The 127,869-nt window shown below is 37.9% G+C and overlaps 11 protein-coding genes, 1 long non-coding RNA gene and 1 other non-coding gene across 28 annotated transcripts; 8 read left to right on the top strand and 5 right to left on the bottom strand.

Annotated features, from left to right (window-relative positions):
* Positions 1-8,713: 8,713 nt before the first annotated feature.
* On the top strand, positions 8,714-12,363 carry LOC131335482 (uncharacterized). The gene is made up of 5 exons (XM_058370855.1): positions 8,714-9,551; positions 10,513-10,951; positions 11,087-11,321; positions 11,689-11,748; positions 11,887-12,363. Exons 1-5 carry the CDS (start codon positions 8,834-8,836, stop codon positions 12,130-12,132), a joined length of 1,698 nt encoding a protein of 565 aa, XP_058226838.1. The 5' UTR covers positions 8,714-8,833; the 3' UTR covers positions 12,133-12,363.
* LOC131299307 (small nucleolar RNA snoR100) lies at positions 9,813-9,919 on the top strand. Its single transcript, XR_009190692.1, has one exon. It is a non-coding gene; the product is annotated as a small nucleolar RNA snoR100 (small nucleolar RNA).
* A 3,120-nt stretch (positions 12,364-15,483) lies between the features above and the next one.
* LOC131335477 (uncharacterized) lies at positions 15,484-19,524 on the top strand. 2 transcript variants are annotated; one of them, XM_058370850.1, is made up of 6 exons: positions 15,602-16,016; positions 16,140-16,610; positions 17,230-17,686; positions 18,108-18,345; positions 18,813-18,872; positions 19,016-19,524. In XM_058370850.1, the coding sequence occupies exons 1-6, from the start codon at positions 15,866-15,868 to the stop codon at positions 19,259-19,261; spliced, it is 1,623 nt and encodes a 540-aa protein (XP_058226833.1). In that variant the 5' UTR covers positions 15,602-15,865; the 3' UTR covers positions 19,262-19,524. The 2 variants fall into 2 exon arrangements, with proteins under 2 accessions (XP_058226832.1, XP_058226833.1); XM_058370849.1 differs by having other exon boundaries at positions 15,484-16,610.
* A 916-nt stretch (positions 19,525-20,440) lies between these two features.
* LOC131335476 (F-box/kelch-repeat protein At1g15670-like) lies at positions 20,441-21,995 on the bottom strand. Its single transcript, XM_058370848.1, has one exon. It carries the CDS (start codon positions 21,671-21,673, stop codon positions 20,600-20,602), a length of 1,074 nt encoding a protein of 357 aa, XP_058226831.1. The 5' UTR covers positions 21,674-21,995; the 3' UTR covers positions 20,441-20,599.
* A 3,677-nt stretch (positions 21,996-25,672) lies between these two features.
* Positions 25,673-27,157, bottom strand: LOC131335475 (F-box/kelch-repeat protein At1g15670-like). Its single transcript, XM_058370847.1, has one exon. The coding sequence runs from the start codon at positions 26,983-26,985 to the stop codon at positions 25,918-25,920; it is 1,068 nt and encodes a 355-aa protein (XP_058226830.1). The 5' UTR covers positions 26,986-27,157; the 3' UTR covers positions 25,673-25,917.
* A 4,878-nt stretch (positions 27,158-32,035) lies between these two features.
* On the bottom strand, positions 32,036-40,162 carry LOC131335474 (centromere protein C). 5 transcript variants are annotated; one of them, XM_058370842.1, is made up of 14 exons: positions 39,961-40,161; positions 39,743-39,930; positions 38,756-38,964; positions 38,573-38,661; positions 38,390-38,489; positions 38,131-38,288; positions 37,144-37,982; positions 36,923-37,048; positions 36,743-36,836; positions 35,489-35,571; positions 34,293-34,386; positions 34,086-34,208; positions 33,294-33,430; positions 32,036-32,274 (listed from the first exon to the last, which is right to left on the bottom strand). In XM_058370842.1, exons 2-13 carry the CDS (start codon positions 39,899-39,901, stop codon positions 33,303-33,305), a joined length of 2,202 nt encoding a protein of 733 aa, XP_058226825.1. In that variant the 5' UTR covers positions 39,902-39,930; positions 39,961-40,161; the 3' UTR covers positions 32,036-32,274; positions 33,294-33,302. The 5 variants fall into 5 exon arrangements, with proteins under 5 accessions (XP_058226825.1, XP_058226828.1, XP_058226824.1 ...); XM_058370845.1 differs by having other exon boundaries at positions 35,489-35,550; positions 39,743-40,162; XM_058370841.1 differs by having other exon boundaries at positions 39,743-40,161.
* Positions 40,163-41,571: 1,409 nt separating this feature from the next.
* On the top strand, positions 41,572-50,513 carry LOC131335472 (DNA-repair protein XRCC1). Of its 2 annotated transcripts, none has more exons than XM_058370840.1 (8): positions 41,572-41,752; positions 42,755-43,022; positions 43,127-43,315; positions 44,176-44,287; positions 45,013-45,083; positions 45,321-45,440; positions 49,156-49,242; positions 49,951-50,513. In XM_058370840.1, exons 2-8 carry the CDS (start codon positions 42,780-42,782, stop codon positions 50,296-50,298), a joined length of 1,170 nt encoding a protein of 389 aa, XP_058226823.1. In that variant the 5' UTR covers positions 41,572-41,752; positions 42,755-42,779; the 3' UTR covers positions 50,299-50,513. The 2 variants fall into 2 exon arrangements, with proteins under 2 accessions (XP_058226823.1, XP_058226822.1); XM_058370839.1 differs by having other exon boundaries at positions 45,007-45,083.
* Positions 50,514-52,283: 1,770 nt separating this feature from the next.
* LOC131335471 (N-terminal acetyltransferase A complex auxiliary subunit NAA15) lies at positions 52,284-66,877 on the top strand. Its single transcript, XM_058370838.1, has 26 exons — positions 52,284-52,533; positions 54,025-54,103; positions 55,309-55,391; positions 55,511-55,660; positions 55,984-56,099; positions 58,480-58,585; positions 59,059-59,130; positions 59,218-59,333; positions 60,280-60,412; positions 61,308-61,385; positions 61,472-61,525; positions 61,646-61,716; positions 62,060-62,114; positions 62,189-62,284; positions 62,487-62,615; positions 62,751-62,833; positions 62,932-63,162; positions 63,467-63,599; positions 63,675-63,782; positions 63,923-64,054; positions 65,019-65,075; positions 65,213-65,310; positions 65,400-65,458; positions 65,541-65,652; positions 65,787-65,887; positions 66,091-66,877. Exons 1-26 carry the CDS (start codon positions 52,483-52,485, stop codon positions 66,303-66,305), a joined length of 2,718 nt encoding a protein of 905 aa, XP_058226821.1. The 5' UTR covers positions 52,284-52,482; the 3' UTR covers positions 66,306-66,877.
* Positions 66,878-76,226: 9,349 nt separating this feature from the next.
* Positions 76,227-80,474, top strand: LOC131335470 (auxin-induced protein AUX22-like). Of its 3 annotated transcripts, none has more exons than XM_058370836.1 (4): positions 76,227-76,653; positions 78,075-78,168; positions 80,041-80,148; positions 80,209-80,474. In XM_058370836.1, the coding sequence occupies exons 1-3, from the start codon at positions 76,323-76,325 to the stop codon at positions 80,138-80,140; spliced, it is 525 nt and encodes a 174-aa protein (XP_058226819.1). In that variant the 5' UTR covers positions 76,227-76,322; the 3' UTR covers positions 80,141-80,148; positions 80,209-80,474. The 3 variants fall into 3 exon arrangements, with proteins under 3 accessions (XP_058226819.1, XP_058226820.1, XP_058226818.1); XM_058370837.1 differs by having other exon boundaries at positions 80,189-80,474; XM_058370835.1 differs by having other exon boundaries at positions 80,041-80,474.
* Positions 80,475-93,170: 12,696 nt separating this feature from the next.
* On the top strand, positions 93,171-95,707 carry LOC131335469 (auxin-responsive protein IAA1-like). The gene is made up of 5 exons (XM_058370834.1): positions 93,171-93,491; positions 94,075-94,265; positions 94,589-94,700; positions 94,819-94,880; positions 95,435-95,707. The coding sequence occupies exons 1-5, from the start codon at positions 93,259-93,261 to the stop codon at positions 95,497-95,499; spliced, it is 663 nt and encodes a 220-aa protein (XP_058226817.1). The 5' UTR covers positions 93,171-93,258; the 3' UTR covers positions 95,500-95,707.
* A 5,373-nt stretch (positions 95,708-101,080) lies between these two features.
* LOC131335468 (uncharacterized) lies at positions 101,081-103,634 on the top strand. The gene is made up of 3 exons (XR_009202525.1): positions 101,081-101,318; positions 101,933-102,047; positions 103,385-103,634. It is a non-coding gene; the product is annotated as an uncharacterized LOC131335468 (long non-coding RNA).
* On the bottom strand, positions 102,463-112,461 carry LOC131335467 (uncharacterized). 4 transcript variants are annotated; one of them, XR_009202523.1, is made up of 5 exons: positions 111,999-112,461; positions 108,037-108,164; positions 106,902-107,188; positions 102,922-103,004; positions 102,463-102,664 (listed from the first exon to the last, which is right to left on the bottom strand). XR_009202523.1 is itself a non-coding variant. In XM_058370832.1 (4 exons), exons 1-4 carry the CDS (start codon positions 112,039-112,041, stop codon positions 107,114-107,116), a joined length of 339 nt encoding a protein of 112 aa, XP_058226815.1. In that variant the 5' UTR covers positions 112,042-112,144; the 3' UTR covers positions 106,506-107,113. The 4 variants fall into 4 exon arrangements, 1 of the variants encoding a protein (XP_058226815.1); XR_009202522.1 differs by having other exon boundaries at positions 102,463-103,004; XR_009202524.1 differs by lacking the exons at positions 102,463-102,664; positions 102,922-103,004 and adding an exon at positions 104,375-104,389.
* A 1,240-nt stretch (positions 112,462-113,701) lies between these two features.
* Positions 113,702-123,528, bottom strand: LOC131335465 (cyclin-A2-3-like). 5 transcript variants are annotated; one of them, XM_058370827.1, is made up of 13 exons: positions 123,372-123,528; positions 121,439-121,920; positions 120,830-121,109; positions 119,449-119,579; positions 118,035-118,127; positions 116,685-116,818; positions 115,853-115,928; positions 114,933-115,009; positions 114,810-114,843; positions 114,564-114,713; positions 114,334-114,468; positions 114,202-114,225; positions 113,702-114,156 (listed from the first exon to the last, which is right to left on the bottom strand). In XM_058370827.1, the coding sequence occupies exons 2-13, from the start codon at positions 121,856-121,858 to the stop codon at positions 114,109-114,111; spliced, it is 1,602 nt and encodes a 533-aa protein (XP_058226810.1). In that variant the 5' UTR covers positions 121,859-121,920; positions 123,372-123,528; the 3' UTR covers positions 113,702-114,108. The 5 variants fall into 5 exon arrangements, with proteins under 5 accessions (XP_058226810.1, XP_058226812.1, XP_058226811.1 ...); XM_058370829.1 differs by having other exon boundaries at positions 114,202-114,222; XM_058370828.1 differs by lacking the exon at positions 123,372-123,528 and adding an exon at positions 123,225-123,362.
* Positions 123,529-127,869: the final 4,341 nt, after the last annotated feature.

Here is a 127,869-nt window from a genome sequence, read left to right as displayed (position 1 = left end):
TGCTAGAAAATATAGAGAGAGATGTGGGAGAGATTCGGATTATGTGTGTATATTATGAACACTGGATTCTGCTAAGTAGTGGTCTATTTATAGGCCACTACGCACCCATTGAGAATGGGTATGCACCCGATCTAATCTGACCGTTGGATCGGATCCTACGGCCTAGATCGATCAGTCACACCTAGTCACACCGAACTGGTGTGCTGTTTCACTCACACCCAATCGGATTTGATCCAATCCGTTGGATCGAGCCCATTCGCAGCCGACGGCTAAGATCGCAACTCTACGAACCAACGCACCCGTAGGCTCGAGTTGCACCCGATCGGAACCGCTCCGTGTGACTCACTTGCCACGCGTGTGACACGTGTCATCCACGTCAGCGTCACCTTACTGCCAACTCGCAATAAGAAATGCTAAGTGCAAAGGGCGCCACTAAAGCGCCACAATGCACCACAGCGCGCGCGCATGCGCGTGCGTGTGTGAGTGTGTACCGGCTCTGCCGGTATGGTGCGAAGCACCAAAGGGCTGCACCACACTAGATCATTAGTTACTTATATTAGGAATGTTTCCTAATATATACCACTCCAACATCTCTCAGCTTACCAATGTGGGACAAAGCTCACAAAGAGGAAAAACAAGCATTCTAAGGAAACAAGGAATTTTACAAAACCAAAAACGACGACTCTTTTATTTTGAAAATCTCCAACATATCAAGTTATCAACATTCTTCACAACTATCTTGAAGTGTTACAAAGAAGGGAAACAAAAAAGTGCAGTCGGTAATTTCATTTATACAGACATAAACACAAGAAAGCTTGCCTGAGGAAAAATCAATCAAAACTGTGTGATTAAATCATCGACAACCGGAAAATATCAAACTTTCAGTGTCTTTGTTGATTAATAATTAACAATCTTACAAACGCACGAGGAGAATAGAGTGTTCCCTCATCTCTAGAACGAAGAATGTAGAAAACTCTCTCCTTTCAGCAGTCCTGATGTTCAATTTTATGCATCAATAGACATGCATCATACTCAAAGAATAGAGACATTATGTTTTAAAGTGGGATGTTTATAAAGGCAGTTGGTCAGGTATTCACATTCTATTTTCTTGGTTGTGTTAGTTGCACTTGAGACCTCTTAGAAGTAGCATGATTGGGTTTGTTAGACTTTGTCACACATCAGTCACCCAAATTTGGTTAATGGTCTGTCGTTTCTCTACAAAAAATACAGTTTATAAAGCTAACTACTACTCTGTAGAATATTGATCAAAACCGAGATCGTTCGCGGGGAGTAAAAAGCTAAATTACGGTACTTCCAATCAATTTCTAATTTTTGAAAAGCAAATAGAAGTTGGATTTTGATTTGAGTAAACTAAAACTAAACTATATATAAAGTGATTAAAGGGTTTGATCGATAATTTCCAAAAATATGCTCAAGAGTCGTACTTCGTATATGCTATATCTCAACACGGCATGAATTGTCTCACTGGAACAAACGGCACGACCCGTCTTATGTCATATAGTCTATCTCAGAGCCTATCCCGAAACAATGAAAACGACGATACGATTGTATGACGGTGCTTGATATTATGAATATAGACATAAAAGATAAATCGGAAAAGTGTTAACTTTCATAAAAACTATCAATTATTCAAAGTCATCCAAAGTTTAATTGTAGAATAAAAATCCTAAAAATCTGAACAATCACATTACTCATGGAGATATCCTCGTTACCCTAGCCGAAGCTGTTCAGTCGCTCATACTCCGAGATTGTGCTTCTGTGTTGGCCTCCTCTCCAGAACCCTACACTGATGCCTTGTTTCTTCATGCTCAGTCAGCCGTGTAATATCTGTAAAGTAAAGAAATACTACTCCTTTTTCTCTACTGCCGATGTACCTAATTCCCTTTTAACACTAATTATAATTATTTCGACAACCCCTCTCTCTCTCTCTCTCTCTCTCTTCAGAAAATGAAATAAAATCCTAGCCGCCGCCGCTGGGGAGGCCTCCCCGCTTGGTTTTCTACTGGCTGATTTGGGTTTCCCCCATATCAGTTCGGTTTTGTACCAGTTTGGTTTCCCCAAATTTGGTGTGGAAGGGAATGTGGGCAAATAATCCTGCTCTGGTTGAGGATTGTCCGATGATGGTGGGTTGATTGTGGTCTCAATCTTGCTCCGGTGGCTGTCTTTGGGTTAAGATTGGTTTGATGAAAAGGGATTTCTTGTTTTTCTTGCTTATTCAGTGATTAGGTTCCGTTCCCATAGGTGCTTAATCTCTATTACGGTGAACGGCTCTATTGGTCGAACTTCGTGTGTCGACTCTTTGCAGTATATGCTTATTTCTCGGTGATAGAGTTTAGGTTCGTTCCTGAAATTCATGTTTAGCCGATATCTTTGTATTTTCGGTGGATTCCTCCGTTGGGCACTTTGTTATGAAATGAAATTTGTGGTGACTTATAAAAAGAAATTATAATTATTTCCTCGGGCCTTAATTATAACTTCGTTTCCACATTAACTTCCTTACTTGGGCCCCCACAAGCCAAGCTTTGATTCTCCAACATTTGAATCACCAGCCCATATTACATTTCCATCGAATTGAATTTGCTTTCTAGGCGGGGCCATCGCATGAAATAATTCTCAATTTAGCTCCCTGCACCATTTAATTGCTCGGCAAGCCCTAAAACAAGAAAAACGAGTATTAAATTCTAAGTAACATGCTAAAAGAACGTAACGGGCCTAAGTAAGGCGGGTGGGGTGGGGGTATTTACGCATCTATCGATCAATATATTTTAGAGACTACTCCACGTATTATCAATTGATTTTAGGTTGAAACCCTTTAAGAGAAGTAATGTGGTATTAGAACTAGGTCTTGGGTGATCTCAATGGTATGAGGCAATGCCTCAAATTATTGGGTGAATGTTGTCAAGCACAAATAATTTGCTAGTATCATAATGTTGGAAGTCATAACTTTTTCCCCCCTTTAAATTTGTGGGCACTATTACAATAGTAGATATGGGTCACACTAAGGAGATTCAAAGAGATCACGGTTTTCAGTGAAAGCGTGATAATAAATAGTGCTTAAATTTTTTTATCTCGGTTTAAGTCCAAAGTTGAGATAAAAAGTGGGTTTTAGCACGGAATAAAAAACCGCGCTCTTGCAGCGAGATAAAAGAAAAACAACCTCGCCCTTGTGGCGTGATAAAAGATTTTAGGGCAGAAAAAAATGAAATAAAAGATCTCGCTCTTGTGGCGAGATAAAAGTAGAAAAACCTTACACTTATGGCGTGCTAAAAAATTTTAGGGCGGAAAAGAATGAGATAAAAGATCTCACTCGTGTGGCGAGATAAAAGAGAAAAGAAGGTGAGAGGGAATTTTCAATGTTTTATGGTTCAAAGGGGGCATAAGCTTGAGAAGTTCGAAACTGCAGTGGCTTCAAAGAGGACACATGAGTAGTGTTTTCCTCTTTCACAATCAAATAACTGTCATACCAGATAAAATTAATGAACTTGGAAGAAAAAATGGGCTGGTAACCAGAGGACTAATCAACAAATGTCTTTAAATGCTGGGACATGGTAAGGTACGATTTGGAATATTTTTGGGACGGCACTATTACAATAATAAATATGGGTCACATTAAAGAGATTCACAAAGATCACGGTTTTTAGTGAAAGCTTGATAAAAAGTGATGCTTAAATTTTTTTATCTCAATTTAAGTCCAAAGCTGAGAGAAAAAGTGGATTTTAGCACGGAATAAAAGACTTCGCTTTTACGGCAAGATAAAAGAAAACAACTTCGCCCTTGCAGTGTGATAAAAGATTTTAGGGTAGAAAAAAATGAGATAAAATATCTTGCTCTTGTGGCTAGATAAAAGAGAAAAGACCTCATCCTTATGACGTGATAAAAGTTTTTAGAGCGGAAAAGAATAAGATAAAATATTTCGCTCGTGTAGCGAGATAAAAGAGAAAAGAAGGTGGGAGGAAATTTCCAATGTTTTATGGTTCAAAGGGGAGCCTGAGAAGTTGAAACTGAAGTGGCTTCAAAGAGGACACGTGAATAGCTTTTTCCTCTTTTACAATCAAATAACTATCATACCAGAGAGAATTAATGAACTAGGAAGAAAAAATGGGTCGGTAACTAGAGGACTAATCAACAAATATCTTTAAATGCTGGGACATGGTAAGGTACGATTTGGAATATTTCTGGGATGACACTATTACAATAATAAATATGGGTCACATTAAGAAGATTCACAAAGATCACGATTTTTAGTCAAAGCATGGTAAAAAGTGGTGCATAAATTTTTTTATCTCAGTTTAAGTCCAAAGCTGAGATAAAAAGTAAATTTTAGCACGGAATAAAAGACCTCGCTCTTACGGCGAGATAAAAGAAAAACATCGTCCTTGCGGCGTGATAAAAGATTTTAGGGCAGAAAAAAATAAGATAAAAGATCTTGCTCTTGTGGCGAGATAAAAGAGAAATTAAAATACCTCACCTTTGTGGTGTGATAAAAAATTTTAGAACAGAAAAAAATGAGATAAAAGATCTCGCTCTTGTGGCGAGATAAAAGATAAAAGATCTCACCATTGTAGCGTGATAAAAAACTTTAGCGTAGAAAAAAGTGAGATAAATGATCTCACTCTTGCGGCGAGATAAATGATCTCACGTGGGCTGGCTGGTACTTATTTAGGCGGGCTTTGAAAAGTTATGTGAGGAAAACGATGTCGGTTAAGGATTTTGAATTTTTTTTTTTTTACGAAAAGTGAGAAGATAAGCCCTAATTACACTCACCTCAAATTTTTTTTTACGTTTTATCTTCATCTTCATGCCCGAAGAGAGAGAGAGAGAGAAGGCAAATCTCACGATTGGGTTCTACCAGTGCCCAATTGTTTCTTCGACAACAAGCGAATTGTTCCACTAGTGCTAGATTTTTACGTGGGCGAGTTGTGATCTTTATGATCTATTGTAATAGTGAAATTTAGTTATTTCGGATGTTTGTCAAGTGTTTGACACATTAGGTAAAAAAACCAATTATATTATTATGGCTTAATCTTGTCTGAAAAGGATTAAAATCCAATTGAGAAGCCACCATTGAAATTGAAATTTAATATAAACACAAAATCCATGTGAAATGGTTAGTTTATTAAAAAAAAAATCTAAAATTTGTCCATAATGTTACAATCTGCAGGTTGTAATAATTTTCATAAAAATACAAAGCGCGCACTATAACAAAAAACACTATTGTCTACTAAATTTATTGGTTAAAACTAAAAATTTTGCCTCAAGAAAATCTTTTGGTGACCAACAACTAATTTTGATTGGCAAAAGATCTGTTGTCATATTTTTAAATTTTTTTAAACAATGCTTATATATGTATTTTTATATTTTTTAATATCATGTTAATAGCATTTCAATTAATTCAGCAAATTTTAAGGGAATTTTTTTTTTCTCACTTTAGGAAGCAAATATAAATATTTTTTATTTTCTTAATGTAACAAAAGTTCTTGACTAGCTTAGTGATAAAGGTTTGAGAAATCAATCAAGGGTGCGTAGGTTTGATACTTGGCAATGACAAGAAAAAATGATCTAATAGATACAAGAAAAGTCATGCGCAATGATTTTCTATCTCAGTTTATGGTGTGATCATTTTGAATTTTCAATCACGGTTATAGATCGTGATCTAAAATGACATACAATCACACCCAGAAAAGAGAAACAATCACGGCTTGTAACCGTAATAAAAGAGAAACGATCACGCCTTTTGGCAATGATTGTTTCTCTCTTTCAATCACAGTTTATAATCGTGATAAAAGAGAGTGACTTACAATCACACCCAGATCCATCACGATAGCAGGAGCGGGATGAAAAAACTTACAATCACGACCAATAGTTATGATCTTTATGGTTTATTGTAGTAGTGGGAGCACGTATTGGGAACGGATGCTGGGGCCAAAAGATATTGTTGAACATAACAAAACAGGTCTACTCCACCCTTTAGGGCGTCCAAGAGCTCAAGTTTAATTCTTTCAGCGAATCTTCAATTTTTTTTTGTTTAAAAGCCCTTTAGCGCGGTACGTCATAGGGATGAGGGGAAGAGAAAAGGTAAAGAATTTGTACCATGAAAGATGAAACGACATATGTACAAGGAATTCACAAGGGTTCTATCCAGATGCATGAACAAAATCTAAGTAATTATTCACTTCGCTGAAGAATGGATACCATAGAGGATACGATACAATACAATACAAATACAGATACAGCACTACGAGAAAATCTAAAAGTTGTGCAAATTTGGCTAAAATACATTAGACAAACGTACAAGTAGTTTTGTAATTTTTTCACACAGCAATACACATTATTAAGTACTAGAAAGATAAGGAACCATTATACAAACTTCTTCTTAGAGGCAAAGAATACATCCCAAGGAAAACAAATAAGGGGGTCACAATCAAGACGAATGTAAGCAGAGCATAATATTGTGGTCCAGAGCTGTTCGTGGTGGAGTATTGTGTCCGCAACATTATTGCTTGTGGAATTGAGAGGCGCGCGCACCTGGAAATTAACACAGTACGAGAGGGATGACAGCCAAGATTTACTTATTTCAGGTCAACTATAGTTAATGAAACCTCAGCTTACGAAACCACGTTAAGCTGCTAAATAATTAAGTAATTAGTAGTTAAGGCGTACCTAGGAAGTTGTGTCAGCTGTGGTTATTGAACTAGCTACGCTAATCTGGATGCCTAAATAGAAAATATTTAGCAATGTCAGCCAAAGATTTAAATATGTTTGATTTGTTCTTGGTGAAAGTACCACATCTTCTCACTAAAACTGAGCACCTGTGTGTTAATTAAAATACCTGACGTGACTAAGTATGCAAGTTTCAACAGTTTTAAATTTAATTAAATGGATTTAAAGTATGTTTTATTTGTTCTTGGTGACAGTACAATAGTATTTTAAAACTGACATACCGGCCTGGGGTGATTAATTAAATTATGGAAGTCAAACATGATTCTCCAATCGGAGATCATGATCCATGTGGCGTGTATAACTGGTCGTGAGTTTCAACATAGAGGAGTAGTACAATAAAAGAAAACGAACTGTCCAGATTCACAGTGTTGTGAATTTGGGCCGTTCGTTTTCTTTCATGAACATTTTCATGTTCCCGAATGTCATCTGTCTTAACATTTTTGTTCAGAATAATCATTGGCCCCAAATCATCCGTACGTAAGATACCATAACATTAATTTTTTGACTCCCCAACGTAAACGAAAATATATAAAAGAATTGGAGATCCCTAAAAGTAATTTACTATGAGATTATAATTGAGTGGCAAATAAACAACCATAATTGCTTTTGAGTTGTTTTAATTTGCTGACCCTGAAAGTATGGTGATAAAAAAACAAAAAAAAAATCGGGTTTCGATAGTAATTTTTTAACTTTTTTTTATTTCTCTCTTCATGACAAATCAATAATCCAAAAAAAAATCGACGAGAAACTAACAAATGTGAAGAAAATTTGAATAGAGACAAAAAAAAAAAAAAACTATTTGATTAGGCCAAAATAGGCCTAATATATAAATAGTAGGAGCCCAATAAACCTTTGAATATTAATGTTCCAAGTTATGAAGCTGTATAGCACATGTACTCTATGAAGAGTCTGATAATATAGCATGAACCACAGCTCAATTAAACCTCTTGTGGTTTAAAACGGTAACTTCCTACAACATTAGTTGCAAAAAGATCATCGACTAAACAATTTGAAGAGTTAACATATTGCTATTAGCCTCCCAGACTAAATTTCAAATGTCGTACCATTTTGGACTCGAATAAGAGGTCAAATTACAGTGACAAAGATTAAGCTATTAGGTGGAGAGATCGATCCCAACATTATATTAAGTGATCATCCATGCATTCTAATCCCAAGAAATGTGATATTGTATTTCCTTAACTTCTCCCTCACGTGCATGCAACCGCCATTTGAGGTTTGTCCATTGTAGGAGGACTTGATCTCTATATTGACCATGATATTCTCCCTTGCTCTTAATATTGCTAAACATTAAATTTCTATCCACACCATGCCCGGTTTTTGAATAGAAACAATTTCGAATACTTAATTCTGTTTATAATGATTGATGTAGAAGTTTCCAATTTGTCTTTGATAACGGCATTTAATTATCTTCTTGAAATAATACAGATCATTTGAGTTGTAGCCTCTTTCGGCGTCAATTACCGGGGAGCCTTGTTTATTCAGTCTGTAATTGTGCGGCCACATGGATTGTAAAATTTTAAAATGTGAGGCTCAATTCACCCCACTCTAATACAATAAAAAAAGGGCGCTGCTATTTGCAGCTCTTTATTTTCTCCCATAGCCCGTTAAATATTTTCAATTATACTCGACAGTTAGTTACCGAAATTGAGATATATTTTCAGCATCCAATTATCGAAATATAATATTTTTTTAACAGCTATTTACCGAAAATACATGTTCGGCAGTTCTTTACCGAAAGTTGAACATATTTTCGACATGTAGTTACCGAAATATAATCTTGTTTTCAACAGCAATTTACCGAAATGTTATTTATGATTTTCAACAACCATTTACCGAAATGTAGTGGGCTATAGAAGAAAATAAAAAGTTGCGAATAGCGGCGCCCTAAAAAAATATATATTAGTGAGAGCAAGAACTCTACATCTTACTAGCCATCTAAACAAATGCATATTTTTGTCATTCCTTAGTTAAACTTGATCCAAACTCGATCCGTCCTAGGTATCACTAACCAATTAACTTAAGCCTCCCCTCCATACATATAGGCAACAATTTTTTACCCGCGCGTGGAGGAATGAGGACTGTGTCTTTGATCAGAGGGATCAATTCCCAGGGAATGGAGGGAAGAATTTGTATTGGCAGCAATGCCAAACAGTTGTTTCGGAGTAACCGATTCATCCTTCTGTTGTTGTTAATCACTTTCTGGACTTATGCTGCATTCTATGTCCAGTACTACTCTCGGTCGTCGTCTCGCAAGGGTGACAACGAAGCTTTCCTTGGCCGTGAACGAATGCGCAAGCAAGACTATCGTGTGAACAACGCTGTATCCGAAGAGAACTATCGTAGACAACGCGCAGTTCCGAACGAGAATCCTTCGGTTGTCGTGAGTGGAAAAGTTTTAATTGGTGGATTGAGAAGAAACAGTACTAGTTATGGATTGGTAATGGGTCCGTTTGATTCGACAGAGGACAGGATTCTGGAGAAGAGACCGACGGGAGGCTGCGACAAGAATGGGGAGTTTGCGAGGGTGGTTCGGGGGAGGAAGTTTGTAGTGGTGTTGCACGAGCTCACGATGACCGGAGCACCGATTTCGATGATGGAGTTGGCGACGGAGCTCTTGAGCTGTGAGGCCGCGGTTTCTGTAGTTGTTCTTAACAAGAAGGGCGGCTTGATGGCGGAGCTTGTGAGGAGAAAGATCAACGTGGTCAAAGATAAAAAGATTGTCAGCTTCAAAACTGCTGTGGAGGCTGATGTTGTCATTCCTGGATCAGCCGTCTGTGCTTCTTGGATCGGTGAGAATATTTTTCCATTTTCGTTCATTGTTTTTATATCGTCGAGATTGTCAACCAAAACTAATACTGAGACATTTATGAACATGTTAAGGTCCGCTTGTGTGTAAGCTTGGTCGTGTAGCCGCCTTTTGGGTGAGGTATTGGATTCGACTCTCGTTGGCCTTGGCCTTGTGCACTCTCTAATGAAAAATTGAAGGGTCGAATTTTTCCGAAGTTAAAAGAATTTATTATTTTACTGTGCATACCGATGCTCTGGACTATTTATGAAGGAAGCATGGTAATATATACAGAAATTGAATTGGTCTCTTAGCCTATCCTCTCTGATGTTATTTGGCTTTGATTTGGGGACATGGTTCCGTAGCAAAACAAATATAGGGGGGCCATTGTTTTAGTGATTTTCTAAGAGCAGTCACTTTGTGTATATTGCCAAATGTTAGATCTGTCTCCAATCTTTTCCCACTCATACCCCCTATGATTGGAGACTACATGGATTATGTTGTTGTTGTTGTAAGAATTTATTATTTCAAGGTCATAAACGGTCGAACCTAGCTTGGTCGTTGGTGGGTTATTCCTACGGGATTTGGGCCGAAGAGATCATAATCTCGAGTCGTGTTAACGATGCCTTTAGATCTTGTCCTCCAGTTCTCGTCAACTGGTCACTTGCCTTTGTTGGGTCCGAAAGTTGTTATGACTCTTTTGTTCTTTCGGTCTGGAGTCCCAATGCTCATGCCTAATTAGGCAAGGTTGTGACTTGCGCTCGCCCTACCTCCATCCTCTTTATTTAAAAAAAAAAAAAATTGATATTTAACCCTCCTCTTTAAGAGTTTATTTTTTTCCCATAGTATCTTTACTTCCCTGATTGATGTGTAAATGAAAACCTTGTAAAGTGATGTCCTGTCGTTATAACTCCTCAAATGTAATTACCCCATACATACATGATTGAGCATTGTCGTGGTTTCAGAGCAATACAGGGCCCATTTCCCGGGAAGCCAAAGCGAAAATATTGCGTGGTGGATAATGGAGAACCGAAGGGAGTACTACGAAATGTCGAAACATGTTCTAAACAGAGTGAAAATGCTGATATTTCTGATTGAACCACAATCGAAACAGTGGCTAGCTTGGTGCGAAGAAGACAACATCAACCTCGATTCTCAAGAGATTTCGGTGGCTCCCCTCTCCGTAAATGACGAACTGGCTTCCGTAGCAGGGATTTCTTCCTCTTCTTCTGGCCCTGAAGTCATGCTTGACAAGAGGAAGGAGTTGAGAAAGGCAGTTAGGGAAGAGATGGGATTGAGAGACAGTGATGTGGTTGTGATGTGTTTGGGGAGCATTAATCCTTCAAAAGGCCAGCTTTTGTTTCTTGAATCTGCTCAAATGGTGGTTGACAAAGAACTTCCTAGGTATGATTCTGGCTCACTGTTTGCCTGCTTCTTTTCTAGCTAGAATAACAGTGCGTGCTTCCCATAATCACAACTTAAGTCAATGAGTTACTTCCGACATGTGTTGATGACCCTCGATGCTGTGATCTTCGACAGTGAAGCCAACATAAGAGAAGTGGTATCCGAGGGTGAACGAGAACTGCAGGAACAGACGCTCAAAATTCTAATCGGTTCGCTTTGGTCTAAGAGCAACAAGCGGGAATATGTCGAAGCAATGCTCAGAATTATATATCAGCATCCAAACCTATCCAAGTCGGTGTTGTGGACTCCGACAACTACGCGCGTTGCCGCACTTTACTCTGCTGCAGATGTTTATGTGACCAATTCCCAGGTAATGGGGTTCTTGCTAGTTTTTACATTTACACAATGGTGATGATATACATAGGATGATCATTTTGTAACTTTTGTTGGTCTCAAGTAAATTGTCCTTAACGCATCAGTAGAATAAACCCCAGCCTTTTACATACTTTTATACACATCTATCTGAGTCTCGCTCAAGAATAGATAGTTGAGCTATCTTTCACGCTGATGCTCACCATTATTTTTTTTTTCCTCACCTATGACATCTCTATTTTTTCTCTCACATCTCTCTTCCCCATTTTCATATATGGCTATTTATAGGCCCAAAGAATCCCAATTTCCATACAAATCTCTATATTGTATTGTCTCTGTTTACTAATGGTACATGGACTGAACAGACGAAGTTTGGGGAAACATTTGGGAGAGTGACGATTGAAGCAATGGCATTTGGTTTACCGGTACAATTACAACCCTACTCAGTCTCACCGTTTTATCTCGTCCTCGTGTTTATATTACTATATAAATCACGATATTGAAAGATGAAAGTCGTACCTTTCTTCTTCTTCTTCTTGTAATTTTTTGTGGATGTTGTGCAGGTCTTAGGAACAGATGCTGGAGGCACTGCAAATATTGTTGACCATAACAAAACGGGTCTCCTCCATCTCCTGCGGCACCCGGGCAATCAAGTTCTTGCTCAAAATCTTCAATTTATGCTTGAAAACCCTTTAGTGCGGAAGGAGATGGGGGCGAGGGGAAGAGAAAAGGTAGAGAAGATGTACCTGAAGCGGCACATGCTTGAGAAATTAGCAGGTGCTATATCTAGATGCATGACCACAATCTAAGTATCTAATGTCAATGTACCATGGATACCGATACACATCTACAATGCGGATATGGCAATACAAGAAATTGTTGGAATTGAATTTAGAGTTAGTGATTACATTAAATACATGGGTAACACAAATTCATGTATTAGGTACATAGAAAGAGTCTAAGTGTGTTCGATGTATGTCATGTATCACCCATTTAGTTTTGAAGTGAGACAATCTTTTTGGGACGAAAAAAAGTGCTAATTGAGATCAAAGAATGAGGACGGAGGAAGTATGTCTTCATGTGTGTGTAGAGGTCAATGTATGGTTAATTTGTAGGCGCCTAGGAGTACGTAAGACCCCTGTATAAAGGGTCATTGGACATTTGTATAAGAAAAAAAGACCTAGTAAGAATACTTTAGAAAACGTATAAAAGTATATTGTGAAGATTGCTTATATAAAAGGTCATTAGTCGCATTTAGTTTTCCTTTCGATTTTTTCAAGGGCAGAAATGCTACTCCACCGCTGAGTTCCACCCCTCCACCCACCACTCCCCTACATGCGGTATGTCCCACCTATTTTTAAGAAAGGGGAAAAAAGAAAAAAGAAAAAAAAGAAAGAGAAAATGGCAGTACGAAATCAACTCTTCAACCTTTCAATCAACGGCTTAATCTCTGTCACCTGCCGCTCCCAGCCACCGGTTTCTTCTATGAGAATCTTGTGAGAATTTTGATGTTGAGCTACCAACACATAAATGAGGAGTTTCAACGGCCCAAAACAACACCTCATTCATTTTTAACAAACTACTACTACTTTGTTTAGAGCTTAAAAACCTAAAGGAGAGACAACAGGAGAAATTTCCAATCCGTCATCTCCTTCTCTCTCTCTCTCTCTCTCTCTCTCTCTTAAACTGATCTTCTTCTCTGTTTTAACAGAGAGAAAAAGTAACTATCCAAACTTGTTTGGGTTTACTCCTTCTTGTTTGTGATATTTTATGATACTTGTTCATCCAATTCAATCGAATTCACCCTCTGCCTCCATTTTTAACCCAAATGCTCTTCAATTAAAGGAAAGGAACTGGAAAAAAAAAAAAAACTCAATACTGTAGATTCTCAACCCCATTATCCGAAGGATTGAATCTTCAATTGCAAAAACCCCGTAGAGTTTTCCTTCATGGACTTTAAAAGGAACATGAATATACATATCATTGACTTCGATAATCGCTCTCCATTTAGTCCCGTGGTGCGCGTAAGCTAGCACGGAAACACTCTGTGTTATAAAAAAAAAAAAGATGGATAAATGTACAACCATTCATGGGTTGAGTTTTAGAGCTTCCATTTTCTCTTGTTTGTGCTATTCAATGTGCGCTTAGTATATGGTATGATAATTTGCGTTTTAAAATGGAAGGACACAAACTAGAACATCAATATCGATTTGAAAATTGTGCGTGAGATTTATTACTCCTCCGTTCTTCTCTAAAGTACGTTACACAATTTCTTAAACGCAGAGAATACGTCATAAGGAAAACAAACAAAGAGGCCACAACCAATACGAACGTAAGCAGCATAATGTTATGGTCCGCGGCTTGTGGAATTGAAAGGCACTTGGAAATTAATCAACACAGTATGAGAGGGATAGATGACAATCAAGATTAATTGAGGTCAACTATAGTTAATGAAACCTCAGCTTACGAAATCACTTTTAGCTGAAATTAATTAATTAAGGAATTAGTAGTTAAGACGTAGCTAGGAAGTTAGTGTCAGCTGTGGACATCGATCGCTAGTCTGGATGCCTAATAGAAAATATTAGTAAAGATTTAGATATATTTGATTTGTTCTTGGTGACAGTACAATATTATTTTCCGTACAGTTGCAATGGCATTGTCATGTAATTAAATTGAAAAAATGTACTAATTAAATTATGGAAGTCAAACATGTGATTCTTTGATGTTGGTGCAAATTCGTCGAACCCGATTGAAAGAGTATAAACAAGCAATATGGAGTGAAGGGATTCTTCAAGTAGCGTTGTGATATTGTTGTCCTTAATACGATATTCGCTCCCATCAATCGAGAGAATTTGGTGTGCAAAGGGATATAGCGAAGCCGTCTCCATTTTCAAGATAAAATGAAACCCAGTCTTAAAACTGTTGTCTAACTGCGTCATGCGCTAACGAAGAAATACCCGAATACCTTTGGATTTACAAGCCCGCCAAGAAAAAGTATAGGAGATAATTCTAGAGAGAAACAACAATCATAATTATTTTGATTATCTCTATCCCAATTGGTAGAATCCCTTGCCTTTATGTAGGCACGGATCATGACTGTTAATTAGCCAGAGATCGTATCTCTAATTGATTGATCCCAATAGCCATGTCTATTCATGTGACCTAATAGTCATATCTTTGGTTTGATCACGTCTATTTATTTAGCTTGAATAGACACATCTTTTGTGCTTAAATTCAATATTCACGTCTATTCATTTAACCTGAATAGACATGCTTCTTGGATAAAGAGTGTTCACCAATAATAAAATTTAATATCCATTATATATTTTGGAAATGTTCCAACAGATGATCATCCATGTGGCGTAACGACCTTTCAGAATAATCATTGGGCCCAAATCATCCGTAAGATATATACCATAACATTAGTTTTTGGCTCCCCAACATAAATAAAAAATATATATAAAAGAATTGGAGGCCTGTTCATTATAGGACTTGATCTCTATATTGACCATGATATTCTCCCATGCTCTGATTGCTAAACATTAGATTTCTATTCACACCATGTCCAGTTTTTAAATAGAAAACAATTTCGAATACCCAATTCTCTACAATGTCTAGAAGATAAAAAAAGAAAATCAGGAACCAGCCAGCCAATCATAATGATTGATGTAGAAGTTTCCGGTTTGTCTTCGATAACGTACGTCATTTAATTATCTCTTTTTAATAATATAGATCATTTGAGCTCTAGGCTTTTTTGGGGTCAACTATCAAGGAGCCTTTTTTATTTGGTCTGTAGTCGTGTGGCGTGGATTGTAAATTTTTAAAATATGAGGCTGAATACATCCCGCTCTAATACCATAAAAAAAAAAAATTAGAGAGAGAAGAAGAAGCTCTAGATCTTATGACTAAGGCTCCATTTGTTTTGACGTAAAATATTTTCCTGTAAATTTTTTTACCTATTTTCCAATGTTTGGATGGAAAAAAGATAGTAAATTATATTACCGGGTAAAATATTTTTGGTCATATGGATGAAAATGTTTTCCTCTCATAAAGGGCATAAGTCGTTTTTGGTTTTCAATTTGTTCCATGCGCTTGATCATCCTTTTCATTCACAGCCTCGTCTCTTCCGCAAAGGCCCCAACCATTTCGTCCCAATATATTTCCAATGTCCAACCACTCTAATTTCACAATCAAACCTTAATCACATATAAAACCCCTATTTTGATAGTTTTGAGCGATGCTATATATATTCTTCCAAAAAAATCTTTTCCACTATCAACCAAACACCCCAAAAAACAAACAGATTTTTTCTTTTTGGCAATATTGTTCTTCATGGAAAATATTTTACACCGAAAAACATTTTATGTTTAAACAAACTGAACCTAAATACATAGTTTTTCCATTCCATAGTTCAAAATTAATCCAAAACTCGATCCGTCCTAGGTATCACCTAACCATGCCAACTTAAGCCTCTCCTCCATACATATAGGGAACCATTTTGGACCCAAGGAGGATTGTGTGTTTGATCAGAGCTAGGCATCAATGTTACAAGAAATGGAGGGAACAATTTGCAGTGTGAGCAATGCTAAACATTTGTTTCGGAGTAACCGATTCATCCTTCTGTTGTTGTTAATCACTTTCTCGACTTATGTTGGATTCTATGTCGAGTACCACTCTCGGTCGTCTCACAAGGGTCGCAACGAAGCTTTCCTTGGCCGTGAAGGAGTGCGCAAACAAGATGATCGTGTAGACAAAGCTGTATCCGAAGAGAACAATCATATAACACTGCCCAAACAAGAGGATCGTGTAGACAAAGCTGTATCCGAAGAGAACAATCATACGCAGCGCGTAATTCCTATCGAGAATTTCCCGGTTGTCGTGAGTGGGAAAGATTTAATGCGTGGATTGAGAAGAAATAGGACTAGTTATGGATTGATAATGGGTCCATTTGATTCGACAGAGGACAGGATTCTGGAGAAGAGACCGACGGGAGGCTGCGACAAGAACGGGGAGTTTGCGAGGGTGGTTCGGGGGAGGAAGTTTGTAGTGGTAATGCACGAGCTCACGATGACCGGAGCTCCGATTTCGATGATGGAGTTGGCGACGGAGCTATTGAGCTGTGAGGCCACCGTTTCCGTAGTTGTTCTTAACACGATGGGCGGCTTGATGCCGGAGCTCGAGAGGAGAAAGATCAAAGTGGTCGAAGATAAAGAGATTGCCAGCTTCAAAGCTGCTGTGGAGGCTGATCTTGTCATTCCTGGATCATGCGTCTGTGCTTCTTGGATCGGTGAGAATTTTTTTCCATCTTCGTTCATTCTTTTTCTATATCGTCGAGATTGTCAACCATAACTAATATTCAGACATCTATGAACACGTTAAGGTCCGCTAGTGTGCAAGCTTGGCCGTGTAGCTGCCTTTTGGGCAAGGTCTTGGATTCAACTCTCCTTAGCCCTCTCTAATGAAAATTTGAAGGGTCGAATTTTTGAAGTTAAGAATTTTTATTTCAAGGTCAGCTTGATCGTCGGTGGGTTACTCCCACAGGATTTGGCCCCGGAGAGGTCATAGTTTCAAGACGTGTTAACGATGCCTTTAGATCTTGTCCTCCCGTTCTCATCTACAGGAGTCCCTATGCTCACGCCTAAGGAAAGGTTGTGACTTGCGCTCGCCCTCCCTCCATCCTTTACTTTATTTAAAAAATTGATTTCTTTCTCATATAGCATTTTTTGTTTTTTAATAACCGAATATCCGGATCAACTTACGCGCACCTCGACTAATTCCATATATATTACTTCCCGGATTGATGTGTTGTTTGTAAAGTGGTGTCCTGTCGTTATAACTCTTCAAATGTAATTCTCTGGCGCCCAAAAAATCGCCCCACACTTGATTGAGCATTGTCGTGGTTTCAGAGCAATACAGGGCCCATTTCCCGGGAAGCCAAAGCGAAAATATTGCGTGGTGGATAATGGAGAACCGAAGGGGGTACTACGAAATGTCGAAACATGTTCTAAACAGAGTGAAAATGCTGATATTTCTGCTTGAACCACAATCGAAAGAGTGGCTAGCTTGGGCCGCAGAAGACAACATCAACCTCGATTCTCAAGAGATTTCGGTGGCTCCCCTCTCCGTAAATGACGAACTGGCATTCATAGCAGGGATTTCTTCTTCATCAGAGAGTGATTCATCTTCTTCTGGCCCTGAAGTTTTGCTTGACAAGAGAATGGAGTTGAGAGAGGCAGTTAGGGAAGAGATGGGATTGAAAGCCAGTGATGTGGTGGTGATGTGTTTGGGGAGCATTAATCCTGGAAAAGGCCAGCTTTTGTTTCTTGAATCTGCTAAAATGGTGGTTGAAGAAGAACTTCCCAGGTATGATTCTGGCTCACTGCTTGCCTGCTTCTTCTCTAGCTAGAATAACAGCGTGCACTTCCCACAATCGCCACTTAGAAGTAAATGCGTTACTCCATTTGTCCTATATTGCTTGTCCAACACAAGAAACTCAAATTTTGAAGGGGACACACAATTTTTAATGCACGTTTTCTTAAAAAGTTTAATTAGATTTCTCACACTACTCCTTGTTCTCTATATCTAAAAGATACTTCAAATCTTTTATAAGGGTTAGTTTGTGAAAATTTGCACACTTTTCCTTTTGACATTTCAAAGAAGGCGAATATTTCGGGACATCACAGATAGTATAAGGAGTCGCATATTGACACTTCGTATCCGAGTACATGCAATATAAATCGATCGCAACATGTGATGATGATCCTGATGCTGTGATCTTTGACAGGGAAGCCAACATAAGAGAAGTGATGTCTGAGAGTGAACGAGTACCGCAGGAACAGACACTCAAAATTCTTATCGGATCGCTTTGGTCCAGGAGCAATTATCAGAAGCAGTATGTCGAAGCAATGGTCAGAATTATATATGAGCATCCTAACCTATCCAAGTCGGTGCTGTGGACTCCGACAACTACGCGCGTTGCCGGACTTTACTCTGCCGCAGATGTTTATATAACCAATTCCCAGGTAATAGCCGTTCTTCCTAGTTCTAATGATATTGGTTGACTATTTTGTTGGTCTCAAGTAAATTGTCCTTAGCGAATCAGCAGAATAGACCCCAGCCTTTCACATGCTTTTATACACTTTTATACGCATCTACCCGAGTCTCACTCAAGAATAGATAGTTGAGCCGTCTTTTATCCTGATGCTCACCATTATTTTCTTTTCTCACCTATTACGTCTCTATTTTTTCTCTCACTCGTATATGGCTACTTATAGGCCCAAAGAATCCCAATTTCCATACAACTATTGAACTACACACACATGAGAGCACAATAGATAGCTCATTTCTACTGGAGCATCCGAATGAATCCACAAGCTAAACCAATTTCTAATATAGGACTGAACTTTTTCTGTCTTCGATCTTGTCTTTGGACAAGTAGATAAAATGAACTTTATTGTCTCTGTTTACTAACAGTACGTGGACTGAACAGGCGACGGTTGGGGAAACATTTGGTAGAGTCACGATTGAAGCAATGGCATTTGGTTTACCAGTACGATTACAACCCTACTCAGTCTCGTCGTTTTATCTCATCGTCGTGTTTATATAACAAATCACAATATTGAAAAACGAAAGTCATACCCTTTTTTTTATTATTGTAATTTTTCATGAGCGCATGTGGACCATGTGGTGCAGGTATTAGGAACAGATGCTGGGGGCACTGCAGATATTGTTGACCATAACAAAACGGGTCTCCTCCATCCCCTGGGGCCCGAGGGCAATCAAGTTCTTGCTAAGAATCTTCGATTTTTGCTTGAAAATCCTTTAGCGCGGAAGGAGATGGGCGCGAGGGGAAGGGAAAAGGTAGAGAAGATGTACTTGAAACGGCACATGCTTGAGAAATTAGCAGATGCTATGTCCAGATGCATGACCACAATCTAAGTATCTAATGCCTATGAACCATGGATACCAATACATGCGGATACGACATACGAGAAATTGTTGGAACTAAAGTTAGAATTAGTGATTATGTAATTTTTTTTTTTTGATAAAGTGATTATGTTAATACAAGGGTAACACAGATTCATGTATTAGGTACATATAAAGAGTCTAAGTGTATTCGATGTATGTCCGGGGTACTCTGTACATGTACTTCCTCCGTTCCAAATTAAGTGTCCCTTTTCACTATTTGGGAGGCCTCAAAATATTGTCTACATTTTTTATCTATATTATTTTTTACATGCAATATAAATCTTGTTTGGTAGATCTCAATTAGTTATATTATACATAATTTTAAAAATCTTAAAAAACATTATAACTTGAAATATATACTCAGCAAATTTTGTAAATGACACGACTGCCAAAAAAAGACACTTATTTTGGGACGGACAAAGTATTATGTATGTTCATGTATGTGTAGAGGTTAATGTATGGAGTTAATTAGTAGGAGTCTAGAAGTACATAAAACCACTGTATAAAGGGTTAGACATTTGTAAAAAAAAAAACTAGTACTATAGTATACTTTAGAAAACTTATTAAATTATATTGTGAAGAATGCTCATAGAAAGGGTCATTAGTCAATTTCAGTTTTCTTTTTGATCTGTTGAAGAGTGCTTATGTATGCTTAATGCTTACTCACTGTGAAATTTGATTGTTTCCTTGCACATGTATATAATGACTGTTTTAAGAGGAGGATTAACACAAAATTATGGATTCAGTTCTCACCACATCCACCAGGCCACCTAGAAATTAAGGACTTCTTGTGGAAATAGACAAAGATCGATAAGTCATCGTCGCAGTGTGAGCGTGCGGAAGGGTCCCTCTAAGAGCCGCGGGCTGTTTTATTGGCTTGTCTACAAACCCGACCAAATAAAATGTTTGCCTTGAATGGGGAAGCACCAACGCCATGATCACTTCCCACGGAGGAACTAGCTCAGGGAGAGCGAAGCTCCAACGCCATCACTTCGATGGAGTAACCAGTTCAAAAACACCGAAGACAATAATGGCTTGTTCGTTGATTTTTCGAGATGGACAATGTATATCTAAACTGATCCTATTCATTGATTTTTCGAGACCCTACATTGTCTATCTCGATCCAATCGCATATTATATGGAGCCTTGTTAGAGAAATTTAAGCACAAAATTAATGCAGAACTTGGAAGCTCCTTGCAATATTACATGATATTTCCCTTGAAGTAACGCAAAATTGGGAACCACAATTACATGTACTAATTGCTAAAGCTGAAAATCAAAACACAAAAAAATTCTTTTCTCAGGTTTCTAAATGTCCAACCAACAACCAGATTGAACATAGCCACAATATTCCGCCGGTACTTCAACTTGCGTCCACGCGTTCCTCTTCAAATCCAACACATCAGCTCTGAGGGCCCCACCGAATTCCGACAACCCAATCACCAACATCTTGCCCCTCCACGCCGTCACGTAGGATATGCTACATCGCACCTCGGCTGGCAACTCAGCCACCGCCTGCCACGAGGAATTCAAGCGGATCGCCACATCATTGCCACGACACATGTACAATCTCCCATCCCCGCCGTCCGAGCAAGTAGTTGGACACTTGGCGGCTTCCAAGAAGTCATCTTGGATCTGGTCCCACCTCATAGTGGCCACGTCGAATTCTTCGGCACTTTTACTAAACTGACCTTGCATCTCGGTGTTGTAACCACCGATGACATGAAATTTGCCATCGTGGAACACCCCCTCGCACTCGTCACGTTCCATTGCCATGTCAGGCAGTTGGCCCCATTCGTCCATTGCCACGTCATACATCAACGCAGATCTCAATGCGTTCTTCTCCTTATCATGTCCACCCGCAATATACACCGTCCGATTTGAATCGGACACACAAGCGAAGAACGATCTCGGTCCACCAAGCATATCGGACCCACGCCTCCATGTGAACCGTACAAAATCGAACACAAACGCCGAATTCGAAACCACACACGTCACCGGGTCCCACCCGCCCATCACCACCAAATTCAACCCGACACCCACGATCCGACAAAACACGGGCAGCCCGTTCTCGTATCCGGGCACGGGCGGCAGTTCTCTCCACTCACCCGTCTCCGGCTCGAAAACCGTCAACCGACAAATCATATTAACGAAGCGTTTCATGGTATCAGAATGGGGCTCAGACGGGTTCACCCGAGATTGCACCATGACAACTAGCGGCTGGGTTAACCCGGAAACCTTCCGAAGCCTCCGAAACTCCGGCTGCCGAATCTCCGCGTTCCATCTCCGGCACACCGATGAAGCCGAAGAAAAGTGGGTATACGGGACCCGAACCAGACATTCGAGGCCGACTTCCTCGGGGAGACCCGGAATAAGGTCCATGACCGAATCGAGAGTGTTAAGCAGAGACAGAGAAACAGAGCACACTTTTAATTGAGAACAGAGGGATGAAGAAAGCCAGAAAACAAAAGAGAAGGATGAGGAATAACTACAAAAGGGTCCGAATAGTGTTGCTTTCGCTTTCACTTTTGCTTTTGCTTTTGCTTTTGAAGGATGGGTGTTCGGCTTTCTTGGAAATGTCCGAACGCGGAGTAAAATAATGTTACACGGGTTGTACAAAGTTTGTGCAGAAATCTAGCGTCGCGTCTCTTGAGTCAACGTAGCAGCCAATCGCGTCCCGCGCGCTTTGTTGCATATAGTATTTGTGACGTTAATTAAACTCGACAGAGTTGGGAAAACCTTGTACAAGGAGAGCGAAAGTGGCTTTCGGGGATAGACTGTACCAAAATGGAATCATCACTCATCAGACGTTGGTTGTTTTGTTCTCTCACCTTTTTTATGAGTGGGTATTTCTCTTTTCTGTGGTGGCGGTCCTCTCTTTTTTTTTAGGAATTTTTGGTTGCAAATCGAGTATCACGTGCTAGTCATCGATTGTATGTTTGGACAGCTCGGATGTACTGCCACATCAAAAAAATTCTCTTTTTCTTTTTGCCAGAGCATGGGATTGGGGTGTTAGGCAAAGTTGGGATTGAGGTGTTCGGCTCCATCAGATCAGAACTCTTTTTTTTTTCTTTTTCTTCTGTTTTATGCTTTCCTAGAGGGCAAAAGGGGGTTCTAACTGCTAATAGGTAGGCTAATACTTACGTGAATGTCATTGTTGTCCCCCATTTAGACAGTGTGTAAATTTGATACCCAGGCTATTGAAACTAAGGCTGCGTTCTTTTGGACTAAATTTAAATTTGAAAATTTTGTCCTTATTTGAATTTTTTCCACATTTGTTAATTTTGCGCCAAACTTTTGTAGGTTGTTGATTCGTCTCGACGATATTTTTGCGCTAAAAAATTGTTATCTCAAAATATTTGAGTAAAACTATAAAAGTGCCAAAATTTTACTTTTCCGATTTCTCTCGTCGAAACAAATCAACAGCCCACAAAAGTTTGACATAAAACTAACAAATGTGGAAAAAAATTCAAATAAAGACAAAAATTTTAAATTTAAATTAAATTCAAGAGAACGCAGCCTAATAAAAACCTTGGAATTAAGACAGGTAAGGAGAAATTGTAACTATTCAATTGATGAGCTAGCAATACAATGGAACACAAATATCTAAATAAAGATATGATCAAAATCGTTCGCTCCACAACTTTTTTTTATAAAACACATATGAGACCCGTACACATCGGTCGTCGCCAAATACATTTGTTCTCAACTAGTACTTTCTGCGACCCCACCAAACATCTTTTTCCTCCACTATGCACCCCTCTCTCTCTCTCTCGCTCTCTCTCACTGCACCACCACTCCTCCCTTTCCTAGAAGATATTTTGGTTTTATTAATCCCAAAGTGCGTGGTTTGTTCTTTGTGGTGGGCATGGATGCATATGTACATATTTTGTACATATCCAATTATCCAAGTAAGAAAATGTCTAAAATTCTTCTAGAAGGTTGAGGGAAAAGATAGCAACTCCACATGGGATCGTGCTAAGTGTTCACTGTGGTTCATGCACATCTAGATTAATTATTTGAACTTATCAATTTAATTTAATTTAATTCTTCTAGAAGGTCGAAGCAAAATTAGAGGGAGAGAGAGAGACCATGGGGTCAGACATTGGGTCAGCCTCTTTTGTTTTTACTCTGTTTTTCTTTTTCTACTATCATTAGTTTAATTTATTTGTCTGTTTGTTAATGATGGCTGATATTTTTCGTTCTTCCCCGTATACAGTGCTGATTCTTTTGGTTCTTTTGTTTTATAAACAAGGTGTCCGAGCCAGCAAGCTTGCGCACGACGCAATTGACACCGTAGTCGTGAAATTAACGAGCGTGTGAATCTCCACTCGTTTCCGAGTTTGAAATGACTTGCTTTCGTGGGATTCAACGTTCCGATATCTTTGAGTACATGTTTCGGTTGTTGTCTCATGCTCGCTCGGCTAGCCAGACCTGCAGGGTTTCTACAGAGGGATGGCAGCCTGTTGACCCAAGAACTCATTGTAGGGTCTTTGGAGATGAGAGGGTCCTACTCTTTCTGTGTGTGTATGTGTGTGTATATATATATATATCCATTATTTAAGCGGCCATAATTAATCAGGCCATGCTTTTCCAACTAGCTAGGCCCTCTTCCATTGTAATAAGACATGATGCCATCACAAATTAAGCATGTATATGTACATTGTACAAGTGTATTATATATGGAGTACGAGTGTGGAAATTGGAAGAACGATTTTTATGTCTAAAAAGAGAAAAAGATATGGTAATGGGGTCCTGGTAGATTAAAATTCAAAAATGCTACTTGCACAACCGTTGTGTTGGTTGTGTGCGTAATTCTGACCGTCCAGATGTATTTGGACGGTCTAGATTTTATAAAAACTCTTCCAAGGAAAAGTTCAACTTTTATGGAGAAGAGTTTGAGCGAATCCTGGCCATTTATTATAGCAATGGACGGCTTGAGATTGGTTGTGTGTTGTGTTTTACACAACCGTTGTATGTGTAGCACTTTTGATTAAAATTATCAATACAAGTAACATTACTACAGTGAAACTAACAAGAGAAACGAAAATCCTCACACGGTCCTCACCGACCGTCGGACTCCATAGGTGACTCACAAAACAGCTAGACTGCTATGGTTTCCAACTAGGATTCATAAGATGTTGTTCAGTTGATCTGGTCTCTACGTGATTAAGTCCAATTCACCCTTTTGGTCTAGCAAAAAAAGAAATCATGGTACGTCGGAAATTCACTTATAACGATTTATGAGCCCAACTATGGGTAGACCATTTGGCATACACCAAATTTACAATACTAATAATTGGAATCGTTCAATTTGTTTAGGATATTATATATTTTAAGGGTCGTTGTAGAAACTAGAAAGTCATCTCATCCAGATATCGGTAAATTATTGATTAATTCATTCAATTTTTGTTCTTGCGAATTCAAGTGCAAAAATCGATCAACCCCTTATCGATATCCGAAAGACATGAATTTTATAGAGACTCTTCAAAAACATGTTTTCAAACAAATTGAAAGACCTCGATCATATGTATAAGATCTCGAGGTGGGTCCTCGATCATATGCAACTTATAATATGATACTCCTATATAGCTTTCAATCTCTCTCACCTGACGTGATTAAGTGTGCAATTTTGGTTAATTGTAATTAATTAATGGCTTCCTTATCTCTTTCATCAATTGGCATGTGAGTTTATAGTATATTGGATGAGATAACACGCAAGAATTGGGAATGGTGCTGTGCACTGTGCGCAGCACCGTGCTGCGCACCTCCGAGCTGTCGGATCGTGCATCCAATAGTTCGAATTTTATCTCGGCAATGAATGGCTCTCAATCATTGGTTGCCAATATGAGATCCGAGTCGTCGGATACACGATCCGACATCTCGGAGGTTAGCAGCACGGTGCTGTGCACCTCACTGCACAGCACCAACACGAAAATAGCATAGCCATCGCAAAAACGATTTAAAAAAATTCAAGATTCCACTAAAATAAATAAACAAAAAAATGCGGTTGACTATCAATTAACCGTGGCAATTCTTAATTTTGATCAAATACAAGGAGGAAAAAACAAAGTGGTGCATTGGCGTGCTTCTAATATCTTGAATAGGAATTGGTGTTATTCTTTGGGTTGTATTCCGCCTGAACTGACTTTCCTTGTAGCCTTCGATAGGCGTTTTTAGTTCGTTTATATCATGTGAGCTTTTAACAAGAAAAAATAGAAATCTCCTTTCAAAATTGCACTCTTAACCGTTCGATTGAATTTGAATTTATTTGCAAGCAAGAATTAAATTTCTTGACCAGCCTAAGCACTTTTCGACGAGTAATATTTTCAAAATTCAGTTTACGATTAGGACAAAACTCCAACGGATCCGATAGTTAGATGCTAGTGGTAGGAGTTGAACTCGCAAGCTTAATAAAGTAAGCTCCTTGCAATTATACTCCCGCTGGATCAAACTCTTGGAGTTATACCGGTACAAGAAATTGGGCAATAATATCTAGCTCTCTTCCATTTTTATCCCCAGAAAAAGAAAGAACTACAAACGACTTTCTTTTCTAACCCTGTTTTGTTTTCTTTACCTTCCTATGCATATGCACAAACTAGCACAACACTCTTGTGCTTTTTTGTTTATATCTCCATACAACAGCCAGCCTGAACGTGGCCGGAATGTTCCTCCGGCGACTCTAGCTTTTCCCAGCTGAAATTCTTCAAATCCAACAAATAGGCTCCGTGGGGCTCACCGAATTTCGAGGAACCAATCACAAGCAGCTTCCCCTGCCACATTGCCACGTAAGCCGTATTTGCCACGGCATCGGGTAGCCCAGCTATGACTTGCCACGCGGACCCCTCGCGTGCAGTCACGTTGCGTTTGTGGCACATGTAAAGCCTTCCGTCGCGGCCATCCACGCAAGTCCTCGGACACACCGCAGCATCCAAGAACTCCTCTTGGACCTGGTCCCACTGCCACGTGGCAAGGTCGAACGCTTCGGCATCTCTCTGGAAACGGCCTTGATTCTCCGTGGGATACCCGCCGATGACGTAGAACTTGCCATGGTGGAATACAGCTTTGCACTCGTCTCGCTCTCTTGCCATGTCAGGCAGTTGGACCCACTCGTCTCTTGCCACGTCATACATCATTGCTGATTTCAATGCATTTTTTGCATGATCGTGACCGCCCGCAACGTACACCGTCCGATCAAAATTCGACGCGCATCCGAAAAACAATCTTTGCCCACCTGGCATATCAGCCCCACGCCTCCACGCGGCGGTGACAAAGTTGTAAATAAAAACCGAATTCGAGACCTGCCAAGTCACCGGGTCACACCCACCCACCACAACCATCTCCGACCCGACTCCGACAATATGGCAAAACATCGGCAACCCATCTGGGAAACCCGGAACTGGCGGAAGGTCCGACCTGAAACCCGTTTCTGGGTCATAAACCGTGAGCCGATAGACTAGCCTAGCTTTTAGCTTGGCTACATGCGAAGTTCGGGTCGGACCGACCCGAGCCCGTGCCAAGACCATGATTGATCTGGTAAATCCAGCCGATTTCCGATGCCGTCGAAATCCCGGCAGCTCAATCTCTGCTTTCCAACCCTTACATACCGAGGAAGCCACTGAGAACTGATCGAAAGGTAAGCGAATTAGACATTCAAGAGTGACGTCGTTGGGAAGTCCTGGAACGAGTTCCATGATGGGTTGTTTGGGAGAGAATTTTTTCGATAACTCAGGTGTCTGGGCTAGCTAATTATGGTTACGAGAATCCAAAATTCAAGAGCTCCAAAGAAGAAATGGAACAGAGCAATTTTAGGGAGATGGGTTGTATTTGGACTTATGAATTGGAATTGGATTTAATGTGGAAGTTTATATAAAGGGGAAAGGTCATTGGAGATAAGTTTGTTATTATAGAAGGTGGGTCATGTTCTGGAAGGTTTTCTAGAGAGAGAGAGAGAGAGAGAAAGTATGATTGAGAGAGACAGGGGACTACTATTTGGGTGAGACCACAGGAGTTGGCGGTTGCAAGTATTCCCGTTGTATTTGATTTTGATTACCAAGGTTTTTGTTAGCCCATGAATGGAAATGGCCGGCCCCGAGGGCGGGGTTAGTCGGCGGGTTTGCTCTCTACACAATTGATTACGGTTCGAATCTTGACATCGGAACATAAGAAAGTAATTTTTTTGTGAATTCTCAAGTCTCGGCGCGGATGGTGGTTTGTTTTTGACCGAACTGGAAAAAAAAATCAATTAAAAGAGATTCGTGTAAAATGGTCTTGTGAATTCTCAAGTCTCGGCGCGGATGGTGATTCGTCTTTGACCGAACTAGAAAAAAAAATCAATTAAAAGAGATTAGTGTAAAATGGTCCAGACACCTTGACCGTCTGGAAATATAAGATAGAGACGCTTAGACGGCACAAAATTTTCCTATCCTAGACGACACTTTGTCATGACGTGAAAAATCTAAAAAGTAAAAAATCATTGTCGAAATCTTTTTTTTTTAATAAAGACGAAAAAATTTGTTTATTAGCTTATTTTTGTCTTTATTCCAAAAATTTAAGTTTCGATTGTAATTTTTTACTTTTTAGTTCTTCTCGTCAAGAAGAATCACAAGATTAAGGGCATTAGTGAAGCACATGTTTTGACCCGGAAGCAAAAGTTTAGGACCCAATGTCTGAAAAGAGAGAACCAAATCAACTTTTTTCAACTCAAATTTTATTCCCGCCAGCAAAGTCATTAAGATCATGGTCAGGTCCATTGATTTGAATCAAAACTTACCTATCGATTTCAGACATGGCTAACTGTATCAGATTTGAGTCAAAGGTATATAGAGCCATTATTGTTCTTATTTTATACATACAAGTCGATTTAAGATATCAAGACCAGCTTATACACATTTCGACTAGTCACTGGGGACTTGATATCAGCTTTGTCAAAAGTTACATGTTTTTAGTTTATTATGTTGAAATTACAGCAATTAATTAATAATATTGAAAATTTGGAGAAGATTGCCTAATTTGATTCGATTTTCTTATTATATGTTTACTCGGTCGGCAAGATAGAGATTTTGTTGCATAGGTTTTATTTTATTTTTGTTTTTTGTTTTCGTAGGGACATCTTTATAAGAATCAAAAAGTGTTTGATGCGCACCGTTACTTCTAGATCAGTCAGGTTCCGGTGAAGGATCCCGCAAAATGCGGGACTCCCCTTCCCGATTGAATTTCGATGATCCGAACCGCTCAAAGTAATCAAAACGTGATTTTAAGGGTCTTTGCGAGAAATCAGCAAAAAAAATGACCGGGAAGGGCTTCATCCAAGCAGTTTTCATTGAACGGTTCAAAAAAAACTGCTTGGATGAAGCCCTTCCCGGTCATTTTTTTTGCTGATTTCTCGCGAGGACCCTTAAAAATCACATTCTGCACACATTGAACGGTTCGGATTTTCGGATTTTCAAAATTTGATCGGGAAATGAAAGTCCCGCATTTTAATAAAGTGAGGGATCCCTCACTTGATCCGTGGTGCTTCTAGGTAGTACTTTTAAACTAAGTTTAGAGAAAGGTCTTGATCTTCTGATATTCATTTCGGATCAACAGATTTCAAACTCGTTTATTGTGTGTGCTTCATTTTATTAACTGAGAACAAATTGTGTTGAATGTCAAAAAGAAAAGAACACTGATCGGGCTGGGGGTTCGAACCTAGCCAACCCTCCGTTAATTTTCCCTAGCAGGATGTTCATATGCAAGGATGCAACCATGAGAGTAACTAAACATAACTTGATTCGACAAAACTTGTAGTATCCGTCGCTTTTGGTTGACTTTATAATTGTGGCAGACATCCGAGTCGTGCGAATGAATGGTCAATAAGGGCATTCGAAAGAGTCAAAAGCTTTGAGGAGAATAGGAATAATTGAAACAGACTTTTGCCGTAAGCTGTAAGCTGGTACAACTTCTGCCACAAGTTTTTTGAGAAAACAAAATGGGGAATTATTACAACTTTGACACATCTATATAGAGAGAGAGAGAGCACAGTTTTGTTCATAAATTGTGAACTTCATGGTCAAAGGAAAAGAAGGCATTAAAGGGTCTAGAAAGATAAATTGACTAGAAACAGAATGGTAGTTATAGATCGAAATAGTAAAATATAAAATATATGGGTTTCGTAATCATACTCGGTCACAAAATTCAACCGCGTGGACTGCGCATGTGGGAGAGAGCAAGTGCGAAAGCATATCAGAAACACATCACGAACTACTAAAATTTGCGAGAGCAAAGATTGAGAAAGTAAGAACGCATGACATAAGGAAGGATTACGTGACTAAGATCAAATCATTAACATACAAATGGAAGGAATTTTTGCCTCCTGGAACAGAAGTAAGACTTGCTTCGCTAAAACATGGGCCAGCCGAAAAGTTTTGAGGTGAGGGACACCTTCGAGATATAAAGAAAAAAATCAAATAATATAGGAGTATGTATGTATGTATGTAGATCTTTGGGAAGATTATGCAAAAAAATCTGATTTCGTCTAATGCACGCACAATTCCATTTTCATATATAGTACTAGTTTTAATCAGTAGATAGTTACTTTTTCACTTTGTGTGGAGAAGCTAGTTTTTTATAAGCGTAAAACATGCTCACAATGGGTCCTAAAAATGAAATGGGAGATGTTGCCAAGCATTTTTCTGTAGAGCGGTCGATCCGGTTGCTTATTTCAGCAATCGACGGCTCGAATTTTAACTAACCAATGGACGATATAGATTTGTATGCGCTCAGATTTGATCCAAACTGTCCGTACCAAGATGAACGGCCGGATCAACTGCTCTGCATCCGCTCGGCAAGGAGCTGCTCCCTAAAACTCGCATCATGTGCTCTCTTTTTTTTTTAATGTAAATAACCAAAATCTCATAATTTTGTTTATGTAAACATGTTTTTTTTGTAATTCAAGGTGTTCAGAACAACTTACGCAGACCTTGACTAATGTTGGGAATTACTCCAATACTAATCTCACTGTCTACTAGCTGGGGCAAAGCTCCTTACAAATTCAGCCTATAAGAGTTTATAGCACCGAAGAAATGAACCTGAGAACTAAGGAAGAGTAAACCTCTAAGTTTTATGCATCGACTGCCAAGCCAAATTGTTTATGTGACTATGTAACGCAAGTATATCGAAACTTGACCCCCATGTATGCATAATTGTCTAAATCGTATATATGTACTAAAAGTAAACATGGAAATTTAGCTCGAGTTGTAAAAATCGTGCATGGAAAATTTCAGGGGAAATTTATAAAAATGGTCTCTCTAATTTGCACGAGTTCTCATTTTCGTCCCTCTACTATTAATTGTATCAATTTTAACCCTATAGTTTTCATTCCATCTCAATTTCGTCCTTCTCCCTAACGCCATCCATGAAACAAATGGAATTGAAGGGCAAAATTGTCATTTTCTCTCACAGATGGACCAAATTGAAATTTTATGCAAACCAGAGGGATTATTTTTAAAATTTTACATTTTACTTTCGTTTTTTGCAAATAAAAGAAAAAAGACCATAAATAATATATTTGACAACTGAATTATTTTTTATTGGGTAATCAAACTATATTGAAAAATTTATATTTCATTACACATTACAAAAATATTAGAAAATGTACAAATAAACCCCTTAGCTAATGTCTTTGTATCATGTTCTTATAATCTTCTTATTTTTTTCACCCAATAAAAAAAATGTTTAAAATCCGTGTTTATTTGTTATATGAGTGATCTTATGAGTAAGTTCCAAAATAAATACACTTATACCCATATTTTAATGTATTTGATCTCTTAATATTTAATAGTGTTTCATTGCTTAATTAAACACAATTACAAGATTTCTAAATACTACTGAACAACTTTTTCTTTTTAATCATGTGACAAAATAAATAACGATAGTGAAAATTCAATTGAAAAAAAAATACAAAACCAAGACAATTAACATAAGGGTTGTTTTTCGAATTTTCTCATATTTTTTGTGATGTATATAATAAAAACTTTAAAAAATTTCAACATATTTTTTATTATTCAATATAAAATGAGATGAAAAATATATTATATATGATGTATTTTAAATTTATTTACAAAAACAAAAGTAAAAAACAAAATTATAGATATAGTCCATCTAGTTTGCATGAAATCTCAATTTAGTCCCTCTGTGAGGAGAAATGACAATTTTGTCCTCCAATTCCGTTTGTTTCATTAATGCCGTAAGCGAGAGGGACGAAATTGAGACAGAATGCAAATTATAGGACTAAAAGTAACACAATTGATACTAGAGGGACGAAAATGAAAATTCATGCAAACTAGAGGGACCATTTATAAAAGTTTCCCAAATTTCAAGGGCTGCAAACGGCAGGGTGCGCGGTGCTTTGAGACGTCACTGGTTCGCGTGAGACATCTGGGCCCATGTAGCCCCTTGGGCACGCTTGATGTGGAGATTGTGATCCCAAATCCATAAGTATACAAGGAAACATGTGACCCCATATGTTTCCCAGAATTAGCTAGTCAGCCTAGATGAGCTGCATTAAAGAGGGACTATTTGTCCACTTAATACCTCATGTAATGGATTGTTCATTCACAAACAAAATGATCATCCAAATGCACATTTCTAAACCACCGGATTTGAAAATTTTAATGTAATTATATATAACAAATAACAAATCAAACACTACAAAATAACACGAAAAATAAAGACAAGTGTAACTAAAAAAGCACGGCACAATGATTTACGTTGCTCCTCAAGAACGCCTCCATTCTCGACTCACGTCAGATCTCATTGTGTTCGCAGATGAGGATAAAGAGTTACAATGACGGCAGTTAAGCTAGTCACAATGCGCCTAGCTAGAATTTTACTACATACAACAGAATTTACTTCGACACTCTTATTGTTCCGAAAAACAAGATGGCACTAGGTAAACAAGGCCAGAAGCATTGCCCCCTGCAGCTCACAGCAGAATTCAACTCCTGAAGTCATTAAGACCAATGCAAATCAGGCAGAAGTTTCAAAGTAAGGCAGCTAAACAGTTCATAAATCCAACAGGAAATGATCAATTAAGATGAACAGAAGTTTGAACTAATCAAGTGTCTGGACTCCGGATTGAGCAACACAGCATTCATCCACCGTTGAACATATTTCTTATTTTCTCATGATTTGAACACTATCAAGCAATGCACCTGACAGGTTTATCTAGTGCAACTGGAAAGCCAACGTGCTGTTTACGAGGAATGAAAACGAAAACATGAAAGTGATGCACGAAAGTCTCTATTTTTCAACTTATTGTACGAAACACATTTTGAAGAGCATAATGACCGAATTTTGAACTTTTCCCTCACCAAAACTCCATTCTCTCAAGATTTACCTTTAAAAAACTTTGGGATCACTTTGGATCGCTTAATACACCGTTTTTCAATTGGAAGTACCATGTTCTGACACGTGCATACCAGACGTCTTTGCTTCTTAATAAAATACGAGGTTTATAAAATGCAAATGTACAAACCAGCACAATGAGACCATATTACCTTCAGTATCAAATAAAACCACATCAAATCCCTATTGCATCTGGACCACATGGGTACATGCAGTAACTTCCTACTACAGTATGAAAACAATGTTCAATCTTTTCAAACTATGTTATTTTTTCAAATTCCCCCTATGATATAGCTGGTATCTCCATTGGAGACAGTCCGTTTCAATTAGATTAGGTGGCCATTTATGAAAACTGTTGAAGTTGTGCATAATAAACATCTCATCTAAAACAACACAACTACCTTCAACAACATAAAAATAACCATCATCTCTAAACTCGTGCACCCTCTAAAAAATGGAACAGGTAATTCCACAACACGCACTAAGAGATGGCTGCAAAAGATGCATTTCTTGGTGCCAAGTAGAAGAAAGAAGTTTCAAAGAAAATAACAGATCCAGAGGAGATCCAATTTTCTAGGTAGACCCACAAGACATTGACAATGGTTAAGAAGAAGACCTGGAGATCTCAGTGCAGTGCTGCTAGGTCGACAAGTTCTTTGAATTCATCCGACACAAAGGACTTGACCTTGATTGAGGGTTTTCCACCAGTCTCCTTCGCTGGTGACACATACTTCACTCCAATTACTTTCAGGCCTACACCAAGAAACAAATTAAATCAAACTATCTATGCTCATTGTCCCATTGAGATAATTGAAATCACAAGACAACATGTAATTACGCGGTTTCTGCAACCTAAAGTGGAATAATTCAAGAGAGACGCATTTAAATGACAATTCAAATTATTTGAGTACACTGAAAATGTCCAATTAAACTGTGGTCAGGGACCAAATAAATACCACAGACATATAGCCATTTGGGGGGTCAGAGTCTCAAAGATTATATGCAAATAACATGTGGTCAAGACTGTCAGCTTTAGGTTTTTAGGTTTCACTTAAACTTAGTTGCAGGACTCCTCAAAAGTCAAAACCAACACCATCTCTATTACCGAATAACAGCATTATACATCTTCCTAAAGCTTATGGGACATGCAGATCTTTGGTACCAAACCATTAGGTTTTTCATAATGTATTCCTAGGTGTATTTGTTTCTTTACCAATTGCTACGACGTCTTGTCAACAGGAATTGGCCTCAGCAATGTACCATCCTCCAACATTAGCAGCGAAAATAGAGAAAAATAAAATACCACACACATATGAGAGCGCACACATGAAATCGAAAAGAATCGCATGCCCCATCAACTGAAAATACTGCATAATCACAAGCACAGTGTAGTTGTATAATAATGTACCTAAAGAAGAACTACTCTCATGCATGCGTCCATATAAAAATCTTTCACCCTTCCAATATTCCAAAGGCCTCATCTTGATTCTCTTACTCCGCCTTACCCCAGCTTCCCAAGACGTACCACACCCTACAGAGATTAAAGAATGATATTCAAACTGAATAACTAGATATCCAAATCATGCATGTTTGAGTTAATTGCACAAGTAAAAACCTGCAAGGCTTTTCCTATGAGAAACTGCTTTCCTTTTGCTGCGTGGCGGTCTTTTGGCAGGACTTTGCTCATTCAATGGTACCCTAGAAGATTCCTGATCATTCAGACAAACAAGCAACATCATTGTTTATGCATTTACCAGCAGCAACACTTGGTCCAAAAAATCAACACGCTAAAAACATGCAGTAGCGGAATTCGAGGAAAGCACATTTCAATCCACAGGTTCCACTTGCATCAATTCCAATTCCATAGAGGAAAATAGAATATAAAAACAACACACTCAATGCTATTAAACAAACAACAGCATGATTGAATCCTGTCCTGCTCATGAAACAACCACCATATCCTAGCTAGTAACTCATATGTGGAAAGCATGCATGCTAAGGTCTTCGGTGAAAGTATTCAACATGGAGAATAAAAAGCATTTACTTAGGATCTTCATCACATGGGAAATAAGACTTTCAGAATAATAAGAACAAGGGCACAAAGATAAGAGGCCAAAATGTAAAGAAGAGAAGGAATATGCATGAATACTTGTACTGTCAAAGGAGAAAAGCTTGCTACCCCTTTGTAGCCATATTTCAAGCCCACATATGGATTTTGATACCTTTTTAGACCGCCACCTATCCCAAAAGCTTAAACTATTGGGAAATGAGTCCAAAAATGTAACTATTCAACATTTACTCAATTACATCTACCTTCCAATGGTGTTACAATAAATACTACGGAGTAGATTTGTGCAATCTTTCTGTTCTTTTCTAGAGAAATAGCAAAACACTATCAATGACAACCCTAAAAGTTTTTCTTGGTCATAACCAGTCTGCTGAATTTGACTTACATTAAGCCACTTACACATACAAATAAGCTAAGAAAGGTAAATACCAATCAATGTTCCGCTATAGTTTCTAAACCATGTCCTTGCTGAATTGGTAATGTGTAAACCAATAGATTACGAAAACCATCAGCAAAAACCCTTGCATCTTAGTGTCGATCTGCCATACACCATAGCATGTGTACGTATTAGTTCTTAATGAACCCAGTAAATGTCAGGTCAGCTTACCAACTCTTTTGTCATGTAACTTCATTTCAACTAATTCCAGACACCCCAATTGGATCTTTGGTACAAATACTCTAGTATAAACCACTGGAGAACAAAACTAAACAGAAGAAAGAAAATGACCAGGAAAGGTGGAGACCTTAACATGTTCTGGAAGCGCATCAGAGGTGTCAAAGGATACATCCACCGCATGGGGCTCAACTGCAGAAGGAAGAGACTGATCTGTCAAAAGAAACAAGAAAGTCACACTTGTCACAGAGTCAAAAACATCTTAATCCTATGGGATAGAAAGAGCACCCAGTTTGTGATGTAACATGAAAACCACAAATGGATCGCAGATAACGTCAATTGATGTGTCCCAGGAATGATTAAAACAACACACAATTTTACTGATGGTGATTAAAATTCCTTGGACAGCCGACAAGCAACCTGATAATGGTATGGTTCAAATCTTAAATTTTTCCAAAAAGAATGAATGAAAAATAAGAACATGACAACAAGATGCTTATAAATGCACAGTTATTGTCTTATCATCCAAGAGTACAAGATCCAACGATAACGACAAGAAACAAGAACATGACACTGCAGTCTGCTCCCCTAATCAGATAGAGGGGAACAAAGGAAAGAACTCTCCATTAAACTGCATTACAATATCCAAACTTTAAATTAATGACGAGAGATCCAAGCTCTTAAACCTCAATTTATTCTCCAATGGAAAGCGTTGGATACCTAGATATACATTATTGGGCACATTTCCCAATAGTTCAAGCATTTGAAAGAGTTGGTGACTTAAGATGTTTTAAGAGGTCTTTGGTTCGAGTCTCGTGATTGTGATTGTTCCCCTGCAATGTTTGGTACGGCTTATTTGTGATTGTGCAGTGTTAGTTCAGCTTATTCACCTCCGGCGAGACCGGGTCACGCATGCCGGGGAGTGCTGGATGGCTACAAATTTATTGTTTGGACCAGTTGCTAAGAGAAGCTTTTGTAGTAATGGGTGACACTATACATAGTGTATCTTGTAATCTCACGATTCTCATAGAGTGTTACCTTCCTTTTTACAGCTTCATTTACAGAAAGCATGGCAATATTAACTTCATGTTGCTCTAAACTGATTCTACTTGATATAAATTCATGTTACAGCTTCACCGCAACAGAAATTTCCAACGTTATGAATCTAAGTACAAAAAAGAGGGTTATGGCTGACGCTGTAAACATATTATTCTCAAAGTGCCATGTTGTACTTGCAATGCAAACAAGCCAAGATATGCACAGAGATGCTTGAATGTGCTCACTCATCCCACAGCACCTTACAACTTGCAGCTTTGGGCAATACATAAAAATTAATCGAGTGAATATGAGTCGTAATGCCCAAGCAGAAAACTATAATCATTACCCTGATGAGTCTGATTACTGTCCAAAGTCTCCATAGCGGGCTGCCCAATGTTGCTATCTGGTTGTGCATCTTGTGCCATATCTTCAACCTGAAACTGGTCACAGAACATCATGCTTTAGCATCCATTATCAAGATCACAATCCTCTAGAACGACTGTAATCCCCGTGCATAGGACCTTACATTGGTCTGAATAACAGTCTTCTCCATTTCATGTCGTCCATCTGTCTGAAATTCAGCGTCAGGCCTAGATGAGCCTCCACAGTTGAAATCTGCAGATGACCCTACCTCCTGGAGCATATCTCCAACCTGCATCTTGTCACAAACCATTATAATCAAACAGATTATCATATTGTCCCAGTATTCCAACATCATTCGAAGTCAACATTTAACGAAATCCTTACGTTCTCCTCCATTTCGCTGTGTTTGTTTGCCAGAATATCTGCTTCAGTATTAAGCGCAATTTCCTCCTCCATTTCATTTGGCCCATTTGTTCGGACATCTGTATCAGTGTTAATCCCATTGTCATTGTATTCCACAGCCCTCCCATCAACATTCCTGCTCCCCTTGGTATATTTTTCACCCTCAGATCCAATTGACAAAACATCAATAACCGGAAGTCTGACTGAGTTGTCATTCGTTGATTTTTCACATGGAGTGATTGACTCTCCTGTTATCATCTCTTGTGAACCCACATCATCAACTCTAGTTTCACCTATTTCAGCTATCGGTGACTTCAACTCACCAGAAACGTCAAACTCCTTCCTTTGAGCGTGGTGGTCTGATTGTTCAACAAGTTCAACAGAAGCAGAATCTCTGGCTGGTGACAGATCAAGGGCTGAGAATGGATCGCTCCGCAGATCTGACAGCAACGTGCGCTTTTTAAGTAACAAGATTGAAGCAAAAGGACTTTTTCGAGGGGTAGGTGAAGTCAGCGAAAGAACAGGGCTTTCTACAGCCTGTTTGTGTTTAACAGGTGTTTTACCACTTATGCCTTTCTCCAAATTCTGTATATCTGATAGTGCTTTACGAGGCTTTCGCGAAGTTTTTCCGAAGTCCATAAAATCATCCATTCCAACATCATGAAAGTCAGGAAGGCATACTTTGTCGAGATCAAGAGGTTTGATCTCTAAGCGCTCCTGCAAGAAAGATAGTATCCCACCCTTATCTAAATTCGCACATCTATCCGATAGTAACTCATCGAGAAGTTCATCACCTCTGTTCTCGGTATTATAAACTGACCCTGTGTATTGTGTACTAAACTTTGTCATCATGTGAAAAAAAGGAAGGGAAAAAAAACGAAGACTGTAGAATAGAATTTTGCTGGTAATAATGGGTAAAACATATATGAGAATGGTACGGATGAGCCTTTCTCAGAAGTATAAAATTACCAATTAAATCCTTTTCCTGCAATTTGACATTAGGATCGGCTGTTTCTTGTTCTGAAGTATAATGAAGTGGACTGAGAATTTCCTGTCCTGATGTCACTTGGGAGGATTTATCGTCAATTTCTGGAAGCGTCAATGAAATGCGATGCTTGTAAGTTTTCCTGTAATTGACGAAATTAAGGAATAAAAGATCATTAAACCCCAAAACAAAACAAAAAAACAGGGATTATAAGAGAACTGGTGATAGAAACACAAAAGATACCCCAGAATTCCAGGTCGACGGCGTCGTTCGGGTTTGGATGTATTGCAGTCAAAATCAGCCAAACTTCCACCCCTCATTAGATGTAATTCTAATCTGGCATCTAGAAATCAAGTACAAGGCAGAATAAAAATATAGTCAAATGTTCGCCAAATAGATGCAGAAAGTAAGAGTAAAAGTGCTTACTATCATATTTTTCATGGGCCAAGAAAAACTCGTCCGGGTCTTGAATATGATCAATGTCCAAAGTCGGTTCCAAGTTCACAGAAGGCTGACTGTCAATGGTACATTATGTAGTCAGCAAGATACATATGTCTCTCAAGGACTTTAATTTCATGAGAAAATTAAGCATCACCACAGTAATGATACCTTGAATCTAGCTTCAGAGAAAACCTAGCCCGTCTTCGGCCTAACCCCGGTCTCCGTTCTCGGGCATTTTCATTAACCTTTGCCGCCACGACATCTTCATTTATTTTCTCAGATGCTAAAAAACTAGCAAATTCGGAATTCAGGAGTTCTGAATTGCCATCAACAATGGCCTTTGCCTGCTCTAAATGCTTGCTGGGACTTCTCAACGCCTGAAAGGATACGCAGAAACCATAAAGCCCTTTGGATTGTGGGAGCAGAGTTAAAAGAACTAATTGTGGCTTCTGTCTAAATTGCCCCAAAAATGGGAGACAAAAACAGACCAATAAGAACCCGTGTCTTTTCCTTCATTTCTCATCCTTCTCACCATTTCTTGCCTCTTTTAGTATCCAAACAAATGATAGAACTCCCCTTTCTTTCCTTTCCCAACTTTTCTCACAATCCAAAGGGGCGGCTCTAATAGTGGTTTTCAAATTGAAGGGGCGAGAGTAAAAAACTAATTTGCATAAACATATTGACAGTTCCCAAGTGAGACAACTAATTTTGTCAACAATTAGCACAAGCGCATCGCATTAGCAAGAAATTGGCATCTTTTCATCGACTTAGAGCATCTCCACAACACTTATCCTTTTTTATTGACTCATAACCAGATTATGAGTAAAAGCACCACTCCACTCTTCGACTCAAACTCGTACCAGATCGAGTTTTACTTGAATTTTTCAAGGCTCGCTTTGCTCTTCGCTGTGCCACTAACTATGACTTTACTCAAATTTGTGCTTAGTTCCGAGTTCACCCATCGGAGTGCTTTGTATCAAATGAAGCTTTTACTCATTTTTTTACTACTTGAGTAATAATTTGAGTACAGATGCTCTTACAATTTTGGATTAACAAGAGGTAAAGTTTCACATAAAACAAGTCATCACAAATATTCGAGAACAAATAGAGCTATAATTAATTGCTATTTGCGTACTGAATCAGTGAACTACTCACCATCGATTTCATGAAGCCGTTGATAGATTCGAGGTCGTCGGAGCGGTTTGAACTTGGGGCTTTTGAAGCCCCAATTGTTCGGGGGAACAGCGAGAGAACGGATAGTCCGTCGAGCGGGTCCGCTGGATCGGAGCCCCGAGGCTCGTCGCTGTCTTTCATGGCGTTTTTGTGTGGAAACCCTAGAGAGATAGAGAGAGAGAGAGAGAGAGAGAGAGAGAGAGAGAGTGGTATTTCGAAATGGAGAGACTGAGCGGGAGTGGGTGTCGAAGTGGTAAGGTAGTTTGTTTTATTTACAGATATGTCCTTGCGTTGACGGCGTCCTTCACCGGCCGTTACCGCAGTGGGATTGTTAAAAGAATCGGAGATGAATACCGGTGAGCTGCTATTGAACGTTTGAATTTTGAAATGTGAAGGAAGTTAATTTTAACGATTAGCTCTGATAGCCAGGACACTTCCATATGGCTAGACTAGAAGTTCAAGAATTTGAGTCTCTTCACTTGCGTACAGTGTTTTTCCTTTTGAGAGCTTTTCTTTCTTTGAATTTATCCGTTTATTTTTTGTATTGGTTGAATTGTTGAGCTTGATTGTCTCGTAAACTCTCATAATTGATGTAGAGTAATCAAATAAAGTTGATCATGGTATCAGTATTCAAGTTTAAGGGGGAGTGATGTAATACATGTAAATACTCTTACTCCAACTTAATTGGTAATTAATCTTGGTGTCCGTGTCCGTAAGCTGACTCAAGCATTCTCTAAAAAATAAACTCTATTTTAAACCAATGCGTTGTCTTTATCCTTTGCAATGTTCTTGTTAGATTGTCATCTAACAAGAATTTGCTTGAGTAGTCACAACTCCAACCAAAATCATGGTGTGATCTCTTATCTTAGGCTAAAAAAACCCACTCTTTAGACCAGGGACTAGGACTCCATAGAAGATTAGGGAAGGCAAGGTTTTGAATCTCATACAGTACCACCGATACATCTTAGATTTGTCTAAAACTGATATCCAACTCCTCTATTTTCGTTCTGACTGAAATGCCGGTTGGTACCAGGCTCGAGTATCAGACAATACCAGTCATACTGTTTTTTCATTTTATTATTTTTAGTAGGTAATTCTACAACAAGACTTTTGTACTAAAAAAACATGGTTTTCTTTATTTCTTAATATTCGAGCTTCATAATCATCTAATATTTTTCTGGGTACATACTTTTCATATTGGTTGACTTTCATGAGGCTTTTTAAGTATACATATAAGTATATATATTCATAGCACAAATTTCGAAACATACCCAAATAATTTTTTTGGTGATGTGTACACGATACTATGCATTCTTGTAAATTTATAATCTGATAATTTATTTCGGTATTTCTTATTTTTCGTAACTTTTCGTAATAATTTTTTGAATTAATCTTTCGTCTCAATAAGAGGAGTCTATAAAATACAAAATTATGACTGAAAGCAAATAAAAATACACTGAAAACGATAAAAGTATCAAAAACCTGTCTTATTTGTCGTCCAAAATAACGTCTTATTTGAATTTTTTCATTATCAGTTCGTATTTTTATATTTTTTCCGATTCGCGACAAGACGATTAATCTAAAAAATTATATGACAAAAATAAATAAAAAGTTACGAAAAAAAAAACTACCGAAATAAATTGGGAAATGATATTGGCACTCCAAAAATTGATGCAGACACTCCAAAAACAAAAGAAAATGGCTTTGGAATTACACTGATTTTGGAGTGCCTGCATCAATTTTTGGAGTGCCAATATCATTTCCCAATAAATTTTCAGATTATAAGTTTACAATAACGCATCCTAAAAAAAGTCACCGCTGCCGGTACGGTATTCGGAACGGAAGTTAACATTGAGGAGGTGAGAGAGTACAGAAGGTATCATCATATGCAAAAAAGTTGAAAACTGGGACCGTCTATTAATCAAAATACAGGCGGCAACCTCCGGCGGTTCTGTACAGAACGCGACAGCTAAAGACCTCGACGGAGGCGATGTGAGTTATCTGAATTACCTGCGTGTATATATCAACAAATCGTTTACATGTAAAACCCTATGTATTGGTCTTGCGTAGTGTTGAGCTTTCTTGTGCACGTGGATTCCAGCTCCGATCAAAATTTACTCTATATCATGTCTTTGGACTTCTGGGTTGCGCATATTTGTCGAGAATTTTTACGGGTTTTTCTTTTTAGCCACAGAATGCTTGTCATTGTTCATCTGTGTTCAAAAAGACCTAGGTGTCTGGATATAAACTGTCAATTTGACTCTCTTAGTTATTTGCATGTCTTGATGGGTATGTCTAGAGGGAGGGGGAAACTTCGACCCGTTTGATTGACCGGATTTGAGAGGATTAGACGTGTGATTAGACTACAATTGTCATCGATGTAAAGGAAATCCAGCATGGGATACACATTACCTTGTTGGATGCGGTGTTCCTAATTCCCTCAGTTCTGTGGGATTACAGTTCCTCTCGCTACCAGTACCAGCAATCAAACACAGCGATTGCGTTTAGGAGTTATGTTTAGAATTTGTATGAAATTGATAATCTATTTCGCCAGTGAGGTTTTCTTGTCCATTTTAGCTGTCTTAAAAAAAATGCTTGTTATCAACTGACTCTGCAACATGGAAAGTTTTGTTGTTTTGATCTTGGCATAACCTGCTATTTAGAACTAAGTTATTATGGTAACTTACTATTTGGAGCAGTTTGCTGTTCCATACAATAGGCTAGGTAAGAGCATTACAATTAAAAGGACTAAAGGAGGATGATCTAGGTACTGTCAATGTTATCTCATGTTGAACTAGTAATGGAGATGCTGTTGCTTATTGTATTATTGTTTCGTTCTGGTATGATCTGAACATTTACTGTTTCAGTTTTCTTCTGATAGCATCACAAAGGACAGTATTTTGAAGTACTATTTTTCCTCTTTTATGCAACTTAAAAGAGAGAGCTGCTGATCATTCAACTCATCTGTGTGATTTGTAATTGGGAGAATTGCAGCTATTAAGAAGCATCCAGTAGTGATATGACTGATCCAAGGGCGAGCCTTCATAATGGAGCTAATACAAAAGCGGGACGAAGTCTCCCTTCATGGATAAGTGCGAGAGAGAGTGAGACCAAATCTCATGGAAAGAAGGCAGCTGATGAGGAAAATGATGGCACCAAAACATCTAAACAAGCTAAAGAGTCATCTCCTTCCAAGAAACCTGAAAGCAGCAAAAAATCTTCTCCATCAAGTTCGGGCCCCACAAACTTCTCCAAACTTTTGGTATGGAAGTGATCTTAGTTTAGTATTGCCAATGTAGGATCATGTTTTCTCTTTTAATTTCGGTTTTGCTAGTAGAACTGAGAATATGATACTGATTTTTGCAGGAAGGTGTTGTATTTGTATTGTCAGGATTTGTTAATCCAGAACGCAGCACCTTGCGATCTCAGGCACTGGAGATGGGAGCAGAATATCAACAGGACTGGAACTCGAATTGCACCCTCTTGGTTTGTGCATTTGCAAACACCCCAAAGTTTCGACAGGTTGAGGCAGACTGCGGAACTATTGTTTCTAAGGTGACATCATATCCTCGATACATGAGTTAATGGTTCTAGCAATAGTGCTTCTTTTTTTCTCTGTTTACGTGAAATTATCTGGTCAAAAGCTATCAAATCTGATCCGAACGATCTTGGACTATGCGTGCAAGTTTGTTGGGGTGATATAACGTGTCTAGTTCGTCAGGTCGGTTGGTAGAATCTGCTGTGGCAGACATTCACGTCCATTGTAGTTTAAAATAGCTCTAAATGCAGAGAATTAATGGTACTTATACCATTCGAGGATCTTGGATTTAAGTTTTCTGTATCCTTGACAAGTGGTTTTTTCCATGACAAGGCCTAGGTGCTGGAATTCTCTCATATATTTCTCCTTTGATAGGGGAGTAAGAGGCTGGATTCTTTAACAAGAAGGGGACCTAGAGGATTGAGTTCTTTGTTGGGCTTTCAGTGTTGCTTGGAGTTACTCATATGCATTCTAGAAACCAAGTTGTTTCTTTCTACGCTTTGCATGGCTCTCCTTTGATGATTATCCTTGGATTTCTTACTTTTTCAGAGGAAATTATCCCGTCCTTCATTTTTTCCTCCTTTTTTCCCCTTTTCTTGCGGGTAGTATCCACATGCTGCACAACTTAATATTCTGTGATCTCATGTCACCATAAATCATTGTAAATCACAGTAACTTGTTCACCCTTCCAACTAGGCATGCAAATAAGTGATTGGTATTGGGATGTCAGTTTCTCCGGTTGATGAGTGGGGTCTTATGTTACCTAGAGAAACCATTTTTGTGGTCTATCATGCTTGATTTGTTGCATTGTGTTTGTTTGGTGAATTTTACTCCTTGCAAGTAACGAGCTGATGACCACAACTTTTTTGTGGCCTAGGAGTGGATATCAGAGTGTTACAACCAGAGAAAGCTTGTTGATATTGAAATTTACCTTATGCATGCTGGGAAACCATGGCGGAAGCAAAATATTTCCAACAAATCAAGCCAAGGTCTCTCTCTCTCTCTCTCTCTCTCTCTCTCTCTCTCTCTCTCTCTCTCTCCCCCTCTCTCTCTCTCTCTAATTTTGCTCTGCACAGAACCATTAACGCGATGTACAAATTCTGCTTTCACTTATGCTCTTTTTGATATGGAGCAACATCGAAAAGTCATTTGTTTTTATAAATGATAAAGATGAGGTTATTTATGAGGATTATTGCACTTATAGATCTGTATGGATGGATAAAAATGACTTCGTTTTTCTCAGTTATACAAGGGATTGAATTAGTTTTGAAAAGTGCTATCATGGCAGAGCTAGATAGGATTTGAAGCAGCAATTCCTTCTCAAATATTGTGATCATAAGGATCTTCCTTCCCTGATCTTCACTCAAAGATTGGGAAACGTTTGTTGCTATCAGGACTATGCAATTGGCTTCCTATCTGTAACTCGCCAAGTAGCTTATCGACCTACTAACTTGAATAATAGAGCCGAACAACCTGCCCAAAAGCTTAAGCCCAAGCTCCTACTAGCTTTCCACATGGTTGATTATATTCCACACGTGTCATCTCCCATCAATGGGGGATGGGATATCACACTGTCATGGTGTGTAACTGCCTATACAAGCGCCTATTTTTATCAAGATATTTCGTTTCTGTCATGTGGTGAAAGTCATCTATATTTGAAAACATGCTGGCTTACTAACATTTATAATTTTCTTAACTCAATGGCTAGTTGCAGACCTGGAATCTTCTTTGTCTAGGAAATCTCTGACGCAAATAGATAGAAGATCGCATGCTGCTTCTCCCAAGGTAGTTTTTATATTTAAAATTGTTTGCATAGTCACATACTTTTTTTTCGTGGCATCTAATGATGTGCAAGTTGCAACAATGTTGTCTATTATGATCACATGGAGCAACTTGGCACAACATTTGCCATAGTTGAAAGCTGAAAGTTAGATTTTCAATTTGTTCTGTTTTCGTATTAGTGTCAAAATCTTCCACGATTCAAACACATGGCCGCATATTTTCTTTTTACTTGTGTTGAAGGTAAAGCAGAGTGGATCTTCTAATCCTGCTAAGGAGTGTTTCTGTCCTTCTAAAGTGAAGAAGTGGGCTATTGATGATTTGAATAAAACTGTCTCATGGCTAGAGAGCCAAGAAGAAAAGGTATTTATGTTTTGGTTTAGTTACTATTGTGTGTTCTCTTTTATCATACCATCTGATCATCGTTGATGTGCTTTACCTTCAGTGTCAATGTACCACTTAAGTATGCTTTGTTTACTTTGAAGTTTGTGTCTTTGGCTTCTTTCCAGGTTTATATGGCTTGCTTGATTTACTCTCGCCTCTTGATATGACATTCATCAGTATATTGATTCCTTAGAACAACTGCCTTTTTTTTTTTTTTTCAGTTCTATTTTTGCGGAAATGGGACCCGTTAGTTTAGTATCAGGCATTAGCTTATGGTTTCAATGAGCGTTCAACTTCAAAATGTAGAACTGAAAAAAAATCAGATTTTACAAGTGAATTAGAATTGTGTACCTACAGACAATGTTATTGTTGTTTGAACTACACTAAACCAAACCAAACCGAGCCTTACGTCCCAATCACTTGGGTCGGCTACATGAATCCGTTTCCTCCATTGAGCTCTATCAAGGGCCACTTGTTCACACAAACTCATTATACTCATATATTTGCGCACAACATCTAATGTCAATTTAGGTCTATACCTAGAGCTATCCCATCTGCTCTCTTAACTACTGCATCTTCTGATCTACGGTAGACATGCCCAAACCACCTTAGCCTATTTTCCCTCAACTTCTCCTCTGTAGATGCTACACCTACCATCTCACAAACTGTTTCATTTCTAATCATGTCCTGTCTAGTCTTACCACACATCCACCTCAACATTCTTATTTCCGCTACACTCATCTTGCTCACATGTTGTTTCTTAATAGGCCAATATTCTGTCTCATAAAGCATCGCTGATCTTATGGTAGTTCCATAGAATTTTCCCTTTAATTTTGTGGGTACCCTCTTATCACATAGTACACCAGTAGCGCTTCTCCACTTGAGTCACCCCACTTAGATCCTATGGGTCACATCATTAGCAATCTCTCCATCTCTATTAATAATTGAGCCTAAATACCTAAAATGATCACTTTTTGGTATCTCCTGGTCTTGGATTATCACTCTTTCTTCATGCGCACTATTGGTACCACTAAACTTACACACCATATACTCAGTTTTACTCCTACTTATCCGAAAACCCTTTGACTCTAATGCTTCCCTCCAAATTTCTAGTTTCGTATTAACACCTCTAGCGGTTTCATCTACGAGGACAATGTCATCTGCAAACATCATACACCATGGAATATCCTCTTGAAATTGTCCAGTAATTCATCCATAACTAAGGCAAAGAGGTACGGGCTCAGGGCTGACCCTTGATGCAATCCTACGGTGATTGAAAATTTACTTGTTCCCCTACTGGTGATCTAATGGTAGTGACGGCACCTTCATACGTCTCTAATCACCTCGATATACCATTTGGTCACTTCTTTTCTCTCTAGAACCCACCATATGATGTCTCTAGGCACCCTATCATAAGCCTTTTCTAAGTCTCTGAAAATCATATGGAGATCCTTCTTCTTTGCTCTATGCTTTTCTACCAATCTCCTTAATAGGTGGATAGCTTCCATGGTTGATCTTCCAGGCATGAACCCAGACTGTTTCTCTGACACCGTAGTCACCATCCTCAAGCAATGCTCAATAACTCTTTTCCACTATTTCATCGTATGACTCATCAATTTAATACCTCTATAGTTGTTGTAGCTTTGAATATCCCATTTATTCTTATAGATAGGTACTAAGGTGCTCCTTCTCCATTCGTCGGGCATATTCCTAGTCATAATAATTTTGTTGAACAACTTTGTCAACCAAGTCACTCCCAAGTCACATAGACTTTTCCACACTTCAATAGGGATACCATTTGGGTCCTAGGGCCTTACTCGGTTCATCCTTTTCAAAGCTTTAACCACTTCAAACTTTTGTATTCTCCGATAAAACTCATATTCTATGTTCTCGCCAGGTACATACACTTCCTCCCCATCAAAGCCTCCTTCATGTTTCTCGTTTAACAACTTATCGAAATACGACTTTCATCTATCCCTGATCGCTTCATCTTTCACCAACACCACCGAATCAATACCTTTTATACACTTAACTTGAGAAACGTCTCTAGCTTTTCTTTCTCGTAGCTTAGCAAGTTTATAAATAATCTTTTCTCTATCTTTACTATCAAGTCTAGCGTAGAAATTCTCATAGGCTTTCAACTTAGTATCCTTAACGACTTTCTTAGCTTCCTTGCTAGCTTGCTTATAACTGAAAATTTTCCTCATTCCGGTCATTTTGCCACTTTTTAAAGCACTCCTTCTTTGCTTTTACCATGGTTTGAACCTCGTCATTCCACCACCATGTCTCCTTAGGAATTGGACCTTTTACCTTCGACTCTCCAAGAACTTCTTTCGATATTCTTCTAATACCATTCGCTATCGTATTCCACATATTGTCACTATTGCCTTCCACTCCCTACCGTACTTCTTGAGACATTCTTTCCTTGAATACCTCTAGTTTCTCTCCTCTTAGGTCCCACCATTTAGTCCGTGGGCATCTAGTTTTCTTTCTCCTTTTATTATTCCCCTTGAGACAAATATCTAACATCAAAAGTCTATGTTGTGCCACTAGACACTCTCTGGGACTAACCTTACATGTCAAGCGGTCTGTACCTCTAGCAAGAAAATAGTCGATTTGGCTTCTATTGGCTCCACTCTTAAAGGTAATTAAATGCTCCTCTCGCTTCCTATATAGAGTATTCCCAACTATAAGGCCAAAAGCTACCGCGAAATCTAAAATCTTCCTATCACCTTCGTTAAGGTCACCAAATCCACACACGTTCTCATACCCTTGTTTATGCACTCCCACATGACCATTGAAATCGCCTCCTACAAATAGCTTCTCCCCAAAAGGTATCCCTTGAAACACGTCATCCATTTGCTCCCAGAATTGCTCTTTAGCAAGATCATCCAAGTCTACTTGGGGTGCGTAAGCACTAATAATATTAACTATACTCTCTCCGATCACAAGCTTAACTGAAATAATCCGATCTCCTTTCCTCGTTACTGTAACTACCGAATCTTTCAGGCGTTTATTTACTACGATACCTACCCCATTTCTATGTTATCCTTACCCGTATAGTAAAGCTTATAACCTGTGTCCTCTATCTCCCTAGCTTTCTCCTCTACCCACTTAGTCTCCTGAAGTCAAGCTATACTAATCCTCCTCCTAAGCATGGTGTCAACTAGCTCCTTAGTCTTACCCGTTAACGTCCCTATGTTCCAAGTTGCTAAACGAATCTTATAGGCCTGGGCTAGCTTCTTTGCCCGCGCTCGTCCAAGCAAGCGCGAGAACCCTTGCTCACCTATCACCACACCTGGGCGCCGGTGCGGCCCCCTTGCTCATTTTTCGAAGCACCCGAAGGCAAGCATAACGTGTCGCTTAAAGGGAACGCCCTAGCATGCCTTGTAATCATATTTGGATTCATGTCATAAAGATCTGACATATTTTTTTTACGTGCTAGCTGTTAGCTACCTAACGCACAACCCTTCTCCTTTATCCGGGTTTGGGACCGGCTAGGAAATAAAGATAAGACTCTAAGCACGAACCAGGCGGAGTTTGTTTGAGCTACACTGATGAAATAAAATGGACACAAAACTAACTTTCAGATTGATTGGTTGAAATGCTCTTACCGAGTTACCTCTATATTTTGCCTCTGTAATTTAACAAGATAACTGCTTATTAATTCATTCTTTTGGTTCTTTCCTTACAGCCAGAGGCGAGTGAAATAAAGAGTATAGCTGCTGAAGGAATCCTAACCTGTTTACAAGACGCTATTGATTCGCTCAAGGAAAAGCAGGTATATCATTACCTATGATGCACGGACACGAACACGGATATAGGAATTCTAAAAAAATAGGGACACAGACACGGCAGGGGACACGCCACATGTATATTTATTTATTTATTTATAATTTTTTTCAATTTTTTCCCAAATTTAAAGGGCAAAATGTGGACAAAACGAAAATTCTATAGTTCCAATACCATTTAAACAAAACAAGACATCCATAAGCTCAATACAACGCTATTGAAAAATTACAGTTTAACCCCTGAAATTGTTTAAAAAATTTACAGTTTGACCTCCAAAATTTTAAAAAATTACAGTTTGACCCCAATTTTTTTTTTAAAAATACACTTTGACCCCTGCTGTGTTCCCATCGGTGTCCCCAGCCGTGCCCCCCTAAGAAATTTATATTAAATTATGGGACACACCATGTGGCTTGTCCCATACGTGTTCCCGAGGTGTCCCTGTGTCTAGACACTGCGAAACGTCGACCCTTAGAGGTGTCAGTTCTTCATAGATCATTACTTTCTGTTTCAACAGCATTCATGCTGATTTCGTTCCATAGACTTGCTGAAAGTTCTGTACTTGCATTAGCTATGTGAAAAACTTTCGAAGTATTGTCCTTTGAACTTGCTTGCTAAATGTGCTTGATTGTATTGAAGAGAACGAAATATTTTGCAATTTTTGTTACTCGCTTTCCATTTTTACTAAAATTCTGTGAAGGATGTCCAACAAATGACTGAGCAATGGAATTTCATCCCTCTCGTGGTTGAGGAGCTGGCAAAGTTTGAAAGCACTACAAATGGTTCAGCAGTGCTCTCGAAGGAAGAACTTTGCAGGGAAGCAATGAACTGTAAGAAGATTTACGAGGTTGAATTTCGCAAACTTGATGATGATTCATTAGCGGATAAGAAACGGCCTAGAACTGATGAGACTAAGAAGGGTTACAAAGGTAGAACCCGAGCTTTCACCGGTGACGAAGCAGCTTATGACAGTGATGAAACAATTGAGATGACCGAGGAGGATGTAGAACTTGCTTACAATGCTGTAGCTTCTAAGCTTAAACGCTGAATGAATTCGTAGAAGAGAGACTCCAGTCTCCCCTACTAAGCTTACATTGCTCATACTTTTACTTGTACAGCCGCGTCATCGTAACTGCTTTCTTTGTATTGTCATTTTAAGCTTTTGTGTGTGTATTTTCTGCACCTGCCCCAAAAGGTTGATACCTTTGAACAGAAAGGACGATGTTTTGATTATAATCGTCTTGGGAAAGTCACCGTGAACTACGTCTATGCTATCCTAGTTTTACCATTGCTCGCCATTGTCGTCCCTCCTCACTTTTCCCAACCCAAAATCCACTGCATCAACCTCTCTCCTACACCACGCCACCGTTGCAAATTGCGTTATTGCAACACATGATGACAGCTTAACCTTCTAACCTTATTCCGTCACTCCCAACCTTTCGGCTCTCCCCACTCTCCAGTCTCCATTGCCACCCTTTCCCGCCCAAACCCCGCCCTCCACACCCATCATACATGCTGTTCGTCACCCTAACCCTTCCCACCCCACAAGTCCTAACATGATACACTTTGATCCTTCACCATTTTAACATTACAACCTCTTCATCACCAAGTTTCGTATCATTTCCATACCACTGCATTCACATCTACAGTGTCTCGACCACGCCAAAACACCATCCCCATTATGCCATCATAGCTTTCCTTTTTACCAGCCACCAACATCACCACATTGTTAAGATGTTAGAAAGCGAGGAAAGGAAATATTGGAAATTATGAAGGTGTGGAAAGAAAATAGAAAATCTATTACCTATGTACTGCAGGGGCATTTTGTGAGAAGCCCCCGAGTGCCACAAACATAGGGTTGGCAATGGGATGGATTGGGGACATATTTGACCATCCTTGCTTCCAATCCCTGAATCTCATATCTAGCACCATCCCCGCCCATACCCTAAATGGGGAATCACCACCATCCTCACCCAAAACGGGTATGGGGATCTCCACCCTGATCCGAAAATTTTCTTAGAAAAAATAAGTAAATCCAACTCTTTTTTTCTTCATTACAAACAAATTCCCATATCAACCTTGAAACGTTGAATATGTAGTAACAAAAGTTATAGAATATGTGTACTCTAATTGTGTATATGAATGACTATAATCAACAGTAAATAGTAGGGAACTCTAGTAAATATTATGACTATACGGGTAAAACCCGAGTAATATATGAAATATGTAATAAAATAACGGGGTGTGGATTGGGGTACATGAAACCACCTCTGATCCGATTCTCGGTTTTTTTTTGTTTTTTTAAAATTTTCGCCTCCAAATCCGCTTATGATAGAATAATATTGATTCGAATGTAATCGATATGATCCCCGAAAAAATTCCCGAAACTTCGATACGGGGAGTAAAAAGGATCGGATCGGAGCGGAGTGGATGAAATTCCCATCCCCTACACAAACGGCTTAACCTAAATTTTTTAGATAAATTTACCAACTATTTTAAAATTTCAATTGGTCCCAACAATAAGAACTTAAAATTTGAAAAAAATCCTAGTATTAGTTAGAGATCTACTATTTACCTAGGTATCTCGATTTACATGTGATAATCAATTTAATTGCGGATCAAAAAAAGATAATAAATTTAATTTTTATTAATTACGTTATATTTCTTTTTTTTTTTGATCCGCACGTTATATTTCTTTTCAATTCCCGTGATTAGCATGGAATTATTATTCCAGTTTAGAGGATCTAGAGGCTGTGAAAGGAAGGTGAGTGCGTGCAGTGCCAGAATTTTTGGATGCCGTGTGGGTATCACGTCATCCAACTGATGTGATGATTTTCGAGTAACACATTCGGACTGTTCAAAAATGTATTAGATGGCCTAAATTGAAACACTATTTCTTCTCTTTTTCTCTTTAAATCCGAGCCATCCAAAACCGAACTGAAAATTTTCTCCCCAGTGGAGAAAACTGTTTGCGGCAGCCGACCACTGCGAAATTACCAACCTACCCTCGTTAAGTCTGTCTCCACTTCTCCTTTCTTCCTCTATGTTCACTTCGCCGTAGGGTTGCAGCAGATAAACGCCACCACCACACTCCAATCCAATTCATCTCTCTCTCTCTCTCTCTCTCTCTCTTCCGCAGCCCTTGAAAAACACTTCTCCACGCCTGAAGCTCTGATTCTTCTACTCCGTCTCTCCCCTCTCGCTCTCTCTAAAACCCATCGTCTCTGCAACAATGGGCGCTTCGCTTCCCCCCAAAGAAGCAAACCTATTCAAGCTCATCGTCGTAAGTTAACCGAAACCCGATTCTCTCTCCGTTTCACCTACTGGAATAGTGATGAAGTTCAATTACTCTCGTACTTCAATCTTACTTCGTCTTAGAACTAAAAACCCTAGATTTTCTCTCCCAGCGGTTGGGTAATTTTTTTGAGTTTGACTGTCTCTCTGGATTATTAGTAGGGCAATTTGGTGTTCATTGAAATTCTCTTTGCTGCAAGTACTTGGGGGGTTTTGATGTGAAAACATATTGAAGGTGCTAGTTTTACCTAATTCAGTGCAGAGCTCATTAAAGAAAATATTTTTCGTGCAAAGATATATGAGTGCATAGAGGAGTTTACTGGACAGACACGATAAGTCATTCCGGTGTTCCATTGTGAAGCTATATCCCTGAATGAGAGTAAAGGTGTTATCTTTCGTGGAAAAGATGGCAGTGTTATAAAAAACGATATGCAGTCTAACGGAGGAGGGGGCGCCTAGTGCCTGGGGCAACTAGTTGGGCGCTTAGCACCTAGCTGACTAGTCGGCTGCCTAGGCCGATTATATCCTGGGCGTTCGACACTTCGACCACTGCCTAGCTCCTACGCACAGACTAGTCAGCCACCTTGGCTGACTTTAAGAACACTGAAATAATGGATGTAGATTGGTAATGTGTTGAATGAAAATGTTGTTTCTAATTTGGTTGTAGTAGCCTTGTTGGGTAAAACAAGTTAGAACATGTTCGACACTGCCTTCATCCCGTATGAAGTTGGGTTTATGTTGTTAGCCCTTTGATGTGTGGATACATATTTTTGCTCATTTAAGGAGGCTCTAGCCAGAAAATGCTGATGTATTATGCTATGTTATGCCCCATGCGTTTGGATGCTGAATCTACCATATATGCCAGTAATCATTAGCTCCTGGGGAGAGAATCTTGGTGTTTGGGCTCGTAGCTTTATTGAAATACAGAAAAGGGTGTGATTCCTAAGTAGTACAATAGGCTGCAGAGATCCCTGCAGCAATTTGTAATTGTATACAGTGAACTCATACTACAACCCATTTCCAAATCAACCTAAATCAGCATTGCGTAATGCAGGGTCTTGTACTTTTGGGTCATCTCTGCAGTGATATGGTTTGGCTGGTGTGCTTGATTAAAACTGAGGAAAAGTTCCATGTTAGATGTTAAGTTTTAATCTTCCTGTATTTTGCTATCATTTGTCAATTATCTACATCCACTAGTGAAAAGTTGTCACTCTCATATAACTTTTGTTATTTTTTAAACTAATTCTTGATAGCGTGGATGTTGGAAATAAATGATGATTTATCTTGCAAATAAATAATTTTAGAGGTTTATTTTGGATTCCATTACTTGAAGATGAACAAAGTACAATGATACTACTATTATGCGTTGATTCATTTATCATGTCGCCTCATCTCTTTGATTGTAATCATGTTTGATATTTTGGATTAGAAAATGCTGTTACTAAAGAAACTCCCTTGTTAATTGTCCTCATCCTTGCAGAAATCGTATGAAACTAAGCAGTATAAGAAGGGCTTGAAAGCGGCCGATGCTATCCTCAAAAAATTCCCAGATCATGGAGGTGAATGAAACTTCATGCAGTTTCCATATTTATTTTATGATAAGTGGCTGCCTTCTTTTTATTGAATTCCTTTTTGTAGTTATAATGTTTCATTTCTCCTTTTTCATATGTGGAGAGTGTGGCATGGGACTATCAAGGCTTCCTTTTCAGTTTAAAATTCTGTCCTTAATGGGTTTCTGTTTCCACTTATATAGTTTAGGAGAAAAATGTTTTGTTGCGCCATAATTTGAAATAAAAAATGCTAGTTCCTTATCTTTTTTCTTTTATCCTTTGTGAAGTTTACAGACAAAAGGAAAGCCCTGTCAGTAACGAATTTGGCTCTACAAGTATCATATGTATGGATAATTTGGTAGCTGAGGGTTTTTATCTAAATCCTTGGTTCTGGCAAGCAGAGTATCTGCTCTGAAATATCAGGCCAAAATAACTGAACCACTGTACTTTAGTTTTGTCGCAACTAGAATTTTTATGATATGAACTGGGCTTAATCTGTTTTTTTGTTTCTTTTTGGGTGCAAGAATTATGTAATGAGAATTATAAAATATTTGTTTCTTTCTTAGGTACTTGGTATGGGAGAGAAGAACCTCTGCGAGATTAGAACTATTGATTAGGATTTTTTCTTTGTTGGGTTCTCTTTATTCATTTTTACCCTTCTATTCTTCTATTTTCCTGCCATGTCATGATGTAAAAGGTGACTACTGTGAAGTATGTAAATGATTACGGCACGATACATATTTGAATATATGTATGAAATGGAAGTGATTCATAAATCAACAACTTGATTTGGTAATCTAATGTTTTGCATGGTTTTCTACCAAACGTTCAGATGATAGTAAACATTTTGTACCAAAAGAAAAATCGGATGGAAGGTCGAGACCTTTTGTATTGTACTCTGTCTCTATCCCCAAACCATCAGCCTTCACCTCTATCAAGACTGCCCTTCTCCTTTTCCTCTCTCAATCAGAGTCTCTCGTTATGTTTGGTGCATGAGAGGCTGATATAAACTGTAAGGGAGTGCTTTCCAATATTGGTACTTACCCTCCTTCCAGTCAGCAAACAGAAAAAGAAACAAACCCAGATAGAGATGAAATAAATGCTGCAAAGATTAATATTTTCATTTCCTCTTGTTGGATGTTTATCATTTTCGTATTGGATTGTGATTTTTTTCCATCAATTGTTTTGTCTGTTTTCTTTCTTGGCTCTACCAGAAACTTTGTCAATGAAGGGTTTGACGTTAAATTGCATGGACCGCAAAGCAGAAGCATATGAACTTGTTCGGCTTGGGCTAAAGGTTGGGATTCTTGCTTAGCCCTCTTTGGTTTTTCTTTTTTCTAATTCCTTTTACACAACTAGTATGGCTATTGTCTCCATATTGGAATATATTAACGGTATGTTCTATTGCCAATGTAGAATGACCTCAAAAGTCATGTTTGCTGGCATGTTTATGGTCTCCTGTACCGGTCGGACAGAGAATATAGGGAGGCAATTAAATGCTACCGGAATGCCCTAAGGATTGATCCAGATAACATCGAAATACTGCGGGATTTGTCACTTTTACAGGTGAATATGAAATTGGGCTAACTTTTTTCTTTATGTGTTGGGTTTTCATTATAAGTTGGGTAATAGGTGCATTAACCTTGGTGTGAAATGCTGATTCTTCAAAACATGTTGATGAAGCCCAACTTGGGTATGAGGGCTTAACCTAGTTCTTGATGGGGTTTTTTTTTAATTTTAATAATGGTAGGCTAGATTATGCTTTCCACTCTACACTTCATCTTTTTGCGTAGTTGTCCCACGTTTTCCTGTAACAGTCAACCAAGGTTAAAAAGCACTTACCACCTTGCACTTTTTGGTTTATCTAAATTTTCTACTTCCTTTTACAGGCACAAATGCGCGACTTGTCTGGTTTTGTTGAAACAAGGCAACAATTGCTGACTCTAAAACCAAACCATCGCATGAATTGGATTGGATTTGCTGTTGCCCATCATTTAAATTCCAAGTACGTTATGGTTCTTTGATGTGGAAAAATTGAATATATTATGCATGTCTTGTTCTTCAAATCCGTGATATTCACATGCCAGCTGTAGAATTACGTAATGGTATTTCTCAGGCAGTGCCATCCCGATTATTGAATTGGACAAAAGCACCAAAATATTAAGTTTATTTCTTTATTATTTTCACTTTCCATAGTGTCTGTTTTTTTGTGAGGCTAAAAGAGATGGTGAAAGTGAAACTATGTAACTAGAGTAACAGGTGAGGAACGTCCAAATTATTTATGTTGGCTTGTTGGCATGATGTTTGTTTCTTGGTGTTGCTATATTCTGGGGAATTCATGCGCATTAGATGTTCTCATCAATACATGAATTGGCTTTTTTGTCATGGCTGAGAATATTAAGCATATGGTTTACCGCCCTAAATCAATTTGGACTTTCTAAAGCTAAATCGCTTTATTTAGACGTGTCATCTTTGTACATGGCTTTGAGAGGGAGTGCAGGGGTGGCCATCCCTTGGTAAGGCATTTGGTAGGGGATCCTTTCAAAGTTGCCTTTTTTGGTTGAACCATATCATTTGGGGACCCATTGTAGTGAATTGGTGTTGCATGAGTTAGTGCGTCGGGCAGTCAGACTGTCATCTTCTCATTCTGATTTATTGTGGGTTGCTAGGGAGCTGTGGAGTTTTATCTATGCTTTGTTTTTGATGACTTGGGTGCTTCACAGAGGTATGGTCGGTTTTTTGGGTAGTTGGGAGGACTTGTAGGCAGTGTTCTAAAACTCGCTACTCGGTACTCGCTCGGCCAGGCACCTTGGAGCGAGTACTCGGTGTTAGTCGGCGAGTACTCGGCGAGTAATGCCCACCAAGTAGGGGATTAGTCCCCTCGGCCAGGCACCTTGGAGCAAGTACTTGCCGAGTACTCGGCGAGGAATACCGAGTTTTAGAACACTGCTTGTAGGGTCGGGGAACGAGAAAGGCCTGGTTGCTTGTGCTGTTATGCCTGATGTGGATGGATCCGAGAGAGCACAATAGGACTTTACAAGGGCTGGAGGAGTCAATAGGTCACACAATTCATGGCTTAAGGGTAGCGAACCACGGACTGGATCGCAGATTTACATTTTCAGTGCGAATGTAACTAAAATTTGCACCCTCATTTTTGTCAGATCGCGAACTGAAATCTAAGGAGGCAAATTTGGTTTATTGAACCAATTGTTTCGTGTAATGTGTATAGAGCAGCTGCAAACCATCAAGTACATCTGTGTACATTGCAGGCAAAGAAGACTATTCACCTGTCAATCAACAACGTCCAATCAAACTTTGTGGGTCTGAGGATTGGACTTTTGCTTCCATTATGCCAACTGTCGACTAAGGGGTCATTCGGTAAAAAGCAAACCTTGAACTAGGCCAACCGAAGTGTTTATTGTTCAGTTACCGATTTTGAAACATAGCATCAACATAAATCACATAATTAGTGGGTGGTAGCCCGAAATTATAATGGTCATATATTTTTGTTGGGCACAAATTTTATTATAGGATGCTCAAATTTTAAAAAATTAGGTATTAAATATATTTATTTACGTACATATAGAAGAGGCATTGAGACGCTCTGTTACTCTGTATGTCAGTTCTTTTAAGTATCGACGCACTCGCACCGTGCAAGCTTTGTGTGACTTTACCTTTGGCCTGATAGTTGTTTTTATCGTTTTATTTAGTTGCAAAGGTGTCTACAAGTGTTGACTCTATTGTTAGTTTTGTAGATTCCCTAAATCTACAATTAAGGCGGGCCTTTTTGCTTCTTTTGTCCTTTTTTTTTTGGTTGTTAGGGCTGATGCTCCTTTTTGTTTGGGTTGCATCCCTTGGTGCTTTGAGTTGTATAATAGTTAACAAAACGTAAAACTGAGTCATCATGGGTCTGTTGGTGTCCTTGTCTGTGAAAAGCAATGACTAGTGTTGAAAAGCTGCGACATTTTTAGGAGGGTAAAGCGTGGAGCGGTTCTCATGTGGATGAATGGCAATCTTCCTCACACTTGATTCCCTCTGTGAAGGACTGTATGTCAAGGGCCCCACCTGGAATGTTGACGATCTTTCTCAGTGTGGCTTTCTTCTTGGGAATTGGTTGATGGACTCAAAAAAGGTCATCTCTTGGGGAGGGGGATCCATAAGTACATCTTGACCCTCCAAAAGTCCCCTTTCTGCATGGATAACCTGGAAAACTTTGTCCGATCTTGTTTAGTGTGTTGTGTGATTACTGCTTCTAATTTGTTAGTACCAGTTCCTACTACCTATTTTTTTTCTATAATGGTTCTTTGGACTCACTTGAAACTTTGATGTCTCATTTTGGTCGCCTTGTAGATGCTTATTACTCTTATCTTTGGTTTATTTACTAGTGCTTCAAAAGCAATTGATATCCTTGAAGCATATGAAGGGACACTTGATGATGATTATCCTCCTGATAATGAACGTTGTGAGCATGGGGAAATGCTGTTGTACAAGGTAATACTGACGAGACACAGTGGTTGGTGTACTTTTTTTTCTGGAGTTCTCCACTTGTGGGGTGCTTGGAGTTGATATGGTATAACTCATAAATATGCAGAATGATGTTGCCTGTATGTGCACGCATTTTCCTGGTTTCGATATCATTGTACTGTATATTGAACAAACCAAGGCGTGATAATTGAGCAGATGTCACTCCCATTTTCTAAATAGTAAAATGGATCTTGATGTGAAGCCGGGATTGAAAATGATGAGTGGCTAATTTTGTTTTCTTGTTGGGGGTTTAGGTTTATGTCCACCAAAAAATCAAGTTAATTAGTTGACAGAAGTGTAAAACCAAGGCATCATGGTCTATTAAAGACGGTTGTTATTTGAGATCTTTATTTTTATTTTTTCACTTAAGCTGCAAAAAGGACTATGCTGTTGGACATATAATTGTGTTAATGGTTATTTTCTTGGATATTCTCGTCCAGATTTCGTTAATGGAAGAATGTAGCTTTCTAGAGAGAGCTTTAGAGGAACTGCACAAGAAGGAGTTTAAAATTGTGAGTATTGTCAAGATAGTCTGGTGGTCTAGATGCATAAGAGAACCTACTCAAATGTGAAACTTCTTTCCATACTTATTTTTGTAGGTTGATAAACTAGGCTTCAAGGAGCATGAAGTTTCGCTTCTTGTGAAGCTTGGTAGTCTAGAAGATGGTGAAAAATTGTACAGAATGCTGCTTTCCATGAACCCTGACAATTACAGGTATATGATAATGTTTAAGCGGTTTTTGTAGCTGTAAACATCTAAAAACGAAGTGTCTGTGCCTCAAACAATTGGTGACATTTTCCGTTCATCTTTTTTCACTCAGGATGAATGTATTGTGCCAAGTTATCTGTTGATTTAAAATTGGTGCTCTAGATGAATTTATATTTGCGTAAGTAAACACAATAGAAGTTGAAAGATTTGAACAATACGGCCACAACTCGTTTTTTTATTTTATTTTTTATGTTGTGGTTATAAGGCTGAATACTGATTAACTTGTGTTGAGAACTGATTCCGGTAAAGAGCTATCTGTTGACTTAAAATTGGTGCTCCATATGAGTTTATGTTTGTTTATCATCAGAGTATTGAAAGATTTTAATAACCGAGCCAGAACCAAATATCTAATACTCCTGGTTCTAAGACTGAAGACTGATTAACTTTTCGGGGAATATCACCCCCACCACACCTGAGCCCCCTACAAAAACTAGCTAGACTTTCTAATCCATGTGGGCCCATGGTCAAGTTTTTCTGATTTAGCCTGACTCCAGGGTTGAAGTCATTTATTCATTCTATGATCTCATAGCTAAGTTTGCAAGTGTTCATGATAATAGATGTCGAGGATTTCGTTCATGAACTGACTTCAATCTTTCTCCTCTAGAGTTGCATATTTCCAAATATACTTTGCCTAAACTTAACATTCTTTTTACGGAGTGAATTGATTTTCTCTCAATTTCCCTCTCTTCGCTTCCTCTCCTTTTCCTCTCAGATTTTTATTTTTCATAATGTGGATGTCAATATAAAAGTGCAAAAGTGCTGTGTAAACGCTGCACCAATCCCACCCAACCCCAAAAGATGGAGCAGGGTGCTCCTCTGCATATGTTACGTGTTGGTTTGAAGTGTTATTTACATGAGCTACATCTCTCTTTTTACTTCTTCTGGTTTTTAGGTATTATGAGGGATTACAGAAGTGTGTGGGTCTATCATCAAAAAGTCACTGCTATTCATCTGAGGAAATTGATCGATTGGAGAGCTTATATAAATCACTTGGGCAGCAATACAATCGGTCATCTGCTGTTAAGGTGACACAGCCCCTTCTTTTCTGATTACTGACAAAATTGGGCCTTTTCAGAATGGGTGAATCATTTTGTTTTTTGTTTTTTGGGAGTAAAGTTTGTGGAGAATTACTTCTAAGTAGGGAAAATGACAGCCCAGGACGTGTTTTGATAATTAATAGCCGCCAGGGACATGTTGAGAACATTTGTTAATGCTGAAAATGTCCTTGGCGGGTATTAATTATCAAAACACGTCCTTGGCCGTCATTTTCCCTTCTAACTAACCTCTAAGCTGTTGCTATTTCTAAACCTAAAAATAAGAACATTCATGTGGGCTTGTGTGTGCTGTGCAACTTTTAATCTTCTTATGGTGACTTTACTCGAGTTGTATCGGGATGGAATAGCTTTTATACTTCCATATGCTCGCTCTCTACCTCTCTGTCAGTCCACAATTCTATATTTTGATTGTCCCGTGATGCAAGTCCATTTGGAGAGGTTAGAGGTCAAATTAGAATTCCCTTTTGTTTTTGTTTTTTTTCTTGCTAATTAATTCCCTTTTGATTTTGAATTTGAGTAAATCAATCCAAGGAATCAAATTATTAATTCCCTTAAAGTGCATGCTTTATGTTTCCTTGAAACGTTGGATTTCGAAAATGCCCAGCAACAACGGTCGGGGGAGAACATAATTGCTACTTATCAGCTATCTCTTACCATATACTTAATTGGACTATTGGAGTCCTTTTTGGCTCCTTTTAGATTTTGTATGACATTGTACTTTTCATGAACTTGATACATCATTTTATCGTAGAAATTTTTGGTTTGAATGTGTCTCTGGGAACAGGTTTTTAATTTGTACCCTGTGTCTTTACATGTACAAGTAGTTTTGTGGACTTCTGTGTGACTTTTTTCTCCTTTGTTGCAGAGGATACCACTTGATTTTCTAAATGGTGAAAAGTTCCGGGAGGCAGCAGATAATTACATTCGGCCTCTCCTGAGGAAGGTATTCTTAGTTTTTACTTCTATTAATCCAACTGGTTAGGTCACTAATGAGTCAAAACTTACAGTTACTCTTTGTGATGCATTTAGGGAGTTCCTTCAGTATTCTCGGATCTTTCTCCTTTGTATGATCACCCTGGCAAGGTTAGTGTTGTCCCTTCTACTTTGTATTGGATTAAAGAGTGTTGAAAAACTCGTTGCAGTTTATTTGATGGGATTTTTCTTTCCGTTAGCGTTTATCTAGGTTTTGTATCTCTTATCCAGGCAGACATTCTAGAGCAACTGATTCTTGAGTTGGAACATTTAATTAGGACAACTGGTGGATACCCTGGGAGGTATGACATTTTTGTCCCCAACTCTTGCATTAGTGTAGTTTGGCAAAGAAAGAATGAGCTCTCTTCCCTTGGTGATTGAACCTCTGTCAGATATGTAACATGGGTATGGGCATTGGAAATGTATGTACCTGGTGGAAACCACAGACAAATCGAGGAATTGTTAAATGGTTTGGCCACACCAATAGTTAACTTAGATTCTCTCCTGATACAGTAGTTTATTGCACGTATATATGCTAGGTAACCATGTCGGACATGGTATTGTAGTTCTTAAATTGTACTTAGTTGAAAGTTATTAGTAGTCCTTCTTATTCATTACCATGCTTGCATTTCGTCTGGTATGCAGGACAGAGGAGGAGCCTCCTTCAACTTTGCTGTGGGCTTTGTTCTATTTGGCTCAGGTAAAGGTTTTCAGTAGTCAATGTGCCTATTTACATTTTCATTTCACTCTTATCATCGTTGTGTTTTTGTGCAGCATTATGACAGACGGGGCCAACATGATATTGCCCTAGTTAAAATTGACGAGGCTATCAAACACACTCCAACTGTGATTGATTTATATTCCGTCAAGGTTTGCAAATACTAAAACCTTGTGATATTCCACTATAATTGTTTCGCCAAATATTGACTTTTATGTTCTCAGTTTTATTACCTTCTGAAGATTGTCTTCTATGTGAGGAACCATCTTCCCTTTGATTTGTAATGCCATTCATGAGATTTTGGGCAAGTTTTTCTGGTTCTATTATAAATGGTAATGTTGCTATTGATCACAGGCCCGTATATTAAAGCATGCTGGTGACTTGGTAGCTGCTGCTGCTCTGGCAGATGAAGCTAGATGCATGGATCTTGCTGATCGCTATGTAAATAGTGACTGTGTGAAGCGTTTGCTGCAGGCTGATCAGGTTAGAGATCTACATTTTAATGTTCTTTAGATTTATAGTAATTCTCACAACGGGTCATTATCTCACAGTTCTTTGCTTTGACTTCTGTAACTTCTTATGTTGATTATGCTTTCCTATGGGCAATATTTCTTGAAGGTGGCATTGGCAGAGAAGACAGCTGTGTTGTTCACAAAAGATGGGGATCCGCACAATAACCTGCACGATATGCAATGCATGTGGTGTGTAATTTGGAGCCCAATCCCATTTTTATTTTGGTTTTAGGTTGGACATTTTGGTAAAAAGATCACCTCATAACTCCGGTATCTTGCTTTGGAAGGTATGAACTTGGTTCTGGAGAAAGCTACTTCCGCCAAGGTGACCTTGGTAGAGCGTTGAAAAAATTCTTAGCTGTGGAGAAGCATTATGCAGATATAACTGAAGACCAGTTTGATTTCCACTCCTATTGCTTAAGAAAAATGACTCTGCGAACGTATGTGGAAATGATGAAATTTCAAGATCGGTTGCATTCGCACAATTATTTTCGTAAAGCAGCAGCTGGAGCTATCAGGTTAATTGTTTTTAAGGAAATGTCAGGTTGAACTTTTACTGTGTTCAGCTAGTCGGACCTTAAATGATGTGATAATGAGGTGTTTATTACCTGTTTCCACTATTACTAGTGTATTTTAGTGCAATTGCGTATTGTCACTCAATGTTCTGATGAAAGTTTGATTACAATTTTGGGATGATAACAATCTTGATATGCAGTACTCTTTCTTTCTTCAATCGGAGTATTAGCGGTTCATCGATCAGCTAAAACCTGATTTTTGTTTTATTCCCTCTTGATATTTATGATTGTCTGAATTGAGGTGCAGGTGCTATATAAGATTGTATGATTCACCTTCAAAGTCAGCAGCTGAAGAAGATGATGAAATGTCAAAGTTACCTCCTTCTCAGAAGAAGAAAATGAGGCAAAAGCAGAGGAAGGCAGAAGCTCGAGCTAAGAAAGTAATTTTGTTTCTTTAGCCTCACAGAATTTTTTGGCATGGATAACTTGCATTCTAATATCCTTCATTTTCTTAGGAGGCAGAAGTGAAAAATGAAGAAACAAATGTTAGTGTTGTCTCGAAGTCTGGAAAACGAAATGTCAAACCAGTTGATCTGGATCCAAATGGGGAGAAGCTACTGCAGGTTGTTTCTGGCCCTGTATTATTTGACCTTTTGGTTTCTGCTTCTTAGTATTAGTTTTCCGGCTGCTTATCGAGCTTTTGTGTCCTTTCACTATTCTTATGTAGACATCATTCTTAGCTTGGTTGGTATGAGTGATGTAGGTTGAAGATCCGCTGTTGGAAGCTACAAAGTACTTAAAGCTGCTTCAAAAGCACTCACCTGATTCCTTAGAGACACACTTGCTCTCGTTTGAACTAAATATGAGAAAGCAAAGAACTCTGCTCGCCTTTCAGGTAGTTTTATGTCTTAGTGTGGAACTTGTGACATGTTGATTTTGATATTAAATTCATTCACCCGTCATTTCGTGGGTTGTAATATGTCATCCGAAGCTTATAGCAGTCAATTTCTATGAAGCACGGATACTCTATTTTGGCCTCCGTATCACGTATCGGATACCGATACTCTCAGATACTCTTTGGATACGTATTTGATACGCTTTTTAAAGTATCCTGCTTTTAGAATTATTTTTGGGTATCCCAATACGTTTTAGATACGAGCAGATACTCTCAGATACACTCCGGATACGTATCCGATATGTTTTGGATACGCGTGGATATGTGTTGGATATGCTTGGATATGTTTCGGATACGCGCGAGGGTAAATATGTTATTACTTAAAATATATGGGTTAAAATTGCAAGTAGGACTATATTTTTCTTTCCCCCCCACCGATCAACACCATAAACACACCGACAATATCCTCTCTCGACAACCTTGTAAATCTCTCATCTCTCTCTCTCTCTCTCTCTCTCTCTCTCTCGTTGTGTGTGTGTGTGTGTGTGTGTGTGTATATAGACACAATTATATATATAACTATACGTGAATATATCTCTCTCGGCATGTGAAATGGTGAACTTGTGTAATGAAAAACTTTAATCATTAATGAAATTTTAAGAATTAAAAATTATATATAATATATTTTTTATTTACTTTTATATTCAACGTATCCCCCAATGTATCGTATCCTTCTTTTTTAAAAATCCACGTATCCACGTATCGTATCCGTATCCCGTATCCGTATCCGTATCCGTGCTTCTTAGGTCAATTTAGTTAATGGCTGACAACTGGCAGTCTAACAGTCAGCTTAAATTTCTCGACTGACAACATATTCCTTTTAAGTTTTTAGAAACTGTGCAGGTGTTATTTCTGCTATTTTACAAAGTGTCTGAATGCATTTTTCTTGTTTCTTTTCCTGAAGGCTGTAAAGCAACTTGTACGGTTGGATGCTGAAAACCCGGACTCACATCGCTGCTTGGTACGTGTCTCTGTCATATAGCTAATTGAAATACACCTGGCATACAATCTTACATCAGAATTTCGCATGCATTCTTATTTTCCTCTCTCCGGTGGAGGTTTACATGAATGTGAACCTTGTGTATCTTATTTTTTCAGATAAGGTTCTTCCATAAATTGGGTTCTATGCCTACTCCGGTGACCGATACTGAGAAACTCATTTGGGCTGTCTTAGAAGCAGAGCGACCTACTTTCAGGTTCTCTTGGAAGTGCTTTTGTTAGCTTGATTTGATCTCATGAAAATTGTAGTGATGGCTCATTGTACTTATTGTAATTTTTACTGCAGTCAATTGCATGCGAAATCTCTTACGGAGGCAAACACCCTTTTCCTAGAAAAGCATAAAGGTCATCTTCTACCTTATCTAATGCGCACACAAATTTTCAACCTTTGATTGTGCAATATTTCATGTTATCCTGCATTTTGCAGACTCCTTGATGCATAGAGCAGCAGTTGCAGAAATGCTACATGTATTGGATCCTAGCAACAAGACTGAGGCTATCAAATTACTTGAGGATTCATCGAACAACCTGGTGTCAGGGTAATGTTTCTCAGTATATTAAGCTTCAATTAAACTTGTATTTTTTAACTATTTTTCTCTTGGATGGCTGTTTTTGGTAAGATACCTTCAGGCTATAACTAAGCATTGCAACTCTGCATGTTTCATTAAATCAGGAATGGAGCACTTGGACCAGTCAGGGAATGGAAACTCAAAGATTGTGTTGCAGTTCACAAACTTCTGGGCACAACTTTGAATGACCGAGACGCTGCATTGAGTAAGTCTGCGAACTGAGATGTGTAGTAGAATTCCATGATTCAAAATGGGGAAGGAGTCAGACTTCAGAGCTTGTTAACTGTTTGTTATACTGATTGAACTTTTATGTGCGGAACATACAAATATTAAAGATTTCACATACCTCTCTCTCTCTCTCTCAACACCAAAGACTACAGGGGTGCTGAAATTGGTTCTTTCTTGTAGGATGGAAGGTGCGATGTGCAGAATACTTCCCGTACTCCACATACTTTGAAGGAAGCCACAGCTCTGCCATACCAAACTCAGCTTACAACCAGACACACAAGAACCCCGAAAATGGTGGTGCAACCCATCTTGATGCTCTTCACAAGCCAGAGTTCATTTCTTCAAATGGGAAAGTCGAGAAACTTGAGGCATCATTTAAGGACCTAGTTGTCTGACCAGACAATTTGAATGCAACTTGTCACGAAGCCATCCTTTTACCTTTGCCTGGGTCATCAAAGTGTTACTAATTAATTCTGTGGCTTTGGATCGTGGAACTGGGTAAATGAGTCGAAGGTCGGTCATCAAGGTAGATGATCAAAGTTTTGTGCAAGTTATGGTGAGATCCTCTTTTCTGTTGCTTTGAGATTTGGTGCCTCTTTTAGCCCACTAGTTCAACCTCTCCACCTAATTGTGGAATGCGTTTTCCCTTGCAAATGTGTACAAGTTATAGACATAGGGTTTCCCTAAGTTGTTGCATGCTTGCTTTTGCTCACATTTGAGATCCTGGACAAGAGGTTCTCAGAGTTTGCAATGCTTCGCAACGTCTGAGGTTACTCCAGGTCGAGGGGTGCTCTACACTAGATTTTTTTTTGATAAGTCAGAACAGATGATACGCCCAATAGAGTTGATCTCCATATTTTGTTGTACTTGGCTCATTCGGTTGACCGTTATTAATGATGTGTAAATGCTTTATTATTGGAAAATTTTGGCATGGAGTTATTCAATAACAGTTTTACTCTCTTGTTTTTATGCATTTTGAATGGAGCAGTGGTTGGCTTTCATGTTGGATGAATTTCAATGTCCCCATATCAAATGTTGTGGATTGGAATTGTGGTTTATGGCTGCATGTATTCGGTTAAATAATACTCCTATAGGGATACTTAAATATTTGTCATCCTTTTAAGAACATTTATGTTTTCATCCTAGTTACTTTTAGAAGTTTAAGTTTTTATTCCGACATTTGAATAAATCCGAAATTGTCATTTTAGATAATACTCCGTATCCTATTTTTTGGATGTTATATATAGGCTTATAGTTTTGGGATGGAAACATAACTCGGAGGTCCTAAGCGTAATATTGCGATACTTAAAGGGGGAGTACCATTTACACCCACATACTATTTTGGTGTGTATTGGACACAAGGTTGTGAATTCAATACCGTACCAGTAGGTACGGATTGGTATGTATCGGTATTGTTCATAGCCAGTACCCTACATTTTTAATTCCGTTCCAGCTCAATTACTGGTTGGTACCGGATCATACCGAACTATTTTTAATTTTTTTTTTCAAGTACTGGACAATACCGGACGGTACCGGGCAAATATAGGACGGTACCGGGCAAATATCGAAATATTTTTTATTCTTTTTGTTTTAAAAAGTGTATATTATACCATAAATTCTTTTAGGTAAGAAAATAATACTAATAGCGATCAATCCGAAATGATACCCAGTATCTCACCGGTATAAATACGTACCATACTCGTAAGAAAATCCGTACTCTAGCCGGTACGGTATTCAGAACCTTGATTGGACACATTTATTGGGAGATTTAGTGATAGCACTAAAACCTTATAATAGAAAGGTACACCGTAAAACCTTATAAAAGTTGTGAGAACCCTTTGTGGAAAAGTTTTCCCACATCGACAACTTGGAGAAATGTTGTATAGTATATAAGAGATTCTAACCAGCTACTGTATAATTTGAAGTTAACTTTTTGAGTCATGGGGTTAGGCGAATGGTTAGCAGGTCAGCTGAGGCGGATTGTTACCAGATGGTATCAGAGCACAACTCTAGTCTACATATGAGGGCCACCTCTAGAATCTAGTACGAGCACACTAATTGTGTCGTACAAACTTAAGTGTCACACTATGACCACTAGGGGAGGGTTGCTGGGCCAATGCAACAGGTGCAACGGGGACGTTGCAATCAAGGTGGAGAGATTGTGAAAATCCACTGTGGAAAAGTTGTCCCACATCGACAACTTGGAGAAATGTTGTAAGTATATAAGAGATTCCGACCAACTACTGTATAATTTGAGGTTAACTTTTTGAGCCATGGAGTTAGGCGAATGGTTAGCAGGTCAGCTTGGGTGGGTCGTTACAAAAGTACCTAAATCCTAGGGTACCCTGTCCTATAATAAAAAAGTGCATCTTAAAATCTTATGAAAGTGCCTAAACCCTAAGGTACCGTACCCTACCCTACTCTAGGGTACCGTTGCTACATGTACGGAAAAAAGGGGCACTATGCAAAACAGTGTCCAAATAAAGCAGCAAGGGATAAAATGGTGAGCTCTTTGGCTCTCATTCTCTAAAATGGGCTTGAGACCTTGCAAAATTAATAGATGAATTTGTAGGCTTATGAAGCTCACATAATGGACCTAAAACTAATTTTCTATTCTTTTCTTTATTTCCTCCATATTGTTGGGCTATTTCTTGGGGTTTGTTCACTGGATTTGGCAAATTATTGCGGAATCTCTCTCATATGGTTTGTTAACATGTAAAATATTTTTCTCATTTTTTAAACAATCAAACATCGGAAAATAGGTAAAACATTTTACTGAAAAACATTTTACATCCAAACAAACGGAGCCTAAATGTCTTCGTAATGTAATTCTCATGATATATATGAACGTAATTCTTCCATGATCTACTTGACGATGCAATACTAAGGGATTCGATAGTGGTTTCAATTCGGTCTTAAAGGGCAACTGGCAAGTCTATCTATCTTCGTGTCAAATCCCTTACCTTCGTCAAAATTTAGAAAGAAGTAGTAGTATGGCAAAAAGGCATCCACCGGGTAAGCCAAACTTGCTGTTAAATTTTCATTGAAGTGTCATTTTTGCTATCAAATTTGGCAACAAGTTTGCTTCGTCAAACTTTGCCTCCTCTCCCAACCCAATCAGTCTCTCTTCCCTCATCTCATCCCAATTATTATTATGTGAAAACACCAAATGGGTGCAACGACATCGTAAACATGAAGAAAATGTCGGATTTGGTTATTACTGTACTACAGTACTATTTATTTGAGATGAAACCATTCTACCAACCAGCTTATTTTATTATGGTTCTCATGGAGTGCCAATCCAAGGCATCGGCCACCATGTAGGGGTTTGCTACATGGGGTTTAGTCCCTCATGATGAAAATGTCGGATTTGGTTATTACTGTACTAATTGATCTTCCAGAATTAGTTAAGGTGCGCATAAGTTGGTTCAGATACCTGAGTTATCTAGGAATTGCTACTTTGGCCCCTATGGTTTTGTTGGGTACATTAGACCCGCAAAATCTTGGGCTAGGAAAAGAAGAGTTTAGTGTGTGTGTTCAAGTTTAATTTGTTTTTATTAATCACATCAACTTTATCAAGTTCTAATAGAATCACACTCTAGCAGCTTATCTTTTTCCACAGTATAAGCTTAGAGTCAAGTAGTGGGGACGGAGAGAGTATGTATGTAACACACTCATTTTGAAATGGAAATTAACGATGTAAATATAAATCGAGTTCGAATAACTTTGGTTCATTTAACCCTACTGGGAGTGGCTTCCATTCTACTAGATCTTGCTCGGTCGATCAGAGATCAATTCACTCAAGGCCAATTGCCTTCATTTCGATCGTTGTATGAATCCATGCTTATATCAATATTGTGTCACCATCAAATGGGCCCCTAATCCGCTACCTGAATCCATGGATCGTTTGGATACACATCACCTAGCTCATGTCCACAGATCGATTAAAGATCGCCAGTGGCTGAGAAACTAGGGATATTCAGTGGTCTTAATTAGGGCATAGTCTCGTGGCATTCCTTAATTAACCCTTAAAACACCACACAAATATTTGAAATTCATTCATATAATTCATAGTCCTTAATTATATGATTGTGTAGTGGTTATAGAGCCAGCCCTGAGTTTTGGGGGCCTAAATAGAAGTTTATAAATGAGGCCGAACCTTTATATATTGTACTAACGTGGAGTATCAAAGTAGAAGGGTTTAAGTTTGTAAATTTTCGAGAGCCTAAAGCGGTCGCACCTACCGGGGTCTGAGTGGTTAGGTGTCCCAGAGACCATGCGCATAATTTTGGACAAGGGCTTGTGCTGCTCACCCTGGAGGGAACAAAAGCTAGGCCCACAATACTATTGGCCCACCAAATTGTTCATTCCTAAGATTCTAAGACCGGGTTAGGAGATAATAATGAACAGTCCGGATCTAGTTTGGGATTCCGGATTTTAGCTTTGGTGCGGACCTTGATCTCAGTCATTGGATTGTCTTTTTAATGGTTCAGATTTGTGGATGATTTCATACCACTAAGAATATATTCTTACCAGTAAGAAAGCATCCGCAGATCCGGACCATTAAAAACACAATCCAATGGATGAGATCAAGGTCGGCATTTTAGGTAAAATCCGGAATCCCTGACTAGATCCGGATTGTAAGAATGAAAACTCAATCGATGCTGTAGACAAAGAAGGAAAATATCAAACTCACATTAATCAGTTCAATTACCACCAATAATTTGTTGTTTTAAAGACAGAGATTAGGTGATAAGGCTCCAGGAAATAGTTGGGTTGCATCTCGTACCTTACAGGTTAGTCCCGGCCGGTACGTACAATTTTTGAATGAATTCGGTAATCTAAAACTGGAATTTCGTTTCGGCTCAACCATCCGCCGGTAGCGGACACTATTGAACTATTATTAATTTTATCCTCTTTGAATAAATGTGCATTGTATGGTAAACTTGCAATACTTTCGAAACAGTACGTGATGATATCTTACCGGACACCAATACCAGCTGCGTGAACCATATTAGTAAAAAAAATTGGCGCGCCAACCGGCCGTTTCGATCGATATTCAGAACCTTGATTGAGAGACAATAGTTTTTGAGTTTAGATCTTTTCCACTAATGCCTGATGTCAAGTTTGTCATGAGTATAGGGTGTGCCCTGCATCTTTGGAAGACCAGTTCATTTGGTGGGGTGGCAGTAGATTCAGAAAGTGGGAGAAACACTTATGGGAAATTACTTTCCTCGCAACAGTGTGGTCCTTGTGGCTGGTAAGAAATGCTTATGTGTTTAACAATGCTTCAACAAGTACTGGGGAAGTGGGCGAATTGATTAAAACTAGAGTTGCAATGTGGGCAAAGGCAAAGTTCGACATAAAGGTGTATTCAGTGGAGGACTTCAGGATTTTTTTGGATGGAGTTCGTCTATTGAAACTGTAAATTGGTTGGGTGGTGAGGTGTTTTCCATCCAACTGTTTGTTGGAGGGTTTCATTTTTTTGTTCCTTTTCTTTTCCTGCGTTTTGCTCAAGTAAGTATGTAATCTTACTGTGCTTGAGCCTCCTCGATGTATCCTTTCGAGATGATATAAACGGTTCGTCTTTGCCGAGCAAAAAAAAAAGTTTGTCATGAGTATAAACAAGTCTCTCTCTCTCTCTCTCTCTCTCTCTTAAAGAAGCAAATTAAAAGCTAGTCATGCATATCTCTCTCTCTCTCTCTCTTCATAGGCGAATGCATGCACTCATTCATCAGTTAATGAAGAACAAAAACTTCTCTTTCTAGTCTTTTAATTTACACAGTACTATTTAATTACTTCAACCCCAAGTTTTCTCTTGCAATTTCTCGCAATAACTCCAAAGAAAAGACGCCCTCCTTAATTTGCTTCCATTTCACGTGATGTTCACGTGCCTCTGGGCCCAAACAATAATCAAACATCTCGCTTCCTCCCTAACCACACGTTTCATACGAGTATTAATTTCCATCATCAACTGATTCAAGAATAAATCGCAATTATTTTCGGTGATGCACTAATCTCTAAGGCCCTCCCACAAACTTGCGCGTTGGGGTGGGGTGGCCTGTGGCCCTAAAAATTGTTGGCAAGGAAAATTAAACTTGAGACCTTTAGAAGAAACAAACCCCTAAGTCTCAAGTCAAGACCACCATGCCAGTACCAAGTCGAGAATAAAGGGTCAGTAATAATAAATCACATTTGTTGGAGAAGTTGGCCCCGACCCAAAAAGAAGATGGTGCACACCATCTCGGCCGTCCATTGGCAATTCAACGATTCAGATCTCATTTCCACCGCGTAGCATCCGAGCTGTTCATTGCCGAGATGGCCGAAATTAAATCTGGACGATTGCCGAACGAAAAAAGGGTCACTAACAATATTTAATGCCAATACCAAAGTCTTTCGTAAGGGCTTGTTTGAATATATTGTTCCAAACGACTTTGGGTTAAAATTAATCGATTAGCGCAGCGGTGATTGGATTCTAATGAAAAAATAGAGTATTTGAGACGTGGGTTCGATGTCTAGTTGAGGTCGAACCAAACACTACCCCTGCTGGGTCCAGAAGTATGCAGGGGAGACAAGTTCCAACGCATGCATGTGGCTGTTCTTGGAACCCTTTTGATATAATAATAATCTCAATTTCCTTGTCTCTCCCACATGAAACATATGCTCGGTTGGGAAGAAACATCTTCAATTTTAATCAAATTAATATTAATTATATAACTATATATATATATATATATATATATATATATATATATATATATGGGTTTTGATTGGATCACATTGTAGGTCATGATTTATTATGTCTTAAAAGTTTAGTAATTCCTGTTTGATTGGTCGGATTAGAATCTGGACATTTGTATGCAGCAGCATAGATTTTAGTTTCAAATGGAGTTAGAGACCAAGGTTTGGTTTACAAAAGTTTGTTAATTAGTTATATTGTGCAGGTGGTGATGATCACCTGGGGTATGCGCTAGCGCTCTTGATAGCCACTCCAGAACCCAGCCATCTATATATATATCAACGACTGATTAGAAAGAAGTTGTAGTGTCGTCAGTCGCAACCCCCCTTTAGCGGTGCGGTGTGATGAGTGTTACTACTACCCATTCTTCAACAATGTGAGAGCTAGGCTGAGACCGCTAGATTATAGGCGTACAACAGCCAACATTGAAATTCTCTTGGAATATTTGGTCTCTAATTCTGGATTGGTGGCATGTTCCGTGGGTTTGTCCTAATTCGTTGGCAGATTTAGCTATATGGTGGTTTGACAGCGGGTTTAGGAATTTGGAGAAAAATATATGAGAAGTGTCTTTCTATGCCACTTTGTGGTCTTTGTGGCTAGCCCAGAATGACCTCGTCTTTAACAATGCAAATTTGAGTGTTGAGGTAGTAGGAGAATTGGTGAAAACTAGAGTCGCATTGTGGATGAAGACCAAGTTCGGAATCAAGATTTATTCGGTGGAGGAGTTTAAATTGTTTCTTGACGGTATTCGTAAGTTCAAATTGTAGTTTTTGTTGAGGTGTAGTGGCTGTCTAACTTTTTGTTGGATGGGCTAGTCACTGTTTTCGTTTGTCTTGTTCTACCTTCGATGTACCCTTTTGAGTTTCTATAAAAAGTTTCGTTTGTCGAGGGAAAAAAAAAAATCAGCCGACATTGAAATTGTTAGCAGCTATAGATACATGAGTATTACCTGACTGTCGGCAGATGGACATTGTCCATGCCACCTAGCTATATATTCCAATTAATTAGTCATACTAGCCCATTTCCTTTTTTCCTTAAGATAGTATAGATTATGATGTTTTTTATTTTATTTTATAGAAACATAATCATATTAGCATTTGAGACGGGAAAAAATTAAATTTTGCGAGACCGAATATCGGAATTTAAATACGACATGTCATGTGGTATTGAGTGATCTCGGTAAGGTAGAACAAATGAGAAAATAGTGAGTCTTTAGGGTAATAAACTTCTTGCAATAATTCCGCAAGTGAGCAGTGGAATTGCATCCCGAGATTAGTCGAGGTGCATGTAATTACGCTCGACAAATACTTAAGTTACAAAAAAAAAAAAAAACTTCTTGCAATAATATTATATACTATATATCATATAAAGGGGACTAATAAATTGCGGGGAACAAGGGGCAGACACAAAATTAAAAATTTTAAGGTTCGAGTCTGTCAAGAATCCCAAATACCCTCGTCAGTGGTTGGAGTCTCGTAACCTTTGAGCCACAACTTTTGCTCATTATACGTACAAGTTAAAGACTAATTAATTAAACACAGATTAAAGACTAACTACCCAACTACTTAAACTAACAAATTAATTTACAACTCCTAATGTCTTCATGTGCTCAAATTCCTCTGTCCTCTTTTGGCTACCCCGCTAATCATAAAACAACCCATTTTTCTAGGACATTTAGGTTCTTTTAAGTATGTTTAGTGCAGTAAATTAATCATTATTCCATATTGAAACCCGGGAATCGTTACTAGGTTGGAAGCAAGGACCCAACAACACGGTCATTACGAGATGTGATGTTGCTTAATTACGTAGTGGTGGACGCAGAATTTGTGCCAAAAAAATACTATATTTTAGAAGTATGTATATTGCTAGTAGAGAGAGGTTCGAGAAAGAGACAAGAAAATAAATTTAAATAAAAAAAAACTCACCCTACGAACTTGCTAGGACCAATCTCATAGGTTTTTTTCTAGATTAACTTGAAAAACTAGTATAGTACGTGCGTGTATTTGGAGTTATGCTTTAGCCCTTCATTGTGCTAATTATGTGAAGCCTTATTAGCGACAAATTTTTGGGTGCCGGTAGGGTACCATACACATGATACCTTGTCGGCGATTCGGACTGTTCAAACGTGTTTTGGACAGTCCGGATTTTACAAAGAGAGTGGTGGGGTGAGAGGAGTGAGGAAATAAACCTCGGCTGTTGGATCACTGCTTGGACGGTTCGAATCGCCGATGCGTACCGCCACGTGATATCCATTTGTCACCCAAAAACTTCTCCTTATTAGTGATTAAGGGACTAAAAAACATACTTATTAGGGAAAATGACGGTCTAGGACGTGTTTTGATAATTAATTATACCCGTCAAGAACATACTGAGAACATTTGTTAATGCTGAAAATATCCTTAACAGGTATTAATTATCAAAACACATTATTGACTGTTTTCCCTACTAGCCTACTTATTAAAACTTGTGTGAGGCATAATTCTTCTTTGTGGTGTGTTGTGCATATGTTTGGTGTTGGGCCCGGTAAGCCCAAAATTTTGGGCCATTCCTTCCTACCCGGTTACCAAGGGGACCCCCATGAGAATTAGATTAGACACCAATTTTCAAATTCTTCCAAATACGTGGTCACATGTAGATACAACACAAAACACAAGTTTAATGATTACTATTCATCTATATTGTATCATGTGATAATATTTAATTAACATGTACAAAATAATGCTAACCTTGATGAGCAAAAAAACCAATAATGCAAATTAACCTACGGGTGCGGAGGTAAGGGTGGCCGACGGAGCAACAATACACTCCAAAATTTACGAATTTTTAATATTTCACAAGAGCGCTCATCAAAGTTTACAAATTTTGATGACATCTGATGTGAATTTAAGTATTTATGATGTATTTAGTAAATGGATCCCAAAATTACGAATCAATTTAGTTTAGCCCCTTCAAAATTGAAGCAATCTTACATTGGTTATGAATTTTTTCTTCTTCTTCTTCTTAATTTTCATCTGAACACAACCAATTGAAAGTATACGAATGAATTGACCTCGTCGGTCGAATATCTTGACTCCACCACGAGTAACCTATGATTCGTCAGCCGAATATTTTGAATCTGCCTCCACTAGTAACCTATGATCGTCAATTCTAACATCGAATGCACGTTAGGAAAATTTCACCAATAATTGCATAGACAATCATGTCATTGAACTTTTTTTTCTAAAGTTCAAAGTCTTGACGTAAGATTCATATTTACAAATAAATACAATAATAATAATAATAATAATAAATAAATAAATAAATAAATAGTGCACCAAATAGGGCACATCACATCACATCACATGGCCTGTTCCCATTGATCAACCCATCCAATGGCCACGATCGAAACCCACCAAAACCATCAAAGATCCACAGCCCTAGGATCCATATTCCACTTTAACATTGCCGGTCTTTTTTAGTTGTCAAATGGGCCCCCTAAGTATTTTGTAGCTCATGTGACCGACCACTAATCCCTACTTGGCCTGTCACTGCCCCCTCCATGTCCTCTTCCTCTTCACCACATATAAAACTAAGCCATTTCCATCTCAAAAGCAAAACAAACCAAAATTTTTGAAGGGAAAAAAAAAAAAACCCATAAGCAAAATTGCGAAAGAGCTGATACCCATCACTTGAAATGGCGAAAGAAGGTCTGGGGCTCGAGATTACGGAGCTGCGACTGGGTCTGCCGGGAGCAAACCCTAGCTCAACGGAGAAGAACGAGAAGAAGAGGGCCTTTTCGGAAATAAGCGGCAAGAAGGAGGCGGTCGGCTGGCCGCCGGTGTGTTCGTACCGGAGGAAAAACAGTTTCAATATCGGGGCCGGCGCCGCCGAGACGGCGAAAATATTGTACGTGAAAGTTAGCATGGATGGGGCACCTTTCCTTAGGAAAATCGATTTGGGCAATCACAAAGGGTATGATGATCTTGCATTGGCTCTTGAGAAGCTCTTCCAGTTTTATGGCATCGGTGAGTGCATATGATCTCTCTCAATTTAATTTGTAGTATCATTTTTTCTGTGCTTAATTAAAAAGACAGTAGTAATTAACGTAGATAATGATCATGAAAATTTGAGAAAAAGGATCACGTACATATATATAAACTTATAACGCTATGCATGTACGTATTTAGCTTTTCAAAATATCGTTTTGATAAACTACGTACCTATGCTATATATGCATGAATATCAGTATTAGTTAATTTGTTCATGAATAGAATGATTACTCGCATACATATTGTCTACATTAATATTACGTTAACGGAAACCCTATTAAATCCACCCCATGAAGTGAGGGTATACTCCACGAAGCGCTCGCATGTTCCACTTCCACTTCCATTGGTGGCTTGAGGCCAGTGGAGGTGGTCTTAACTTCAAAGCCTTGGGGATAGTCAAGGTGGCGTAAGCTAAATTAGTAAAACCTTTGACGAAAAAATTTCATAGAATTACTAAATTAGTAATCTTGACATCTTAACTTCAAGGCCTTAGGTTGGTCGGGGTTGGAATCAGGGTAAAACCTTTGACGAAAAAAATTTACTAAATTAGTAGTCTTGCCATCTTATTGCATAGACACTCGGGATCCAATGAGGGATCTTGCAAGGGCTTACCGTGCGGGGCTCTCCTTTTCCGGTCGAATTGCGACAATCCGAGCCGCTCAAAGTGTGCAGAACGTGATTTTAAGGGTGCCCGCGAGAAATCTGCAAAACAAAATGATCAGGAAGGGCTTGATCCGAACAGTTTTTTACTGAACCGTTCAATAAAAAACTGTTCGGATAAAGCCTTTTCCGATCATTTTTTTTGCTGATTTCTCGCGGATACCCTTAAAATCACGTTCTGATTACTTTGAGCGGCTCGGATCGTCGTAATTCGATCGGGAAAGGGGAGTCCCGCACGGTAAGTCCGTGCGGGATCCCTTAATGAATTCTAAGAATTTTGTTAACACCACTTTGGATGGAAGATCAAATAAATGAACTTTACCCAATTTGGGCCAAAGATTTGACAGTTGAACCTAAACAATGCGGCTTGAAAGTTCTAGAGTACAAATAGAGGAGAACCAAATGAGTAGGGCAACTTTAGGGATTGGCGTCGTACGATGTTAGCAATATATATATATCTGGCCATTAGAGACGTCAAAAAATTTTAGTTTGGAATTCGACTCCTTCTCAAGTACTGCTTTAATTCTTGTGTTGCGTCAGTTCATAAGAATCTTTATCCCACCTCGATTGGGATTGGTTACCAAATTAATTGCTGCATTTATATTAATCCTTCTTTTTATTAAAAAAAGAACAAAGGGCTTTTTTGAAAACTAAATGATTATGAAGAAATCCAGTTAATTAATTAGTGCTAATTAGATACTCCATTTGTTTTGGGGGACATTTGTTTGTGGTGACAGGTGAGGCATTGAAGGACCAAGACAACTCCGAGTTCTTTCCTATCTATGAAGACAAAGATGGAGACTGGATGCTTGTTGGTGATGTTCCTTGGGAGTAAGTCTCTCTCTCTCTCTCTCTCTCTCTCTCTCTCTCTCTCTCTCTCTCTCTCTCTCTCTCTCTCTCTCTCTCTCTAAACACTAAAATCCATGACAAGATCTAGTTTTTTAGCATTAGAAATAGAATCCAAAGAGCTTGTCTAAAAGGACATTTCAATGAGTTGTGCACACTGATAATTGTACAATACAAGGAACTCAATTACTAGGTCGTACAGATCGAAGGGTGTTTGCGGGCCATTTTTGGAATCCCGTAAAAATAATTCGAGTCAATCGCTAATTTTGGAATAATTTTTCAACTGACCCTGCAAAAAATAAGCTTCAACAAATTATCTAACTTTCAATTAGAATTTAGGATCCTTAATTTTGAATTAAATATTAAAAGATTTGGATAAAAAATAGACATATATGGGGGGCTTGTAGTGACAAAGAAAATGCAAAATGTGAAAAATTTTGACTTACCTTTTTTTTTTTTTTTTAAGGACATTTCTTTCATTATATATCGTGTTTTTTTTTTTGGGCATATGTAAGTCATGGGTATTTTAACATCGTCGGTGAGAACTGAGAAGGTAACAAAGTGAAAGTTTGAACTTATTAGTTTTGTCATTTGACGGTAAATAAAGGACATAATTATCTGTCACTTCAAAAAAAAGAAAAAAAATTTCTCCCCACACTACTTTGATCTATTTGGAATTTACCTTAGCCGACAAGAGCAAAAGTGCAAAAGTATCCAAAGTGGTACTGAATTTTAGGTGACACTGACAGAAATCAGAAAGCCTGCACAATATTCATTGATCTTTCCCTACTCTCAATATTACTGTCCAAAAGTCCGAATTAAAAAAAAAAAAAACTCTTTCTTAAGAGTTTTTTTTTTAAAATCCGGATCATATTGATTGTTGAAACGGACAGCAAAATGTTGAGCTGCGCATAATACATATTGCTGGTGAGGAATTTCCCTCAAATTACTATTACCGTGGAAAGAATTCGCCGGTCCTATATTGTAGTCTTTTTCAATTTTAATCCATGTTTTTATAATCTTTTGAATCCTATCATTAATACGGAAAAAATGACGTAAAAATTTGATCTTAATGTAGTAAAAATTAAGAAAAACAACCAAAAAGACTGTGTTAAAAAGTCCGGGATAAATTTGGCCAAAGGAGCCCTAATGGACTAAAAAAGAGAATGTGTTTATCAGTTAATATGCTCGATGAAAGCACTGTACTACAAGCAAAGTTTTTTGACCTGAACCTCAACCTAATATAAGAGTCATATGATATTTACAGATTTCATCCAAATACTGAGATAAAGAAACTCACAATCCAAAAAACTACAAATAAGCAATAAGCACAACGAAGCAAATTAACTAAAGTCTAAGCCCTAAACGAGCTCATACTCTCCCAACACCTTACCGACCCAAGGCCGACGTAATTAAGTGAGGTTAGGTAACCCGACATTAAGTCGCTTCAAACTGGCGAAAGTCCATATTAGAGGCTTCAACAAGCACCGATGAAATCCGACAAGTGGGGAAAAAGGCAGCGAACCCACTCCCATGGACAACAAGCGCCAAAGTTGGTCTAGACTTTTTTACCCAAAGCAGAATGGAAGGACGGGGACCTTTAGACATTTTTTCAAACAATATCACAGAAAAAATAAATCGACATTAAAAACGCAAATTATTTTCTTTGAACACGTCATTACAAAAGTTCTAGTTTTTTTTTTTTTTTTTTTACTTAGGCCTTTTCAAGAGTTTTTGTACGAGGTTGATCTCATTAATTTCCAACAAATTAAACCAAGTCATAAGTGGGTTTATAACACCTTAATTATGAGAATGTGAAAAACCCTAATAGTGAAATAATTAATGCCCATTTTGCAGGATGTTTACAGAATCATGCAAGAGGCTGAGGATCAAGAAGAGATCGGAAGCAAAGACAGATGACCTTAAAAATTTGCTTGTGGGAATGGACAACAACTAGACAGGACTTGATCTCTCTCTCTCTCTCTCTCTCTCTCTCTCTCTCTCTCTCTCTCTCTCTCTCTCTCTCTCTCTCTCTCTCTCTCTCTCTGGCTTTTTATGCTTACTTCAATTAATCTTGATGTTTAATGTTTTATTTTAAGTTAGATTTTTGGTGCTTAATTGCGTGATTTGTGACGGTGATATTAGGTGCATGGGATGGAACCCTATATTATAGCTATTTGTGTGGCATATGGTCAATTACAGCATGTGTTTGACGTAACAATTTATTCATAATTATTTGTTTGTGGTGGTTTGTTATAAATAAAATGGGTTAATAATTAAGCCCGTCAATACGATCATGAAATTTATTGCTTTCATTTTGTTTTGAATTCTTCTTGTTTTCCTGTGTATAACTCAAGGTATCCTGGCCAAAATATATATGCACCTCGACCTCAACTGGTTCCTAAATTGGTTCCTAAGGAACCAATAGTGGGGGGCTTGATTAAAGCTGAAGCAAAATTTCGTGAACTAGTACCACTAGCTAACACCTATAAGGTTTTGCAACTGCGACCATAAGAGTAAATCCCTTATCTCGAATCTTTGACCACCAGACCAACTCCTTAAAATTTGTTTTGTTTTGCATTAATTTGCCTTATCTCATAAGAACAAAATGAAAGATCTAGGAAGCAAAGTTTAGAACGAAATGAAAGATATAGAAACCAAAGATTTATCGAAGTCCTTTGTTCACACTGAAAAAAGATATATAATTTCACAGTACTTTTTTAAAAGCTCGTTAAATTTTTAAATATAAGTTTTAAAAACCCATTAATCTGTTGATCAATTCAGCTCAACAGCCCAGGCCCTTTGTCCCACACCTGGGTTGGCTAAGAGCCCGTTCCGCAAAAAAAAAAAAGTCTTTATTTTTTAAAAAGGCAATTTCAAGCTCAAAAATTATAGTTTTATTGAAATCTAAAAATATGCAATATGGAACTTATTTGAAAGATCTCGATGAAATCTTTTATACGATGCAAAAAAACTTAAAAAATTATTTTTCATTTACATTATTTTTTAGTTTGAAAATGTGAAATAAGCTGCTTATTTTTTAAGAAGGTTTCTGGAACGTGGCCTAACTCCCAATTCTAGTTAGGGCTAAAATTACAAGGGGTGGAAGATCTTAATCATTCTTCCTAATTGTTTTCTAGTGCATATCATGGCATGTTCATGTTAACGAAGTTCTTTTATTCCATGATTCCTTCCAAATAAAATAATATTAAGTTTGAATTAAGGACATCAAAGTTGTTTAATTCCTTGATCAGGATTAGTCAACCATTATTAGGTTCATGCACTGTATCAAACACTGTCAGAACAGAATCTAATTAGTAACCAATCGGAGGCTTAGTTTAGTTTAATCTAAGAGTCTCTGTCAACCTTATATCAGACATGAACTCTATAGGTCATTTTCTTAAACCTAGCTCCAGTAATTAATTATTGCTAATCAAATAGGAGTATTAATCTAGAAGGAGTATTTGAAACCATGTTCGGCATGCAATTCCATGTTCTCATATTCATGCACATTCATCTTGAGGGGGAAGAAAAAAAATTAAGGCATGATTAGTTTGGAAATTAGGAACTCATAATTTTGATTAATTTCAGGTGCAGAATCTTTTCTGCATTGTGTTTGTGTATGTATGCAAAGTTTATAATCCGCAACCTAGTTAATTAATCAATAATATTGTTTTTAAAAGAGGCACTAATTAACTCTAACTTTGGACCGGGACTTCTAGCTCAGTTGTGTACCAGAGCTTCTGAGTTCGAGTTGATGGAACATGTCGTTACCCTTTGTAGTAATCTAACTTGCTAATATTCCCTCGTCTAGCAAAAACAAAACAAAAAACTCTAACTTTGCCATTTTCTATGTTCAGTGAACTGCATTAATTTTTTTGGCTCGGCCAGTGAACTGCATTAATTTGTGATCAAACTAATTAACGCAAAGGACTGATTGAGTAGTAGTACGACAACACGTAAGCTAGACGTATCAGTCGGAGGTCCGACCCCTGCTACCATTAAAATCCCTTAGAGTCATTGAAGGTTTGTCTATCTGGTCAGGGACGGAGCCAGATATTTCACCACGCAAGGGCGACCGTGCATGCGGAAAAAAAAATATAAATACACATGCATACCTAATAACGTAAATACATTAAAACTCAAAATGACGTAAATGCATAAATCGATTTAACTAATGGAATTGATCTTGATATATGTGTCTTATTTTTCTTTATTGTTCATCTTTTTTTTTTCGTTCATCACAACTGGACGAATTCAGTACATGGACTTTCATATTACTTGATTTTACCAATCAAAAAATAAAGAATTAGAAGTCTAGAACAACAATTGGGGAAAGACATACCTACAACTTAGATTTCACAAAAATTACTTAGGGTTTCCAAAATCTCTTCTCCTCCGTTGCTACTTTCTTGAAATTGTCTTTGAAGTCTTAACAATTGGCAATTGATGTTTGAAAAGGGGGGGGGGGGGGGGGGGTTTGGTATGCGATTGAGATTTTACAACAAAAAGAAATAAAACTGTAAAACACTAAATCCATGTAAGGTGGAAGTTTATTATTTGAATATTCACAATATTAACACTCTAGTTTTATGTTTTCTTATATATTTTTTTTGCTCGGCAAACAAAACATTTTATATAACTCGAAAGGGTCAGGAGGTGGGGGATGTGGTCAAAACTAAGGTCGCGATGTGGATAAAGGAGAAATTCAACATCAAAGTCTACACTGTAGAGGATTTCAAGGTTTTTCTAGATGGTATCCGGAAATTAAAGCTGTAATTAGGGGTGGCAAATTGAACCCAGACCCATTAACAAACCCAGACCCATCAACTAGAAAATAAACCCAACCCAATCCATTTATTAGTTGGGTAAGAATGAGTTCAAACCCAGCTGACCCATTATTAGTTGGGTCATAATTGGGTATCAATTGGGTCAACTTAAATGACCCAATGGGCAATGAAAGTAACCCACCAAATTTCATCTCTTAATTGGTTTTTTTTCCAAATCCAAACCCATCAATTGGTCTCTCTCTCTCTCCTACCGGCCCCCCCCCCCCCCCCCCCCCACCAAAACCCAAACCCCCAGGAGCCCCATCTCTCTCTCTCTCCTCTGCCCCAGTATCATGGCATTCTCTCTCTTTTATTCAATTATTTTGTTCTAAATTACACGTGTTTAAAAATATTTTGAATGGTCCGAATTAAAAATCAATTGTGACCGGTAACAATTATTTTGACCAGTCAAAATTGAAAACACATCTTATCCATTAATTGCGCGAATGGACCCGTGAAATTGTGCTCCGCCGTGAATAAATTTCTCTCATGGTAGTCCCGCAAAGGGTTTGGATTAAAAAATTGACTTATTTTTTTGTCCTTTTTCAAATTTTTTTTGCATTTTTTTTGTTTTGTGTCATATTTTTGTGACTTATTAATTTGTTTTGATGAGAGGAATCGGAAAAGTAAAAAAATTTGATCGAAACTTATAATTTTTTGAATAAAAACAAAAAAAAATCAATAAGACAAAAAAAATTACTTATTCTCGTCTTTTTGAAAAAATTTATGAGTTTCGATCATAATTTTTTTTTACTTTTCTAATTTTTCGATCAGAATTTTTAGTATATATGTAATTGGGTTAATGGGCGGGTCGGGTTTGCTTTAAAATAAATGGGTCGGGTTGGGTATGGATAATTAGACTCATAGTTAATGGGTTTAAATGGGTCAATGACCCATTAAAGACCCAACCCACTAACAACTTACCCAATTTGACCCAAACCCGCCCGTTTGCCACCCCTAGCTGTAATGTTGTCAAAGGTATCCAAGCTCTCTATGCTTAGTAACCCTTAGCATTTAGTAATTAATGTTGGTATCCTTGTATTTCAAATGTTGCTATTATAATTTTTTTTTTCAAAATTCTACACAGAGGTGAGCATATATACTTTCATAAAAATTATTATTTTTTACATATAATAATACTGTTTTTTTTTTCTTCTTGTAGGGGCGACCGCCCCTACTGACCCCTTCCTGACTCCATCCCTGTATCTGGTCTTAACTTCACATTCTGAATTTCAAAATTAACTAAGTTGCATGTAAGCTGATTTGGTGCGTGTGTGTATATATATATATATATATATATATATAGAGAGAGAGACACAGTTGGCTACGTACATGAATCATAAACTTGTATCAATATTCTAACTTTGCTAAAGTTTTTGAGTTACCTTAATTTCCACAGTCCTACCATAAAATATGAAGCATAAACTCTGGGCTAGTTTTCTATTACGCTCCTGATCCAAGTTCCATTAATTCTTTTTGGAACTTCCCAAAATCCAAATCAACATTCTGTCCTCATGCTCTGAACTGCACCACATGCAAAGTCAAAAGAGTTAAAACAATGGTACGATCAGGCCTTGAAACAATGTGCATGGTTCAGTGGGCATCTGTTCCACAGCTGTAATTTTAAATGGCGATCGACTACGGGCGCGCGCAACGGTTGTTTATTCATTTTCAATGTTATAAAAGACGTGCTATACGACCTATCTTCGCCTTTCCCTTTCCTAGTTGTGTCCAATACGGATACGGCGATTATTTAGATGCGTCGGCGCGTGGCTTACGTAGTTAATTGAAGTTCTTCGCTCCTACTATTATGATCTGTTGTTAAACTTCCGTACTAGATCTGGAGGCATTTTGAGTTCGTTGTTGTCAGCGACGGAGCCAGAAATTTCACCATACAGGGGCGACCGTTCATGCGAGAAAAAAATATAATTACACATGCATAATAATGTAAATACATTAAAACTCAAAATAACATAAATGCATAAATCGGTTTAACTAGTGGGATCGATCTTAATGTATGCGTCTTGTTTTTCTTTATTGTTCATTTTTTTTTCATTCATCACAATTGGACGAATTCGGTACATTGGCTTTCATGTTATTTGATTTTACCGGTCAAAAAACAAAGAATTAGAAGTCTAGAACAATAATTAGGGAAAGACATATCTACAACTTAGATTTCACCGAAATTACTTAGGGTTTTCAAAATCTCTTCTCCTCCGTTGCTATTTTCTTGAAATTGACTTTGAAGTCATAACAATTAGAGATGTTTGTGCCGAGAGAGAGAAAGAGAGAGGGTTTAGTGTGCCATTGAAATTTTAGTGTAAAAAGAAATAAAACTGTAAAACACTAAACCCATCTAAGGCGAAGTTTATTGCTTGAATATTCACAATATTAACCATTTTGTTTTATGTTTTGTTATATTTTAACCCTTAGCATTTAGTAATTAATGTTAGTATCCTCATATTTCAAAGATTATTATTATAATTTTTTTTTCAAAATTCTACACAGGGGCGAGCCTATATACTTTCATAAGAATTATTATTTTTAATATATAATAATAGTATTTTTTTTCTTCTTGCAGGGGCAACCGCCCCTACAGACCCCTCCCTGGCTCCATCCCTGATTGTTGTCTTATTGAGACAAACAATGTCGGAGAAAACCTCCAAGATTATGTTCATAGTGCCCCTAGACATATTATTGTTCCAAATAAAATTTATCAAAAAACAAGATTCTCTTTGTTTTGTATAACTCATGTATATATTCAGATAAGCTTACATGTACCTCAATTAATTCTTGGGTTATCAATCCCGTTGTCCAATAGTGGGAGTGAGGATTAAATTCGAATAAACCTCCATGCATATTGACCCCACAAAAGGTTTTAGAACCGATGTAGAAATTTTTCTATCTCATGGTAGCCTGATTAAGTACTCATATATACGAAACTTTCGTTAAACTCTATATAGATTGTCCCATAAAAGATTATAGAACCGATGTAGAAATTTTTCTATCTCATGGTAACTAACTAGCCAGATTCAGTACCCATATGAAACTTCCGTTAAAGGGTTTAGCTCGATTTGATATAGCTAGTTCCTGGACTAACGGAAAGGAGAACTCACCCATTAGGGTAAGTTGATAAGATCAAAGAGTACAATCCAGGAATCCATTAACGAACAAGAAAGGTACCAGCCGAATGGAAATCGTGCAATGTCTTGTCAATTTGAGAAAAGGAGTTAAATGTAGAGATGAGTACATTTTTCGGTGTGCCAGGTGGGTATATCTCATGTGATACTCACTTGGTACATTTGGGCCGTCCAATACACTTCTAGACGGCTTGAATTGAAACTCTCTCTCTCTCTCTCTTCTCACCCTAACACTCTCCCTCTCCAAATCCGAGCCGTTCAAAAATACAATGGACGGTTCAGATGTGCCGAGCAAGCACCACGTGATATCCATCCGGCACTGAAAAAGCATATATGTAGTGTGGTCCATTTCTCATCGTGCATGGCCAAATGTCAAGTACAAGAGTCTTGTAGCAAGGAGAGGACAAACCTTTAAAATCCCACTGAAAGATATAAATGTGATATGTTTAGTCCTTTTAGGCCATGGTTGACAAGGACACTATTGGAACATGTGCTTGTTAAACCGCCAGCACAGAAGGCCAACCTTGTGAAATTGAGCAAGTCAAATTGAAGTTGAAAAGCTACTCCATTTGATGCTGTTGGCCTAATTAAATTTGATTACACCTAATCTATATCGAATTCAGCTAGCAACCTGAAAATTGAATGTACACAAATTTTGGGGTATAATTATTAGATTGTTAACCACCAACTCATCAAAAGCTTAGGCTGTTAAAGAGAGGGGCAACTTTATTATTTATACCTTCAACACGCCATCTCACGTGTAGCCAGGCTCTCCTCCATAAGTGGGCTAATTAAACATGTGTAAATATTTTAACATTAGGTAGGCGGTGAGGTCGAATACAGGATTTATTGCCTGCTTTGATAAAATATTAGATTGTTAACTATCAACTAATCTAAAAACTTAAGCTGTTAGAGAGATGTGCAACTTTATTATTTATACCTTCAACAATAATGACCTTGAAGGTAGGTCAACCGTTCATTTGATCGGATATAAGCATCAGATGACACGGAATGTCCAAGTGATATATCCGATGTTTGGTTATAGTTTCTACTGGTGAGACGAAATACCCATAGGATGTCGACAAATGAGGGATATACATAACAATGGAGACATTACTTAGCTAGGTTTTAATATCTATTAGTACTGTTCGCAAACAATGCCATGTGATTGCAAAATGAAATTTAGGTTGCAAAAAAAACATGTCAAAACAATTCTATAGCGTGCTATATCCTATCTCGAGTGGTGTATTTGCTCTAGTTTCGAGTGGCCGCACTAGTAGACAGTGCATCTATGGTCACTCAAAATTAGTTGAGGTAGGCGTAAGGTGACTTAAACACCTGGATATAGGAAAAAAAAAATGCATAATGTGCTATATACCATCTCTCAAATTACTTGTTTCGCACGTGCGTGGATTTGTTGACCGAAAAACAAATCATTTTCCATGACACAATATTCAGGACGAGCAAGTCTAAGTGGAATGATTAACATAATAAGGTTTATATTATGTAGTGCTATACAAATTTTAGCCTTCAAAAAAAAGAGAGGTTTATATCAGTGCTATAATGTATCATAGTGTTCATGGGAAGAATTAACATCTCTTCGGGACTTTGCATCTTTTCACTGTTTGCTCCCTCCTTAAGTTTTAAGTTTGAAATTGTCATGATGGTATCGATTTTTTTGGGGCTAGTCAATACGGAGCTTTGTTCTGGCTTTCCCGCAAGTGGAGGTGGTGATTGGGCTTTCAGAAATTTTGTTTTTGAAACAACAAATTTTTTATTAAGGATAAACTCGACAATGGATACATCGAGGGGAAAGAAAAAACGAAGAGATAGGGGGTAATCGAGATTTGTGCAAGTTGACTGTTGGCACAGAAAATTAATCGAGATATGTGTAAGTTGATTAAGTTGGCCAAAATACCTACCGAGTTAAACAAAATGTTAGTAATAATTAAAGAAAACACCGAGTAAAGAAAAAAGTATTCAATGCTCCCGTGACACCGCCACTTAATACTCCAAACTCTTTAGTCAAACTGTACTCCGTAATACTGTACCAGTTGAAACACAGCCGTATATTTTTGACACACCTGACAAAATCGAACATGATATGATGTTTCAGAATCATACATTCGTGACTTTTTTGTGTTTTAGGTTCCAGTGCTACCTGGAATTACATATGAACCACTGCCCTCAAGTGAGCCGGGAAACAATTACTCCAGCTGGGTTGAAGTTTGTGACCTTTTTTTCAAGTACCACAAGTCTCGTAGCAAGGACTGGACAAACCTTTAAAATCCCACTGAAAGAGAAAAATGTGATATGTTTAGTCCTTTTACGCCATGGTTGACTTGACAAGGACACTGTTGGAACATGTGCTTGTTAAACCACTTGGACGCCAGCACAGAAGGCCAACCTATCTTGTGAAATTGAGGAATAGCAACTCTAGCTATTTGATGCTGTTGGCCTGATTAAATTTCATTACACATATCGTATTCAGGAATCTGGAATTAAAATGAATACAAATTATCGTATAATGACCTTGTAGGTAGGTCGACCGATTCATTTGTTCGGATATAAGCATAAGATGATACGGAATGTCCAGTGATATATCAGATATTTAGTTATAGTTTCTACGTACCGATCAGATGAAATACCCATAAGATTAACTACGCACTACTATGACAAACAAACGTGGGATATACATAACAATGGAGACATAGCATTATTTAGCTAGGTTTTATCTACGGAGTATTAGCAAACAATGCCATGTGATTGCAAAATGAAATTTAGGTTTCAAAAAAACACATGTCAAAACAACTCTATAGCATATGCTATATCCCATCTCAAGCAGTGTTTTTGCTCCGGTTGGCCCCACTAGTAGACGGGTGCATTTACGGTCTCCCAAAATTGGTCGAAGTACGCGTAAGTTTGCTCGGACACCTGAATTTAGGGGGAAAAAAACGCATAGTGTGTTATATACCATCTCTCAAATTACTAATTCTATATATATACTCGGGACGAGAAATGAGGAGATTTTTCGAAAAGGAATGACATTAGTCTAAATTAGACTTCCACATTTCATTTTCGATGACACAATATTCAGGACGAGCAAGTCAAGTGGAATGATTAACATGATAAGGTTTAAATTAGTGCTATATATAACGCATCATAGTGTTCCGGGGAAGAAGTAACATCACTCGGGGATTTTACATCTTTTCAATATTTGTTCCCTCTTTAAGTTTCAAGTTTAAAATCGCTACTGAAATATCAATTTCTTTGGAGCTTTTATCCGGGAAGAAATAACATCTCTCTTGGACTTTTAGTATTTTTACCCCAACCCCGATCCGATACCCGAAAATGTGGTGAAAAACCTGCCCCATTCGGACGGGGCGGGTCCAATTTCCTTCTTTACCTCCACTTGATGCTCCAAACTCTTCCGTAAAAGTAATACTGTAGCAGTTGAAACACAGCCGTATATTTTTGACACCTGACAAAAACAAACAGACAATTGGGAGGCAGGACACGAAAGTTACCAAGTTCACTTTGGAAAACCTTAATAACAAACATGATAGTATGATGGGTTTTTTTCTTCTTTTTTGTCACGGATGATATGATGTTTCAGAATCATAGATTCCAGTGCTAGCTGGAATTACAGTATACGTATACGAACCACTTCCCTCAAGTCACTTAAGTGAGCCGGAAATTTCGGCAAATGACATAAGTGCCTATGCTAGCTTTGATGCTCGGGCAGCTGTCTCTTGATGATGTCGTCAAATACGTACGTAATACTACATGTAAAAAATTGAATCCGGTTCTAAGAGGATCCCATTGTAACAAACAAATACACGTGGATAAACAAATTTAAAAATATGCTAAAAAAAATTTCATATTATGATAAGCAAAGTTATACGGAGTAAGTCTTTTAGCGAATAATCAAATTCCACTCATTTTCATAACCAAACTTAATAACTTTTACCAATAACCAAAACTCAATAACTCAAAAATGCACCACATTGGAATCGTTTTATTCAGACGAATTATTTGGTATGGTTAGATGCGTGATTGGAACTCATTTGTAATTGGACAGAAGTGCATTGTGTAATGTGTATTGTGGGGGATCTTTTTTGTTATGGACGCAAAGATAACCAATGTGGAGGTAGAAGTTATTAAGTTTGATTATGGACTAAATAGATAATCAAATACTGACGTGACACATTTTGGTTATTAATTTTAATTATTACCACTACGGATAATATAAGGGCGTTCGGTTCTATCTGAACCGATCATCTTGAAAATCAATGGTTTAGATTTGTTGAATTTATTATCGGTCATAATCGTTTATTACCGGTCATAAATTCAACAAAAATCTGGACCCTTAAAAACTTCATTCGACGGCTTAGATCATTTGGACCGTACATACCGCAAACAAGCCAAATTCTAAAAAATTAATCTGACAATGCTAGCTAGACTTATTATCAAGTTAAATGGAAGATTGAATCAAATATCTTCACTTATTCGGATGAGCTGATTTTTTTACAAAGTCATTCGATTAATTATTTTAAGATTATAGAATGGCTCGAAACATTAGTGCAGAACCCGAAGTGAACTTTGCGTGCCATTTTTTGCACCGTATGTGCACACTCGGTCGGTTCCTTTAACATTTTTTATCAAATAACATGAAACAAAAATATTATGATACTGAAAAACTTTACGTGAACGTTTTATGTGAATCTGAACCGTTTACAGTAGTGTTTTTTTACTCAACATTTTACATGGAATGTTTTCATTCGAAATGTCATCCCTCCCTCGACGTGAAAACAACGTTAAACCACCACGGGTTCGAGTTGGTTGACGTTGCGAGCCTGTGGGCGGATCACCGTTTACAGAAATGTCAGAATCCCACGTGTCCGTGGGTCCGTCCGGCCGGAAGCAGAACTCATTACCCGACAGATCAACACGCCCACATGGTAATCGTGGGACCCAAACGCGCGTCCACACATGGACTCTCCAAAAAGTTGACTTGTATTGTACCTCAAAAAACCCAAACACACGGGCCCACCCTCTTTTGTGTTTTTTCCTTTTCTTTTTTTAAAGTTAAAAAAATCACTTCTACACGGGCCCACGATTCCGGTATTGTGCATCTCCGGCACACGCTAACACTCTGTGCGCCCGCACCTCATAAGCTTTCCGGCTCAAATTTTCTGTGCCTAAAGAGCGTGTTATCTTTGTTTTCGTAAAATTTCAGCTGCATGAGTGCAGAGAAGTATCTTTCCTGGATGAAATATTTTGCAGCTGAAATCACAAATGTAGAGAGACAAGTTTGGATATAGGTGGCCTAAGGTAATAAGCTACTTAAAGTTTGTAATAGTTTATTGTACGGACAGTCGATTATCGATCCAAAACTATCTGAACTTTAATTTGAGTTCGAGTTAGTTTTTTCTCGTTGAAACTCTTCTTTATTGAAAAATAGTTAAAAAATATCACATTTTACCATAGAATGACACATAGTGTGAACATCGTTTTGGAACTTGTCAAGTTTTGAGATTGAATTTGAATAAGTTAGTACTCGTCCCTTTAAATTTTTTCTCCAGCTACTCAAAATTTGCTCGACCAAAAGTAGACGAAAAGATACTTTCTGTAATTCTGCGACCGAAATTTTGCGAAAACAAATGTACAGACAATTTTGGATATAGGTGGCCTGAGGTAATAAGCTAGTACAAGTTTGTGATTGTTTATGCATGGTACGGACCGAAGAGATCGATTATCGATCCAAACTACCTGAATTTTAATTTGAGTTCGAGTTAGCTTTCTCTCGTTAAAATTCTTTCTTTCTTGAACAATGGTTAAAACTCATTTGATATCACGTTTTCCTATACAATGACATAGAGTTTGTTTTGGAACTTGTTAAGTTTTGAGTTTGAATAAGTTAGTACTCGTCCCTTTAAATTTTTTCTCAAGCTACTCAAAATTCGCTCAACCAAAAGTCTATTGTAGATTAACTCATCTGGCTGGTTAGCACACTCAGTCTGAATATATTACTTTAAGAATATGTCAAAATTCGTTGAATTTCTCTATCAGCCCTAGTTAATTTCATGTCTCCAAGTCTTGATGACTATGAACTCATCCTTCCAAAAAGGATGCGACCAAAGTCTCAAGGAGTTGAGGACATGTACCTCCAACTTGCTCACGAGGGCCGGATTTTAATCAAACAAATTCTAGATGTTCTTAAAAGTGGGGCCCCATTCCCCACCTCATGGATGGAGTAAAAAAATCAGGCTGTGTGAAAAGAAGTCTTTCTATTGACTCTTCATAGCTGCGATGTAGTGATGCAAGGGCGCACTATAGAGGGTGTAATGTGCGATTTTGAACATCCATCTCGGTACTTAATTGTTCAGATTTTAACTCAAATTTGCATGTTTGAGTTGAGCACATGTTTGAGTTAAGCATTGCCGAGATAAAATCTGTACTATTAATTGTCGAGAGGGATGTCTCATATCGTGCACTACAGACCCTTCTAGTTCACACACATCTGCCATTTGGTCTGAACCAGCACACAGAATCCAAGGCTAAACAAATACTATTCCAATGAAAGGAGAAATTTTTGGGTGCAGCAGTACCACGTGGCGCAACTTGTCGGCGATTTCAGTCGTTCAAACGTATTTTAGATGGTTCAAATTTATTCCCCCTCTCTCTCTGCACCCGAGCACTCTCTCCTCTCTTTTTTCTCTCTAAAATTCAAACTGTTCCAAAACACATTTAAACGACTGTGATTTCCAACGGAATACCATGCGGTACCCGCCCGGCACCAAAAAAACTTCTCCCAATGAAGCGACAGGGTAGGGACCCACGAGGGCCCAAACTTGAAGGCACTCAAAATCACAGACACACGCTTTCCATCATACAAAATCACCGTGACGTGGACCAATCACGCTGCTCTTTACAGGACACGCGTCAACAAAACAGTGGCTATCCAAAGCTGGAACAGTGCAATGCATCCCATCAAATTTTATATATATAGAGGGGGTCACCGAACACGGTTTCGTAATTGGTCTAGAATTATCATTCCAGAAAGTCTGCCCAATAAGAGAGAGACAGGGAAAAAAGAGAGAGAGATGTCACCGGAGTTGGTCGGGAATTCGCCGGGAAATGACGCGGCTGGGATGAATTTCGAGGAGACGGAGCTGACGTTAGGCTTACCCGGCGAATGCCGGAGTCAAAGCTCCGGTGGGACGAAGCGCGGGTTTTCAGAGACGGTTGAATTGAAACTTGGGAGCTCTGTGGATGAGAGTTGTGAGGATGGAGAAAATAGTGAGATCTCTCAGACAGCCAAACCTCCCACCACAAAGTAAGTTCATTTAAATCCTGTGTGTGTGTGTGTGTGTGTGTTTTTTTTTTTTTTCGTTTTTTTATCTTTCGATATGTACGATTGGTACGGTTAGATTTTAACGCTATTTTTCTAAGTCACTCAAACTTGATTAATGGAATTTAGAAGTTACGTACTCCCTATTGCTAAATTGGTTTTAAAACGGAACCCTACAAGTAATCGAAGCAGATACATCGATCATGACGGTAAGGTTGTGTTTGGATGATTAGTTTATGGAAGTTCGGTGGAGGGGGTGAGAAAAAGTGACAACATGTGAACGTAGCTTAAGAAACATCACGAGTTGGTATCAACAAAACTCAAACAGAATTTCCAAGAATCATGTCGGTTTTCGTGTTTTTCATTTCAAAACCATTGATATACCCAGACTTTAGGTTAAAATTTTGAAAAATCACTGTCACTTGATCCATCCAAACAAACTTTTGTATACCGGAAAATAAGTACTTAAAAATTAAGAATCTTAGCGGAACGGGTATGGACCTAAATGATGTGATTGATTTAGAATTTTAGATCCTAAGTAGTGATATTGTATATATATGTATCTCAGGGCTCAAGTAGTAGGCTGGCCGCCGGTGAGATCATCCAGGAAGAACATGACCGTTGTAAAGAGTAGTTGCAAGTACGTGAAGGTGGCCGTCGACGGAGCACCTTATCTCAGAAAAGTCGATCTAGAAACGTACAACAGCTACCAGCAGCTCTTGAGCTCATTAGAGGAGATGTTCACCTGCTTCACCATTCGTAAGTACACGATCCCTAAATTTTAACTCCTCTCCGGTCCTTAATTTAGAATATTAGAAAAGGGACAGTCCAAATCTGGATGGTACACCCAATATTGCTGTAATTAATTGTTTAGATTTGCCGAGAGAGAGCCTTAGAACTTAGGAGTCTCTCAGCAAATCCAAACCATCGATAATATTCGTGTATATATGATCCAGATTTGGACCGTCCCGTCCAATCCAAAACTTGGAGCGGAGAGAATCCGAACCCGTATTTTTTATTATTCAGATTATTATTACTAGGTAATTTGTTGATTTTGGTTTGTGTAAAATTTTAATTACCAGGTAGTTACCTGAATGAGAGGAAGCTAATGGACCCGGTAAACGGGTCGGAGTACGTACCCACTTATGAAGACAGAGATGGGGACTGGATGCTAGTTGGCGATGTTCCATGGAAGTGAGTTTAATTAATTAATTCCTAATAATTAAATAAGCTCTAATTAATTTCTTTAATTTAATTTGGCATAAGCTACAATATATAGTTAATTAACTGTGGTAGATTTGATTTGTGACAGAATGTTTGTGGAATCATGCAAGCGTCTAAGGCTGATGAAAAGCTCTGAGGCAATTGGTTTAGGTACTAATCCACATCTTCTTTCCCTAACCTTTACTATATGCAGCCGAGCCAAAAAACAAACTTTTAGGTCCCGTTCTGTTAAAATTTCTGTTTTTTTCAGTAATTATTTTTCGCTTTACGAGACAGGTTATTGATCTCTCATAATACATCACCATTAATTCAAAAAATAAATATTTTATTTTAATTAGTTATTGAAAACAAACCCTAACTATATGCATACACAACGGCGGATCCAGCTATTTGGGGGCACTAGCGCGACTATATAGGAGGATAAATGGAATAAGATAAATTGTAGTAGTGATTAACTGTTAATCCCGAGGGGTTGGCTTGAGACTTAAGAGTTTGCTCCTTCTTAAGATAATTCAGGAAGGCACGTGGTCCCCTGGTCCTTAGCTGGATCCACCCCCTGCATGTTATGAATATGTAACATATACAAAAAAAAAAAAAAAAAATGTTATGTATATTTTGTTAATTAAGCTTCTTTGATTTTCACCATTACAACATGGAGTAATAATTCTTCTTGTTTGTTATTATGTGTTGGTTTGATTTTGCAGCCCCAAGGACACCTACTACTAAATGCTCAAGCAGCAGCACGTACGAGTTGCCGATGAAGTCTTAGATATATGTGCATGGATTCCTAATTAATTTGCACGTACAGAGGCTTTAATATGTTTTTCCCTTTTAATTAAGGTGTATAGGAGATTAATTATGAGTAAGATAAGATACATTTCTGCATTCTATTAGTTGGTATATTTTTTGTTTTTTTGATAACTCGGTGTCCGGACCAGTTAGTATATTTTTGTTGGTGAAATATTGTTTGTATTTCCCGGTTGTGTGTTAGGTTGGTTTCCCTTTTAGAACTGACGATTGTAACACACACACACACACACACACACATATATATATATATATATATCTCACAGGTATTGGATCTTTTCTTGTGGGCATAATAATCCGATCCAAATTTTTTTTTTTTTTTTTTAAAAAAGACGAGAGAAAAAGATGAAACAGAATCACAATTTTGCTACACGGTAAGGGCCCGTTTAATAGTGCTAGTTTATTTGATTATTTCATGTCTTGATTCCAAACGAGAGGAAAACAATCGTTATATTAATGAGCTAATAGTGATAAATAACATTTTAGTTAGACATGCCACCAGGATTCATATATATATATATATATATATATATATAGACACACACACACACACACACCGCGAATCAAGTGAGGGATCCCTTATTTTGTTAAAATGCGGGACTCTCATTTTTCAGATCAAATTTTGAAAATCCAAACCGTTCAATGTGTGCAGAATATGATTTTAAGGGTCCATCGGAGAAATCAGCAAAAAAATGACCGGGAAGGGCTTCATCCGAGCAGTTTTTTTTGAACCGTTCAATGAAAACTGCTCGGATGAAGCCCTTTTCGGTCATTTTTTCTGCTGATGTCTCTTAAGGACCCTTAAAATCACGTTTTGATCACTTTGAGCGGCTCGAATCATTGAAATTCAATCGGGAAGGGGAGTCCCGCATTTTAATAAAATGCGGGATCCCTCACCGAAACCTAACTTATATATATATACACTATTATAGTATACTATTATGATTTCTCGCAAGGACCCTTCAATTTTCTTTTTGAAATGTACTATTATGGTACAGCATTTACAAAAAGAAAATTGATGATGAAACATTCAAAAGATTTTAGAGAATATTTTTGAAATGGAAACCAAACAAAGTGAATTCGAAAAATTGGGCTAATGGCCACGGGGCTTTATGATGGAATATTGGAATGGAGAAGGAGGCCCATGCTCTTTTAGCTGAATATATATCAACTTTTGCTTCTTGAAAAGGGTAAAAATAAATAAATAAAAAGGAAAATGATTTTCGCAATTTTTTTTTATATCCACACTTCTTTTTTTGTCTTTCAACAAAAAAAAAAAAAATACATACACTTTCAACACTAAAAAAAAAAAAAATGAGCGTAAATAAAGAAACGTGATAGATGTCTTGATCGATGCTTTATCTTCAACTATGACAAAGATCGCATTGTCCACTAAAATCCTTACTTCCGGCCGAAGCAATAATTGCTTAATCATTTTTTTGCGCGTTTGTGTAGCTACGAAAAGCATGGCATTTCGAAAAATTATGTCACTAAGCATAAAGTAAAATCATATACCATTATTACATTGTAGGTTGTGCATAGGGCAAACAAAATGTTTGTATATCCTATACTTGGTGATATCATATATTCGGTACATGTTGTATCCTATAGTTATGCTAATACCACACACACTATACACACATAATTATACAAACTTGCTCAAATCAAACATGGGGCCCACATGCACTGCACACACTGTGTGTGGGTCCCATATTTGATGTGAGTGAATTTGTGTGATTATGTGTGTAAGTATGTGTGATATAGTATTAAGGGTAGTATTAATTGTTTATCCTAAGCATTCTAACCAAAAACATCGGTGTTAATGACCGATCAAAGAAAAAGGCTTTAAAGGATCATACGGTATGGATTTACTCTTTTTATCCATCACAGCCCATTGTGGGGTGATCTGGATCGGGCCAAGCCCATTGTTCGCCAATGATCCATATTACCTTACAATACCACATTCATTTGACCCACTTATTTACACAAACACTCACATACACGTGTGTACGTAAAAGTACGTGTGACTAATTAATCTATTGCATAACAAATCGAAGCAGCATTGAGAATGATGGACACAAATCTAAACATCCAACGACTCTGGATACATATTTGTCCAAACATTTTCCTTACACTTGCACGCATGTTAACTTGAAGAGCTTAAACATCTTCTTTCTATTGTACCCAAAAAGAGAGAATCTTATTTCCGGAGTAGCCGTAAACACTAGTTTACAGCGCTCAATCACGACCGTCCAAAACACTTTTGGACAATCGCGATGGACTGTAGTTGTAAACAAGTTGTTTCCGGCTACTCTTGAAATAAGTATTTCTCACCGAAAAAACAAGAGCTGACTATTGTTTGAGTGTTCGGTACTTCAGTTACCCCCTTCACTCTCCTCCGTACCACGCATAGTTGTTTGAAGTTTCCCATTTCAGCGAGGGACAGTAATTTTTGCACACCCTTTCCAGATGAGTTCATGCTATATTAATTTTTGGTATTTTTCCTTTTGGTATTTTTGTTTGTCTTTTCTGAATTTTTAGATTAATCATAAGTCTCAACGTGAGGAGTCTAAAAATTAGTATAACCAGAAGAGAGAAAAAAATTTACTAAAGACGAAAAAGTACCAAACAACTGGGTTTCTTTTTTTATCTACAGTATCGTCTTATATGAACATTTATCAACTTCCATCAATTTCATACTTTTCTCTAGCCATATCATACTTGCCTTGACCTCGCTCAAAAAATATACACTATCGTACGGTGAGACAAATGACACAACTGTACAGCAGACCACCTCTATTCACGAACACCTGAGCTAACCACAGGCTTAGTGAGTATAGTTGAATAATAGTATTATAAAGATAAAATAAATACAAAAATTATGGATCAAGTCTGAATCAAATAACACTTTCACTAAAAGTATTCCACGGGTCCATCAACTCATTCCATATAGCTTGGGGGTCGTTTACCTTCAACCAAAGTCATCACGGTACCGTCACCCTAAGGATCAACTCAAATAAGTACATCGACGAAATCAGGAGCCATTCAATATAATTCCCAATAGTAGGGACACACTCTCATATCCCACATGGGAGCCAAGGTAATACACAAGCCCAACTGGGCAAACACTTCTACATAAGCCCAAGAGCAGGGCAAACACTTCTACATTAGCTCAGGAGGAGCAGGGCAAACAAAGCTGTCATAGCATAGCATGAATCTCAAAAGTTCAAAACACATTTCAAAAATATTCCGGATTCATAATATTCCAACTATATAATCAAATCACAATTCATAAAAAGAGAGTACTTTTAAATCGCAAATCATTTTATATAGTTCCGACCCATATGATTATTTCATTTTGGCATCATGATATACTATATACTTTCTAGCAACTAGTTAATCTCAGCACATAAATGTTAAGTCGAGTCCCTTGAATTAGAATTCTTATAGCTAGAAACAGATTCTTGAGTTTCAATCACATAATTACCCCTTAAGCAATTCTCAAGAATAAAAAGAAAAAACATTTGTTTTACATGTAAGAAGATTACTCACCAACAATTAGATCAAAACTCCTCTCTCTCTCTCTCTCTCTCTCTCTCTCTCTCTCTCTCTCTCTCTAACGTTCTATGTATTTCATTACTATTTTTTTTCATGAAACTTACACCTTAGCCCTTAGATGTCCTGCAACCAAGTATCCTTATCACTGGTATAGAAGTAATAACATTATTATCCCTTCTTGTTTCATAAATAACAAATTACACCATAAGTCACTCTCACACGTAGTTAAATAAGTATTCACTTTCTTGTTAATTTTTTTTTTAAAATGTTAGCATGAAAAGTGACAAGTGTTTTCTTGATTAAAAAAAAGAGGAGTTTTTTCCTGAATCACAAACCTAGTAACGAGCACGAGAAAGACACAAGAGAATGTATGAGATGTGCAGGTCTCACATTTTGTTTGAATAGATGAGTATAATACGTTATTTATTTATCAATATAGATCTAAGAAAATAACACGGAGTTTTTTGCTTTAGGCATGTTGTTATTTTCAATACTTGTTTGACTGTCCAATTCGATAGCCTTTTTTGGTCTAATTTGATTTTGGCGTCTTCTTTCCCCAAATATACCAATTATCTATGTGATGGGACAACATAAGGCACGCATGGCCATGTCTTAACAACCACACATTCTTATGAGATTCATACACGTAATCAGATTCCCAAAAAAATTGTGCTTGTGCGGTGTTCGCTCTATCATTGGATAGCTTATTCTTTTTTAGAGTAGTAGTTGGTTGGTGCTTAGTGGTATTCCCGTCATATGGATATGTAGCCTAGTTTTGTCTGTGGATATTGTTTTTCTAATGGCAGCTGTTTTATTGGACTGGTTGGAAGTTAATGGATTTGGTTCTTTGTGTGGGGAACTTGGGAACACCAGAATTATGACCTAACTGGTTGTAATGGGGTTTGGATCGTATTAGCTTGAAGAAACTCAATAATAGCAACCTCTTTTTTGAGCATTCATCCAACTTTTCAAGATCTGTCGTTTGTTCGTCGTTTGTCTGTGGATGATAAATCTTATGAATTTCTCGACTGGACCAATAGTGAAGGAATGTTTAACCTCGTGTTATCCAAAAAAAGTGAGGGGATTAATAATACAACATCTTCTAAGTACGATCTAACGTCTTGTGTTCTTTTCCTGGGAAGCCAATGGGATGGGGTTGTTGATAGACCCTATAAGGTAAGGACGGGTAAGGTGAGTCAGGCGACCCAACCAACCTTTGTTGATCGGCACCAGCGATTGTGCCTGGCCCGGTCGGGAAGAGATTCACATAGAGACTACTGATATCCGGGAATCCATTTCAATGTTAGATAGCAGGGGCAGGCTTTCCTATGGTAGTCCCGCAGTGGTAAGAAAGTGAGTTCCAAAAAAAGCAGCTATTCACGTCAGGTTGCTTGTAGTTTGAATTTTTTTTTCGAGATTGGGTTGGTGTTCTGTGTACTAAAAAAAAGTTCAAAAACAAACAACCTTGCCTTTGAGGATTTTCAAAGGTATCCTCGCTCAAATCAAGTAAGTTGTGACGACGAGTATTTTCGCAAAAGTTTGAGCCAAACACAGATGCACTACAAGCCTTGTAGGGCACTAAAACACTACCGTTTTGGCAAATAGCAAAGGAGTCGGGGACCCTACCCTGTAATGCAGGGGTGCACTACCGAGGCATCCCAGTCACCCATCTTAGAATCCAGGACGCATAGGGGTGTATTATGTTGAAACTATAGCTCCCTCCAGTCGGATCTAGACTTGATATCCAGTCACTAAGATGCTTTCGGATCGAACTTCGATACTCTATTTCTCACATTTATTACAAAATTTCAATTCCGTAGAATTATTTCTTGTTATTGATCAGTTCTTCTGAATTGTGATTGCCTAATTGATATATAGGGGGACCAATTCATCGTTATTGGGCAGTTGGGCATCAAGGATGTGGTGGGATTCTTGTGAGTAGAGTTGGGTTTTCTAGCTCTACTACCTACCATACTAAATGTGAATCTGATAAGCATAAGAGGAATTTTGCTCTCCCCTTGCACTACTAGTCCAACTCATTTGCATCCAATGTTGCCCGAAATTTGAGGAATTTAGCAGAAGAAGGGGAGTTCAATTTTCATCAACTCCCACTGCATATCAGAGAGAGAGAGAGAGAATGGAAAGAGCACCAGGAAATCAAAAAATGTCATACTATGACCATGTCCAAAAACGTCGCGAGGAAAAAGGCTGCCTCTATGCTTGGTGTGTATCTATTTATATCTACACCTAAATCGTTCTTTATTTTTTTTGGTAACTTAGGTGTCCGGGTTAGCTTATATGCACCTCTACTGATCCCGGAGGCCCAATGACACAACCCACTCGCGGGGAGCCCAATTAAAGCTAAAGCAAAGCTCCGTATGAACTAACCCAAAGGAGTTGATTCGAACAAAAATCTGTACATGTTCTTGAAAAGTTTCCATTCAATTTTTCTTCTCCTTTTCTTCTTCTGAAAAGTTTCCAACCAACAAGTTTTAGCTTCTCTGACTTGTTCTCTTGATATATACCCAAGTCCCAAATTAATAAGAGATCAAAACAGTAGATAAAGACAAAAGAAAACCGTATGATAGTCAAATGTTCAAACAACAAAGTATAATTTTTCTGCTATTTTATTTTTTGGTGTAGGTAGAGACCAATCACTGCCTTTCCAATGTCATTGTTTCTTGTGGATATCAAATCTCTTCCTTCATTTCTACCAGCTAGGGTTATCTATATAATACACACACACAAACATGAACGGGGCGGTTCAAGGGACACCCAAAAAAACACTCCCAAAAAAACAATTTTTATTTTATTTTATTGCAAATTTTGCATTGTAGCTTGTTTGCAATGTGCTGCTGCTGTTGCTACATTGAGACTTGCGAGTGCTGTTTGGAGACTGCCTGCTGTTGCTGCTCCTAGCACTGGATTAAGACGCTCTTCAACTTGATTTAGGTACCAATTTACCCCAAATGAGAATCGACATTAATCGTATTTTATTGTATCCAATTGTATCAGTTTAACTGCAAATTCAAGGTTCAAGTCACCTCATGTCAATAAACTAAGTATGCCATTGTTGTACTTCATCTTTCGTGCCGCTACTGCCATTTATCTAGATATGAAATTGTTTACGTATATGTGGCTATTGTGCGTTGCTGTGTCATGTCACCTATGAAACATGAGTACCTATACTGAATATAGATATGAACACAATTTAGATACGACAATACAATAAAGTCTTACTATACTAAGTGGTTACGCCTAGAATATGTTACAGTAAAGAATATTTTATGGTTTTATATATAGTATTGTAGAACACATAATTATAAAAATGGCAAGAAGCAGTTGTATTCTTGAAAATTTGTCGTATAGATTTTTACATTTTTTTTTGGTTAAGTATTAAGTTTATTACATTGTATCTATGAATTGTGTTTTCCAATTTTTTCCTACAACCATTTTGGCGTTGCCGGCCTCAACAACCATCGAAGGAAGACTTTGTGGAAGACCAAACATTGTATCATAATGCCTCCTGAGAGAGAGAGCCATCCAAGGTTTTGCAAGTAACCAGTACCCTGGGAAAAAAAATTATACCTGTGATAGTAAAAGTTTTAATCTCACTTGTATCTCGGCCTATCTTGTACTTGTACTTATCAACAAAATTTTGGGGGTTGGTACATCATTTAAACTTTCTCTAAGAAATTGTTTGAGTATATTTATCATATTCGGTTTCCTCAGTGAGAGTGCGAGGAGAGAGACAGTGTTGCACATGGAGACATTTATATATACAACGTTAATCAAAGTGGGTGAGAGTCAGAGAGTGGCCAATTACCAGTGGAATCTTAAGCAATAAGACATTGCCAGTCACCTCCACCCTCTATAAATGAAAGTGCAGTTCCCTCTTTCCATTTGCATCTGAATCAAAACACAGAAATTTTAGCTACAGCAAATAGTAATCCCTCTGTTTTTTTCCTCAATCTTTTATCAAACAAACTACACATAGAAATGGATATGGATGCTCCAGGAGCTCAGGATATGTCATACGTGGAACATGTCCAGAAAAGGCATGAGGAGAAAGGCTGCCTCTATGCCTGGTCTGTATTTTTGTATATTCCTTCTCATATTTTTACCCACCAAAAAAAAAAAGGTATTTAGCTACATAAATGAAAGCCTATACAATAAGGGGAATTGTTTTCAGAAATCGGTTTGAAGGGTAAAAGAGTTATCGGGCTGCTATGCAATTTATCTTTCCATTAGTTTGTTATTTTCATGACATTTTGGCTTTTTTGATGCAGCTTGTTCATGGCGTGTTGCTGCTTTTGTTGCTACGAGACTTGCGAGTGTTGTTTGGACATTCTGTGTTGTAAATGCTTCTAGCGTTTCTCCGCAGAAGGGAATGCTATGTATTATGAGTCCGTTTCTCATCCTATTTCGTTGTCATTTTTCAATTATATTTTGTTACCTTGAGTAACCCAGAGTCACGAGTTTGTGAATTGGGAATTCTTTATGAAATAAAGGTGGTGTTCTGTTTTACTCCTAATAAAATTAAAGGTCAAACAGTTGGCTAATGTGTTCATCTTTATTGGGCAGTTGGGCTTTCTAAGGATGGGGTGGGGGTTTTGTGGGAGAGAGTCTTTTTTGGTCTGCATGTGGGAGAGAGTTGGGTTCTTGTTCTACTACCAACTGTGGGGATGTTTATCCGATTGCCTTTCTCTTCCAGCCTCCGGCTCGAATCTGAACAATGAAGCTCTACTTCCACCTAGACCTACAAAACGAGACTACTGCTAGTGCCTAACCGGCCGTCGGTGACCGGCAACTGCAATGGCTATAAGTAAGTCTCTGAGTGATGAGAGGAAAGTACAGAGCTCAGATGTGAACAAGGATGGTGTACCTTCACAAGAGTTTGGTCATGAACTTTATATAGGGAGTGACATGCCGAGCTCTTGCCAACTGCCACACTGGTTGTGGGGACGTGGCTCAACTGAGCCATGTGATCGGGCCATGACTGGTGCCACTCGGCACTGACATGGCTCCGCCTTTGGTACACATCATCACATAGGGTCTGACCCATGATCCTGCCCCGCCCGTGACGATACGGGCTGAACAGTCCACTCGGCGATTAGGGGCGGGGTCGCGTACCACTTGAGCCTCCCTTGGTTGGGTTTATACAAATGTTCCGGGAAAATGACCCGCTATTCAGTCCACTGCACCAACCATATTACATTTCGATGTGATAAGCATAAGAGGAATTTCACCCTCCATTTGCAGTACTAATCCAGCTCATTTGCATCCAATGTCGCCTGAAATTGGAGGCATTTAGCAGAAGGGGAGTTGTTCTCTATTATATGCCTGATTACTATTTTTCTGATAAGTTTCCTTTCATTTTCTTCTCAGTTTCTATCCCAAAGTCCCAAATTAATATGGCACTAATAAGAGATCAAAACATGGGAATGTAGATAAAGACAAACGAAAACAATATAAAAGTCAAATGTACAAACAAGAAAGTATTTTTTTTCTGCTATTTTATCATTTGCCGTAGGTAGAGAATAGAGATCAATCACTGCCTTCCAATGTCATTGTTTCTAGCGGATATCAAATCTCCACTTTTCTTTCTACTAGCTACAGTTATGTATGCATACTATATGTATTTATATGTGTGTGTGTGGGCGCGCAAGCGCGTATATAAATGTTTCACAAGTTTTTATTTTGAAAATTTTGGTGTTGTAGATTGCTGTGTTGAGACTTGTGAGTGCTGTTTGGAGAGTGTCTGTTGTTTCTGCTCCTCCTAGCACTGGATTAAAACCCACTTTGAAAAAAAAAATATAGATACCACTTTATAATCTCGTGAATTTAAATGAGAATTGATCTTAATAGTTATTTCATGGGAAAATGACGGTCAAGGACGTGTTTTGATAATTAACAGAAATGATATAGGTACCGACTGGGGGGAGGGATTTCGTACCGACGGCCACCGGCGGGCCGTCTCCGGCCACCGGACGGCCGATCCGAGCCGTCCAAAAATTTAAAAAAAAAAAAACCAAGGGGCCCTTAGCGGGAATCAATGGCATCCGAGGTGTGTAGGGTGCTTGATCCGAGCACCCATTTTCGTGTGTATATGTATATACGTGTATTATATACACGAAAAAAGGATACTCGGATCAAGCACCCTACACACCTCGGATGCCGTTGATTCCCGTGTTAGGCCCCTCGATTTTTTTTTTTAGAATTTTTGGACGGCTCGGATCGGCCGTCCGGTGGCCGGAGACGGCCCACCGGCGGCCGTCGGTACGAAATCCCTCCCCCCTTGTCGGTACATATAGCAACACTCAATAATTAATACCCGCTAAAGACATTTTCAGGATTAACAAATGTTCTTAACTTGTCCTTGGCGGGTATTAATTATCAAAACACGTCCTGGGCCGTCATTTTCCCTTATTTCATTTGTCCACTTATTTCTTTTCAAATGAAAATTCATGATTCATGTCAAGTTATATTTTTTCAAATGAAAATTCATGATTCACGTCAACTCATGTCAATAAAACCTTTTGTTGTTATCTTCATCTTTTGTACTACCATTTATTTATGAAATAGATTATGTACATGTGGCGTTACCAATTACGAGACTCATGTCACCTATGAGCATGAATACACATACAAAATATAGATACGATACGATATGGATCCGACAACACGAGAAAGTCTTAAAAAAAAAAGTTGTGTGTGGCTACTGTTAGGATATGTTAGACTTAAACATATATCTATAATTTTTAGTACCGTATTATACAAAATTAGAATGGAGAAAAACCATTGAATTCCTTGAATGCTAAGTGTTGTATACAATTTTTTCCTTTTTACTAGTTGAAATCATAATAAAATATTGGAACATATGTATAACACAATAAAGATATTCAGAATTTATATCTAAAGAAGAAGATACCATTTGTTCTTCACTTTATCTTCCTCTCTAAAAGGCAAGTAAAGTATTTCAGTATGCCAAACAATTTTGCTCTAGTACTCTGCAAGAAGTGCTAGTATAATTTTCATTTCAAAAATTCAAATATGTGGCCGAGACTAATAAAAAAGTATCCAATACCTTGAAAAGGAGTACTAAGTTTTGTATTGTAGATACTTCTAGAATATATGTATATCTGTCAGTGCCAGAGGAGTATCAATATTTTATAACGTATACGAAACGAATACGTGTCCAATGTAAAAGTATTTGTGCTTCCTAGCTCCTAGTATCTAGAATAATTAATCCTGACTAAAAGAGCGTTTACTTAGCTGTCTAACCTTTGCCATGAATTCAAGTATCTAAATAAATCTAAAAACTAAGACATTATAACAAAGAAAACAAGTAAAGTTCACTAAAAACAAAATTAATTCTAAAAATATAGTTTTTAGTCATTTTTTTACAACTTTTTTCAACTTCGATTCCTAATTTTATTCTTTGCTGATTTTCTCGAATGTGTTATATCAAATATATGGACCAAAAGTTAGGAAAGAAAATTTACTAACCACGAGAGTAGTTCCCAGTCTAAAAGTATAATTAATGCCATCCAAACTCCCAACCTCCAAACTGTTGTTACTATGAATTGTTTTTTCTACCTTTTTGTTGAGGTTCACATTATACCAATAAGGAATCATTTTGGCCGGCCCCAACAAGTCAACCATTGAAGGAGCATATGTGGAATGGAAGACCGATAATGCCTCCCCAGAGTAATCACAGAGAGAGAAAGAGAGAGGGAGGGACAGAGAAGCCGACAGAGACATTTATATTATCCAACTTTGATAAGGGTAAGAGTGGCATATTACCAGTGGATGGTATATTAAGCATTAAGATATTCCCCTTCACCTCAACCCTCTATAAAGGAAACTGCAGTTCTCTATTCCATTTGCATCTGAGTCAAAACAGAGAGTTTTTAGCCACTGCAAAGAGTACTTCACTCTGTCTTTTCATCAAACCACATAGAGAGAGAGAGATATGGATGCTCCAGGAGGTCAGGGTATGTCATACATGGATCATGTCAACAAGCGGAAAGAGGAGAAAGGCTGCCTCTATGCCTGGTCTGTATCTTTCTCTTCCTTATCATATTTTTCACCTACGAAACAAATACAAAAAAGGGGGGAAAATTAGGATTGAGCTACATAAATAAAAGCATATGCAGTTAAGGGTAATTGTTTCCAGAAATCGTTTTAAAGAACAAATAGTTGGTTGGGTTTTCCGCGATTTCATTTTTCCGCTAGTTTGTTATTGTCATGACATTTGTTGGCTTTTTTCGATTGCAGCCTGTTCACGGCGTGTTGCTGCTTTTGCTGCTTTGAGAGTTGCGAGTGTTGTTTGGACATTCTGTGTTGCAATTGCTCCTAGTGTTTCTCCTCAGAAGGGATTGCTATGTGTTGTTAATTTGTTATGCGTGTATTTCTCAACCAATTTCATTGTTTTTTCTTGTTTCTGTATCTTTGGTCACCTTGAGTGACCTAGAATCGCGAGCTTGTGAAAGTAGATTTGTATGAAATAAAGGTGTCGTTCTGTTTTACTTCTGATAACATTAAACGTCACACACTTGGCTAAACCATGAAGCAAATTCACATGTGTTGTTTTGACTTCTAACAAAATTAAAGGTCACACACTTGGCTAATCGACAAAGCAAATTCACATGCATTGTTTTACTTCTAATAAAATCAAAGGTCACACACTTGGCTAATCTATGAAGTAACGTTCCTTGATATGTAGTCATAGGTTATAAATTGAGGGGTGCAGGCTTAGTACTCCATTCTCATACTTGGAATAATACCACCTTTAATGTTACCTTAGAACAACTTTTCCAATTCATGTCCATAAGCTTAACTGATAAGGTGCCCTTCTTTTCATAACCATTTCTTTTACGGAGTTAGAAATTTATGAAGTAACCATTTACAAGAAACTCATGAGGGATTTGATGCATACCAAATAGCCAGACGATAAGGATGTAATGATGGTGTGTTGAATCTGTCTTGTGTTATCAACTCTGAAGTCTAAGCTTGATTTGCAGCAGGAAAGTTTACCCCCAACAACTTGTTTAGAGCCCGAAAAACCTACAAAAATAATTTATCCCTAATGTCAGGTTTCTACTCAAGTGAAAACATCAATAGCACAAATAACAAATCTTCCTTTAGCAATGCACAATTTTCATTCTCACAATAACAATGGAAACTATGGTTAACATGACTACTACCACGAGTGACGATGTTCTCTAGTGACAATCCTGAACTTATGACATCTCTTTGCATCTCTCTCTCTCTCTCTCTCTCTCTCTCACACACACACAAGGAGAGAGGTAGCCTTGCCTCATCAAAGATGTGCTTTTTATTTTTTAAGTATCAAATTGGGAGCTGGAAAGCCTTGGTTTAAGTATCAATAATGCAGAAAGATCCGGTCTTCCAGATCTACGCATTATTAAAGAGTACATTCTGATAGACAATAAAATAAGGAGAGAGACATGTAAAGCCAAGGGAACATCCACAACTATCAAAGATTAGATCAACATATTTTAGGTGTTTAAAGTGTTTAATAAACATGCACTAGTAAATGTATCCTAAATGCTAATACTGATAAATGGAAGCTTCTATGGAAACCAGAGGACAAATCAATGTGCATCAATACAACAATCTATTCCACAAATTCGCTGACCTTATATTTCATTTCCACAGCATGGATTCTCCATCTAATTCCATGCTGTGGAAACGAAATATTGCTTCAAATGCATGTGAACAATTACAAGAAATAGTGCTTCAAATGCCAAAATTGGCAAATCTCTTGCAAGAACGAAATAGTATTCGCTATTTCGCATGGTAACTATTAAACAGCATCATAATAACCTATTTCTACATTCATGTTTTCTTGTAAATCTGGAATCAATATTAATAGCAGAAAGCCATCATATCCTGAGTAAATGATACAATCATGTACCATTTAAGTTCTAATTTCCGCTACAAATCATGCCCTTAAGTCATTATCCTTATAAGCAAGCCCCTTGCAATACAAAAACAACAACAGGATAAGTCCTTTAAAGATCGTGAAACCATGAAATATATAAAGCCCTAGAAAAGCTATCACTATACCTACTCTAACACTCAGTGAACATATGGTAAAAGCTTTCTAAGAAAAGATCCTGACCTCATACAATTTTCCACAAGTTAACAAATATCATTAGCAAAGTAAACAATAAGAGCACTTGGTTTATAAGTTAGGCATGCAACATAGTAATCACTAATGGATCTTTAACACGCTATATTGCTATACAAATTCACAGCACGAATAATCTAACGTCATTAATTATCCATTAAGCACACTTTCACAGCATTTCCCCTTGTCAAAAATGATCCTCGTGCTATAAGCAAACCAATGGCCCTTTCTCCCCTATAAAATTGGATAGAAGTTGTTTTTTACTTTGTAAAATCAACCAACAAAAACTTGAGTAGAAGGCAAGAAACAAATCAACCATACGAGAAATATGGAAGCCACAGCCAATCAAACTGAGGCTGCCTCTGATCATGCCCAAAACAGGGAAGAGAGAAAAGGATGGCTGTATTCTTGGTTTGTGTCCCTTTCAAACCCTTTTCAGCACATTCAGTTCTTCTTAAGAGTTGTGCTAGTACTGATTCTGGTTATGAAAAAGGGAAGAAAATAAACAGATGGTAATTGACAAAAACAGAAATCCCTTTCTGTTCGGTTACCTATAAAAAATGATTCAGTTCAAATAATTTCGTTTTCCTTTCCTTGTCGAATCCAAGATTCATACATGGTTTAGAAAAGAACAGGAAAAAATATTGACCATCTTTGCAACCCTTGTTTTCTATCTCTGACTATTTGTTTCCTGCCCTTTTGCATTCATTGAAACAGTTGGTGCGCAATGCGTTGCTGCTTCCGTTGATGCGAGACTTTCGAGTGCTGTTTGGATGTTCTCTGCTGGGACTTTGCCTAGGTTCATTTTACTGGAAGCATCCTCTGTGCCATGAGAAAGCTTGTCTCTTTTCTTGTGTGAATAAAGGGTAGCCAGATTAACTGGTGAAGAATAGGTTTTAGTTATTGTGTGGCAGATTATTTTACATAGCCTTTTATCTAAAGTAGTACATTATAGCAGAAATAGGTAAGTAACTTCAACCTCGTTTCATTATAGTGAAAATGAATCAGATGGAAAATATATTAGTGTCCCCCACAGTTGCTAATGCCGCGTATTTCCTATGCCCGTCACTTATCGTGAGAAGAGCTCTAAGAGCAACAAGTATCACCGTATAAAAATCATGGTAGGCCAAATTTAAATATAAACCAGCCCACGTAAGTATCCACAAAATAACAAAACAGGATCCATTTTACCTAAGAAAGCACCAATTGGTCGAAAGGAATGAGAAAATAGATAGGGGCAGCATGATTTGCCCCATCTCTAGAGCAATTATGGATTCAATTTCCATTGTCGAGTTCTAAAATTGAAATCACAAAACTTTCCCACTTTCTTAGAGCACTATTGGTCAAAACCAATCCATAGCTTCTAATCTAACTGAAGATATATCCATAAATTGTTCTTTCCTAATAGTAATAATAATAACCATACTATGTCAGACATACACAGTTCGTATAGGCCACGGGGTTCTGAGGAAAACCAAAATCCTAAAATCTAAAACACACATAAATCTATTCGTCTCTCTTCCAAAAAAAAAAACCTCTTTCACACCTCTCTCTCCATTGCAATACATTGTTAACCTTTTTTTCCATTTTATTTGTTATACGAGTGCTCATGTCATTCGCCCTGTCACTACCCAAAATATCTTTATTTTGATGAATTTTCCAAAAACTATTATAAGGTTAGTCAAATCTCCATGTGATGTATTAGTCATAATAAGACAACAAACTTTCAAAAACTTGGTCACTGGATGTGAAACATGTTACGGCATATGATGCTCTCATGAGATATTATCTCAATATATTGTTTTAGCCTTTTATTAAAACCTGTTACCTGTTGCAACTTGTAACCTTTTGATCTTAGCATTCATATACCGAGCATTCCAATTTGAAGTCAAAGGCATGTTGAACATATTCTCTTAAACGTGGTGTTGGCACTTGCATTTTTCATTATATGAACGCGTTACTTTGTTGTAGATTGATATCGAACTGAAAAAAAATGTCAAGAATTTTACTGAAGAATAAAAGTGGTTCTATTTAGCTAATCGTTAATATTTTGTTGTCTTCTTAATAATATTTTTATCACCGAGCATGCAAAGCATTTTAGGCACTTTTATTAATGTATTTCCTTTGTTCTATCAATGGTAGTACATGGGTAGTATTCTGTAAGGATCATAAGGACGTACAGCATACAAATTATCCAGATAATTGTAACTTTTTCAAAGATGCGTGCCCATGCTTATCCGAATTATCTAGCTAACTTCGCCCATTTCACGCTCCCAAGCAAAGAACAAAGGTTGTGCGTTAGATAGTTGATAGCCAGCACTTAAAAAAACCAATTCAATCATCGTGACATGAATTCGATTATGAAGGACATCGGAGGGCAGTAGTACAAAATTTGAATATTGTGGAACTCGATACAATAAACGGATTTATGTAGCGGACCCAATTGATTTTGGAGCACGTATTGACCATAAATCAAACACAGGTCCAATAATCAAAAGAAAGAAGCAGCAAAGAATGAAATGTGAAATAGCAATGCTACAAACACAACTTTAAAACACAATCTTGGACATAACTGAGTCTGGAACCTTGCAATGCACCTGACACGATTTGCGTCTGGTTGTGTTTTAAAGGTGTATGTGGTGCAGACTTTCTGAATGCGACATAAGCTGAATTCCCGAGATGAGTGAGAACAAAATTGCATGTCATGATAAGGCATTAAGAGCGAGTAATGACTGAATTCATACTTGATTTCGTGGATCGAGGTAGAATCGAGGAAGCATTTAACATTCATACTTGATTCTCGGAGGGCATTGAATAGGAGTTTGATTTGGTAGCCGTCGTCATCGTCTCTCTCTCTCTCTCTCTCTCTCTCTCTCTCTCTCTCTCTCTCTTCTCTCTGTGTGTGTGTGTGTGTGTGAATATGAGAGCAAGCAAGACTAGACGACGATTCAACCATCCTTTGGAAAAGACCAGAGCTTACTTGCAAAACTGACCATCAGTTAACCGCCAAGGTTAGCCCGTGGCGAAGGCTTGGGTCTTTGGGGTTCTCGTCCTTGTCCATGCTGGAAGGAAGTTTTCCGACTTTAATCGGAACCCCCCGAAGTACGAGATTGGGTTCCAGAATATTGTCGTGGTAGGCGTAAGTTGGTGCGGCGTTAGCCTAGCTAGCTGCAAAGGCTTGGATTTAGGGTTAATGTGTCTTAAATTTGAAACATCTGAGATGTTATCTAACTCGAAATTCGAGGCCGTTCATGGAGTTTTTTTGGGGCTTTTAATTGGGCTTTTGCTAGAGAATAATGAAATTGAGTATTAGAAATTAGTCGATATGGGCGTAAACTGACAGAATGCTTTGAATTAATTTTTAAAAAAACACTGTTCTTGTATCCAGTGGGTGGTTTTACCAAAATATGCATCCGCATCATCTTGGCTTTCAATTTTTGATCAAACTCTTTTCTAGTTTCTTATGAGTGTCTTTCGAACAATCAATCCAAAAATCATCTTAGCAAGGTATTATTAGCAAAATACTAAATCAAATTGATTAGATCTCTAGAAAAAAAAGAAAAGAAAGACTAGTAGTAACTTATGAAAAGAATGTTTTATTTAGGACGTTTTAGTCATGTGCCCTGTTTGGAAACCATTCTTAGCAAAAGTTTTTTCTTCTTTAACGGAACAATTCCGCCCTGACCAAAGTGATTAACCAATGGTGTGGAATGTCCTACCAAAACTAACCCTCGAGAGTACGAGGTGCATGCAAGTTTAACCGAGATAACCTGCATTACCAAAAAAAAAAAACAGCTGAACCGTAGATTCGAGTATATAGTCTTGCTTTCTCCGTTGGCATATATAAAAGTTCGTTAATCACTTTAGTAAGTGAAACCAATTGAAGCTAACTCAATTGGTCAGGACTCTTGCATCTCACTAAGAGGTCATGAGTTCGAGTATTCTCACGTGCATGTGGGTATTCTTTCTTAGAGAGCTTTTCCTTTCTTTATCTCATGTAAATATGATATCTTCTATGGACTAACAAAAAAAAAAAAAATCACTTTAGTAAGTGCAGAATTGCTATTGCTCAATTAAAAAAGAACTTTTGCTAAGAATGTTTTTGTAGGAATCAAGGGTTAGTTTTGGTAGGACATTCCACATCATTGGTTCTTTGACAAAGTTCTTCACAAATTCAAAGATCAAAATCAGACCTTACGAAAATGGTACAACTCCTTGATAGGTGCTAGGATTGTGTTTAAAGGCCTGCATCTTGTTGGAAAATTGTGAGATAGGGGCAAATTCAACATTTTTCATGTCAACCAGGTATTTCGAGGTCTGACGTTATCGATTCAAATATTTGAAGGCTCCATGTAATCAACTTCCACATATGTAGTTCTTCTCAGCAAATTCCCGCACATTTATCCGATAAAAAGAGAACACGCAAGAAAATGAGTTGTACAATCAGTTGAGATAAAAACAGTCAATCCAGTGATCCCTTGGCAACAAAGCAAAATATACAGTCAATTACATCAACCAAAAGCCAATTTTTTTTCCTGTCAGGTGACTACCAAGTTGGCAGACAGAGAACTTCCACCACTTGGGGGGCTTAGACATCTACATCTAGACTTCAGCTTACAAAGACATGTTTGGAAGAACCAAACCCAACTGTTTTGCAAAAGAATTATGAACATAGATTAGAAAAGGAAAAGAAAAGAACAGAATAGATATGGACTGAGAAGAGAAATAGAAACAAGATTTAGGATAAGACATCAGATGCAACCTCAAGGAAGAGAGGCCAAAATAAAGAGGAAACTCTCATCTTGTTGGGTGTCGTCATCTTTCTGTTAGCGTTCCATTGTAGCTATGGCAACATCAGCCATTCTGTCCATAGAAAAGCGTTTGAAGAAGTTCCGGGGAAGTTAAAGATGCTCCTTAGAAAAGCGTTTGAAGAAGTTCCGGGGAAGTCAAAGCTGCTACAGATTTATACTGCTAAATCAAAATATACTGCTGTTAGCATACAATCATCACATTGCATGAGATGGTAAATCTTGGATCAAGCATGATGATCTTCTCAACCATTCAATCACAATTTCTTACCTTATCTTGCTTGTACTTCGAGCGAATAGCATTCAGAGGGCAACCGTCAGTATTCAATTGTAAACATTGCAATGCCTGAACTGCAGTTTTTAAATCTGATGCCTTGTAATTCGTGTAGTGTTCGAGTGTTGCATTCTGAAATGTATCACAGTGAAGTAACAAGTTTAGAAAACCCGACTACCTAGAGCTCAACAGTGGAAATAAAGAAACAAAAGCGGGGGGATACATACCCATGGGTGGCTTGACTGATCTAATGTCCATCGGGCTAGGAATACAGCTGAGGCAGCAATTATTGAAGGAATGAATTTCAAGAACTCATATTCCACCAATGTCAGTTCTGCTAAATAATTGGCCAGAAACTCCAGTTCAAGACTAGGGGTCTGCAAGGGAAAAATGATTAAGAATTCAAAGTTAGTCTATCTTTGAACCGAGAACGCCCAAAAAAATTTATGCATGACCTCAACCAACAATCTTACCTTGTAAGAAGCTTGTGCTGCTCGTAAGAATCTCCTGTAAACAGTAAGATGTGCATAAGGCTTAAGTGATTACACATAGGCCACAAGCAATGAAGATGCAGTATTATAGGGAAGAAGAAGTACCTCAGGAAAGATTTCGCAGTGGGTGAGGAAAGCTGAAAGGCCAAGTAGTTCAAAACTTGACTCTCCATTTTGAGGACCTGCCAGTTACTTGATAAGCTAATTTGGTACAGCCAATAGGGAGCCAGCATAATTTCAGGAAAAGAAAAAAATATGAAGATTAATATCCAATGGACAGACAGCTGAAAAAGAGTCATTCCTCTAACACTAAGTGTTCGTAGTTTTGTGTACACAATATGCAACCATACTCTACAGATGGACAAGGACAACATACACATTGCAGTGCAGTGCATCATTATATGCCTATGCTAGGTTGCAAAAGTTGGAAGGGAACATAGGTTTTTCAGGAATAAAAGTCACGATAAAAATCATATCCTTTGCATCACTCGTGATGGCCAACCGATCCAGCATGAGAACGACTGCGTGGAATGGTAGCCTGGTCGACAGATAATTGAATCAGACTATCAGAGTGGTGACTGTGGTCATGGCATTCTGAGTACAACTTATACACATGAAATATCTGCATCCAATTCGACTTTCTATTTGAACCATATCCAGTCAAATGTAGATTCAGCACCATACTATGGGTTAACCAAACAGGACCACAAGTTCACATTGCATCTGTGAAGAGTATCTTGATAATATTAAATGGAGTTCAAGTACGGCAATGAATTTACATTTATTTGTTTCATGCTAGGTACTACAGGATAAGACTTAGTTACGTTTGGTTTGTTTTAGGAGCAATATAAACATGCTAAAGCGAAAAGAGAAATTTGAGTTTCAAGAGGCACTTATCCACAACAATATGCTTTTCAGTTCCATGGGAGATTTCCTCGTTATCTTTGTCGATCATATGAGTATTGATGTATTCAATTTGGCTAATAAACTAACATAAAGAAGAAATGAAGAAACTGGGGACATACCTCTTCTCGATTGTAAGTATTGTCAGTGATAAAGCAAAATTCCTCCACACGAGGAGCACAGATCTCTTCATACTTCCTTTAAGCCATAAAGAAACAAATCATATTACGATCTTGCTCGACCGTTAGGCTGACGATAATAAACATATAATGACAAACAAGTTTGGATATTTTTTCGGATATCAGTACACTTTCTACACATTATCCTCCGCCTAATGGGCAGAAGTTAGCATTTTCATCATATTACAGGCTACATAAACATTACAAATTCAGTGTAATCAATTGATTTACATACAATATTCCCCAAATAGAATAGTAATCCTCGTTGATTATCCACTACGTTAACATAAACGTAGTTAACCACATCTCCAACTCTCTAACCTCCTTAAAATGGCCTAGTTAGTCATATCTCCCCGGAGACTTTCATGGAACTCTAAAGCCTGGGTATCAAAGAAGGTGATAGTGACGTCATTACTGTATATTATGTATAAATTAAGTGTGATATATTGGATAGCTTCTGCACAGATTGAGTGACCTCTCACTCAAACCATTTGCTACCACGTCAGGAGCCACCGGCATCGTGGAAAAAGAGTTTGCTACGATTTCAGCATAAGTATTACACTAAGTGAGATGCACATGAGATGAACACCGATATTCTTTTTAGCCTTATAACCCAGCAAATTCTATCGATAAGTTACATATCACCATTGGTTTCTTCCATGAGTTCGACAGTATTATCTAACAATATTGAGTACAATACATGCCTCCAGCTTAATATTTTGATACAACAGATCTGAAAAGACACATGCTCTGAATTACACTACTGCAAACTTACGAGGCAATCAACATGCAAGTGATGCCGAGCAGTTGTAGTCTTTGTCTTTCGATATAGTTTTGAGAGAGAAACAGGTCAATGAAATGCACTGTGAGATATAGTGTGTCAGCTGCTAACTTATATTCCTCAGATACCTGAAACCGAGTTAAAAATAATAATTACATCCCCCTTCAGAAAAAACAACATTAAAGAAATAGGCAAAAAGGAGTAATCTCTACACATATGAATGACATACTAAGATTATATATGTGCCTACGTATTTCAGTTACGTGATGTTCCAAGTGATTGTAATATGTTATTATACATGTATACCAGATTAACCTTTAGATAACAAGACATTATCTTGCTTCAAAAATTCAAGAAAGAAGAAGTATCTAATTTTTTCCCAGGCAAACGTTAGAAATTTAGAACTAACTTTAGGAAGAATTGAAAGAGCAGAGAGGATGCTTCTTTGGGAGAATTAATATATCTTCTGAAAGGCCACTTCCAGAACAACAACAACAAAAAACAGAAAAGCAATTCTTGGAGAACCGACTCAAACTTCGGGAAGTAGTGAAGTGCCCTAAAAGATCACTAGCATATTTTTGTAATGCACCAAGGAGAAAGGAGGAAAAAGCTACCAATTAGTACAAAGAAAAAATTGGGTCTCGGGAAATTGACCAAGGCAACTAAGTAGCTGAAGTCCTAATTCCACCCTTTCCTTGGTTCTGCATCACTATAGCAAATGATAAGGATCGCATAGATATAAACAGCGTGAATGCAGCACTGCTCTGAGTGGGAATAGGACCCTAACTGTGAAAAAGACTAGGATAAAAATTGAAAGTGCTTTTAATGATCCTTTATTTATTTATTTGCTAACCATCAAAGGTTGCACAAAGGCCAACCAATGCACCTTTGGGCAACGGTATTATCAATGTAGATGTGGTCAGCCAGTTGAACAGAGTTTCTCCCTCAATAATAACCATCGGCAATTCTAGAGGTAGCAGCAATAGCAAGATTGTTGTCTTCTAAAGACTTGCCTAATCAAATATAGTTCCTTAGAGAACATGGCATAATGATGTTGCAGCGAAATGATCAGATATTCGATTCAAAAAAAAATTGCACTCCGCTCCGTAAAAAAATTACAAGCAATCAGAGAAAGAGTAATGACTAAAATCCAAAACATATCAATCTCAAGTTTTCACTTGTTCAAAGGACAAATGGATGCCAGTTGAGGAAATCATCTCATGTTAATGAGTAAAATACTAACCCGCATTCACTTCCAAGGTACATTTGCAATTAATAAATATGCAACAGAAAATGCATAAATTCGACTGCTGGATTTAGTAACAAGGTGAAAACCACACCGACCTCGACAAGCCAATCAATTAAAATTCCCCTCATGCTTTGAGTGATATCTCGCTGTACTTCTTCCATAAAATTTGTATGTGCCCTTCGCATCAGCTGGAGAAACAAATGGTATAGCACATATTATTGTAAGGCATCTTGTAGAGAGAAAAATAGGGAAAGAGACAGCACAAGGTTAGAATCTTAGCAGTTACTGATAGTCAAGGTTGTTTTGTGATTGAAATGGTTGTGCAGAATGCCATTAAAACATTTTAGAGGTTAAAAGCCCTAGCTTTCAAACAGGAAGTCAGAGTCCTTTTTCAGGACAGGAAAGTCTGATTGACCTATACAAGCAGCGGCTACTCACGTAGGAGATGACAACGACATATTTCTAATTTATAGTTGCTAAGCATATGGAGTATTTCTAGGCACTATTGCTATCCATGAGATCCGTTCACTTCATAGTCTCTGAAAAGCCTCTAAATCCTTACTCTTCACTCCAAACCTGTGGAACTGGGGAATGAAATTATCCTATCGGTTTATGTATTGGACTGCACATTCCGAAATGTGTTACACCAGCGGTCACAAACAGCATTTAGCGATTCAAAGCGACCCTCAATTTTTCCCAAACAATCAAATCTTATAAACTGAAAACATAGGGAGTAGTGTTTTGGAGAGACAAATATGAAACAAATTGGTCATTATGCTCCTAGAAATGTGTTTTTTGCATGAGTATTATGAAATTACTATCTCGTTTTATGGCAACACAAAGAAACCTACCCTTATTGTACCACATTCTAGGAAATGTGATGTAACACATCCTGTTCAAGTTCTTGTTCCTCATACCAGAACGATCTGCAATCCAAGTAAGATAGCTCTCAACCTCTCCCCTATTGTTACCACATACAAACCCTAAAAATCTCATAAACTATCTCAGGCTTTTGGCCATCAAAACTGGACACTTATTCTCAACATAGCCGATAAATGGCCGTTAGTCTTGCTCCCCTACGTCTAAGATTTGGCTCAGTACTCCTTGGAGAGTGACCCTGCACCTAACTTCATCCTATAGGAATGTCTAAGACTCTTCTAAGGAGAGACATTATTGAGTATTGGAGGAAATGAAAACATTGAAAATCAATGTCAGGGTAGTTGTCAAGCTAAACAAGAAGTATCGTAAACATAGCTTCACAGGATGGAATTGGAAAGGGGATGTAACATAGTCAAATGCCACAGAAGGTATATTCAGCATGCATGCCAAAATAAGTGTCGCTCACTAACTTGAGGTAGTTATTACTTGTTGCGGTCATGTGTCTGCAACCGTTGACATTTACTTGGGGAGAGAATCAAATGCATAAAATCATGAAATTACACTCTGAAGCTGATCATCATCAGCAGTACAAGAACGACAAACAGATCAAATAACATCGACATCACAAACCTCCGCAACATGTAAATTGCTGTAGATATCAGGAGCGTAGAGGCTGCACAATTGAGACTCCTTGTGGTCAGAATCAATGTCTATAATGTCTGGATTGATAGATTCCGACTTCCCACCAAGGCCAACTTTATCTGCAGTCGATTACCAAAAATGTCATTCTTGGTGAGAAGTGAATTGACATAATACACCATGTAAAACAAAAGCCAAAGAACTAAAAACAAGACAAGACATCGATGTAGGAGCTAAACCCCACTGTAAAGCCTTGATATTGCTCTAACCGTATCAAGAGTCAAGACACAGCACTTACAAACATATGGCATCCTATGAATGACTAAACCGGTATAATCACATCAACTTTTGGGAGAAGGGAAGCAATGCTGTAAGGAGTGATCCAAGAAAGGCTTATTCGAAAATGGATTTGCAACTCATCTTTTAAACGAAGTTTGATGAAAATGGACCTTCTATTAGGCGGTTGCCATGATAGTGAAACCTTCTTGTGAAGTAGTGATTTTCACTGACCATAGCAGGACACGAAAAAGCATCAGTCAATATGCACAACTGGTTGAAGTTAACTATTGAAGTTTGAAAAAACAATAACTGTAGATGGGTAAAGATTGGCCTAAGATACTAGGAAACAGCTAAAGTGTTGAGAATGTTGTACTTAAATGCAATACCCTAAATGAGTGAGACCATATAATACCATCAATTCTCGGGAGCATGGAAGCACAGGTGATAAAGAGCGGTCTTTAAAGCAGCAGTTGGGAAACTGATTCCATCAGTTGGGAAACTGATTCCATGTGTTGTGGAATTCTCTCTAGAGTATTCATTTAATTTACAGCTTACAAAAATCCTACAGCATTAGATCAAAGGAAACAGGAAATCATGAAAGCCTTTACTATGCAGAAAGCTTGACATATCTAATTGCCTCTTTTTCTGCATTTTATTTCTTTTTCTAATACAAAAGTATTACAGATCAGCATTTACTGATTTAAACTTATAATTTCCCTTTATGTATCCCTCCATACTCCATAGTGTTTGTCACCGTTAATTGCATAACTATTAGCAAGTCCGACATGAGACATCACAGCTCTTGATTACTGTCTGCTGATTTTCCCTCCAAATCGGGGCTCTAACCTACAGTATTTTAGCAGTAGATGCAAATGAATAAATAAGTAAAAAAATTATTGCTAAGGGTGTCAGTGTGAAGCATTCAACCGAAACACAGTACGTTGGAAGCATATGAACTTCAAGAACGATTATGCTCTCCATCAGCTGCTCAAATATGAAATATGTGATTTTCAGATGCAATTAGTGTCATAATTGGTAAATGTTTTCATGTTCAAGGATATGAGAAATTTAAAGGCAAGGTCCGGAAGGAAACCTCTCTTCGAAAACTTTTGAGCTTGGGAAGGCACCGTGTTTTCTTTCCCAGTCTGAGGATTGTCATAACACCCTTGTACAGTAATCCCTCTCTGCAAAGTTATTTTGCTTTCCCACACCACTGGACATTCACCTTCTGAGGATTTAACTTCTGTATTTAGAAATAATTGAGCTGCTTTCAATTTTAAATCAGCTGGGAGCTTCTGCATTGCTACTGCAACAGAGGGAGCAACCTTGGAAACATTCACTGAGCCCTTTCTGGTCTGTTTGCTATTGTTTTTCTGACAATCAGCATAAGTAACAGATGTCAAATTACGAAATACACAAACTCTGCAACCAGTGTCATATACATCCATATAACTCAGCAACTATCTGCAAATTTTGGAAATACGAAAGGCTGCAGCTTTTACTTGATCATGCACAAATTCTGAAACCAGTTAGTCCTCTTATACAAAAAAAGGCTGCTCAGAAAACAGAATAACTAGCCAAATTTGAGTGAGCTCTGAAATGACCAATTTCAGCTACTAAGTAGTACAGAAGAATTCTTCTGCATGTTATTGTCATTTTAAACAAATCGAACAAATTTTCAGCAGAAGGATAGTGTACAAACCGGAACTTTTGGCGCCATGAGGCAGTTCCTATAGGAATCACAGAAAACATTTGTGACATCCTTAAGCACTGCCCTTCTCTTGTTCTGAACACCTGCAGTAACAGGAGCACTGCTGTTCACCTCATCTAGGGCTGCTCTTTTTGAATTTGTGACATCCTTAAGCACTGCCCTCCTCTTGTTCTGAACACCAGAAGTAACAGGAGCACTGTTGTTCACCTCATCTAGGGCTGCTCTTTTTGAATTTGTCCGTAGAACGCGCTTTTGATCCTGCTGCTTTGTTGAAAACCGGTTTTCATCCTGTTTCTTTGTTGCTTTTGAAGGGTAAATCCCTCCAGATTGCTGACAAGCAGCAGCTCGAGCTCGTGTTATTCGAGGAATCGGCTCTCCAAAATTAGCAGTAGCCAGATTCCCTTTCTTCATAGTTACAGGCCTTGGTGAAGGAACAAGGCGGTGCTTTCAAAGACAAATTGGACTCATCAAACCTGCAACAATATGCATATATTAGGGCCATCAAAAAACAAGGAAAATGTCAAATGGGGCGTTGCTTGGTAGGGAAGTGACAAGCTGCAACGCCTGTATGTAAAAAACAACACTAACTCTTTCGACGAGCAAAGTAGTGCACATCTAAATGAACAAAAGGATTGCACAAAAACATGTACAACTGATGTATGGAAACAATGATGTATTTCACGAACGATTCAAGGGATCCAATCCAGTAAACAAAGATGTATATCTGATGATTCGATTTCCAGCATCGAACTGTTTGGCATTGTGATTAATTTCAAACGAACAATGATGATTGGAAACTGCCCACATTATCCAAGAACCAAATGTGGAAGCAAAGAAGAACATTATTATATTCAAATAACTAGTGAAAACTTCTTCTAGCCTGTAAACTCTTCTGCGAAACTTGACTTTAATCAATCACTCTAAGTCTCTAAAGGCAAGAGCTGATTGAAGATTTTCATACATGAAAGGAAGAAAGTCAAACTTCCTTATCGTACACTAAGTTATTCGAGGAAAACCCCATTGTATAACCTTCTCTTTTAGTAATAATATCAGAAGGAAAAATGCAACCCAACGCAATAGCCTTCTTTTACATGTATGCGCACTGAAATAAGTGCCATTGCACCCATCCTGTTCTGCATCCAAGTTTAGGTCCAAATTGATGTTAGACAAAAACAAAACAAAATATTGGACGTAAACTCATTATTACCACATGAGATAATAACATACCTCTTAAAATAAGAGCTAAATCGATGAAATTATACACAGAACATTCGTAATGCAGTGGTTTACCAAGTTCTATTTGGAGACACCAGAACTGGGTACAAATCAAACACACTTTATATAATCAGGGGAAAATATCTTCAGGAAAGGGCAGCCAAAAGATCAAGAAATTTTAAATCAAGAAAAGACATGTACGATCAAGAAATTGGCAATAGCCATTCACCCACTTGAAAACAAACCAACATGCATAACTCACATCAACAGTTCTCCAGAAATCTGAAAGCATCAATTCTAATTTGAAAAGAAAGATAGCCAAAAAAAAAAAAAAACCATTCAAGATAAAGAGGAGACAATGGTAGAGAGATCTATCCAAAGAAAAGTCATATACTAATATGCGCCATTTGATTGCTAAGATAAAAGTGAAATTCCAGTGCATCAAGGTCTGGATTTCTTTCCCAAAAAAAGAAAAATGTTTAAGAAAATTTACACCAGATTCATTCTAATTCAACTTCTTTCCTTTCGAAACCGTTTTCTTGGGTTTTAAAGAAAATCCAACCTTCACGTTTGAATTCTTTCCATTCAAACATGAAACCCACGTTTCAAAACTTCAAGAAAATCATCAAGTCCATCACAAAACGCAAAACCCTAATCGGAATGTACACAACAGAGGCGAACAAAACCCAATGTGGAGCTAAACCTTTACTCTGTCTCTGAGCTCAAAGTCCTCTACAAAAAGTGGGTAAGGTCAATCATGCAGGGAGCTCTTCTTGTGAGAGAGATTTAGAGAGAGAAAATAACAGGAGCGTGAGAGCGGGATAGTGTGGAGTTCAAAAAAGGAAAAAACCCCAAGGAGAGAGAGAGAGAGAGAGAATTAACGTTTAAATTATGCGTTCAGTCCGAATTTACAGTGATGGCCTCGAGGTTTGACCAAAGGTTGACTAAGACAGTTCTTGATTATAACTATATCTTTAATTGCGTACTTAATGGAAAATTTGATATCGTTACCTCGCTGGGCCAGCTCATCCTTTGTGTTTACGTTTTAATTAAACGTTTACCCCTGGTGGGTCTGAGTTGTTTGAAATTTGCCAGGGTGTCATAGGTCATTTCGCGTGTCAAATTTTATTTGTTGGTGAATGAACATTTTAAATCACGTTGAACCAGATCCATAAATGTAACCGAAATTTCGAATTGACAAGATTTGTAGTAATTAGTAGCAGTAACAAAAATGCAAGAAAATTGAACCGACGAGGCTTGTTTTTAAAATTAAAATAAACTTTTAAAAGGAACTTAAAATAAATTATTACTCGGCTTGGTTTAGCACATGATATTGATTGAAAATCAAGCTATTCAAATTTTTGGGATGTTAGTGTGTCAAGTTTCATTTGTTAGAGGGACGAACGGTTTAAATCACGTAGAACCATATTCATAAATGCAACTGAAAAAATGGAATGACAGTGCATTTGGAGGCTTAAAATTAGAACCAATAAACTGATCAAACAGCTCAAATCTGAGTTCATGAGCTTTCATTAATAACTTATTCAATATCGATTTGTTACATAACCGATTAAGAGAAAGATACATATGCACCAACAGTTGTACCCTTTCCTATTTTATATTTCTATAGAAGTACCAATTGAGCTAAGTGGAAGGAGCAAACAAAGTGCCTGAAAATAGAAAGTGAGATCTGTTTTTGAAATTTGAAATGGTGGATGGATGAATCTGGTATATAAGCTGAGCTAGTATTGTAGTATTAGTAGAATTAAACATGTGACTTTTAGCAGCTTTATGGCAGCAAAATGCTGTGAAAGGACCACCCTACCTAATTGGGAGTAGATTTGAAAATTTCCTAAACTGACCTTTCGTTAGAGGATATTATTAATACGTAGTAATCTAATGAGTACAAGAGAACACACAATCAGAGGACCCCGTTTACACTAGTGATTAACTTACGCACCACAATTTTTTGGTTTTGTTTTTATTCAATTTTTTTTTGCGTTTGTTAGTTCTCTACTAAACTTTTATGTGATATGGGTTCGTCTCGACGAGAGGACTTTTTAAGCTTTTCTTTGGAATTTTTCCAAAATACTTGTGTAAAAGTCATACTATAATTTTTTAATTTTCTGATTCCTCTCGTCGAGACGAATCTATATCACATAAAAATTTGCCGTAAAACTAACAAATGCAAAAAATAAAAAATAAATAAAGACAAAACCAAAAAATTATACTACGTAAGGTAATCACTAATGTAAACACCTTACCACTAAACACTTTGCTATTTCTCCCCATCGAGATACGATAAACCCTTGCAGCCGAGAAATTTTTCGGTGTCAGGTGGGTACCACGTGACCATGCCCACGTGGTGCCTAAGTAGCCCATTCGGGCCATCCAAAATTGTGTTAGACGACTCAGATTGAAACCTTCACTCTCTTCTCACCCCACCACTCTCTCTCCTCTTTCTCTATCCTTTTTTCTCTCTTCAAAACTGAAATGGATAGTCCTGATGTGCCAAGTGAACCTTATATCATTAATTAGAAAAGACCTGGTGAGAATTACTTTTTATTTTCTGGACCTGAAAGTATAGGACTTTGGTTATGCAATGCGTGGTAGTAATGATATAGTTTGGCCGGAACTAAAGAGTTTTTTTTTTTTTCCCTCAAGAGAGATGGAGGGAGGTTTAAGATGGAGTAATGTGCAAAATTAGTCTCAGCTGTGTGTGTTACCGAGAAACTGGAAGAAGTTGTGCACAAAAAATAAAAAATTTAGTGCATTCCCAATTTTCTTAAGTTTTAGTCCAGTTTGGACTTTTGTGAGAGCCCCAATTTGAGTCTACAATAATGATTAAAATCGTTTATTCTGTATGGCTCTCAAGTATGTCATCCACGTAAAAAATTTCGCTTGACCTAATGCAATTTTTGTTGCAAAAATCTGTTTCGTTCATGCACCTACATATTGCTGTTAGATAAAGCTGATTTTCACATGAACCTCGACGAGCTCAACATAATGAAATGGTTCTGATCAGTAATTTAAGTGCCTAAAAGTCCAAACTGGACCTAAGATAGCTGGATGAGAACTTAGAGCAAGTTTACCGGTTAAAAGGTAAAAATGCTAATAAACGGTGCAATTTTTTCATTTTACCTACTCATATCTCCTTCAACACTACATCAATACTCTCTACTTTACCTATCATTTATTTAGAATACTAATTCTTTTTTGGAGAGAGAGAGGGGGGGGGGGGGAGTGATAGGGAGGAGAGAGAAAAGAAACAATATTTTAATGGATGCATTGTGAATAGTGATTTGGTACATTTACCTAACAGTTTTCACAAAGGCAAACTAGCTTCTCCTTTGTCGAAGCTGGTGTAGACCAACTTTGGTATCTTAATGAGGTAAAATGGCTTCAAAGGATTGTTTTGCTAGGCTGATAAACTTGCTCTTAGTCTGTATTTCGACATCCGGCCCAACATCGACAGATTCATCTAAAATGCAACTGTAGTCTGTATCACATGTATGTTATTTTTATACACAATCGTGCCAGCTAGAGGCGGCTCTACTTGGAGCCTTCAATGGTCAACCGAACATTCAAAAAAATTCCTAGAGCTCCGTATTTGCCGCTGGTGCTAGCAACAAGTTACAAACATCTTCAATCTATTTCGTCTTCTGTTCTAAACTTGATCAGCTTTTACATTTTTTGTCACTGATAAAAGGATATGATTCTGCTTATGTTTACGTTGATTTCAAATGAGCGAATTCGATATCCACAATTAGTTATGGATTTTCAATAATCTACGATGAAAAAACAAGAGGGGAAAAAGAGAGAGCGTAAAATTGGCTGAATGCGAAGAACAAAAAATAAAGAAACAGAAAACCCTTCCTAATTCTTTATGATGATCGAACGTTTGAGTCAGCTAGTGCGCATCTTGACAAATTTCGGAGTCCTGAAGGTAAAGACCTAGCAAACCTCTCTGGTAACCAACATAGAACCTTTAGATTTGGGCTAAGGGCTAGTACTATATACAATGTTAGATTTGAAACAGAAAAATCATGACAGTGTTCCACTCCATATTCCAAAAGGAGGTTAGCTTTAGCTTTATTACTTGGAAAAATGGCAACGGCTTGTTTACATGATGATGCTAAACAAAACGTTTGAAGACCGCCATTGTAATTTAATTTCGTTGAGTCATCATGGATAATGATCATCTTCTATTAGCTTTCGTTGTTGATCTGCATAATTCATTTTTCTCTTTTTCTCTTCTTTTTTTTTTTTGTGTGCATATGATCAAGCTACAATCTCAAATCTTTATTACGATCCCGGGACTTACTTTGTTTAATTTAGTGCTTAATAGGAAGGAAAAACAAAACCAACTCGAAAATTTTAAAAAAAAATAGCGATGATCATGGAGCGACCGACAATAAAGATAGATTAAATTCGAGTAATTAAATTTTAACCGGCATTGTCAAAAGAAACAACATGTATATGACGGAAGCTAGCTATCAACATGGATAGAGATTAGAGAAGATTGCCCGTGCAAAACAATAAAAATAGTACGATTTAAAACATGATGTACTATTGTTATGTAGTTAAAAAATTTGACGATTTGATATGCAAATAAAATGCACTTAATTTGATGATAGTGGTGCTATAGAAATAACATAAACACTACATAAGTATAATTGGCAATCAGAAGTGGTGTCAAATGTAACTATAATATTTTATCGTGGATAATTTTGAAGATGGCGAAAGATCGATCAACAACATCTGATTCATGAATAATGATTCCATCATATATTGTAACTAGTGCTAGCCCGTGCCTACGGCACTACGCATTCTGGTTGGAAGAAGAGGATGACAGTTGTGTGATTTACATGAAAACCATGGACACTTAACCGGGAAGTGGGAGGATGCACTACAGCCTTTGGATTAAATGAATCGAAACCGTTCCACCAACTTGTCCCCACACCCTTCTGTTTTATAATAGAGATGTGCACAATATTTTGCTTAAAAAAATATGTCACTCCAATAATCAGTTTTAATAGTAACATTAGTTTTTTCCCTATTGTTCCTTTTCAACCACCACGGCTGCTCTACCACCAAAAGACAAATTCTGAGTTAGTATTTTTTTTTTCTTCTCACCATTCTCTCTCTAAAAAACCCATTCTCCCTCTAAACTTTTCAGCAGATAGAGTTTCCTTCGGAGGAGGTGG

This window comes from Rhododendron vialii, chromosome 8a, assembly GCF_030253575.1.
Source record: "Rhododendron vialii isolate Sample 1 chromosome 8a, ASM3025357v1".
NCBI classification, from domain to species: Eukaryota; Viridiplantae; Streptophyta; class Magnoliopsida; order Ericales; family Ericaceae; genus Rhododendron; species Rhododendron vialii.
This window is presented reverse-complemented; position numbering and strand designations above follow the sequence as displayed.

What these genes read in the sequence shown, in the direction of transcription:
- LOC131335482 (XM_058370855.1), top strand. Translation starts at nt 8,834, where the DNA reads ATGAGGACTGTGTCTTTGATCAGAGGGATCAATTCCCAGGGAATGGAG. An exon ending in GTTGACAAAGAACTTCCTAG is followed by an intron (nt 10,952 to 11,086) that starts GTATGATTCTGG and finishes GATCTTCGACAG; the next exon opens with TGAAGCCAACATAAGAGAAG. An exon ending in CAATGGCATTTGGTTTACCG is followed by an intron (nt 11,749 to 11,886) that starts GTACAATTACAA and finishes GATGTTGTGCAG; the next exon opens with GTCTTAGGAACAGATGCTGG.
- LOC131335477 (XM_058370849.1), top strand. Translation starts at nt 15,866, where the DNA reads ATGTTACAAGAAATGGAGGGAACAATTTGCAGTGTGAGCAATGCTAAA. An exon ending in CGTCTGTGCTTCTTGGATCG is followed by an intron (nt 16,611 to 17,229) that starts GTGAGAATTTTT and finishes TCGTGGTTTCAG; the next exon opens with AGCAATACAGGGCCCATTTC. An exon ending in GTTGAAGAAGAACTTCCCAG is followed by an intron (nt 17,687 to 18,107) that starts GTATGATTCTGG and finishes GATCTTTGACAG; the next exon opens with GGAAGCCAACATAAGAGAAG.
- LOC131335476 (XM_058370848.1), bottom strand. Translation starts at nt 21,673, where the DNA reads ATGGACCTTATTCCGGGTCTCCCCGAGGAAGTCGGCCTCGAATGTCTG.
- LOC131335475 (XM_058370847.1), bottom strand. Translation starts at nt 26,985, where the DNA reads ATGGAACTCGTTCCAGGACTTCCCAACGACGTCACTCTTGAATGTCTA.
- LOC131335474 (XM_058370841.1), bottom strand. Translation starts at nt 39,901, where the DNA reads ATGAAAGACAGCGACGAGCCTCGGGGCTCCGATCCAGCGGACCCGCTC. An exon ending in ACGGCTTCATGAAATCGATG is followed by an intron (nt 38,965 to 39,742) that starts GTGAGTAGTTCA and finishes GTATCCTTTCAG; the next exon opens with GCGTTGAGAAGTCCCAGCAA. An exon ending in ACAGCGAAATGGAGGAGAAC is followed by an intron (nt 37,049 to 37,143) that starts GTAAGGATTTCG and finishes GACAAGATGCAG; the next exon opens with GTTGGAGATATGCTCCAGGA.
- LOC131335472 (XM_058370839.1), top strand. Translation starts at nt 42,780, where the DNA reads ATGACTGATCCAAGGGCGAGCCTTCATAATGGAGCTAATACAAAAGCG. An exon ending in GCGGAACTATTGTTTCTAAG is followed by an intron (nt 43,316 to 44,175) that starts GTGACATCATAT and finishes TTTGTGGCCTAG; the next exon opens with GAGTGGATATCAGAGTGTTA. An exon ending in TTCCAACAAATCAAGCCAAG is followed by an intron (nt 44,288 to 45,006) that starts GTCTCTCTCTCT and finishes CTCAATGGCTAG; the next exon opens with TTGCAGACCTGGAATCTTCT.
- LOC131335471 (XM_058370838.1), top strand. Translation starts at nt 52,483, where the DNA reads ATGGGCGCTTCGCTTCCCCCCAAAGAAGCAAACCTATTCAAGCTCATC. An exon ending in GCCCATCATTTAAATTCCAA is followed by an intron (nt 56,100 to 58,479) that starts GTACGTTATGGT and finishes TTTATTTACTAG; the next exon opens with TGCTTCAAAAGCAATTGATA. An exon ending in ATGGGGAGAAGCTACTGCAG is followed by an intron (nt 63,783 to 63,922) that starts GTTGTTTCTGGC and finishes TGAGTGATGTAG; the next exon opens with GTTGAAGATCCGCTGTTGGA.
- LOC131335470 (XM_058370836.1), top strand. Translation starts at nt 76,323, where the DNA reads ATGGCGAAAGAAGGTCTGGGGCTCGAGATTACGGAGCTGCGACTGGGT. An exon ending in CTTCCAGTTTTATGGCATCG is followed by an intron (nt 76,654 to 78,074) that starts GTGAGTGCATAT and finishes TTGTGGTGACAG; the next exon opens with GTGAGGCATTGAAGGACCAA. An exon ending in GTTGGTGATGTTCCTTGGGA is followed by an intron (nt 78,169 to 80,040) that starts GTAAGTCTCTCT and finishes CCCATTTTGCAG; the next exon opens with GATGTTTACAGAATCATGCA.
- LOC131335469 (XM_058370834.1), top strand. Translation starts at nt 93,259, where the DNA reads ATGTCACCGGAGTTGGTCGGGAATTCGCCGGGAAATGACGCGGCTGGG. An exon ending in GTTCACCTGCTTCACCATTC is followed by an intron (nt 94,266 to 94,588) that starts GTAAGTACACGA and finishes TTTAATTACCAG; the next exon opens with GTAGTTACCTGAATGAGAGG. An exon ending in GTTGGCGATGTTCCATGGAA is followed by an intron (nt 94,701 to 94,818) that starts GTGAGTTTAATT and finishes GATTTGTGACAG; the next exon opens with AATGTTTGTGGAATCATGCA.
- LOC131335467 (XM_058370832.1), bottom strand. Translation starts at nt 112,041, where the DNA reads ATGTTAAATGCTTCCTCGATTCTACCTCGATCCACGAAATCAA. An exon ending in ACCTCGATCCACGAAATCAA is followed by an intron (nt 111,921 to 111,998) that starts GTATGAATTCAG and finishes TCGGGAATTCAG; the next exon opens with CTTATGTCGCATTCAGAAAG. An exon ending in CCTTATCGTCTGGCTATTTG is followed by an intron (nt 107,189 to 108,036) that starts GTATGCATCAAA and finishes TTTGTTTCGTAG; the next exon opens with GTGAAAAATATGATAAGGAA.
- LOC131335465 (XM_058370827.1), bottom strand. Translation starts at nt 121,858, where the DNA reads ATGAAGAAAGGGAATCTGGCTACTGCTAATTTTGGAGAGCCGATTCCT. An exon ending in ATCAGTCAAGCCACCCATGG is followed by an intron (nt 114,469 to 114,563) that starts GTATGTATCCCC and finishes GATACATTTCAG; the next exon opens with AATGCAACACTCGAACACTA. An exon ending in CGAAGTACAAGCAAGATAAG is followed by an intron (nt 114,226 to 114,333) that starts GTAAGAAATTGT and finishes ATTTTGATTTAG; the next exon opens with CAGTATAAATCTGTAGCAGC.